Below are 130013 nucleotides of genomic sequence, written 5' to 3'. Positions count from 1 at the left end.
CCCTACAGCTGATTCCGGCCGAGTGCAAAGAAGCAGTCGTGTTTCTCTGGAAAAGTCCCTAAGCTGTCCACATTTGACAGACAAAGTAAAGGGCACGAGAAGAGCTGATCTATCTGATTCACCCTGTTCTGAGGAGCAAAACAGTACAGTTGGCTCGATGCACAGAGCCGCAGCGTGGCACACTGTCCTGGCAGAGCATTTTGTCCTACAGAGACCTCACAAGAATCCAATCAAATGGCTACAACTGAGACAGTAAGCTGTAAGCTCGGGTGATACTAAAAAATATTCATCATATATTTGCAGACATGTTTCCAACAGTATTTATTTCATATTTAAAGAACTGATGCTGCCCATTGAAAATGATTTTGAAAGAGTTTTTAAACCAGCAGGATCATAGATAGGATTTTCTAAACTGTAACTAACTGATCTGAGGGCAGAAAAAACACTGCTGTCTGCTTCTTTCAATCCGTCTAAAGGTGAGCTGTGCAGTGCGCTCAGCTTCCTTAAAGTCAAACACTAATCCTGACTATTCACGCTAGTGTTAACTGGGTTAGCAGGTCAGTCGCTTCACCACAGCTCCTCTTTGTTGACATTTAAACAGAACACATATACAAATAATAAGAAGATCATGAAGAGAGCATTTCAGTTCTGGTGTGTTTAACCCTCGTGCCGTCCTGCGGGTCAAAATTAACTCGTTTTAAAGTTTTAAAATGTGGAAAAAAATATATATTTTCACAGTAAAACTTCCGATGTCCACATTTTCAGGAAATCTTGGTGGAAAAAAATGAAATGTTAAAAATGTTTTTTAAAGAACATTCACATAAAATTTTGCTGTTTTTTGTTTGATTTTTATGTGAATGTTCTTAAAGAAAATATTAGAAGTTTTACTGATATATATGTAATCACTTTAAATTATTTTATAATTTTTTTGGACGATTTTTACTCATTTACAAAAATATTTACAAGAATTTTCTTGTCAAATTTGGGGGATTTTTTTTTTAAATAAAACTTTTAGGGGAAACTTTTAAAGATTTTTTGGAATTTTCTTCCTGAAGATTTAGCAAATTTTCAGAAATTTAGGGGACTTTTTTGCTAAATTTTTTGGATTTTTTTCAGACAAGGAACTAATATTTTTTGGTGCCTGTAAATGAGGACAACAGGAGGGTTAACTACAAACGCTAAAGAAAATTCAGAGTATTACTTTTACAGATAATCCAGGTATTGTGGTGGCTACTGAATGACCTTTTCCTCTGACAGAGATCAGTCCTCCTATCTGACACACTGAGGCTGCAGAACACACACCTATCTTGGGCAAATGATCCAAGAGCAAACAGATCCCGTCCCCTAACCCTGAACTTTGCATCAATCTTGCTTAATTGCAGTCTTGTCAGAAGTGCGATTATTCAAACAGGTAATGCAAATGTTAATGAGTTCAAATTTGCATATCTTTATTTTCCCATGGTTGACATGTCATTGGTTATGACGCTCTACAATGAAGAATGTCACTGCTGATGGCCCCCTGATATGTTGTTGGCCATTAAGAGGCCAAAAAAAGAGCAACCGGAGGGGATGGAGGGGAAATAAATAAGGAGGCGTGCTCAAAATGAAATAAACACTTTTAGATGCAAACAAGCCGAAACATATGTTCATGCAGTCACACCATCACTGCAGCAAATTCTTTTTTTTTGCTGACTATATCAGTGTGGAGCAGATAAAGTATATAAAACACGCATCTCTTCGCCTTTCGAACGGTTGTCCTTTTATTATGAGAGATGCATGTTCGCCTGCAACACACATTTCAAGTGTTGTTGGCATATTGCTCGTCGTTCTGTGCCTGATTTGACATGGCTTAAATAACTATCTTCCTGCCAGTGATTGGCATTCACACAAGAAGGGGTGAGTGGGACTGGGGAGCAGATGGTGACATTCCACATGACCAAACTGATCAATCAGCATGCTGGGACGCAGGTGCAGCACAGGCGGGCAGCACCACACCATCTATTTCACCATCTACGGGGGCACAAACACATGGGCACCAATCGTGGCACCCTGAGGGTCTGCATGCTCCTCTGTCCCGCTGCGCCAAGGTTGATGACATCAGAATTTCCCATCCGCTCTTCCACAGGACGCCAAGAAAAAGGAGGGGGGGAAAAAAGCCCTGTATAAAATCTGCAATAACAGGCCGGCCTGGGAAAAGGTTGTGTAAGTGACGTCAAAGCCAGGGACTCCCATATTTCACAATGATACCAAACGGATGAGGAAAAGAAGTGGACAAAAACACCTCACATTTTGGTCTCACCAGAGTGATTTTGGGGTTCTAACAGTATTTTAGGGGTAAAATTGCTAAAATGATGTCCTTACTGCAGGCACATTCCTGATTTTTTTCAACATTTACATTAATTTGGTCAGAAAATAATGACAATTGTGCAATAATGTCCTGTAAAATGACATATTTAATTACCTGTTTTCTTGAAATACTGCAAAAACAGATTTGCATGATTTGTTTAAAGCTTTGCATCTATCTTGCATTTTTGTCAGAAGTGCCATTATTCAAACAGGTAATCCAAATTATTTTGAGGCTCTGATAACAGTATTAAAGGAGTAAAATGACTAAAACTACCCGTTTTCCTCTTTTACAGTGTTACAGGAGAGAAACAAAATACGCCTTTGATGGTTTTTCCGCATTTTAGTTCATTCGCTTTGTTTTGTGTGTAAAATGTTGGAAAACAGTGATATTTGTATGAAAATTTTTCACAAAACTGTTTTTTTTAAATATCACTTAAACATTTTTAGTCCAATAAAACAGTAAAAACTGTTTTTCTGTCATGTATGTTTGGAGCTTTGTGTCAATTTTGTTTAACTACAGTTTTGTCAGAGATGTGATTATTCAAACATGTTGTTATGTGTATAAAATATCAGAAAATAGTGACATTTGTATAATAAGCTCCCTCAAAGTGAAATATTCTGTTTGCTTGTTAATTGTTCAAAAAAAATTAAAAACTGCTTTCTGTTCTGTGACATTTGTTTAAAGCAACAAATCCTTGCTTTCTAACAATGAAAATCATGAAATGTTTTGCACTTTTGCAGCTTTGGTCTTTTCCTAACTTCATTCAATATATATATTTGATGTCATGAGTGTAAAATAAGTAAATATCTGTAAACAATTCAGGTCATGTCAGTGAACGCATCAAACAGGCCTGCTCCATGGTACAGAGGTAAGAAAAGACTGTTGCTGTGGTGTTTGGTACCTGCTGGCGTGACTCTGTGCTGAGGATCTACTGTATCTTCAGGATAAGACCAGAGCACAGCGAGCTGATCTTATAGTCTGGCCTGAATGCTGGAAGAAGTGGGGGTTGTAAGAGGATTGAAGGGACTGCGGCTGCACGTGAGCTCCAGACTCACCGACCTCTGTACCACAGTGACCTCGCTCCACTTTAACCAGCACCTATGGGGGGATGAAGGGTGGCTTTAGGTCACCGCCACACTCAAGGGTGACCTGCTAGAGCTCCAGGAAGCAAGAGATTATGTCAAAACTCTACAACGAACAAAATAAACTTTAATATGCAGGACAAGGCTGAGAATAATTGTTCTGCCTGCTTTCTCAAATTATCTAGAAAAATTTTAAATTTGCCTTTATATAATGCTATTTATTTTAACATTTGGATTTATTTTAACATTTGGGCACTGACCGTTGTCAGGGACCCCTCACACCCTCTCCACAGTGTTTGAACTGCTACCATCAGGCAGGAGTTTCAGGAGTACTAGAGGAAAAACAACAAGAATGATTAACGGCTTCATACCTCAGGCAATCAGATCATTAAACTGCTGATCGATCTCCTGGAGAAATTATATCTCATCAATAAGAGGACAATAAAGGCTCATTTGATTTGATCGGATTTTTATTAAATGCATTTTAAGGGTGAATTTTGCATTAAAATAACTTCTAAGTGCCTGTGTCTGATAAATCTGGTGCAACATAATGTGAAGTTTTTCCTCTAAAAAGAAAGACATGGAAGCGATTCTATAAACTCTTACCATGGTCAGACATAGCCACAAAAATGGCAGCCTCTTTGGAGGAGTGTTGTGCAAATCTGAACATTTGGAGGAATGAGCAAGGGCAAAGACTGCAGAGATGAGACCTTCCAGCCCAAATCAGAAGTGACAGGAGATTGACAGTAAAATAAATCAGTCCAGAATAGCCAGCAACCGAAGGTCAAAAATAGAGTGAGAAAACAATGACTAACAAGGAAAGAACATTTTCTTGAGATTTGGATGAAGTGCCACCGTTCCACACCTCCGGTGCTGTTAACAAGTCAGCAGTGATAATATCTGATGGATGTGTCTGATACGTTGTGGGGAGATGGAGAAACTGTCGAGACTATCAGCGCAGTAAACATCAGATAGACAAATTACATGTTGGCTATGATATCTGTGCTGTTTAAATGTTCGGTATTTCAAAGTGTCAGCAAGAAATTGATAATTTTTTCAACACAAATTTACCTATTTGAGAATATATGATCATATAGGCATAATATGTGCACATGACACGACATATATGTGCTAAAAGATGGCAAAAAAAAATCAGGCCTGGATTTATATTTGTGTTTTACGAAGTCCAACATTAGTATTATTGCCTTTTGAAACTGCATTAAGTATGGGTTCACATTTTATTTTAATTTTAAACACCAAAGGAGGCAAAGCTCACAAAAACTGTTTCATATCCCACACAGAAGCAAAAAAGGGCATAAAGTTAACTATAATAATCCCACATGTAATATTGTATGTTCCATATGTATGGAAATTGTTGAGCTTTCCGATCTATTTGGATTCCATCATTCTCTGGTAGATTTACTTGTGTGTTTAAAATCATTACCCAGACGGCATCACATTGTCTTTAAGAGCTCTTTGAAATGATGCAAAATTTAGAGATGAATCGGTCGCTGCAATTTGCCCAATCATGTAAGTCACTATCATGATAATGCCACCACCATGCTTCACAGCTGCTATGAGGTCATTCTCCTGTAAAACTCTCACTGGTGTGTTTACTGTTATTGTGACTTTAATTAGGGTGCTCCAACAGACATCCACAACATATTTACTTAAGGCTATAAAGACTTCTTGGCACCTCACACTTCAATAGTAAAGACAACACCAAGTCCTACTTCAGACGTTTAAATACTCCCTAATCTGGAGCCCTTCATCCAAACGTGAGCTGTACCAGTTTCATCCAGTAGAGGGTCTCAGGGGGCTGGAGCTGATCCCAGCTCACATTGGACGGGAGATGGAGTACAGTCTGGTCAGGTCGCAGGTCCATGACTGTTAACACAAAGAGAAAAACAACCGAGCAGTCACACCTACAGCCAGCACAGAATCACTAATTAGCCTAACATCCGTGTTGTTGGACTGTGACCTGGAGAAAACCCACACAGGCACAGAGAGAACATAGAGACAGGACACAGAAAGATCAAATACAGAAAATGTATTGTAAATAGATGACTGTATTAATCATTGCACCAACATGTCCCTAATCTGAAACCTCTGAGTCTGATTTCAGGGATTTGATCATAATAATCACGTGACTGATCATTTTTCATCAACTTAGTGACCTTTTTCTGCAGTGTTTCAAAGAGGATCAAGTGGTTTCTTGTTCAAATATGCAGATCAAGCAGCTGTATGTCGTCAAGCTGTGTTTTACGGCGTCAGTTCTGCGCTTTCTAAGAAGCAGCTCTTTCTACACAGCATCTATTTTATTTGTTCACATTCCCCCTAAGAACCGCTTCACCAGTGGAATGCAAACAGCAGCCGACGGCCAAATCCAGCCTCCCACAGACATACTAAACTGAAGTTTTCCTTTCATGGTTTGCATTAAAACGCTTCCATAATTTCTCATAAATCTACTGCAGATAAATATACAAGTACAAAGTTTATGTAAATCCCAAGGGAAATTATCTTATAATGTCTAATAATAGTCACAGTAATAGAAATTGGATGTTCAACATCAACCAAAAATGAAGCAAATGAACATTATATAACCTGCTGTATGAAAAATTCAAGAAATGACATCCTCAGAAACAGAATAGAGTCATTTCTAATGATATACCAGACAAAACATCTCCACTGTATCTATAAACTGTGTTAATTTCCACGTTGGATATGGATGATAAAAATAACAGCCTGAAATTGAATCTATTTGCTTAATTCTGAACTAATCAATGAACAGGTCAAACACAAGATTCATACAGCAGCACATTAGTAACATAACTATATTTTTAGACATCATTTAACCTTTTGAAAAACAGCAATAATCCCGTCAAAGATTTAGGAAAAAGTATGCTTTGACTGAAAGCAAACAAACAGAAAAACATAATAGTCTACAGCAGTCTGTTTATGATAAGTTTTAATGAAATTATGAGCAACCAATAAACTGCATCACAATTAGCTTTTCCTCTGCAATCAAAATTACTTTTAATTACTCAATAACTGATATCATAATTACAAGGCTTTCAGTCGGTTGATTTGTTTAATTAGCCATAATTATAAGCACATTTTAAGTTAGAAATGAATTTAAATTAAACATATTTTAAGTTAAACAAAAGCAACAACAACAAAAAATACACAGCACTTATACAGTTTTTTTTAAGACGCTCAAAGATGCATTATGAAGGAGACAAGAATGTGAAAGATAAATAAAGTGTAGAAAGAAACATATACTAAGAAGGATCCAGGAGTTATAGCCAATTTCATAAAATTTCCCCAACTTCAATTTAGTTATAAATTGCTTAATGCACAAATTTGAGTTTAAATCACACATAATTTTAAGTTGATGTGATTGGATTACCAACACTATTATGTCAAGCCAACAAATCCAAATAATGTTTGCAACTTAAAAGCTTTATCTAAAGTATAAAATTCTAATTTCTTATCTTGTGGTGGGAATAGGTGACTTGAATTTATTTTTAGGGTGTAAAACATTCAGTTCAGTGTAGTTACACCAAAATGTTTCTTCTCATTCTACTAAATTAAATCAACACAGTAAAATACAAAAAATAAAAAAAATCCACACACCACTCTGGTCTTTTTCTCTTATTCAAAAACATTTTCCTCATCACACTTACAAATAAACAATAAGAGACTCTGATTAAGAATCTAAACTACAAAATGTATTTTACCTCAATATCAAACTGAATTAGTCAGAGAAATTTATAAAATAAAATTCAATCAGTGAAAAGCATCTTCCTTCTGAAAGTGTGTGATGTACAGTATCTTCAGTCAGACACATTTTCACTGATCTACTAACAAACCAGATGTTTTCAGTCGATAGTAAAGTCTACAGTTTATGCACACCTGTTAAAGGACTCGTCCCTCAATTAACTACAATCAGGTTTCATTACAACAAATACAATAAGAAATAAACAGAGTGACGTAAGCATCTTCAACAGTCAGGTTTTACTAAATCGGCATCATAATTCTCGGCGTAAAATGCTGATTACAGGAACATATTTCCTTTGTTAGAATAAAATCCATGACATTGTTTAAATCCAGGGTCCTATTAAGAGAACAACTGAACAAATATCACCAGAACATGAAGTTTTGTTCTTGAACAAAAAGTTGCAAACCCATTTTTCAGTATAAGTTTCAAGGAAATAATGACTTTCATTGTGTTCATGCGATTCCAAAACATCAAATCTAATCTATGTTAGCACTTTACGTCTCTCAAATGTTGCATTACACGCTTTTCTATTACTTGCGTTGTCTTATTTATGTCCTATGACACTGTGCAGGGTCAAATTAGTGTTTTGAGGCTTTGCTATTCATTGCTGTTGAAACGCTGGTTTATCAGTGTGTAAGAGACACGTGTGAAAACATCTGGGAAGCAGATTAGTTGGTTACCAGCAGCTCCCCATGATATAAATGTAGTGGTTATGATGAAAAGCATGTTTGATTGTGGCTTATTACTTGGTGTGACTTCAAAGTAGCTTTATTGAAACCAGCTTCTGATTAGAGGAGCTGATCTGTTCTTTCCTGTTCACCATAAACACAAACACATAAGGGTCACTCCAAAAATGGAGGACATTTGGGCTTCAAAATTTCAGAAATTTAATCTTCTCTCTTCCAATTTTCTGCGACATATTCATCAATAATAGGTAATAAACTACCAAAGGTTTGATAGGGTCAGCTTACACACCAATGGTAAAATTTTTATTCCATGTTTTATTTGTTGTTTGCTATAGTAACAGGGTTGCTAATCCATGCTAATGTTCGGTCTTTGTCAGGAGTAGAAGCTAGATATTTAGCTAGCTGTTACTGCTGACCAAGAGGACAAACTGACTGATGGAAAAAAGAAAAAAGAATTTGTTTTATCCTGATAATATGGGGTTGAGTAAACATTCTATAAAGGTTGAGAATGTTATGAAAAATAGAAGAGAGGACATGGCATTGCTCTATCCATTCTTTAGGAAAACTGCTTGATGATGTTAATTCCAGAATAGAATAGAATAGAATAGAATAGAATAGTTTTATTGTCATCATAAATGGGGGCATGACGAAAACATAAGTAGCTGCCACTAGACGGTGCATTAAAACACGCTAAATTAACAACAATAAATAAGAAAATCGAATGTACATATAAACAAAACTATATTAAGAATTCCAACATATAAAAAGAGGCAAGATATATACAATACAGTGGGGAGGTAATAAGACTAAATACAGATTGATAAAATTAAATAAATAGGGGTAGGAGATAGCAAATAAGCAGCACTATTAAAAGCGACAGTGTGTGTACTTATCTGCTATTTTAAAAAATATTTTCAAGCATTCTTATCTCCCAGTTTTGTTTTTTTTTTTTTAAAGATTTGGTCTCAGGACAAGTAAATTTACACAACAACTGCATGTTTTAGTATTTTGTAAATGGATAATTTGACATTTGAAATTCTGGAATGACCTATAAAACCCTGTAACATTTATCTCGCCAACAGATCATATATAAATTCAATAGCTACACACTTCGACATCTGACCTCTGACTCTCTGGGTCACATCCACATGAACTGAGGAAAGGTTTGGTTACTGCGCTGGACAAACACCGAGTCCTGACAGATTTTTATTCTAATAAACATGTAAACAAACTCAGCTGTAGCAACTACAAGTCCTGCATGAGGACAGAAACAGAGCAGCAACATTTCTATTATTTCCCCCTGTTATTCCTGTCTTCAGAGGTGTTACATCAGCCGCCCAGTCGCTGCACACTTGCACATACATGCCTGCCCTGTATGTCTGCTGCTGTCTTGCGTTATGTTTCATGAGCTGCTGTCAGTGGAGTAACACGTTTCCATCAACAGATGGCAGCAGAAAATAAGTCTGGATGCAAGAATTTATGTAGGTCTTGTTTTTCTTGACCTGGTGACTTCATTCTTCTGAATTTTCACGTGTACGTTTTCATGAATGTCACCTGAAGACCTTTAATAATCATTTGGTGATTTAAAATAAATGGTCAGTTATGATGAGATTAACTTGACACGTGTAAAATGTTTAATTTTTTCAGCAGATGTGACATAACGTTGTTTTATTCATATCTGGTACAGACAGATCTCAATTCATTTCAGACTCTCGGGTTATTTTTTCCCCACCAAGCGTGTCTCAGATTTCAACCGAAGGTAAAAAAAAAAAAATAGTAGCTGTTTGAAGAGCAGAGACAATCTTGGAGGAATCTGTGAGTGGAGCCTGTCTGGCCTCTCAGCGCTTCCTGTCCGGGAGTCTAATCAGATAATCGGTCGATAGCAGCCCGTCGGTAGATACTGAGATCAATACATGTGCTGGTAAAGGCACGGTTTACATGGTTAAGTGATATCATCCTGGCTGTTTACCCGTCATTGTCACCATCTGATCGGCCAGCTTCCTGCAGCAGCGCCCCCGCAGGCTGACGACGGAACTGCAGCCAGAACACGGCGTCAAGTCAGACATAATAAAGCAGCGACATCCCAGAATGGACAGGAAAACTAAGAGGATGTGTGCAGCTATAGAGGCTGATGAGGCAAGGATGCAAAAGCGTCCAAGGATACGTCAGTTTATATAGGAGAGAGTAAATTAGGGTGAGTTAGAGGAGAGATTTGCCTTTTAAATGTCTGCCAATGTGCACATCTTAACAGAGAAAATAAAAGTCAAGGATTTATATTCAAACAGAGATGCAACTAATGATCAACTTTTCTATTTATTGTTTAAAAGTGATGGGATTTTTTTCAACAGAATACATTTTTTTGTGTATACAATGTCAAGTATTGCTAAAAATGTCTACAAAAGCCACTCAAATGACTGTTCAAAACCCAAATACACTCAATTTACTAACATATAGAGCAGGAATAATTAATCAATTAACTTCTTGTTATTAAATGAATTGCCAAACATTTTTATAACTGATTAATTCTTTTGAGTAATTATACAAAAAAATCTAAATTCTCTGACTCCATCTTCTTACAATTGTGGTATCATTAGGTGTCCAAGGTTGAAGTTTTTTTAATTACTATTATTTTATTTTGCCTCAGATGTAGTTAGTGCTCCTAGTTGCTCAGTACAAAAATTCTAAAGGCAGCAGAGAAATGTTTTTTTTTTAATTTATAAACGAGTAAGATAAGATAAGATAATCCTTTATTAATCCCCAAGCCAAGGGAAATGCACATTGTTACAGCAGCAATAAATGTAGTAATATTAATAAAATAACAATAAAATCTGTAGTAAGACTTTATGACATCAGTATCACTGGCTGATGTTAACATAAACTGGACTATATCATATCATCCCAAACCATGACAAAATCTGCACAACAATTACTTGCACTGCTGGCATTTTTTTTGCACTTTTACATTTATTCCACAAGCCAATTTTTGCTGATGCCATTTATTAAAAGTGTAGTAATACTCTATTTACAATCCATTTACAAGGCGACGATGGAAATGGATTGGACACACACTCCGTAAAGACCCACAGTCAATCACAAGAACAGCACTGCACTGGACCCCAAATGGCAAAAGAAAGAGAGGAAGACCAAGAACAACATGGAGAAGAACAGTAGAGGGTGAGATGGAGGTCATGCAGCACTCTTGGAGTTCATTGACAAGGCTGGCCCAGGACAGGCAGAAGTGGAGGAAATTTGTTGCTGCCCTACACACCACTTGGTGTAAAGGATGATGATGATGATGATGAATACTCTATTTATTCATTTTTCATCCTTCACTCTGTATATATTGTATATATTATTGTTATTATAATTATTACCTTTACTGTGCACTGCTGCTATAACACGGGAAATTCCCCTTGAAGTGAGGAGTAATAAAGGATTATCTTATCTTATCTTATAATAGTAGTGATAATATTTACAATATGTACAGGGATGAGGAGTGAGAATGAAAATAAAAAGTATGACAAATATACTCAAATATGACAAATAATAAAATGCAACGTGTACATTATATGATGTATAATGTAAAACACATTGAGTTGCCCTCATGTATTAAATGTGCTATACAAATAAAGCTGCCTTGCCTATCTGTCTGAGTTTTATTGTGGAGGTGCGTTTCCGGCCTCTCCAGTGCGTCCTGTGTGCGTCTTGACGCAGCAGCTCGTCTGTGGCTGCTGCTGGCTGCTGCAGGCGTGCTATTTGCGGCAGCGGAGATACCTCTGCGAAATGCCTTTTGTATGCCCGGCTGTATTTTTTTGGTTTTGTTTTGCGTTTCGCGAGGCTCCGATCACAGCGTTTGTAGCCATGTCCTGTGGTGGATTCGGCGGGCTGTCCTAGCTGACTGAGCCGCTCCAGCAGCGGTGGGTCCGGTGCAGCGCACAGCCGGGGATGAGGCCTACTTGTTAAAGCTCCCCCACCACCCCTCCATCGTGATGGCTGATGATCAACAACAACCTGGTCAGAAGCCTGCCTCGGGATTAGGCTCTCTTCCAGCGCTGGTGCCAGGACTCCAGGGGCCCGAGGCAAACGCGTTACAGTTCAAAATAAAGAATTCAATTTGGTAAGGATGGAAGCGGTGGCCGAGCCGCCACACGGTCCTCTTTGCTAGCCGTAGCCTCGTAATTAGCGTATCTGAGCTCAGGGAGGCAGGGAGCTGCACAAAGCGGCCCAAAAATAACACGAGAGCTGCCGCGCCGAGCGAACGGATCCGAGCGAAACACGACGACAGGGAGGCCGGAGACTCTGCACGGCTCTGGTCGGTGCATCAGTAACACGGTTACCGTGGCTCCTCCAGCAGCTGTAGCTGTGATCATTAGCATGGAGCCACAGGAGGCCATGTTACAGTAGATGCCAGCAAATCCACTGGTGGTGCTGATGCTCAGGATGACAGGTGTCAAAGCAGACAGCACCTCTCTGATTTAATGCTCTTAATGAGAGGCTGCATCACAATATTCTCATTTACTTCATGTGTGTGTCATCCACAGTGACTTTGGGAATTATTCAAACAATTTCAGTCTGATCCTGCCTCACCTTGCACTAAGTTATTATTACAGCCAGCTAAATTATTCTATATTCATCTTATAAGACCTGCTACAGCTGCTCAGTGACACCTTTTGTAGTGAGATGGGTTTTATAGATGTACACACAAAGACAAAGTGGTGTTTTCACATGTTTCTGTTCATTTATTTAATAAGACGGAATATCTCATTTGCATAAATATTCAGAGCCTTTGCTTATTCATCCTTTGATACACCTGCTTTGATTGTGTTTGTGATATCTCCACGGCTGTGTCTGAAATCGCTCCCTATTAACCGTGTAGTGCTGCATATTTACTGTATTTGTGTGTCTGAATTCTGAGTTTGCAATGTGTTAACCAAACATCCCTCACTAGACCTGGTTTATGGTGGACATTTTGATGTGTCAAATCTGGAGAGGTATAACATATGTCAGGGCTGCACAATATTAAAAAAAAAAAAAAAGCCTGACATTTAACGTATTTTGTTTTCCTGCGATTGAACAGCTCTGTTTGGAAAGTATTAATTATTCTAGAATGATTGTGACGATTTTGTTGGACGGTACATCAGCACAGAAAATCCAAAATAATTGTAAAAAAAAAAACCTGAAAACAAAGTATTTCTGAACCTTTCTCATATGGTGTAGTGCTGGCACATTCATACATTTGTTTTACTTTGGGTGGTGTTCAGATCTGGCTTTGCATCGCTGATTTAAATAATCAAATTAGTTGTTTTGACTCACCTGGATGCGGCCATTGCAAGACGCTGCCAGTAGAGTACCTGTGTTTGGTCATCTTTTCACTTTTCTGGACTCATGGAGAACCTGCATTTGGACAAATTCCAAGTCTTGTAAATAAAATTAAGAAATAAAAGTCAGTGTAGTCAAGAATCTTTAAATGGGAATAAATGACACTGTATTACTCAGAGTTGTTGTGCAGATGAGTAATGGAAAACGAAAGCCGTCTGAGTTTTTGTTTGTGTTTTGTGACGTCGCAGTTACTGTGATGTGACTTTTGTACACTTTGGTGTTTTGATGTTAAACTGTTTATTGTGCAGCCCTCATTTCCACTCCATGATATTATTTGCGTGTCCGAATTCTTATTTGCAAAACATCCAACAATCAACCTGTACAATTAATAACAGCTGAATTCCATTTATTTGTATTAGTTTGAGGGTCCAGTTGTTTTGCATATTGGGTAGCCATCATGCTAACATAGCAGCCATCTTTAATCTTATTAGAAAGGTGTGTGAGTTTCCTGCTATTGCAAGTCAGAATGTCTGCTGTGGAACAAACAAAAACAGTAACATCAAGAGTGTGTACATTATTTTCTCCCAATAGTTCCTGAGTACGACATCTCTCAGTGACGACCTAAAATGATGATAAAGTGCAACACGGAGGAGTAGAGAATTAATGAGAACACTTTTGGCAAATTCAGCTGGTTGGACTTGATTCAAAATCCACCACTTCTATAGTGGACACACTTCATACATCTGAGTTAGAGCAGAAAACTTTCAATGCTCCAGGAGCACAGCGGGATCCACCCAAATTCGGAATTATAAAACTCTGTTCGTATACAAGAACAGTTCTTTTACTGCTCATCTGGCAAACAACATTAGTGTACTAAAGCATGGCGGTGGCAGCATCATGCAGTGGGATTTCTTTCTGTAGCAAACAAAGGGAGACTGGTGAGAGCGGAGTGTATGTAGCCAAATGTTACACATTTCTGCTCCAGAGTGAACACATTTTATCTTTTAGCATGAAATATGACCCAAAAATAAAACAACACAGTGCTGAAATGACTTTGGGACCAATCTCTGAATGTTCACAGATGTGTTCATCAGGACTTAAAACTGTAGTTTCTGCCAAAGTTGTGAATAGAAGCTTGAATTCTGTTAGAGAAGTAATTATCTGATAAATTTGCAAAAACTTCTACGTCATTTTCACCTTTTTATTCTGTTTATTGAGTGGAAATTGACGGCCACAAAGGACATCAATCAGTCAATAAAACAATCATGGGTGATAAAGAAGTCTGATTACTTTCCAAACCAGCATGCATTATGTCATACTGTCTCAGTAGATGAAGATATTACAAATGGCACTTTGACTCGATGTTTATCCACTTTGTTACGTGGAGACGCAGTATAGTTTGTAGCATTTGCAATCGTGTGACATAATTTATGACATTTTCACAAAGCCTGTTTGGCTGGAAAACTAGTTTATTGTCAGTTTTAATAACACAGATAACAGGGATGGCAGACACATTTAAAATCTCATGAAATGTTAAGAAAATTCTGCATGTGTGAAGTCGTACTTATTCACATTTCTTGCTTTTGTTCTGTTTCTCGTTGCAGCAAATCTGTACAATCAAAAGTGGACAGCATATTGGTGAGTATCCACAATTACTCTTCTTCTCATGAAAGCTGAGTCTATTCGTTACCTAACGCTCTGCCACTCCCGTATTATCAGAGAGTCACATAAAACTTGTTACTGGTGAATCATGAGAGCATTTGAGCAGCTTAGTTTCTGTGGAGAAATAATACAGAAATGACAAATGTATGTTTAATGCTTACATTCTGATGAGCTGGATGGGTTTTCTACAAATCAAATCAGTGTAAATTATATTGCCCTGTAAATATACATGAACCCAATTTTTGAATTTTGCATTATCAATGATAGAAAAGCTAATTTAGAAGTCTACGCCATGTGTGAGCCATTTGTCTTTGTTTGATGTGTGCATGGATGTACTTATTATGTGAACTCATGTCTAATTACTTCCAGCTTTATCAGCACATTTCTGCTTTTTATTTCTGTACTGGCTTTCTATTTCTGCACATTTTGTTGTCGATTTATCCGAGGCAAAGTGTGTCACGCCGTCTCTCAGCTGTTTTCAGCAGCGATGCCATGTCAGTGACATCAAAGCAGCGGGATGAAGCTTTGTCTATTTTTTGTCCTAAAAAAAAAAGAAAAAAGAAAGAGTCTGTATTTTAATTTTCTCAAGTCTGCTGAGTGTTTGACAGTTTAGCAGCTTAAGTCTGTTTTTGTCCTGATAAAAATTTTCACTGTTTGTCTCCTCTGACGCTTACTCATTGTTGCACACAACTGGAGCAAATAAATCTAAAACAAAACAAAACATCCTTTACACTGACAAATAAGATGTGTCTCTCATCAGCATTGCGTCTGAATGTGGGTTAAATTTGGTCAGCTAAATATCTGGAGCACCTTACTGTACAGTAAATAATGTGTGGATGAAGGTGCAAAATAGTGAAAATACTGAGAGGCAGAGTGGATGAGGATACAGCTACAGTCTATCACTGTCATGTATGGAAATCATCAGATAAACCATAGTGGCAGATTTTATGAAGACTTAAGATATTTTCCCACAAAGGTGCAAAACTCCTATAAATCCAGCGTTAAAGTAATGGTGAGATGGATGCAAATAGAATAGAATTTATACTTTATTGACCCTAACAAGGAAATTATTTGTACCAGCAGCATTTGATACACAGACAACTCACAAAGCTAACGAGCACCAACACAATAGTCTTAATATTAATTTAATAGTTGTATATCTATATAAGTTTATATATGTGTGTGTGTAAATATATATATATATATATATATATAAAATTATATTTTTATAATTATGTTATATTTTATTATATTTATAATTATATATATATAATTGTATTTTATAAATCACATATATAATCTAAAAATTATATATATATATATATATATATAAATTTTAAATTATATATATTTTTTACAATTTATATATAAATAGTATATATATGTATAAAATTATGTGTGTGTGTGTTCAAATTTTATATTTATACATGTGAATATTTAATATAATATCTTTTCATATTATAATCATTTTCTAAATGGAGTTATTACCTCTGTATATAAAACATTTTAAAAATGTTTGTACACTACATTTATGCCCAAGCAAAATAATGTCGTCAAAAATCCTAGGGTAGTTTAATGTGTGGATAAGACAAGTGTAGGATTAGTTCATTCAGGTTCCACTGAACGATGTAATATAACGGCCTTGGACACTAGGATTTAGTTGTTGGGCTGTTGTTTTGGACTGTGGGCCGTTTCCATGTGAGAGATGTGATTTTTTTGATTTCTATAAAAGTAATTTAAAAATTCTAAGGCTCGGTATAAAGGTCATCTTAGAAAATCCCAATGAAACATCCAAGTAGGTGGTGCAAAGGCAGAATTTTAAGTTTCAACCGCAGTGTTAGCAGAGAGAGGTAATTCATTCAGTGCTTGTAGTAAATAGCATTTCCATTCACTGCTTATTGGCTGGCAGCTCTCACCTCATTCATTTAAGTGTTGGTTCCCTTAGCAACAAAGAGACAAATAGAAAAGGGAGAGGTGAGATGAGTCCATTCTTAGAAACCAAGTGGAAAGCAGTGAAGGTGAGATCAGCCCTGAGATGGCTGCGTGCAGCTGTCGTACCTGAGTGGTAGGGATGAGCAATTAGCTGATTCCAGATCGCAGTTTTAAACAATGCAACTATCAAATCAAAAAGGCTGCAGTTAGAATATACTGGAATATTGAGTTTAAACTGTTGCATCGACGGTTTTCCAAATTCCTGATGCCACGATTGTGTTGTAGTCACAGTTTTTAAAGTATTTCATGAGTGGTAGTGATCTGTCATGTTTTAAATTTATTACGCAGAGATTAATATTGACAATAAAATCGCAGTGTCTTTCAGAAAAGTCACAACTAGATAATCTGATAAAATTGCTCAGCTGCTGTGTATAGAATTGGTGCCATATACTCAATAAGATAGACTGTTTTAGAAAAAAAATGAGCAAATTATTTTCAATCAGAATCAGCTTTAATGGCCAAGTACGTACAAAACATACAAGAAATTTGGTGTCACCCTAGGAATATGGAAGAGAATCATAACGCATAAAGAAAGGAAAAAATAGTAGTAATAAAATGAAATATAACTCGATATATACAGAAATTTTACAGCTAGAAAGGAATGTATAAACACAGTAGTGCAAAAATGATATCCATCTGACCCCAGCTTTTTGGATAGTTGTGATCAGAACCAGCTCCGTTTTTCATCTTTTATTCAAAACTGATGAAGCACACATTTATAGATTTCTGTTTGTGGAATGTTTGTGGCTACCAGACTGCATTTTTACTTACTATTATTGAAGTTTTTTCACTGTTTTTTTCTCTGTGATCTCTCTCTTTTTTTAACCCTTACAGCAAGATGTTGAGAAGTTTACAGACATCGAAAAACTCTACCTCTACCTTAAGTTGCCTTCTGGTCCCAGCAGTGGCAATGATAAAAGGTAAATCACAGACGCACACTTTACTCACTTACTTTTCCACTCTGCTCTTGGGCCTTTTTTTTTGTTGTTGTTTTGTCTCACACACACACGCTTTGTTGTGGCTGTCATTACATTATTGGCGCTATCTCATTGCTTGTCAAAAAATTTAAAATCACTATCCACTGGCTGCTACACAGACACAGGTTAGCCTTACAGCCCCTAAACTGAAATTGAATTCAGGGTTTGTTTGGTTTTTTTGCTTTGTGGCACTTTTAGCGGACTTGTTGAGTTTTTTCTTAGCACAAATTTGTGAGGCAATTTTCCAGCTGTATGATTGAATATCAATATGACACAAACCGCTGAAATATGTAGATTTTTGCTATACCTAGCTGTCTGTGTTTCATTTGTTTCCCCATATCTATTCATCACCCCAACCCTCAAATTCTGCCCATTTGGACTGAGAATGAGAGGGGGTCCTCCACTCCTGGATTATGGTATTAAAGTTTCCGTATTAACAAGAAATGATGCACAACAGTCACGAGCACTGAGTCACCACATTTATTTCTCTTCTGCACCCATTTCAGTGATCAGAGTTCCATGTCGTCAAGCCGTACTCAACAGATGTATGCATTCAACTGGATACGCAATCACCTGGAAGAGCACCCAGAGACTTCCCTCCCAAAGCAAGAGGTGTATGATGAATACAAGTGAGTGTGCGGCCTTCAGCGTGGGGGCAGGGAGGAGTGATCTGCTGACACGCGCTTTATTTGGCCTCGCAATCTCACGTTGATTGTCGTCTCTTTTGCAGGAGCTATTGTGACAATCTCGGCTACAATCCACTGAGTGCAGCAGACTTTGGAAAGATCATGAAGAATGTCTTTCCTAACATGAAGGCACGTCGACTGGGCATGAGGGGCAAATCCAAATATCCTGATATTTTGGTGAACCTGTCATCAAAGTCACATTGTGGGTTCTGATGCTTTTATTTATCGGATTGCTTTCATGCAGCAGGGAGGCCAAGGTGTGAACGGGCAGAATTTGACATTTTTGGCTGTTTTGAATTGGAAATCCAACAACGAGATAATCATAAAATAATTTAGAAATGTGTTACAAACTGAAAATTTCACATTGGGCACAGTTATAGGCAGAGGAGCAGTGTTAAAGTGTTCACTGCTGGTCTTTGTGTGGTTTCAAATACAGACTTGGAAGCTTCAGATTACGTTCTGCAACTCTAACTTCATTTTGCCAGCTTTTTTTTTTTTTTTTAAATAGATTCTGTCACTAAAGTCAGAATGCATGTAAATCTGCGGGCTACTGATGGCCAGTGACAGCTGACTTTCTGTAGTCATACGTCTCTACAGCTTGACCTTTTGATATCGTGGTTGTGTTGCTTGCAGTGTGAGTGGATAGAAGATGCCCTAAAATAATGTTTATTCTTAATGCAAGTTTGGCAGCTAGGAGATTTATCCAAAAAATGCTAAGGTAGTTTTCGTGTTTCTGTAGATATACCGAAGAACATATCAGATACATGTAATCTAGGAGGAAACCTTAGTATAAAGATGACTGCCCATGCTAATTTGCCTTAACGTTCGTCGGTTTTTTCAGGGCTCTAAACACACTGTTCTCTGGTCTTTGAACAATTGTAAATCACTGCTGCCAAAATACTGTTGCTGGCAGATTTTTAAAAAAAACAGTATCAGGGAATCCTTGGCTCTGAGCTGAAAGGCTGATATTTGGCTTTGGCGTGCCTATTTTTTGGCATTTGCCTTTATTAGATAATGAAAGTGGAGCGAGAAAATAAAAATGGGGAAATAGAGCAGGGGATGTCATGTTGTAAAGGCTCGATTTCCTAGGAATTGAACTGGGGACTCGCTCCTCAGTGAATCTGCACCCAGTGCTGCCCCAACCACTCAGCCACCAGGTCACTTATTAAATGTATGTTTCTGTCAGATTTTCTCTGTTGATGTAAAGAATAGCGCAGAACATATTTGAGATAGAATCTCAGAAAAGGACTGAGCCAAAGTCAACATAAAGGTCAGCATCAGCTTTTTATACCCATTTCTGTATCCTGAATCATCGTGATCTAGACACCTTAACTCCTTCGCACATACTGTTATAGCGGGTTGAGGAAGAAAGCTTTTGTTCACATGCCATCTTTACCCAACCTGGATCTGCAGAAATCTGGTGATGGGGTAAGTCATACTGCAAAACATCTGAAACCATAAGCTAGACTTCTGAACTTGTCTGATGCTCATCGACCTGCTGCTTTGCTCTGTTTTAACAGTGTGAGCTGATGGAGCCGACGGGCCAGTCTCCGAGCGCTGAGGATGAAATGAGGTCTGCAGCCTGTGGACTGGTGTGTGAGTGGGCTCAAAAGGTCCTGAGTCGTCAGTTTGACAACGTGGAGGACTTGGCTCGCTTCCTGCTTAATAGCCACTACATTGGTACTAAGTCCATGGCTGCGCTCACTGTTATGACTGGAACACCTACAGGTAAAAGCTGACTTGTGGACACACATGTTACAAATGCTGGTAATCACAAATTGCCAAAAAATACCTCAGATGTTCTGCAGTTCTTTGTCATGTTCATGCAGAAAAGAATGATCTTGTGTTGCAGATCAAGTCTCTACTTACATGTTCTAAATTTCATCAAACAGGCTCATCTGCAAAAACCTTGAACATGTGCATTGTCAGCTGTCCATGGTGCCGAAAACTAGTAACAGGCCCAAGAAGCTTCAGTAAAAAGCAACTGAACTTCTCTCTTTTAGGTTTTGGAAAATGTTTTCCCTCTCATCTGTCCTTGAAAAAGCAAAAGTCCAGTTGCTTTTTACTGAAGCTCTTAGAGTCACCAAGACTTGGATTATTTTAGAATCTGCTCAGACAAAATGTAACAAGATTGATTCAGCTGTTTGTAACCGTTTCTCACTTTAACCACCATCATGATGGCCTTCTAGAAGAAAACAGATTTTTTTGAGACTAAGCAAAGCAAACATAGCACAGTGGATGGAAAATTGTGAACCCTGCTTTCTTGTTATGTGACAGGAACAGATCACCTCCGCCCATTCACTCCTTTTTCCTCTCATTGACACTCTTTAAAATCATAATCCTGATTTTTTTTTTCATGTCTTGACAGGAATGAAGACGCCAACTCCAGCCTCTGCGTTTGTACCCACAGCTGAAGCAAACTCATTCCAGCCCCAGGTGAAGACCCTCGCCTCTCCCTCCGTTGATGCAAAGCAGCAACTGCAACGCAAGATCCAGAAGAAGCAGCAGGAGCAGAAGCTCCACTCACCCCTGCCCAGTGAGACCCAGGTCAAGAGAACTGAAGCCAGTACCCCCGGCCCCACGATCCCCTGCGGCAGCCCTGCTCTGCTCTCCCCTCAGCCCACCATAGGCATCGTAGTAGCAGCTGTCCCCAGCCCAGTCACGGTATGTGGCTCACTTTTTCCCACTAATCATGCTCCGTTTGTTCATGAATGTGCCTGAATGTTCTCTTATGTCCCATTTGATCTCCCAGGTACAGAGAAGCAGGCAGTTGATGACCTCTCCCAGCCCTGTAGGGACGGCGGAAGGAAAAGTGTTGCCTGTGAACTTTCAAGTGGTCACTCAGTCTCTTAAGCAGTCCCCCAAAACTCCCCAGAATATCTCAGCTAGTCCTGTAGGTGACCGGCTGGCAAGACACGGTACGCGGTACGCCCAAATCCTGCCTAAGCCCTCTGCCACCAGTGCCATCACGCTACGCTCACCTCCAACGCTCCTCATCACCAACAGCCCCATCAAAACTGTGATGCCCACTCCCCACGTCAGCTCAGTCAATGTGGTAAAGATGACAGCCATCGCTCTGGCTCCCAGCAGCAGCAGTAGTAACAGCAGCACCACGACTGTGCGATCAGCCTCCACCGGTGTGAGCAGCATAGCCGCTTCGGACGATTCCCAGCAGTCACACGGTGGGAATTCAGCTGCCCCTCAGTCTCCTGCAGTAAGACCCAGTGCTCCACCCTCTGCCCTGACCCTCTCCACTGACACCAAAATGGTGTCTGAAGCTGGTAGTGACAGTCACCCCACATCTGGCACAGAGAAAACTGCTGTTGGAGCCAAAGAGGAGAGAGTGGCTAAGTTCAGGGCTGCCAGTGAGCCAAGCTTCCTGGTTAAATGTTCCCCAGGGCAAGAAAAAGGTGGAAGGATAAAAAGTGACCCCACATCCCCTCCCACCGCTGTAGCTGTAGCTGGGACTCAGGACAGCAATAACAGTAACTGCCATGACAGTACTTTGTACTTGACTGTTGATAATCAGAGCTCCAGTGGCAACACATCATCTAATGGCTCCATTGCTGTTACCCCAACATCGAAGGATCCCCTCTTGGATTCCAAGAGCCCCAGGAAGCGCACAGGCGGGGAGTCCCATGTGATTCCTGTGAAGCGGGTGTTTATCTCCCAGCAGCCGCTGGCTGTGGTTGACAATCCCAAACCTGGAGTCAGTGCTGCAGTAAAGAGGATCCCCAGACCAGGAACCCCTGCCAGACCAGAGAGTGCCCCCTGCAAAGTGACTGTGAAACACACCTCTATAGGGCCTACACAGATCCTCGCACTCTCTGACTCACCCATCACACACACTGAGGGCACCCAGACTGTTGTTAAACCCCAGGACATGGTGGTGAAACCTGAAGACCATTCTCTCAGCCCCGATACCAGCACCGGAGCGGCTGGAAACAGCACGTCTGATCAGGCATTACTACAGCAGATCACTGGGGACCCTCGTGCCATACCAGCCAACTCAGGACCACATGAAGCCTCTGTGATGAGTGACTTAAAGAGCACAATATGGGAGGAGGGACAGCTTGATGAGCTTCGGAAGCAGACGTTTGCCCAGCAGATACCAGCAGAACACAAGCAAGCCCCTAATGACCAACTTTCCATTATAGCTCAACCCGCAGAGGCCTCAGGCCAGCTCACCCTCACACAGGAGATGGTGGACTTTGCAGGTTCGCAGCCCAACATGGACTATTTCCCCTTCAATGATGATGACATGACCCAGGACAGCATCGTTGAGGAGCTAGTCCAGATGGAAGAGCAGATGAAGCTGAAGGGCCTGTTTGGTAACTGTGTTGACGTGTCCCTGCAGGGTCAGTCAGCCAGCAGTCAGGGCTCCATCCTTGGTGCTCACCAGGCCAGTACTACCTTCTACCACTCTGCCCACAGCAGTACCACTCCAGTCCAAACTCCCACTCCAACACCAACGCCAACCCCAACACCCACACCCACCTCGGAAATGACGCTCGCACACAGTCTGACTAGAGAGAGCCCCTGCTCCCGCATGGCTCCTATCACCCCTGTGGATGGAGCCATGGGTCGCCACACCCCCATCAGCACACCGCTGTCCAACTGCAGCAGCAGCGTCCCTCCGAGTCCGGTGGAGTGCAGAAACCCTTTCGCTTTCACTCCCATTAACTCGAGCATCACAGGTTATCATGACGCCAGTATTGTCTCCAGCAGCCCGGTCAAGCCCATGCAGAGGCCCATGGCAACACACCCTGACAAGGCCAAACTGGAGTGGATCAACAACCGCTACAACAGCAACTCTGCAGGGCCTTTGTCAAACCATAGCATTGGCATTCTGCCCAGCTACCAAGACCTGGTAGACGATCAGTTTCGTAAGCCACATGCGTTTGCAATTCCTGGCCAGTCATTTCAGCCTCAGTCCAGACAAGATGCTGCACACTTTGGCCGTTTGACCCCAATTTCTCCAGTGCAGCAGCAGCCACAGCAGCCACAACAGCAGCCGCAGCAGCAGCAGCAACAACAACAACAGCAGCAGCAACTGGCAACAGGTGTAACTACTCCCACTAAACAGGAGAGTTTTGCTGTGCCTGCGCCGTTAGACAGCAAGGCCTCAACCTCATCTACATCCAGTACTTTCCGTTGCCGCAGTGTTAGCCCTGCAGTGCGCCAGAGGAACTTCAGCGGGAACACCGGCCCTCCTACCACCCCCACGAGCACCACCACGACAATTCGAGCTGTGGTTTCACCCTTCAACTCTCCCCTCACCTCTGAGGTGCTCAGCATCCTGTCCAACACCCAGACTGTCAGCTCTGTCCACAGCATGGTCCAGCGTAGCCAGTCTGTACCTCTGAACATCATGATGCAGAGCGAGATGCTGCCTGTGCAAGGTCCGAGCAACGCCGCCAAAATCACCAACGTTCTTCTCAGCAAGATGGAAGCTGATGGCGATGACTCGGTCCGTGGTCTGGGCATAAACAACCTCCCGTCTAACTACACGGCCCGTATGAACCTCACGCAGATCCTAGAGACCACCCCTGGCTTTGCTGGAGGAACTGCTCACCAGACTCAGCTGCCTGTCAGCTCCAGCCCTGCTGCCTTTGAGCTCCAGCAGCATGGCTACCTCACCACTGGCACTGGGGAACAGGTGAGTTTCTCTACTGGGGACAGCCAAGCACAAGTGGGCCCTGGTGAGCAAGACCAGCAGCAGCAGCAGCAGCAGCAGCAGCAACAGCAGCAGCAGCAGCTCCAGGACAATCCTGTGCAGACGCAACCACAGCTTCTCCTCCAGAGCACACAGCAGCAGGAGGTGGAGGATGAACAACAACAGCTGGATTTCAACAACACTGTCAAGGACTTGTTGGGGGATGATGGCCTCAATCCCAGCTCCCAGTTGGTGGGTCAGGTAGCTTCGGAGCTCAACGCCGTGGCGTCCGACTTTTCAAATGACATCAGACTGACCTCAGATCTGTCCAGTAGCATCACTGACCTTAACACGTTGGACACCAACTTGCTGTTTGATCCTAATCAGCAGCAGGAACAATATGAAGACCCAACACTGGAAGAACTGAAGAACGACCCGCTTTTTCAGCAGATATGCAGTGATACTGTGAACTCTGGTTTTGACTGGCTAGAAAGCAAAGACCAGCCGACTACAGTAGAGATGCTGGGCTAATGTTATCTTTTCTTCTGTATGATTTCTGTTCTCTGTTGTTTGGTTTGGTGCAGATGTAGTATACCTGTTTTTAAACTATAGTTTGTCGGGATTTGTCTGGACTTTGCCATTTCTTCTGTTCAAAGTGCCAGGCTAACCAGAAAATCTCTCCTACTGATGTTTAATTACTTCCCTCCTTTTTCATTTGTCACCCAGAGTTTCGATATTTAGCCACTTTTTTCCCATCATCTGAAATCGGAAATGTAAGCATTTCAAGTTAAAAAGTGTGAGTACTCGGTGGCAGCATGCACTTACAAAGAGCAGATTTGTGTGCTACGAACATTAGGAGAAGGGTAAGCTTCAATAACGCAATATTTCTGTTTCATGAACAATTACAGACAGTGAGATGGGTAGGAAATTTGGCACAAAAGACTTCACCAAAAACGTATGCTATTGTGTACTATTTTCAACGTGTGCAGTTCAAGTTCAACCAAATGGAGACGATATTGGTATTGTAGTATATGCACATAATAGCTGTAGTACATTTGCCTGCCATATCTGAATATTAAAAAGGGTAGCATCTTAAGCTTCCAGGTGCTGAATTTATGACATTATCTTTATACTTTATCATATACCAAATCAGTGGAAAACTGATTCACATCTGAGCATTGTCCAAGAATGAAATTTTCTTAAAGCCTATACTTCTTGTACTGTTTAATATCTTATAAAGGGAGTAGATGAATCAGTAGGGAGAAGATGCGGATTCAGGCCACTTTGTGGACGATACATTGAGAGGAATCAACAACTGGCTGCCTTATTCCCGAAGTCCAAGGCCTTACGCCATCTTTAGAGAGACTGTACATAGTATAATGTTAAGATATCTTCGGAACCATCCAGAGCTTCATCATATCAAGGCAGCTGTTACTCTGATATTTTCAGTACTCTTTCTTATTCTGTTTGGCAGTGTTATGATATAGATGCGTATTGTATAGGCTAACGACCACACTCTGTGTGCCCTTATCATCAATGGATTTAGAGGAATTTGATATGCTGTCATTTCACGAAAACCACGGCAGGCACAGTTTCAGTCATGAGATATTTTTTTGGCATGCTATCCTCCCAGCTCGGATAAGAATATCAATGGTATGGAGAAGGCTTAGTTACAGTGAAAGCTAGAGGCTGGCGTGTGGGCTTTGACGTCATCTTGAGATCAAGAGGAAATCGAATTGTTATTATGTTCGTGGAGATCCAGCCTTATTTCCATACCAAAGATGATCTGTTTGAAAATCATACGAGATTATTACACATAGAAACACTCCTAGGAAACATCACCAACAACGGGAAGCAGGCAGCCTCAGAGATATAAAAGAGTTCTATTGCATTTGAGGAAAAGGACTAAGTTGCATAAATCTTATGTACAGTATGTAAATTTGTGAAATGGTCACTGTCCTATGTTTTATAGGTAACCATGGACCTGAAAGCATGTTGAAACCATCACTGCTAGCCAGGTAGGCTATGTGATACAGTAGGATGCTTGCTTGAGTTTTTGGCTATTGTCAATGTTGTACAAGTCATGTTTAAGCTCCATCTGTAAATAGGATAGATACATAGAGATTTGATGTATCAAGACACTATATTATGGCCATTATTCTAGCTAAGTATGTGCCATTTAAAAGAAAAAAGCTTAACAGATTTATAGTCGGCAAGATACTGTATGTTGTGTGTTACATTTCTGGCTCAATGTGTCGTAAAAGTAATGCTGTCTGGTCTCGCTTGCTGATTTTATTTAGTTTTTTTCTATTCAAAGATAATAGGTCTCTGCAGTTGCAGAAGTGATGTGTGCTTTGAGCAGGATCAATAGCATGGTATATTGAGAAAAAAAAGTTGTGATACTGTTAGCTGGTTGCAAACATCTCTGTGACAGACATTGTGCTCAAAGTCTTTCAGCAGACACTGGAAAAAAAAACGATTACTCATGTTTCAACAAACTTTGGAGGTTCACGTTATTGCACTAAATTTTTATGACACATGGCTTTGCCACATCTTTATGGACAAATGAAATGATGGATGCCCGTAAAAAAACAAAAAAGAAAAAAAAAATTTTTTATGACAAGATGAGTAAGGAAATTAAGTGAATTGTCAGAAAATGACTAATTGTCTTGTAGCAAAATGTGCATTAATCTCAGTGAGATACACATTTCTTACTCATTCTCATACATGAGAATATAAAGCATTGAGGGAAAAAAGTTAAATAACCTTTTAAAACCTACATGCTCATTATGTTGATAAATGATTGTACGCACGCATGTGTGATGACTTCTGTTGTACTTTGTATTCTTGGTAACCACTGTCTTCTGTGATTTGGGCAGGTTCTGTTAACCAGACTGGCAGTGCTAGTTTCATGAGTTACATTACTTTCATTGTGTGCTGTTTACTAAGTTAATGTTGTTCTATATGTTTTGTTGATGACTGTTTTCTGACGATTTTACATATTCTTATTTTGCAAAATGCATTTGTGAAGAAATTTTGACATTTTCTCTTAATTTTTTCTTTAACAATATGGCACTGATATTTGAATTTGAATGAAGGAAACGCACCTCTTTATGAGTACAGAAACTCCATCAAGCAGTGACTCTGATTCTTTACCTTTGACTGACCCAGACCCAACTCTGTTTGACTATCTTGTCCATTTCTACCAGTAGAAAAAAAAACCCTCCTCTGTGGTGTTGTCTGGTGTTCTGCTTAATGTACAGTAGCTTGTTAATATTGCAAACGCGTTGTTTCTTTTTTCAATGGAAAGTACTCACTGGTGAGATTTTTAAAGTGGTTTTAAAAGCCAATAAACTTTTTTAAAGAATGTTCCTGTGTGTTTATGTGGTGATGATTTTGTATTTTATTGCAGTAAATAAAAAAACGTACTTCACAGCATGAGAAAAGATACATGGCAGGACTTTGTAGTCACTGAAATTTCAATATAATTACACAAGGTAGTAATGGAATTGGTTGTTTTATTAGCTAAACAAATTATCTCTCAGATGTCATTGATGCAATGACAGTAATTTATGAATAAAATCTAGGATCTGTCTCCAAAATAAAACAACTCTGCAAAACAAAAACAAAGCATTGATTGGACTATCCCCACCTTATGATGTGATAGTGCTTATTGATTTTTCTAAAAATGTTAATGCTGATGCTTATTTGCTTTTGGTAAAACACCACCCACTTTTAATATTTTAGCAGTCGAGTTTATGCAAACTCAAACCCTTTCCATCACCCTCTTGGCATAAGGTTAGAGGTCATCAGCTCTTCAAATGACCTCTGAGGTCAGCGGGGGGTGGCCTCTCCTACAGACACCCTCCAGCCAATCACAGCTCAGATCTCTGGTCCTCTGCTCTGCTTTCCCAGGGCCTCGTGATATTCATAGCATGTTAATGACCTTAACCCTATTGATCGTGGCCAAACAGCCTGACCTTCAGCCATGTGGAGCCCAGTGGTTACCTCAACCTACACAACACAACATTTGGCAACGTGAGTCAACAGATTTCCAAAGGAAAAGGAAAATGAATCGTGTTTCTTGTTTCTGTACAGCATATCAATACTGAACTGAATACTAAGCTGCTGAGCTGGTTTTGCACACACATCTGCACCTTATTGGTTCCTGGAAAAACGTCTCTCATCTTGACATCAAAATGACAACAAAGCTTGATTTGATTTGATCAATAGCCAAAGAATCTAAAATAGTAACTCAACTGAGGGGACAGCAGAAAAAAGTCATATTTTATTCAGCTTAGGCACTGACAGAGACAGCTGCACAGTTTTATAATTAAAATTATCCCTTAGAGTTTTGAGAGTGAATAGAACTTTTTTTTTTGCGTCCAAAGAGATAAATGTTCTTTTTTATTATTATTCCTTTGCACTAACATATGCCAATAATAACAAACTTATATTAGTTAATTAATACCATCCAATGTATATAAACTACTACTACTAATAAATAATTAGACATTCAGGAAACTGTTTGTTTTTCCTGTACGTTTTCTATTTATCGTGGTAATTGTTGTAAATTTAGAATCTTTGATGAAATAATCTCAAAATCTGAACTACTGAGTAAACACATTACAAGATGCTATTAACCTGTCAACTGGTTTTGAGCCTTGAGTTATAACTATAGGGCTTTAGATGATTAAATCAATAGTTAGCTCTAATCAATACATAATTACACTTTGCTCTCCTCATTTGATTGAATATTGAAGTGAGGAGCTGCATGTTTGTAGCAGTAATCCCTTAAAATCATTGCACAACCATTCATAGATACAGCTGAGCGCCAGAGGATCGTGTGTGTTGTTGGGCACCGCACATTTCCCGGTCTGAGTGTGATTACTTTGTTTACCTTTGCCAGTGGACGGGTGTTTTGCTGATGCAGCATGGCGGATCTCACAGCTGGAGCCCATTGTAGTGCTATTGAATGAGGGCTGGGAGACGAGAGGGTCATTGTCAAAAGGCACGGTCGCCGGATCAATATCTGAATTCATTAAGCAGCTGACGAGCAGCCATCAATATCTCTTCATAATTACAAGGTTCTGTGGTAGGAACAGATGCCGTTCAGTGTGACCTTATTACCGGTTGGTGGCTAATAATTCCCTTGTTGTCCTTATTTTGTCATCCAAAACATCTGATATATAGAGAAGTAGATGTCACCATGCTACGTTGCAACATAGTTGATTACGGATCAGTTTGTAGTCAGCAGACCTGATCAGAGATGTCTAAAGTACACTCTGCTTTATATGATTGCCCTATGTAAAAATCTCAAAGAAATTCAGTTCAGTTCAAATTTGCCTCTGACATATCTTCAGTTCAGATTAACACCCACATAAACTATACCAGGGTAAAAACAAATATCTGTACAAAGCAATAGAAGTCTGATATGCTGAGTAGATATGAGTGGCAATTGTAAAATTACAAAATGGAAAAACACAATACCTGTATTAGATAAAAGTGGAAACACTGGCTATTTAAAGAACACTGATCAGAGAGCACATCACTTCCAGTTGCTACCATGCACAGTCGACACCCAGACTGACAAACCTGCACCGTAGAAAGTTAGTGAGCAGCTTTGTTTTATTTTATTTAATTCAGCGAGTCTCATTGAGCTCAAAATATCTTTCAAAAGACAGAAATGGGAACAAAAGACAAAAATACAACATCACTGTAAGGCAGTTCAGTGACACAAAGTAGTTCAAAGACACACAGTGTTACTGAAAATATTAATAAAAAGTGTCATACACACAAGAGGCCACACTCAAGGGCATCGTTCAGAGTATTAGTTTAAAAGTGCTTCTGTGTCTGTGCACTTACCAAAGTTCCCGGAGTTGAATGTCACAGAACCAAAAGTGAAGATAGATACACATTACATTATTCTTTTTATGTTTTTGCTTATTTTTGCAGGCACAATTAAAAGTAACTGGACCAGAATTACCGAGCAGCTAATTTGCATCTGTTGTCTCTGAGCAGAAACCCCCCCCCCCACACACACACACACACACAAACAAACAAACACCCACAGAGGAGGGAAGTACATTACATAATACAATGCAAAGTCCATCAGCGTGAGATAATAATAGAATCAGTAAACACAATAAATTAAAGGGAACCAATGGTGGTGGCACTTTAGTGTTGGCTTCAGTCAAACACTGGCTGGTTTTAAAAACTGCAAAGCTTCCTGAGTCTTTAATGTTTGTGAGGATGAAACTACACTTGGACTGATACAACAGATTGACCAAAAGCTGTCATCTTGAACCTAAGTATCCAATCACCTCTACTAGATGCTGTACCTACCTGTGCTGCCACTTCCTGGATGAACATCCTTCGAGAGGAGGAGGTGCAAGACTGTGAATAATTTTAGACATCAGCCCTGTGTCAAAAAAGTAAATTGTCAAAGCTGAATAATTTGTATTTTTAAGGACATTGCAGTGATGGCAATCTCTTAAAGTTTCATATTGTACTTTAAGGAGCGTCTGATACCAGCTGTCTGACTATACTGTCTTTGAGACTATGCACTTTGTAGGAGATCTCATCATTTTCATCCTCAGGTGAGGCTTCAATAGGTTGATAGTCTTTTATCACTGGCTACAGCATCCTGCATGTGTAATAAATGAAAATATTGTGCAACAAAAACAAAACAGTTTCCTCTTATGACAGTTCCTTCCGCGGGCCCCTGGGGTCCCCGGACCCCTCATTTAGCCACGCTTGCTTCTGACCTGCACTGTCTGCGCATGCGTGAGAGGGCGGGGTGGCCCAGGCCCCCAGTAGAGCCGTTGGTGCTGCGCTGCTGCCAGAAGAGAAGTTGGGGACCTACGGTCAGCACATAGCGGAGCGGAGGGTCTCTGCGGGAGGAAAATGACACCACGGTCTGGATAAATGGCCAATTTTAAGATGAAACTTTGCCGGCAATGGCTCCTTTTTGTTCTATTTCTTCCATTGTCAAGTAAGTAACTTGTTTCTGTTATTGATATTATCGTTGTCAGTAAGCTAACGTTGATCACCTCTGCGGTCCTCGCACCGACACTTGATGGTTTATGATGCTCGCATTAACTGCCCCGTATAATGTGAATTACTGTTTTATGTTACAACTGCTTAAATACAACGTTTTTTTTCGCACACATTGATTAAGAGAATGTGCAGTTCTTTAACTTTAACTTTATGGTTACTTAAGTGTGAGTTATGTCGTTTGGGATGCTCACGTCCAGCTTTAAGTCTGACCGGCAGAAAACAATGGTGTGCTTTAGCACAATACACATTAACTTATGACACAGGTGCTATTTTTTTTATCACGACTTATTGTATGTTTGTCTATAGTCTATACCTTTCGTTGTAATATCCTTTAAGCTTTCTTATAGTACACTATCAGACATAAATGTGTAATTATTGCTGTGTATTGTTCATTTAAAATTTTGACCAATGTTTCCAATCTTTTTCTGTAGGTGTTTTATGTTTCAGCGAGTTGTCCTTCATCACAGAGCCCAGTGATATCACTCTACTACCAAAAGACCCGGCTGTCTTGGACTGCCAGGCTCATGGGCAGCCTCCAGTCACCATTAAGTGGCTAAAGAATGGAGTTAGGTTGGCAGAAAGTGAACACATCCACTTTCTGACCAATGGCTCCTTGTACATACCAAAGATAAAGCATACCAAGGAGGATTCAGACCAAGGATTCTACCAGTGCCTCTCTCAGAACAAATATGGAGCTATCCTAAGCCAAAGATCACAGCTGACTATCGCAAGTAAGTATGGACTTAGGAGGAAAAGAAATACTCTGCTGCTAACATGGCCTGTGTTACTGGTTTCCGCTAATGGGACCAAAATGTTTACTGGTGATGTTCTATTGGTTGTGTTGTCAACATGCAAGCATCAGAATGGCAAGTTCATGGATTATAAACTTGGAGATGGGAAGCAGATGTACCCCACCCCTCTGCTTTTTTCTTTACTGAGGGAAAACTTCTAAAACGCAGGCTTCCATGCCACTGAAAGTTAGCCATAACTGAGTTTAAAGCTGTCAGTTCAGTTATGGGATCATTTTAAGAGGCAGTTAAAGATAGATGGAGAGTCAATCTAAAAAGCTCATAAATACTCCATAAATAGGAAGTCCTCAGTCTGAGTATCTTCTCAGTGTTTTGAGAGAAAGCACCACTTGCAGACTTATCTAGGCACTCCTCAAATATTGGCAAAAAGTTTACAAATTAGCCTTCTCTCTTTAAATGTTTGTGGGATTGCATTGTCCCTGCAGACTATGGCTCTGTGTAATTGCCGAATGGCCTGCTAGACAGAGGAATCTCTGAAAAGCCATTTGCCTTTTAGCCTTTGTTTGGTGTGCCCCTGACCGCCCCAGAAGAAAAGGCTAGATTTCGGGGCATTTGTTTGTCCACATATCAGTGGACAGGACAGCTGTGTCTATTCAATAGGCCTGGTCTACCATGGACACTTTTCACAGGTCTTACAAGGGATATCCCATGACTGGTGTCATGGAAACTAGCATAGCCTTCTGAAATATACTGATTTTGACACTGGCACTGAGGGTGTAGAGTTTTGGTAAAGTCACCTAATTCTCAACATAACAGCACCCTGCAGCTTTTACACAGGAAAAGATTTATAAATATTTATTGACAGGAAAAAAATCTTCAAAATGCGTAGAAAAGCTTCTGTTGTTGTTGGGATTGTTCACGATCTTTCAAATAGCATTTAAAATCATCTAAATTTTTCATAGGTTGACCATTTCAAAATCTCAAAGTTCAATGTTGGTCTGGCATCCAGTCTTTGTCAGTTAAGGGGTTAAAGGTTTTTGGTCAGCTGTAGGCAGGGAGTGGAGGATGGGGCTCCTTTGCGCTTCACTTCTGTCCAGAGGTCCTGGGGGTCAGGGGTCGGCAAGGGAAAGGCTTTGTGATGTCACAGGCCTGCTCCGGCTGGGCTGCCCTGCTGTTCTTTCTCTCAGCCCACAATCCCTTTCACTGGATCGGCCCCTCTGTTGCCCTGTCAAGCAGAGCGCTTTTGTTAAAGAAAGGCCAGTTTGTCACGTGAATGGATGGGCCGGATACTCCCCAGAAAGTAAAGAGAGGAAGAGTGTATATAGTGTCAAAACATGTTTACATCCAGGAAGTGTTTTCCTTTGTGTGGTCTCTGGACTACATCACCAGTGTCTACACCTCTAGGTTTTACACACATCTAAAATAGATGTCATGTCTTTCTTACAGTACTTAAAAATATGTTAAAACATGCTTTACAGCTGTATTTCATTGCTACTGCATCATTTAATATCAGATATAAATCAAATAAGAATCACCAGGTTCTCTGTTATGGACTACTGGTAAACTGGCTTCGATCTGGCTCCCAGTTTGGCCTAAAATTGAATGGACAGGAGGGCTGCATTGAACTTTGACCTCTTTAGAGAAACCTTTGTGCTTGTGTTTGACCTAGACATTATTTTGTTCTTTGCAACAGAGGTGACCATATTAGCAGATAGGCCACACCTACCATCTGCATCACTAATCCCAGATAGTCAGCATTATATTGTTGATGCTTTCTTACCAGACTTGTGCATTTTCATGATGCTCACCAGTCAGCCATGTTGACTGGAGACTGAATAGGTGGCTAGTAGGAGACTTTATGATCAGACCATTGGAAAATAATTAAATATATTCTGACTTAGAATTTTACTGTCATACGCTAACCCTAAACCTATATTTTCAGAACAACTGACAAATCCATCTATAAAGGATACTATGCTTTGGCTGTGGTTTGGGCTGAACATTAATCGGCTAAGCATAAGCAGACTCACCAGTTAATTTGTGCAATATTGATGACATTAGATCTTCAATTAAAGGATGGCTCTTTAATTTTGCTGTCTCAAAGCTGAAGGTTTAAATGTGGAGTTCCACAGGGAGAACAAAGTATTGATTTTCTTTAACATGATATTGACTTCCTTCCTTTTTAGAGAGGGGGGAGGGAGAGAGTTATCACCTTAATGAATGAAGGTCATTGGTCATATCTTATGGAGTGTGCTTCAGTTAAATGCAGATTGGGGGTTGCTTGTTTGTGGTGATTATCAAGAGACCTTTTTAATGCATGTAAACAAAGTGTGACTCTGCAAAATGTGCAGAGTTGCATAAGTGATTTTAAAGTAAGTAAATTTATACCTGAACATGTTTATACATAACATGGTCTAGTGTGAAACATTTGCATACACACGGTTGCAAATATGTGCTCTATAAAAGCAAAAAATGGCATATTTTGCCGATGCATGAAGAAAAATGTTTACTTTCATATGTTAGAAATGACCAACATTTTGTATTTCTAGTGTTTCCTGCAATCATTTTGTATGCAAAGTGTATTGATTAGTTTTTTTTCCTATAATAATGCATCATTCAGTGTCTTTCTTTAATTGATGAATTGATTGAACCAGCTGGTCAGAGGGAGACCTGATAGCTCATCTGCACAAAAGCAAGATCACACTGTCCTGAAGTGATCAATTCCTTTCATATAATCAGTTAACATCTATCAAAGTCAGGGCTTCGCATGCATAATGTATAGTGTTTTACCACAGTGAAAGAAAATGCTTTATTTGCCCAGTCATGAAACAAGTACACATTAATTTTCTAATAAGCTGATAAAGTACATATTAGTTGAAATGATCTGTTATTGAAACTAGATCTTGATCAATTATTCATTCCTTTCACAGGTATCTCGGAGTTTTTGTTACACCCTGTGCCTATTGTGGTGACTGAGGGTTCTGTGGCACGATTCTCCTGTGCAGTCACCTCCAGCCCTCCTGCCTCCATCACCTGGGAGTTCAACCAAAGCACACTGCCGCTGCAGACAGACAGGTGCCTGCAGACACTCTCAGTAATTTTAGGCACAATAAACCACATTTAATCCGCATGTAGTTGCAACTTGGAAGCAGGTCCCGAACTCTGTTGTCCCAGTGTACCCCCCAGTTTGACCCTAACATTATATTTGTATGTTCTCAGAATAACTGTTTTGCCCAACGGAGTCCTTCATATTCACAATGTACAACTGGAAGATGCCGGACAGTATCGATGTGTGGCAACTAACATTGGCAGCCGTTTACAGAGTAGAGAGGCGACACTGACGGTTAACCTAGGTACAGTAACTGCATTAACTTGATTTTAGGAATGGCTTTAAACCACCACATTCTATTGAGAACGCAAAATGTATTTTTTACGTTTGATTTTTTTTCTGAAGATGCAAACCCTATGCCACGTAAGAGGCCCAGAATCATTGCTGGACCTCAGAATGTGACAGTTTCCCTCCACCAAACTGTGGTCCTGGAGTGTGTAGCTACTGGAAATCCGTGGCCCATCATCTCCTGGAGCCGTGCTGACAGTAAACCCATCGATGTGTACAATGCCAAAGTGCTGGGCAATGGGAACCTGGTCATTACTGATGTCAGTTCCAAGCACAGTGGAATCTACCTCTGCAGGGCTACCACCCCTGGAACCCGCAACCACACTACTGCTGCAGCCAACCTCACAGTTCTAGGTACTGAATACTCTGTGGTTGTTCCACCTCATAGATCCTCAGGCCACACCTTTTGTTTTATATACCACAACACAGCAAATATTTAGACAACTGAACAATGCCTGCCTGGAGCAAAAGTGTTAGGTGCAAGATACCACACAGTTAGTTTATGGCTTAATGAACGATGAGATTGTTTTTTCCTCATTCTCCTCTTTCTCATACACCTCTGTTCCAGTGCCACCAACCATTGTTGAACGACCTGAGAGCCAGACCCGTCCAAGAGCAGGCACTGCCCGATTCATGTGCCAGGCAGAGGGAGTGCCTACGCCACGCATCAGCTGGCTAAAGAATGGAGAAGAGGTTCACTTAAATGGGAGGATAAAGATGTACAACAGGTACTGTATAGCAGGAGTACTGTTCTCCATCAAACACAAAAATGCTTCAATTGAACTAAATCACAACATGGTTTACTGACTATACTTTTCATTTTACTTCACAGTAAACTGGTGATTACCCAGATCATCCCTGAGGATGATGCCATCTACCAATGTATGGCAGAGAATGAACAGGGTTCTGTGCTCTCCTTGGCTCGCCTTATTGTTGTCATGTCCGAGGACAGGCCCAGTGCCCCAAGAAATGTCCACGCTGAAACCATCTCAAGCTCTGCTATCTTACTGGCCTGGGAGAGGCCTCTCTACAATGCAGACAAAGTTATTGCCTACTCCATCCATTATATGAAGGCTGAAGGTAAGACCGAAGGAAACGTGGTTAATTTGAATGAAATTAGAAACTCAGTCCTGCAATGGGAAGAATGAAGGTGTGAAAACATAGCATGAGAGTCAACTGCAGTGACTCATATCACTTTCTCACATGTGATCAGCTTTCCTAGGTGAAGGCCATCTGTTGTTGCTGCACAGAGCAGAGGTCAAGAAGGGCTTAGAATGGCAACCCCACTTAAATAACAACAGACCTAGTCCTCCCATTGTCCACTCCCCAGCTCATACTGCTTGCAGTTAAAGGGACAGCGTAACCTTTTAAAAATCTTGCAAACCAATAATGTAAGGAGATAGTTCACTTTAACCATTACACTGACAGTTAAGCAACTCTATTAAGTCAAGTCTTAATTTGGGTGTAATTGGTCTGGTTGCAGTTATATGTGCGACTTGCATTACACATGTTTATAGGAAAGGTAATTCATATGCAGGAACTGCAATTGTTCTTTCAAAACACTCATTGTTTATGTGGTGCATGCTTGTTAATCTTTCATGGAAGTCTCTTCTTATTTGGATAATGTTGTTTCATAACCTGCTCCATGATTTGTTGCATGTCAGGTCTAAACAATGAAGAATACCAAGTTGTGATTGGCAACGATACAACCAGTTATATCATTGATGACCTTGAGCCAGCTCGAAACTACAGCTTTTACATCGTGGCCTACATGCCAATGGGAGCCAGTCGTATGTCAGACCAAGTCAGTCAACATACCCTGGAGGATGGTAAGCATAGAACACTAAGACTTCCAGCATTCCTCGTAATAAATCACTCTGGTAGTTAAGCTAACATGCATGCAAGTGATGTGTGTACAGAGAACATTTTGAGTACAGACAGACATGGTCACATCAGTGTTGGCACATTTTTCTTGTTTTTATTCAGCTGATTATTGTGAATAATGAATAGAATCTGTCACTTTAGCTTTCAGTTGTTTTTACTCCGAATACATTTATCACCACATGAATGCCTAATATGATGTGTTTCTGATATTTTTCTGCAGTGCCTCTGCGCACCCCAGAGCTAAGTCTGACCAGTCAAAGCTCAACGGACATCAAGCTAAGCTGGCAGCCACTGCCAGCAAAGGTGAGCCGTGGTCGGGTGTCTGCTTACAGACTCTCCTATCGCACAGCTGCAGACAGCACTGTCTCATCTGTGGAGCTACAACAGAACAGTACTGAATATCTCCTGGAGGGCCTGCAGCCTGACACCATTTACCTGCTCCGCATGGCTGCAGCCACCCGTGTTGGTTGGTGTGAGCCATCAGCTTGGACTTCACACCGGACACCAAAGACCTCCAGCAACAAAGGTAAACCTGATGAAATCTGTGTGTTCTTCTTTCCTTTGCTGGCTCAATATACATGTACAGACTATTTATAAATGTACAAAGTAGTTTTGTCACCCTATTCTCCAATTTATCCCAAAGTTTTCATGTGTCATTAAATTAAATCTTGAACTGAAAAGCACATATCTTTATTAGGATAACAGCCTACCAAGTAAATGCTATAGAGTAACAGAATCACATGGTGCTAAAAGTGGCTCTCCTTTTGCTTTTGTCACTTCTCTGTTTTGCTGCTCTTGGGATACCAAGAGGATCACTAGAGCTCATGCAGAGCGGCTGTCATATGACTAGAGTTTGCTCTTGTAGCATTGTCCCACAGTCTTTGTGTTGGTTACCCAGAAACCTTTGCCCTTCGCTGTCAGTGATGTTAGAGTGGCCTCAGTCACGGGTCATAAAGAGAGGGCCTCAGGCGTCTATGTGGGGGAAAGAATAGCCTATTTTCATGGGCTGGTGTGTTGGGGGAGGTTTTTTGACCACCAAAGCTATATTTCTTGTTTAAAAGGTATGGAGAAAATATCTGGTTATAGTTGCAAAACACCATGACAGGGAGTTTTATGCATTTTTGCTGTGAGAAGAGAGTGCAGAATGGTAATCAGTACAAATAATATACGTTTAAAATCTTTTACACCCTGAGTTCTTAATTTATATTCACACCATCTATCTAGCCCTTTCCTGCACCCATTGTATTGTTGTTTCATGCTGTTTAGTTTTAGTCTTCCTTTGTGCTCAGTAATATTCGAAATGTGAATGTATTGATCCTGTGCCTGCTCCTTGTCCCCCTTAGTGCCTTCGGCCCCTATTCTTCAACTTGAGCCACTTAACTGCACCTCCATTGTGGCACGCTGGCAGACCACCCCAGAATCTGTGGCTGTAGAGGGTTACCGGCTGTGTTATCATGAGGAAGGCCAACCAGAGCAGCCCAACATCCAGCTGCAGGCTCAGACCTACACCTACACCATCAGTGGCCTTGGTAAGTGGTGAAAGGACAGTGGAGAAAACAAAAATATATTTGATTGTATGTCACTCTTTCAGTGCATTTCTATCATCTAGACCTGTGATTGGATGCAGGGACAACAGAGAATGACCGATGGGTTCTCACTCAAATAGGTCTTCTTTGCATCAACAATTTTAATTCAGTGGGCAGTTGGATGCTGCATTTGCATTTCGACCCTCTGTCCTGATCAATATGAGCTGACCTCTCTTGTCTAACCAGCAGTCCTCTCCAGTCTGGCTGCAGTATTGTGTGAGATCAGGCTGCGAGGGTTAGAGGTCGGGGTCCAGATGTCCCTCCCACCACCGTTTCCCATCCTGAGGACTTGCATAATTATGCCTGGCCATTGTGTCTTGTCCAGGGCCAGACCTGCCCTGTAACACCCTAACCAACACCCCCCTTTAGCTGGACACAGGAGCACACAAACAAACCCCCCTGGGATGGGCCAGAGCTGGACCGAGCCACTGACCTCTAGCCGTGAGACAGCAGTCTTGGATTAGGACCCTGCCCCCACTGGTTGTTTGTGCTGTCCATGCAAATACCCTACAGCTGTCTATATGGAATATAAGCCAGGGCCATGCTGATTTAAAGTTTATGCACTTATAAACTAACACAATATTATTTTTTCCCTAAGCGCAGCTTGGTTGCAACTCATTTCCTACCAAATATGTTGAAACTGCCCACACGTCTCTGTGTAGATCGTCAGTGACTGTTTCTCATTCAATTCTATCTGTAGTAATAGCTTCATTGAAATATCAAAACCTTCACTCTCTGAGTGTTGGATGATAATCACACAAGTCAGTATCTCTGATGTCATACACCGTAATGTCACTGATCTTGTGTCTCTATGTGTTGCCCCAAGTTTAAGGCTACAACACAGGAGCAGCAGGAAGACCGTGAAAGGGGAAACAAAAGGGGCCCACCTCCTATCCCACAGTCCTGCACCCAGATTCTTTCTGTTCTATCTTGGCCTGACCTGGTGACCTCAGGCAAACCCCCCTGTCCCATGGGCCTAGGATCCCAGCAGCTGAACGCTGCGCCTGGCCCAGCCCCCACAACAGACCTGGACACACTGCCTTCGCTGGTCAATACCCATAGGCTGACCTTTCACACTGGAGGCATAAAACAAATCTTAACGCTCCCTAAAAGCATCCTGATTTAGGGGCTGAGGCAATGGCAGTTTTTCAAGTTAAAACACAATGTGCGACTGTATATTTTCAGATGAAATGTTCCCTTCCCTAGGGCTCAGTGATTCTTCTGATTATTTTGGCTGGTACTTAAAACAGCCTTGTACATCTCTGCTATTTTGTCTGCTGCACAAACATTTAATGCCATCAACCACTGTTTCCTTTGGAAGCCAATTATTGCGTTTTCAAACCCAACTTAGAGCAAACATTTTACTGTTGTAAAACCTTTGAAAAGGAAAACAAAACAGTATTATTGTGTGATAATTTTCATAGAGCTTATTGATCATGTCACCATATTTACTGGGGCTCAGAGCTGGTCGATCTTTCTCATGCTCCTTACACAGGACGCCGCATGATAAATGAGAAGTTGGGGTGAATCAGGAGACCATGTATTGTCCATGCATGGGGGATGGCCAGTTATGACCTGCAACCTTTCCCTCCTGCAGCTAATTGTCTATGTGTCTGTCTTTTTAAATAGATTCTGCTCTGTTTGTTAACCATCAGTTTTGGCGTTTTAATGGTGATCCTTTCAGGCTTTTGCATTATTGTAGAACTCAGTTGACAACAGCTGCTCTGTTCAATTACTGGAATATCAGTTGGCAACCCTGAGTTTTTGTTTCAGCTAAATGGGCAAAAATGACTGAAAATTGATCATTTGTGTTTCAGATCCAAGAAGAAAGTATCATGTCAAGATTCTGGCCATGAGTAAAGCTGGAGATGGCTATCAGACAGACCAAACCATTAGTACTCCGGGATGTGTGTGTAAGTGCATTGGCCTAGAGTTTATTTCAAACAGCTTTACAACCTAAGATGAAATACATACTTTGATTGTAAGTAAATTTGATGGAATTTAGTTGTGTGTTTTTTTTTTCATCTTTCAGCGGCTAGAGACCAACTGGCAGCAGCCCCTCCACCTCCAGATCAAGTGACTGTCTTGGCCAGCAACTCATCTGCAGCATCCCTCCGTTGGAATCGTCCCTCTTTCTCTGCTGGAAAGGCTGTTAGCTATACAGTCCGCTGTACTCCTGTGGGCACTCATAATGCCTCTGCTATACGCTACCTGCAAACGTAAGAACCCCACAGAAAAACGGAAATTTCGCTTTAGGCAGGAGACATAAAGCTTGTTTTGGTTTGGGCTGGACAAATACTGCCCCCATGATTTTATGGTAAATATTTGCTAATAATGTAAATATGTTGTTTCTCCACAGAATCAAGCAGAGCGTCACAGTTCAAAATTTAAATCCAAACACTCGCTATGAGTTTGTGGTGCGTCTCCATGTGGACCAGATGTCAAGCCCCTGGAGTTCTGTAACTTACCATCAGACCCTGCCAGCAGGTAATAAATTACCATCAGTGTAGCAGTATTTTCCCATGAAAATGTTGCTTTTTGCTTCCTCTGATGAGATAATTGCATATTTTTGCTCAAATTTATCGTGCCTGCTTTGTGTACAGCACCTAGCCAACCACCTGCAGGAGTGCGAGTGACACTGATTGAGGACGACACTGCTCTGGTGTCCTGGAGGGAGCCCACTGAGCCCAATGTGATGGTTACACACTATACCATTCTGTACGCCTCACAGAAAGGCTGGTTGTCTGGGCACTGGCAAAAAATACAGAGGGAGGGTGAGTACTGCACCGTATCATGCCACCAAGTGATGCAGAAGCAACACCTCTTACAAAGATCTGTAATAGTGATTGTCATTTTAGCAAGACATCCAGTAGCAGAGCATTATACAGATACGCGATAGAAATAATAAAATATTCCAACATTAGACATTGAGAAATTTCCAAAATTTAAATTTTCCAAAAAGTAAATGACAAAGAGTTAAAAAATGTTTATTTGCCATAGTATAATCATGTGAGTACTTTCTAAATTTGTAGTCACAGAGGTATATTTTGCCTCCTATAAATATCCTAATGTCTCCTACTATGTTGGATGTTGCTGATCATTAGTTGTGTTGCTTTGGTTGTCTTGATCATGTTTAACTGCCTTGCCAACCACACACAGAACATTCACAGTTAGTTCTAGTGAGCTGCATATTACCTGAACTCTGCAGCTTCTTTCACAGGGAGCTATAAGGTTAAATACACACTGCATACAGTTAACTGGGCAACATTAAGTGTCAGTTTTCTAACGTTCTAATGCATCCTGTGCTATTCTGCTGCCATTTCTAGGAAGTCATACGATGGCCCTACTGGAGAAGCTGGAGCCAGGTAATGTCTACGTGGTGAAAATATCAGCCTCCAATGGGGTAGGTGATGGGCCGTTCTCCAACATTGTGGAGCTGACACTGAGGCGTGGAAACATGCACCGCAGCAAGAACCCCAGACACTCCGACAACTTCCCTGATACAACAGGTCAGCAACATGAAATACTGAAGCATATAGACTGATAGAGTTGTCTCATCTTTTTGAGCTTGACTCATTTGTTGCATGAAGCTGGTAGTTTTGTTGCATTTTTCCTGTAACTTGTTGGAAGTAAAGAGGAGTGGCGGTGGCTCAGGTGAGAGAGCAGGTCACCCACTAATTGAAAGGTTGGCAGTTTGCTCCTCAGCCCATCGTGTGCTAAAGCTTTATTGAAATGTGTGTGTGAATTAGAGACAGGAAAGCACTTTGCACAGTCTAGATAAGGTTAAAAATATGCTATGTAATTTACCATTTACATGTTTACTCTGGTGTTTGTGGTCTTAGCCTGAAATAAGATGGTGGGAGTGGTCCAGCTTTACTGTAACATTAGTGTCATGATGCCACCTAATTTTGAGTCTTAGTCTTAGTTTAGTCTGAGTCTTACTTTATTTAGTCTATGTGTCTTGTGTTGACAAAACTGCATTTTTACAGTGAGTTGATGCACGTTGTTCTTTATCGCTGGGCAAACTGCAATTATGGGATACAGTATGGTTTCACAGTCTTCAGAACAAACAGTCCATGTGCAATAAGGTTTTCTCTTATAGACGCAGTCTGTTTTTATGTTTTAAATTTGATATCAGTTTAATTTGTTTTTGGATAGTAACCTTAAGTTTCTGTTTAGTCTTATTTAATTTTCAAGTATTACGCTTTATTTCATTTACTTTGATTTTTCTGGCTTGAAATTATTACTTTTAGTTTATCTTAAAAATGTAGTTTATAGTATTTTTATATTTTATTTAAGTACTTGTAGAAGTTCATTTTTCTTTATAATTTAATGCTTAGTTTTCTTAATGCATTTCAAGTATTTACCATGAACTACAAACAACAATACATGAATACAGAGGTTTGTAGTAGTAGTCTGAAGTAATGGTTCTGTTTTCTACAAGTGTAATCATTCAGCTGTGTCTAACTGGTCTGTCACACTGCAGCTTTTTAATTATTTCCTGTCTGAAACACTTCACTGTTTATCTTGCAGCATTCTCTGATGGTCTCTATCACATAGACCAGAGGTCTATGACAGGGATCATTGTTGGCGTGAGCATCGCCTTGGCCTGTATAGTCATGTGTGCCTTGATCCTGATCAGCAAAGGCAGACCAAGGTACTGATTCTAATTATTTGGAATAATGAAGAAGATTTCAGAATCATGTTATAAGGCATAAGAATTCTGTTTCTGATATTTGTTTATTGTCCTTGTATGATGAATAGAAAATCGTCCAGTCCTAAAGTCATCGCTGTGGGAGCTTCTGAAGGTCCACATGGTGCTTTGTCCCTGGCCAGTGAACACCATACAGAGAATGTTGAGGCCCTTATACCAATGATCAGTCATCACTTCCTAGATGCTAAAGTGAGACAAACAAAACAGAGTGAATGAGCTTCTGGTGACTGCTGGTTTCAAAATGTTTATGTTGAGTCTAACATTAAAAACGTTCTTATATTTCTGCCATGTTTCCTCATTTGTTCCAGGGTGGATCTAATATTGTTATAAATAGTGCCGGTCCTCTCAGCAACAAGAATAAAAGCAAGAAGTGGATGTTTTTCAAGAGAGAGATCAGAAACCCAAATGAAACTGATGTAAGTGATGTGACATTATTCTGGTCGTCAAGCTTTCTTTTTAAGCAGATTTCTTTTTATCGGACTTTTATCTTCTCTGTCTCCTCAGGTTGAAACAAGAGCCAGCTTGTATGAAGCTGGTAAAACTGTTCTGAGGTATGAGGAGCGTCTTGGCGGAGCTCCACTGCCGCCTTCGTCCCGGGAGATCATCTATGGACCACTCCACTCGGAGAGCTCTCACACCAGCGAGGGCAGCCAAGAGACAGGAGACTCCGGACACTACTCCAATGAAGAAAGCAATGAAGAGATGAGCAACCCGTCAACCAGCCAAAGCTCCAGACCTGAGTCTTTTGGGCCAGACAACGCTACCACTGTCAATAAGCTAAAGGAGTCTTTCAAAGTGGAAAACGAGGCGATGTTGAGCCGTCCCTTCCACCACTCTGCCCCTGATGCTTCCTGGCTCAGCGGCACAGCGGAGGGCTCTCATCCCGCCCGGCACACTTCCCAGGCAGCCAGCTCCTGACACCACCTGGCCTGTACCTGAAGCTACGCCACTTCTACCTCGTTCTCTTCCTCAGTGAAGCCCTTTGGATATCTCCTGAGAGACAAGGGATCAGAAAACCAGCTGCTGCAACGGAAGAAATGTGCATTTGCTTCAGACTTACCTCAGGATTTTGTATGAATGTTTGTTACATTTTATTTCCATTTTTTTAACAACTTTCTACCTGTTTGTCTGTGTTTGGCGTTGTCTGTCCTAAACCAAAGCTCACCCATGATGAATGTCAAAAAGAATGTCAGAAATGTATTGATACATTTTCGTTATATTTGATTTCTTTCCACTGGAGCGGAGGGTGTAGTTGAGCCCTTCACTGATATCTACCTCAGTGTTTTGTTCTTTATATACATTACTACCTCCTTTTCACCACGTATTGTGCAGTATTATGTCAGACTCAGGGGACAAGGTGAAAACGTTTCATTGCCATGTCTTGTTACCCCTGTTCGGACATCATTATTCAGTTTCTTTTTACACGATTGAAAGAGTTTTTGTTTGACATTGTTTGCCTATGAATGATGTATGTTGTGAAGACGATAAGTGCATTAGGTTTTGCCAAACTAATTCAAGCTTTATTACACAATGTTGTTTGGCATCGTCAGTGCACTGAACTCAAAGCTTTAACATGGCCTTAATATCGAAAGGGCTTTGCATACTATAGATGATGAGATCCAAAGACGGGAGAAATTGTACCCAAAGAGTTTTTGATAATACAATAGATATTCTAAGGCAACCAAAAATATGGTGGGTGTAAAATAAGGGTGCGTTTGCCAAAATATTCTTCTTGCCAATGATGTACATTTCCTTTAGAGTGCTGGTTTTCTCCGTTTAGATTTTATCAATGCTTTATTCTGGTGAAAGCTTTAGCACAAGTCTCCTTGGCTTGTGCTCCACTTGCCTTCTAGACCATTGCTAAACGCAGCGGTGATGCCGATGCTATTATCCAAAGAGTTGTCTGCTTCCTCAGATGGGTGTGGCTTTTTATTCAGTTGATCCTTGGTACGATGAGGTGGAAAATACTGACACAAAACCAAAGATCCAGTGTGTCTTGCCAGTGATAGATGAATATATTTATTCTTTGTTTAGAGATTTATCTGTCACCACTCAAAAATACCGCTGTACGGGGAAGAATTCTCTTTCTCTCTCCCTCATATTTCCTGTCCAGGTGTGACAATGAAGGATTCTGACTATCATAATGAAGCCCTATGTGTGAAGAGCAACATAATCAATTTTTATACCTTTGTAATACAAATAATCCTAACCAAAGAATCTTGAAGTCCCTGTTATTTAGTGATTTTCTTTGGTTTTCATTTACATTATATACATGATTTGCATTTAAACACGATTTGATTTCCAATGGGTTTCATTACTAGAAAGGCCTTTTTACATAGTTCTTCTTTTTTAAACTTGAGATGTCAAAAAACTGTTTTTGCAGTCTTTTTATCACCATGAAATTTCACCTAAATAATACTTAGACTACATTGTAATTTTTTTTTAGATTGTCCTTTTTAGCATGATGTTGTAAACGAAAAACATTTTCCAGTTTAATGTGACATTTTCAAATGGTCTCATATTCAAAGTTTGTCCGTTATTATTTAACTTATGGTTTTCTTGATATTGCTGCTTTTGAATACCAAAATGCATCTTTTAAACCAAAGTGAGCAACAAAACAAATTATTTTACGTGTTGAAATGTTGCAACAGACTTTTTTGATACTCTCAAGATGATCAGAAATAGTAGATAATAAAATTGTTCTTGGGAAAAATATTTTTGTTTGGCATTGTTTTCTTGAGTTGTGTGTGTCTGTGTATGAATGTTAGAACTGTTCTATTTTTTAAAGAACTGTGGTAAAGATAATAACTGACATTTAACTGCATTTAACAAATGAAAAATTAAGTTGGCAGTAGTGTATGGAGTAATAGGAGTGCCAAATCAAAATATAAATAAATAAATAAATAAATAAATAAATGTGGAAATATAAAGAGAAATAAATAATTAAATAAATAAATGTGGAAATATAAAGATAAATAAATAATTAAATAAATAAATGTGGAAATATAAAGATAAATAAATAAATAAATAAAAGGAAAAAACAGAAAAGGTAAAAGCAAAGACAAAATTTTCCTTTTTATTTATTTATTTATTTCTCTTTATATTTCCACATTTATTTATTTAATTATTTAATTATTTATTTCTCTTTATATTTCCACATTTATTTATTTATTTATTTCTCTTTATATTTCCACATTTATTTATTTAATTATTTATTTCTCTTTATATTTCCACATTTATTTATTTAATTATTTATTTATTTATATTTTGATTTGGCACTCCTATTACTCCATAGTAGTGGACCAGCTCTTCAGTTTAATGGTTTTATATAATGTCAAACCCAGGTTGAACTTCTGAACTGCAATTTACAGTGTCTTGGCCTACACATACAAGGATACTGGTGTAAAGACCCCCTTCCATTGAAAATTATGTTTTTCACACCTTGTTAATGTGTCTGTATAGTCTTTTTTTTATACAGAAATAAGTAGTCAATACCATGACTGAGTATTTCTACCTTGATGCTGCATATACTAATGACAGTCTCAGAAACAGGGATTCAGATTTTCTTACATAACAAACCAGAGGAAGAATCATTCCTATCGGGGTGGGCCTTTCATATAATTATTCTACTTTAGAGTTTATTTATTTATTTATGCAATTAACATAGAACACACCTGATGTCGTGCATGTAGAGTGTGTAGCATTAAGGTAATTTTCAACTTCTGTCCCTGGTTGGGCTTTTCAGTAAAAGTAGTCGGAGGACCAACAACACCAATAAAAACAGCACAGACAACATTATACACCGATAACCCCCCCCCCCACACACACACACACACACACACACAAACACACATATTGACACAATCCACAGTCGGTTGGACCTTATAGATGTCATAGGTGGGTACATTGTTTTTTTTCTATCAGCCAATACTTAAATTTTGCTGTGAAAGTTTTTAAATCTTTGTTCGGTAATGTGTTCCAGATGTGACAGACTTTATTGAAATTGTCTGTCCAAATGTAGTTCTGCGGTAAGCTATTTCGCAGTTGTTGTTGGTGGAGCTTCTGGCGGCTCTGCTGCCGACCTGTCTTTGGATGAGTCACTTTCTATGTATGGTTGAATTAGCCGCTGAATATTTCTGCTGTCGAATATCATATATTTTCTTTGTTGTGACTGTGTCAGAGAGGCATCATAATGAGCTGATCACTTAACCTCCAAGTTTTGACATATCTGATTGGATAATATGTGATGTAATGTGACTTGATGTTCATTTTCATGTACGATATTACTTAATCGCTTCAGTATTCTAACCAATATTGCTTCTTACTTTTTTGATCTACTCTTATTTTACTTTAGTTATTTTTATTTTCAAGAAAAATGTTATATAATGTTGCTTCTCTTTCAGGCAATTCATAGATTCTCATGTAATTTTTTGAGTAAACATTTTTTTTAGGAATTAAGTTCTATTTTATTGTATCTTAATAATATCCATGGTCCAAGCCCGTGTAAGCATATAAATATTTTGTCATTCTGACTTGCTAATTCTCAGTGAGAGGAAAAGATTTTTTTTAGCATACAAAAAATTGCAAAACCTTAAGTTAAAGCCTACTCGAAATTGTAGTAGCAGAAACTTTGACAGCTGTAACAGAAGGTCCAGCAGGTGGCAGCAGATGTTCACCAGGCGCTGCAGCTATCAGTGGTCACCGAAGAAGAAGAAGAAGACGACGCAGCAGCAGAAGAAGGCGTAGAAGAAGAAGACGGGGCGGTCTTGTTTTTGTCAGCTGCCACACGCAGCGGACCTGCTGTGAAAATGCGCATCGAAAAGTGTTACTTCTGCTCGGGACCAGTGTACCCCGGACATGGGGTGATGTTCGTACGGAACGACTGTAAGGTAAGATTCGTTCTTTCGGCGTGAACAAGCGGTAAATTTAACAGAAGCTCCCGTTTGACTGTCAGCGAAGGCCCGTTAGCTGGGAGGCTAATGCTAGCTTGCTAACAAAACGTGCTGGATTCACGTGGAAACGAGACAAAGCCAACAGTGAACAAATCAGCACTGAACGGCCTCAACAGCGAAGAGTTTAGGATCAAAAAGTTAATGTCATTATTTATACACGCTGGATACATGATGCTTGATTACTATACTTTATTAGAAAAGAGTTGTTGAAGAGCTCGGACATTTAATAAGCAGGACTGTTCAGGCTGATGGAGTAAGTGCGCCCTCTGATGTTACACATGTAGAAACAGTAGCTTGGAATTGTTTATTGCGTACAAACATAAATGCTACACCTTCATAGTCTTTACCCTGGAAATTATAATACTTATGTGAAGCTTCTAGTAGTTGTTGAGGGCGTGCTGCTGTCTTTTATAAACGCATAGATGTAACGACGCTGACAATACTCTCCTATTCGGCAATTAAGGGAAACTTAAGCTGCAGCACTGACTCCGGTTTTCCACATATTCGTGATGTAAGACCGTGTTGGATACTTTAGGTAAACGCTTAATGTTGTCTTAAATTCACTTCCAAATTTGCAAAACCGTCTTCCACTTCTGAAAATGTACACTTAAGCTATATTTCACTGCTTTTCCACGCAACAGAAGTCAAATAAAGTTAGGTTGTTCAACAGATCCAAACGACTGTTGTTAAACAAGGTGTCAGATTTCCAAAACATTTATTTTAAATGTGGAAATGCAAGAAAGAAAGCTTTCCAGTGTGGTCTACATGTGAAAAAAAAAACCTCCAATGTCTCTTTATTTGTGTTTACATAAATAAAATATAGGTTTTTATAAATCAAAGCCTGTGTTTTGTGTATTGTAGCTTCTCTGGCATAATGTCATTCAGATTTGACCAGTCTGTGTACAGGGGCTTTTGGTTTTTGATCTGAACCTGGTCTAATCTGGTATACATGCCAAAAAAAAAACAATAATTACATTAGGTAGGACCCCATAACATGATACATGGAAACCCAGTGAGTCTGAATATTCCCTCCAATGGAATGATAGTGACCACAATGGAGAAGAACTCCCTTTTAACAGGAAGAGAACTTCAGCAGAACCAGGCTTGGTGGCCATCTGCCTCAATTGATTAGGGTCAGGTGGGTCGAGATATGGATAGCAGAAACAGACACACAACCATCAAGAACACATAAACGCTGGACAGGTAGCTGTGAGCAGTCGCTGCATGTTAGACCTGTGCAGCTCCAGAGAGGTACAGGTAGGAAGAAGTCAGAGAAGACAAAGTGCAAACTACTGTAACGATAAACATTAAAGACCTCGCATAACAGCAAGTCTATAAAATTGACTTTAAGAAATTATTTAAAGGAAATCACAGATTCTGTGAGATGAAATATTACTCGGTTGTTGTTGTAAACCACCTGATGTCTTTTTTGTTGTTGTTGTTACTTTCAGAAGTATTTAAGTAGGCCATAAACTTTGTGTAATCTGCTTTGAAAAAGTTGAATTTAAATAATATGCTCACTATGACAAAACTGACTTTGAAAAGTATTTAATAAAGCTAAATATGGGCACTGTTTGCTTTTTTAGGCCGATGCTGAACTAGTTGTTCCAAAATCAGATCCAGTATCTACAATAACATAAGCACATGGCATGAAAACTTTTGATGGGGACACTTTTAGATCGAGTTCATAACAACTAAACATAAAGTTGACATTTCTTTACTGCTGTTTGTTTCTTTTCAGTCTATGTGAACACAAGTACTGATGTTTCTGTGATAAGCTAATGTCACCTGGCATGTGGCTTATGTTAAGTATGTATAAAGAGGGAGAGCTTGTAGCTTTCAACACTTGTAGTATTAAATCTTTAATGCAGGGTATTTGTAATTTGTTCTGCCTACCGTTTACCTGTTCTTAGTCCTATCTATTTTTGTTGAGTTAAATCTTGCATTATGTTTTTCCTCTTGCTTTTTAATGCAATGTAGACATTCAGATTCTGCAAATCGAAATGCCACAAGAACTTCAAGAAGAAGCGAAACCCAAGAAAGACGAGATGGACCAAGGCATTCAGAAAGGCGTCAGGAAAGGAGCTGACAGTGGTGAGTTGGTTATCTGGAGAACACTTTCTCAGAGTCGTTGATTTGTTTTACTGTTCCTTATCTAACAAACATGTTGTCTTCCAGGATAACTCTTTGGAGTTTGAGAAACGCAGAAATATTCCTGTTAAATATAACAGACAGATGTGGGACAAGACAGGTAATGAATGCATTTACTTCTTGGAAGTATGGTGTGGAGAAACATGTTTTGTTTTTTTTCTGGGTAGCATTTTTCATGTTTGGACTGTTATCATTTTCAGTGGAAGCGATGAAGAAGGTGGAGGAAATCAAACAGAAACGACAGGCAAGATTTATCATGAACAGGTAAGCACTTCATTTTTCTTAGACATGAATTGTCTTTTAAGTTAATATTTTTGAAACCTAGAGCTGCTGCTTTATGCGTAATAGATTTTAAAAGCAAAGACGAAAGACATTTACAGAATTTCGAACATAGTCTTTCCCTTGCCTTAACTGTTTTTTGCTTCTCCTGTATAGATTAAAGAAGGGCAAACAGTTGGAGAAAGAAGAGGCCATCAACGAAGTGAAGAAGAATATCCATCTTATCAAAGCACCACATGCAGGTACAGCAACATTTTTGTCAAATTATATGTAAGAATTGTGTAATAATCTACAAGTAATGTGATTTGGATGACACTCAGCTTAATACAAACTTGTGAGACTTCAGGAGACATTAGTTGATGTTCCATTTAGAATAAGGAAGAAAATAAAGTTTGATACACTGAACGAAATATACCTGATACTCACACAAAAACAAGAAGATTATTTTCATGCTTTTCCTTCCCTCCTCCGTAAATTTGGAGTTTACTCTAAACAGAATTAAATGTACAGTGATGGGTATCTGTCAGTTACAGGTTAATAGAAGATGATCATCTAATTGCAGAAAGACTAAAGCTGTGTAGTGAAAGCTGCTATGATTAGCCCGTGTTTTAAGCATGTTTGTGCATTTTGTCTGATTTTACAGGAAAGGCCAAACAAATGGAAGACAAAATGGTGCAGAAGTTACAAGAAGATGTGGAAATGGGGGGTGAAGATGACTAATCGTATGCCCAAGGGGCTCATTTTGTATCATAAAAGTCAAGTCCAAGTTGGCTCCTTACTATATTGTGCTTCTGTTTGGAATTCAAGTTTCCAAATGGCAGACGATGGACACAGAGATGCATTCAGTTTTAAACGGCTGTAATAAGACTGAATGCATTTACTCAACAGAGACCTTCCTTGCTGCATGCTTCCCAGCTTTGTTTTTCTTTTTTTTTATTACTGTGTAGTAGTTTGGGCTGTGAAGCATTTATCCTGTTGCAAAATATGATGTCTTACAGTAATGCAGAAAATGTTAAAAGGTAATAAAGAATCTTTTGGGAATTTTTCTTCTTCTCATCCTTTTTTGTGACGTTAATCCCACAGTAAACATAGCTAAACAAAACTACGGAAGCAAATAATGGGTTAAAAATTTATGTCCAGCAAACCATAAGCCCTTTAATTTTTATGTTCTACAGGGGATTTTGCTGCTAAACCACCTTAATTTCAGTTGTAAAGAAAGGTTAGGGGCCCTTTCCTTGGTGGAGCTGGAGCCACAGAAAAGTTTGGTTAAAGGAAAGATGTTTGCTTCTCTGCTGTTTTATTGAAGCCAAAATGACAGAATGATCACAGATGGGGCTTATAGAAGCAGCTGGAGTAGAAAAAGCAGTCTGGCGGTGGATCTCTGACAACCCTGGATGGTAGTGATGGCAGGAGCTTTATCAGTGGCTGAAGATGAGCACACAGATCTCACACAAAGACATCCCTAACTGGCAAGCCAGGATGTCTGCTGTGAGAAACTTTTTTTAAGAAATAGTCTTTTTTTTTTTTAAGTTAGACATAGCTTCTTACACTTTCAGTTGTAATGTTCTCAGCATTTGGAGCAACATCAACAAAAGGTTCGCCACACACCAACAACTTACACATTTCCACTTGAGAGCCAAAAAACAGCCTGATTTGTCACTCGGCAAATTTGGGTCATGACAAAGGTATGGGTTTGGTTTTGCTTGGATACTGAGAGGACCACATTAATCAGGGTGTTCCTTGTTTAAGTAAAACAATTGATTTTCTGTGTTCTCTGCTTTCTAATGATTTTTTATGCACCTATTTGTGCCCTTTGTGTATCAATTCATGGTGGAAGTGTCTATTTTTGCAAAGAAAAAGGCAAAAATTAAGCACAGTATGAAAATTCTGAACTTAATGGAACTGGTACAGTAATGTCAGGCATGTTTTGCTTTGAAATGCTTATTTGCCTGTAGATCAGTCATTCTCATTTAATATTGTCAGATGCTGAGTCAACACATGTATAGGCATTATTTACTCTCCTCCTTTTGTGGCACCTATTGAAATTAATATCAAATTATTTAATTTAAATAAAGCCATAATGCTATTGTGGAACTGCATTTTCAAGTGTACATTATAATTTTACTGAAGTCACCTCAAGGCTTTCAGAAATGATCTATGGCCCTGGTGTCTCTCTCATCTGTGTCTCTGGCATCGATTCACCGGCCTGTTGCTAGACAGGCTGCCTGACAGACTGCTGCCATCGCCCGCCTGGTTGCTGCTAACACTACTGTTCGTCTTCCACGGGAGCTGGTTGTGTTGTGCGGCTACATCCACGGTTTAGCGAACAGAGCGGGGATTCGGCACAGTAATGTCTGAGGAAGTTGAAGGAACGAGGACTTTGAATGAGCAGCAGGTAAATTTTAATGACGAACTTAAAATTTAACCAACGTTAACGCTAGTTAGCCACTGATGCTAGCGCGTCGAATTTGTAAATGAGCAGACGGCTAGCACCGAGTTAGCTAGCTGCAGCTAACTGGCTAATGTCCACACCGATACTATCGCCAAGTAATTAGCTAATTTGCTTCTAGCGTTTGTTGGTCTTGCTAAACTGTGCTGTTTTGGTTGCAGATTATCGTAATCCCCTGTAAATACATTTTAAACAAAACTAACATTGAGTTATACTGAGCTAATCATGCTAAGTTACATGACAAGATTAATGCTAGTTCAATCACCAGTTGGGGTTTCCCTCATGGCGGCGTCTGCAAAATATGAAAAATAATCGGCAGTCATCCTAGCTGCTGCTGCTAGAATATCTATTTTGACTTCTTTCCTGGTAACATAAGCATTTCTAAAGAAGCTTTAGTTTTGTACCCTTCAAGTTAGCAGAGTTTATAATTTGTCATCCATACGCTCTGTGCTCTTTTAACAGGAAATGGAGGACAAAGTAATCAGCCCAGAGAAAGCAGAGGAGGCCAAACTGAAGGCCAGGTATCCCAACCTTGCACCCAAGCATGGAGGCTCAGACTTTCTCAGGAAAAGACTTCAGCAGAAGGGGGTGTGTTTCTGATCTAAACTTGGCGACTTATGTAAAAATAGCCAGCTTTTAGGGTCTTGCAGTAATTCTCACTATGTGGTTTCTTTGTTTGTCCAGCAAAAGTATTTTGACTCTGGTGACTACAACATGGCCAAGGCAAAAATGAAGAATAAACAGTTGCCATCAGCTCCAACGGAGAAGACTGAGATCACAGGGGACCACATCCCAACACCTCAGGACCTGCCTCAAAGAAAGACTTCCATTGTGACCAGCAAACTGGCTGGTTGATGGTTCCACATTTACTGTTTTGCTACCATTCCAGCGCCCACCTAATTTCTACCTGTTGTTTACGTTTTGGTTACTTTTCTCCATTGTATGTATTCTCTAAGAACAAGTTGTATACCAAGCCAAATACTTGAGAACAATTGGCGATTGTCAGGCACCTAATTGTCAATGAGAAAAGTCCAGCAAAGTAGTAGCTGAAAGTGTTTCTCAAGATCTTAAACAAAACCGAACACTTCTTGATTTCTGAACATATCACACTCGTAAATATGAATGGATGTTAATGTTTTCCTATTTCCATAGAACATTTTCACTTTTAAGGATATATGCCTCCATACAGATTGTCTGACAGCAGTTGAAGAACTTGGGTGAAGCTATCCAAAGAAGTTTAAATCAATCCACTGGACTTTAAGAAAGTTCCTTGAAGACGTTTCACCTCTCATCCAAGAGGCTTCTTCAGTTCTGGTGGTGGTTGGTGTAAGTCCAGTGGATTGATTTGAACTTCTTTGGATAACCATGACCTGGATGAATGAGAACCTACACAGACAACTTGGGTGAAGCTTTTGTTTCCTTCAGTGCAAAGGAATCTTCTTCCTCTGTTTTACTGATAATTGAGGCAAAAAAATTGTAATTGTGAAAAAGTGTAATTTGCAGTCTTTTCCTTTGCAACTGTTCATGTACTCATATGGAGGCATGTCTGTTTAAATAGTGAAAAGTGAAGTAATCCTTTTTTTTCTAATCTTGTTTGTGTCCTGTCTGTGTGATGCTATTTAATTCAGTGCTTTCAAAGTACTGAACACTAGATGATACACGCTTTGTAGCCAGTTGTGTTTAGTTCACATCAGTAACATTGGTTTGCAATGACTTGCTGCTGGTCTCCATCTCACCCTGACCTCTAAAATGGCCTTAAAAGTAATGAACCGTTGTTCCTCTTGAGCAATATTTGCTCCCTCAGTGAGAATCTTAGTTGTGAATCTTGCCTGAAATGTCTTTCACTGTCTGACTGGAATCACGTAGGATTTTATGGAAGAGAAACTCCCTTGACATGTCTGGAGTGTGGATGCGCATTCACTGTGCAGTCACACTGTGCCATTTATTTTGTAAATAAAATAATTTTGCATAATATCTTACTCTTATTCAGTTGAATGTTTTCTTGCATGTAATTTTTACGTTCAAGTGTTACTACATAATGCAACTGGAACATATGTGACAGCTAGAAAGACTATTTTTATAACATATTGGCCAGTAGTTGCACGTTTTTAAAAAAAATCTTTTATTGGCATTTGAACTTAAAATTCAAAAAAATGAGAAGGCACTCCAGGTAACCAGACCATAATTTCAAAAGAAAGCTATATTAGAATACAAATGAAGTAGAATTGTATTTTGAAACGGAAAACTTAAAACTGTTGAACTTAAAAATTCAATAGCAGAATTTTTAACTAATCCACACTCATCTGACTGATTTTAGAGGACTATAAGAACCCTTTTTTTTTTAAAGTACCATGTTTTTAACTTCTCAGATGTTGTAGGAAGTCTTTGCTGCATAAATGGGGTTTGGCCCTCACTGGGAGCAGATGTTGTGTATTTGTACATTGAACAAATATACAGAATAACTAAGGCTTTATTTGCAAGGTTGATTGCTTATGTAGTGCCACAAAAATACATAACATAGATAGATAGAAATTCAAATATTCAACAGCTTCCAACAACAACAAAAGAAAAAAAGACAAAACAGGCAGGTCAATAACTAGATTAACATTAAGGTTTGTATAAACTCTAAAAACACTTAGAATATAGAATACTAAATGTATTCAGAGTCAATATACAGTATTAACACATTAAAGGCACACAATGGTGGCAATGCAGTTATGTTTTTATTTTATACAATTGTGTTAAAGCAATGTATTGAATTGTGTTTTACTCCTAGTTAATGTTAGTTCACAATTATAGCCCCCACAACTGTAACTCTTTTCCTTGGAGAAGTGTCACTATAATCTGATTTCTTCTCAAAATCACTCTCTCCCTTTTAGTTCGCATCAGTCGCATTCTGCACACTGTATAGAAGATGGTATTGTCAAATGGAAATACTAGTGTTTTTAAAGCAAATTTTTTTCAATGCAAATGAATTGCTACCCTGTTTACACATTGAACTGAAGTTACACAATACTGTTTGATTTGCATATTATGCTCTCTGCTGACCACACTCACCCAGGATCAGTTAAATGTTTTGTATACAGTTATATACAGATACAGTTTGCAATAGTGTTACTTGAACTTTTACCATAGAAAACACATAATAACTTTGATATAACAATCATCAAAGACATATTTCTTATATTTTTTTTCCATGTGACAAGTACAGTGTCTCCATGGAAAGTGTCAGGTGCACAAGTTATTTTGAATAAATAATATAAATAGAAACACTGTGCAGTTTTTGCTTCCATTATTGCTTTAAGCTGGCTTGGACTAGTTTGCTCTGTCAAATGGTCTTTAACCCTGCAAGACCCAAATATAGAAAAATAATGATAATATATAAGCTCAAATATATATATATATATATATATATATATATATTGTTTATTTTTTTGCTAATTTTTTCTATATTAGGGTCTTACAGAGTTACATTTTTTAATTACTGAAATCTGAGGTTAATTCTGTTTAAAATGGTCCTTTATACATGATGAACAGACAATTATCAGAGGTGATTGATTCTCCTGCTTCTACTATCAGTAATGCCCAGGCTGTAGTGACAGTGATGGTATCTCCTCTCCCAACCCACCGGGTTGCCTCTCCGAGTCCACGTGCTCAGGTGTGTTTAGGTGACATGCGCGTGCTGGCCGCTGGGAGGCACGAGAGCACAACGTGTCCGGGCACGCGCAGCTGACTGACAACTGTTCCTCCGTTGTAGGAGAGTCCAGGAGAGGAGCTCAGTGAAGTTCATGTTTTTTTCTCGGAGAGTCGTGAAAATGTGTCGCTCCTCATTCTGCGGCCAGAGAGCTTTTCCGAAGCTCCACTGAACAAGTTTAAAGACATGGCTGCTTCTGAACTTTACTCCAAGGTAAGAAAACCGGATGAAAGCAGCCCGTTGTTCAGCTTATTCAAAGGTTTTCCTCTACCTAGCTAACAGTTAGTTACTTAACTTATAATCAGACTGATTAGCGGTAATTTCTGGCGATCTAAAACATCTAAAACCCCCGCCAGTTTTAGATGTTTAATGAAACGTTCGACTCTTTAAACTCTTCATTTATTACTTTCTAAGTCCCCCACTTCAAACATCCTGTATCCATTCACAATATACACGCATGACTGCTGACTTCAAGTTAGCTTTCAAGCTGTCCTCCTGAAGTACATGTCACCGCTGTTTTGCTGTAAAGGGGCTGTGGTATTGTGGTTGAATGAGTCTGACCCGGTTTCCTCTCTGTCCATCAGTATGCCCGTGTATGGCTCCCAGATGCAGAAGAAGTGTGGAAATCAGCAGAGCTCATCAAAGACTACACTCCTGGAGACCTGACGCTGTCTCTGCAGCTGGAGGATGGCACGGTGAGACTGTCAGATGTCACATACTGCACACAGTCACACACAGGAGATGGAGGCACTGAGGTGGAAATGGGTGCGTGGTGTTCTGTCAGAAAGCACACATTTCTCCTCAAGAACACTGGCAACAGAGTCTCAGAAATTTCCATGTGCATGACGGATTATTGAAGGCATCTGTGTTGTTTGATAAATGCACATAAATTTTCACTGTAGACAAATACCCTGGGGTTCTTTCTGCAATGCTGCAAAAGTCTGAACACAGGAAGGTTATGTACTGGCCTTAAAATAGGTTCACTTAGGGTTGAGAACTCTGTGGTTGAGAAGCTGTGTAGTCGAGTCAGGGCATGCACATCAGGTATGGAAATAAGGCCAGAGCATTATCATGAGTGAACATGAACAGGCCAAGCATTCTGGTTGCTTGTTAGCTTTAGCTTGAGGTTCAACTGATCCTAATATTTTTGTGTTTAACACAAAGTGCTGTCCTCCAGTTGTACACACTCTCAAAGCTACCATTTTCGATCTTTCCAGACAGTGGAGCACAAAATAGACCCTCGAACCAACAGCCTGCCACCGCTAAGAAACCCCAATATCCTGGTGGGGGAAAATGACCTTACAGCTCTCAGCTACCTCCATGAGCCAGCAGTGCTACACAACCTGAGAGTGCGCTTTATCGACTCCAAGCTGATTTACACGTACTGCGGTAATGAGCTTCATCTCCTTTGACTCTCCCTATCACCGTCCACATAGACTTTGGAGCCCTGCTCACTGTGCAGTCTGACATAATCTACAGTACATTATGCTGATTATTGTGCTGCATGCTTCTTTTTTTTTTTAAAGGAACACAACACTAAAATGTGAATTTAGAACAAATAATGCACACAAAACAGCTATATCTGTGGTTCACTGTTTATTAATTTGAACCTATGTTAAATAATATAATTTTATAATGCTTCTAATTGTCTAATGGAGATATTTTTAACTTGTGAATTCTAGGAATTGTCCTGGTTGCCATCAATCCTTATGAGAGCCTTCCTATCTATGACACTGACATCATCAATGCCTACAGTGGGCAAAACATGGGGGATATGGACCCTCATATCTTTGCTGTAGCAGAGGAAGCATATAAACAGATGGCCAGGTTGTGACACCTCAAACTACATTTCGTTTTACATTTTAAAGCAAATTTGTCTGATGATTGGTCTGTATGCTGTCACATTTATGATGCAGAAATGAAAGAAATCAGTCCATCATTGTGAGTGGTGAGTCTGGAGCTGGAAAAACTGTCTCAGCTAAGTACGCAATGCGTTACTTTGCCACAGTCAGCTGCTCCTCCGATGAATCCAACGTCGAGGAGCGAGTTCTTGCATCCAGTCCCATCATGGAGGTAGCATTTAACTCTGCAGGAAAGTGCAATGAAGGTATAAGATGACAAATCTTACTGATAAGTGTATGTGTATTTTATTTAGGCCATTGGAAATGCCAAGACAACAAGGAACGACAACAGCAGTCGCTTTGGGAAGTACATTGCAATTGGATTTGACAAGAAGCATTGTATAATTGGGGCGGACATGAGAACCTACTTACTGGAAAAGTCTAGAGTTGTGTATCAGGTAAATTTCATTTATCAGTGTCTGAATGTGGTTTGTCCTGTCTTTCGAGCTCGTGCATTTCTTCTCACAGTACATTGATTTTAAACACTGTCATGATCATGTAGCATTTAACATCTGTGTCTTAGCAGTGCACTAGCAAACCCCGTACGTAACACAAATTCGTAACATAATTCATCACGCTTGGCCCTTTACTCAGAGAGATGGGAGCATATAAAGTTTTGCAAAGCAAGTATCAGCTATTTCTTATAAGACAAAGTTTGATTATTTTAGTTTAAGCCTGAATTCATCAGAGTTCAGTCGATTCAGTTTTACTGAATGCTTTTGCAGTATTTTTCCTGGTCATGAGTTTACATCTGTTTGTACTATCTTTAGGCCCATGGAGAAAGGAATTACCATATATTCTACCAGCTGTGTGCCTCTTCACATTTACCAGAGTTCAAAGCCTTCAAGTTAGGTATGTGGGACTATAAAATATCAGGTTTCCTTTGAGGATGATTTGCAAGTACTTTAAAAAAATGTCAAAATAGCAATAGCAGTTGTAACAGTCAGTTGATGTTAACACAATATTTTATGATTAACATTTGAAGGTTGTGCAGATGACTTCACCTGTACTAACCAGGGTCAGAGCCCAGTTATAGACGGAGTAGATGATGCCAAAGAGATGCGCAATACCAGGAGGGCTTTCACACTGTTAGGTGAGTGTTAATTGTATTTCAATAATGTATATACACTGAGCAGCCACAATATTACAACCACAGAGAGATGGTGCCCTGACACGCCATAAAATTTCTCATTAATGGGCCGAGGGTCATGACAAAGAGCCCAATGGTGTTGATATGGCCTTCGAATTTCCCAGATTCCAATTCGATTGATCATTGGTGGGATGCAGTAGAACAGCCCCTAGAGGTCCTGGTTTGTTGACACGAGAGGATCTACACAATATTAGGCAGGTGGTTTAATGTTGTGGCTAACTGGTGCATATGTTCTTTGTTTTTTTGACTGTCTGACATGACTGGTCATAATTTGTTGTATTGTTTTGTTTTCATGGTAGGAATTGGTGAAAGTGATCAAATGGAAATGTATCAAATTCTGTCAGCTATTCTCCATCTTAGCAATGTGGAGGTGAAAGATCAGTCTGCAGACAGATGCAGCATTTCGGTACTGTACACAACAATTTTCAAGTATTTTGTCTTCTACAGCTGATTTCTGTATAATTTGTTGTGTTATATGTCTTTGCCTGTATAAGATAATAAGATAATGTTGTTTATGTATTTTTAGCCAGATAATGCCCACCTGATAGTTTTCTGTGAGCTGATGGGGGTGCCTTGTGAAGAAATGGCCCACTGGTTGTGTCACAAAAAACTCAAGACGACCACAGAAACCTACGTTAAGTCTGTTTCCAAAATGAATGCGGTGTACGGCCGAGATGCCCTAGCCAAGCACATTTATGCCAGACTCTTCAGCTGGATTGTGGGCAGGATTAACCATGCCTTAAAATCTGCAGTAAAGCAGCACTCATTTATTGGTGTGCTTGATATTTATGGGTATGCTTTTATTTATAGGTTTTTCCATTCATGTTCCACAGACAGCCTGAAATGTTGTTGTAACTGAAGCTGTTTATTTTTTTTGCAGGTTTGAAACATTTGATGTCAACAGCTTTGAGCAGTTTTGTATCAATTATGCCAATGAGAAGCTTCAACAACAGTTCAACCTGGTATGTGTCTTTTTCTGCAAACCGTGTTCATTTTTCACTCAAAACATGCAGTACTCATAACTCTTTTTTTCTGACAATACCCCCCTCCAGCATGTCTTCAAACTGGAGCAGGAGGAGTACATGAGAGAGGAAATCCCTTGGACATTAATCGACTTCTATGACAACCAGCCCTGCATTAATCTCATTGAGGCAAAACTGGGCATCCTGGACCTTCTGGATGAAGAGTGCAAGGTAAAAAAGTGGAATTTCTATTTTTTTTCCCGGTGAAAGTCTGTCCAGCTACTTTCCGGAATGTGCGCCACCTCAAGCTTGGAGGTTATGAGTAATGCCGTGACTAACTGATGTGTCAGCTCTTCCTCTTTCCATAGATGCCCAAAGGCTCTGACGACACATGGGCACAGAAACTGTACAACACCCTCCTGAAGCAGAATGCTCACTTTGATAAACCCAGGTTATCAAATAGAGCTTTCATCATCCACCACTTTGCTGACAAGGTGAAACATGATTGTGTGGCTCATGCTGAGGTGGCGTTGCATCTCAGCACAGTTTAAAGCGGCACAGATTAGCACAGTTGAAAAAAATGAGGGTTTTTTTTGGGCAATATAGAAAGGCTAAAATCTTTATGTGTGAAGTTTGCATGTTGTGTTTGTGTCTGAATGGCTTTTCTCCAGTTTTTCAGCTGAAATGGGAACTCAAGATTGCTCATAATTGCTTGTAAATGTGCTGGTATGTGTTCACCTTTTCACTGACTGGTCAATAATCCAGGGTATAAACTCACTGTTTCACCAAATATTTCCTGGAATAGCCTCTAGCTCCCCCTAGCTTGAACAGAACAAGCAGTCTGGAGGATAGACAGGTTTATGGAATGATGTCATATTCACTTATGTAAGCAACATTTTTATGCTTTTGACACAAATATTTGACGGCTGTGTTAATTGAGACTGTACCAAACAGTGTATTTATGACCTTTGCTCTGTTAGTCAGAGAACACTGTGTGACCTGGTCCTCTGTGTCCTAGGTGGAGTACCAGTGTGAGGGCTTCCTGGAGAAAAATAAGGACACAGTTAATGAGGAGCAGATAAATGTGCTGACAAAAAGCAAGGTACAATGATGTGCTTTCTGTTGTGTATTATATTCTCACTTCTAGTCATATCCCATTTAGTGTTTGTGTAAATATCAGCAACTCCTCGACTGCTGAGAAGCCAAAAGCAAATAACTGTTAAGTTGTTTGTGTTGTAAGTTTGTGGGCACACACCCTTGAATTGTTCAGACACCACTATTGGAGGAAATACTGTACACCTACTTATGATTTGTAGACTGCAAACACTGCCACCTGCTGTTCATTGAGTGTTTTGTTAATTTAATGCCTGAAAAATGATCTTTTCAGTTTGATTTGCTGCTGAAGCTGTTTGAGGATGATGAGAAGCCAACAGGTTCTCCTAGCAAACGTAGCAGCAGCACTGGAAGAGCTGGACCATCTCGGAGGGATAATAAGAAGACCGTTGGGCTGCAGGTGAGAGCATCACAAAGAGGTAACATGGCATTTGGTAGTGTTTTGGTTATGGTTCTCATTGTTGTGAAAACCTCAGAGAAGATGTGTAATTATGAAGACATTATGGAAAATTAATTTAATGGTTTTCTCAACTGATCAGTGCAAAATCTTTTTTTCATTCATGCATTTTCATTTCCACATTAGGAGGATTTGTTGTTATCTTTTTATTCAGTTTCGACAGTCTCTGCATTTGCTGATGGACACGCTAAATGCTACAACTCCTCACTATGTTCGCTGCATCAAACCAAATGACGATAAAGCTCCCTTTACGTGAGGAGGATTTTCCCACTTTTTCATTGTGTTTTATACAGTTATCCTCAACAAACACAACTGAAAGAGTTGTACACTAATTTTTGTAACAGTTGTTTGTATCTCATCTTGTATAAAGCTTGGACCCTGTGAGGGCTGTGCAGCAGCTTCGAGCATGTGGCATCCTGGAAACAATCCGGATTTCAGCAGCAGGCTTCCCATCTAGGTACCATGTTAGCTTCAGCATCTGGTACAGAATGCGGGGCCATGTGCAGTGGTTGACTCAGTCTATGCATAAACCTATAGAAATGTGATATACAGCTTGTCTTATGTGTATTCCTGTATTTGAATGTTGCAGATGGACCTATCAGGAATTCTTTAGTCGTTACCGGGTCCTCATGAAGCGGATGGACGCTCTTCCTGATAAGAAACAGACCTGCAAAAATCTCCTGGAAAAGCTTATAAATGTAATTCTGAATTGTATGAAAGCATTAGCATGTCAGTGACAAAATAACGATAACTTTTACACACCCACTAAAATGTACAATGTCATGTATAACACTGTGTTTTGCATTTTATTTGTAGGACCAGGAGAAGTACCAGTTTGGCAAAAACAAAATCTTCTTCAGGGCTGGTCAGGTAGCTTACTTGGAGAAGCTGCGCTCTGACAAACTGCGTATGGCTTGTGTCCGTATACAGAAGACGATCCGCTGCTGGCTGGCCCGCAAAAAGTATCTGAGGATGAAGGAATCCGCCATTACCATTCAGAAACATGTACGGGGTCACCAGGCACGCCGGTGAGTTTAGATGTCAAACAACAGCAAAATAAGTTTAGAAGCACTTAACATATCCTAAGCATATTTCTTAATTTTCTTTTGTCAGTTATGTTGAGTTTCTGCGGCAAACCAGAGCAGCTGTTATCATTCAGCGCAACGTACGAATGTGGGCGAGAAGGAGGCGCTACCAGCAGCAGCGCTCTGCAGCTCTCACTATTCAGTGCTTCTGGAGGGCTTACCTGGCCAGAAAGGAGTACTATAAGGTAATGTTACACTTGATTAAAATTTCACTTTACAATGTAAAATAAGTTATAATTCCACACTAAGATCTGCTTTTAATGGATGGTCTTGTACTTAAAACAAGTTCTTACTAAAACAGTTTTAGAGGGCTTAATTTTAAAGAGATTTAGAAGAACATTATTGTTGAATATTAAGATACAACTAAATTAAACAGATTCCACCACCAAAAAAATTAAATAAAAGAGTTTGTGCCTTCTGAACATAAAGTTCAAATGGTCCCTTGCTCAAAGGACACCCAGATGTCCCGGATTCTGGTAGTAACATTGTTGAGAAAGTGAAGACTAATCTGTAGTTTTTCAGACTTTAATATGTGTCAGCATTATGAAATGTATGCCATGTGCTTAATCTGTAAGCATTCATACATTAATATTTACTTCAGCATCAACACCTTTTGCATGTGATTGCAGTTTTTCACACTTCACACCTGACATTGTAAGCGTGTCTGTTTTTACAGTTGATGTATGAGCAAAAGGCAGTGGTCATTCAGAGGTGGGTAAAAGGCTGGCTGGTCAAGCGACATTACCGACGTGTCCTTGCAGCCGTCATCCTGTTACAAAGTTGTGTGCGTCGCATGAGGGCCAGAAAGGAATTAAAGAAGCTGAAAGTGGATGCACGCTCTGTGGAGCACTTCAAAAAGCTCAACGTTGGTATGGAGAACAAGATTATGCAGTTGCAGCACAAGCTCATTGAGCAGGTGAGTATTGTGGAAGTATGGATGTCTAGTTTTGCCTGTGGTAGGTAGTTTTTTTACTCTGGAGCAAGGCAAAAATGCTGCTTGAGAAACATTGGGTCATTGGGAGTTGTTATCACATGCACAGCATGTGTGTGTATTTTCCCCCTGCAGCATAAAGAAAACAGAGAGCTCAGTGAGAAGCTGAGTTCTGTGGAGAAGACCCAGAACATGGATAGAGATAGACAGAGCAAAGAGATAGAAAACCTACGTAGATCAGAGCAGGAGGCCAGAGCCAAGGCAGAAACACTTCCTTCCCTGCTGGAGCAGCTCTCCTTCCTTCAGCACGAGCTGGAACAAACCTGCAGAGAGAAAGAAGACCTAGCGGAGCACACAAAGGCCTACAAGGAGCAGACACAACAGGTCGGTTTATTCCACAGTCTTTACTGGGTAGTTTTAATTAACCCAACTCAAGTGCCTGAACATTTGGCCTTAGTTTTCTACTTATCTGCTATTATTATTTGGAACGACAATCAAAATGATGACATAGCATCTGTAGACAAAGTACTTTGAATGACCTTTGACTAAAATCATATTTTACTCTACAACCCCCTGACTGTTACAGGAGGCCTGCAGCAGGGCTTTGTACCTTTTGTCCGCTCCAGTCAATGTTTTATTCAGTATTTTATTGCTAACATTGTTTTTTGTAAATCAGATTTTGTGTGTGTATTGCTGTATTTATTTGTATTGTGTAGTTGGTTGTACTGTTGACTATAATGTTAGGAAAAGAGTTTGCTTATCCAGAAGGTTAATAAAAGACTGGAGCAGTTTTAACGTTAGCATTTAGGTCACTACCAACTGGCTATGACAGTATAGGATTCATTCATCAACATATAATAAAATGAAACCTATAATAATAGCATATATTTGGCTGCCTTTTTGACTTAGAACAGATCAGAATGAAATAGAAAGTACTTAGTAGGTTATTTTGCTGTGTGTGTTATGAAGAGTTAAAGTGAATAGGAATAATTGCTATAAACAAGTATGTCTCCTTTCACAATCAGGTGGTAGACGAGCTTAACATGAAGAACACATCATTGAACAACAACATAGATGAACTGAACAAGCAAATCGTCGAACAAGCCCAACAGTTGACAGGTATGGAACAACTCATCTTAGCCTTTACAGTTCACCTACATTTAGAATACACAAATACATTAAACATAACTCTTTTGATTCAGAGATTAAAACCAGTGTTGACAACACAAAACAACTGGAGAAGGACTTGACCGAGGAGCGTTCTCGTTACCAAACTCTACTGAGTGAACACCTGCATCTGGAGGAGCGGCATCGCGACCTGAAGGAGGAGATGGATCTCAACATGGTGAGGAATTTATTTTAGCTTCACTTAGCGCTCAAATGGCAACATTTGTTGATTTGATGGATGTAAAACCTCATTTGCATACAGAACATACTAAAACGAGTTACCAATACCAAGATGAAGGTAAAATGTTAAAAGAATACTGGTGTTTAAAGTATCTGATATCTTAAAAGATTTTTTCTCATGATGTAACAGGTTTATATTTGACTATTTATTCCATCCATAACATGTTTTCTTGTTCGCTCCTGACTAGAGCTCAAGTAAATCCACTCACAAGAGGACAGACTCTAACTACAGCAGTATATCATCTGAGTTTAGTCAGAGTTTAGGCTCGACTGAGGGTGAAGACAGCTCAGCACAAACAGAGGTATGTATGAAATACTCACAGTCTGTTGGCCTAAAGGCAGCTGTGAAACATTAGTATTTTCTCTGTATTCAAATAGTAGCAATGGTGTGTTGTGGGATTATTATTATTATTTTTAAAGGTAACACATTGTCATTTCATAGTGGAAAACTGGGGACACTATAAAAGTAGCTGGATTACAAGGTTTGTTTTTGAATTGACGTCATTACTTCAGTGAGATGTGATGAGAAGGTTTGATGATGGCCGACAGGAAACATTTTAATCGTTTATTATGTAGACCCCCCTTAGCTACTGTATCGTAACAGTAGCTACTCTTAATGATGTCCCCATTAATATTTTACTAATACTTCAATAAGACAAATACATCCATACACATCTGTCATATTGAAAACTCACAAAAAGCCTTGATACATGGCAAAACTACTAAGACAGACATTAAACCTGCTGCAACTTAAAAATCTAATACCTAATGATAGCTCTGTGTAGTCATTTTTAGCTCTTAAATTGTTAAGAGGAGCAATCAGTTTTACTCCTCTCTAAATTACAACTAAGAGTGAGATAGATAACTCTCTACATCTTAGTTACTTCTTTATGTGCAGAACAAAAAAGACATTAAATGCCACAAGAACAGGAAGAGCAATAGAGAAAAGTCTAAATGTGTGCTGCTATTGATTTTTGGGTTTGCAGGGCATGTACTAATGACTGGATAGTCCTTACTTGAAACAGCTGTGGGAAGATGTTTTTTCTGAGCTAGTCTCTATTATAATCCTATTAGTGCAGCATTCTAGTTAGTTTGTGAAGAGATTCATCAGCAAATGCTTGATGTGTTTTGTTAGGATGAGACCCAGACTACGGTTGACCTGCCAATCCTGCTGAAGCTCCAGAGAAGAGTGAAGGAACTGGAGCAGGACAAACAGTCACTATTACAGCAGCTGGATAAAGAGAAGAAGCCCAACAAGAGAAGGCAAAAGTATGAAGCACCTGGTTTCTTTCTATAAAAATACTAATTACTAAACAGACATTTATCCTGATGCCTGATGTTTACATTATATGTGTATTGTTTGAAAAGGAAGTGGAGGAGCAGAGAACTGTTGGCAGAGCAGAACTGGACTTGGAAACACTAAAGGTGTGACTGAATTAATTTGGATTCAACATTTGTTTCAACACCCCAAACACGAGATCCCCTCGAAAAGTCTGTTAATTTTATAGTGCAAAAGGAGCGCTGAAGCACACTGCCTAATTCACTTTTTTTTTTTTTTTAGCACACTAGTCTTTCAAGCAGTTACTTTGCATTAATACAGTTACGACAGTTAAATTGAAATATGAATTGACACGACAAACATTTGTGGATGTTTGATCTGTTTATGTTTTTAATTGTGTTAATGCAGCGGAATGAACTGGAGTCTGAGAATAAGAAATTAAAGCAAGATCTAAATGAGCTGCGAAGGTCTCTAACCACTGAGAGCACAGATTTAATGCCCCCTGCCCCTGGCTCGATGCCCTATGACGTACTGATGGAGCAACTCACTTCTTCCAATGAGGAGCTGGAAATGCGAAAAGAGGAAGTGCTGCTCCTTCGCTCACACATGGTCCGCCAAGAGGCTCTCAAACATCGGGTGAGAAATTAAATGAGATTTATCATTATTTTTATTTCATATCAGGAATATTTGTTAAGAATTTTCAGACTTTTGACAGAATGGGCATTTGACAGTAATGATTAGATATAATTCAATGTATTAATGAAATTATCATACATGAACTGACTTTCAGGACTCTGTTCTGGGAGAAGCTGTGAAATTAGATCTCAGTGAAATCCCCTCGTATCAAGATGTTGACAGGTAAGACCACTTGACTTTTCGTTAAATTCTACCCGTTCACTGCAGGTCTTGAAAAGCGCTGAATTTATGTCTTAGATACAGCAAAAATTATATTAAAATGAGTTATATGTTGCCCGCCTGCTGTAGACAGTGATGTTAGTAATGTTTTTGTTATTGCTGTTAATAAGGAGATATTAACTAAAAGTGAGGTTGTTGTGACAGTGGAGTGAGCACACATGAAGCTGTTCAATCTGTTTTTGTCAAAGCACTACAACCTCTGATGCATCATCTGATAATGAGCCGCTGCCAATTACAGCAAAAACTTAAAAGGATTATTCATTTTTTGTTGGTTAATTCATCTTTCCATTTTATTTTGCTGATACACTTCCCAGTCTGATTACTGTAGTTAAATACATTACTGTAAATTACTGTTGGAAAGGACTGGAAATCTTTCATATAATAAATTATTTCAGGACATATTATCCCTTCTTGATTTCAATTGTACCTTCACGCTGTAAAATCATTAGCAGTTTTAAATTGCATTCTGTTTGCAATTACAAGGCCTGTAAAAAGTCTGAAATTTTACTCTGTGAACCTCAAACCTGCACTTGTCATCTTCATTTTCTGATGTTCCTCCTCAGATCCACTGACATCCACACACTAAATGAAGATGGAGAGCTGTGGCTTGCTTACGAAGGCCTGAAAGAGACCAACAGGTAATGAAGTGAAACTCTGTTCTCAGTGCCTTCAAGCATGTTCATGTTATATGGAACTGATCCATCTGTCCATCCTCCAGGCTTCTGGAGTGCCAGATGCGGGAGCAGGATCGTGTTCACGGTGAGAAGTGCAGGACGCTGGTTGAGGAGGTTAAGAAGCTAAAGGATGAAAAGGAGCAGCAGAAGAAGCTGTTAGCTCAGAGTCTCCTTTTGCCTGAAGATGCTCGAATTGAGGCGAGCCTGAATCATGAGATCACACGGCTCACCAAAGAGAACCTGGTGGGTTTGCTTCCTGTCTGTCTAGACCTTCAACATATATCACTCATACACATTTTATCAGTATCTATGCTATTTATTTCACAATGCAGAGCTCTGCCAGAAAAAATATATAAGTCTGTAACTTTCCATCGATGTTAAAAGATGTTTTTTATTTCATTTCAGTTTCAAAAATTCACTTTTCTGCCATGTATGAAGTTTTGTTTGCCCCAGCACTTTCTTAGTTTTTTGCATAATTTTAGGAACTCATGGAGCAAGTAGAAAAACAAGACAAAACCATACGCAAGCTGAAAAAACAGCTTAAACTTTACATGAAAAAGGTTGAAGATTTTGAAGGTAATCACATGGACTGTTGGCACTTTTCTATGCATATTTTCAAGATAATGTTAGAATAACATTGATCCTGTCGTAGCTCATATTGTGTCACTGCTGTTTTTAGCCAATGCCAAGCGAAAGAGCAGCGTCTCTGTGACAAACACTTCCGTCAGAGCAGTGAATATCACACGCAAGGAGAAAGAGTACCAGGGCATGCTGGAGTACAGGGAGGGAGATGAGAGCTGGCTGCTGAAGAATCTGGTCACAGGTGGGCCAAAAATTTATTGTTTACGCAAATACTTCTCTGAACTTATGTCAAAGTTTTTACACACATGAAGAATACTGCATTTGAACTTTTTGCTGTAAACTGTTATAATCTTCTCAGATTTGAAGCCTCGTGGTGTAGCAGTCAGCTTCATGCCAGGACTTCCAGCCTACATCATCTTCATGTGCCTACGATATGCAGACAAAGTGAATGACGATCAGAGAGTCAGCACTCTGCTCAATGCCACCATCAGCAGCATTAAAAGCATCATTAAGGTGCAGTATGTAACTTTAATCTGTGTAAACAATGTGAGTATTGTGTTCATTCTGAGCTAAGTTTTACACTGCTTCAACAGAGAAGAGGAAATGATTTTGAAGTGGTGTCTTTCTGGCTGGCCAACACATGCAGGATAATACACTGTCTGAAGCAGTACAGTGGAGACGAGGTGAGCTTGAGAAGACCAGTGTCATGATCACTACTGAAGGTGCTCTTTAATTAACGCTCGATACCTGTACAACCCCTGTGTACTGCAGGTCTTCATGGTGCACAACACTCCGAAACAGAATGAGCACTGCTTGGCCAATTTTGAACTGTCAGAGTACCAGCAGGTATTTGGCGATCTGGCCATCCAAATTTACCGTCAGCTCATCAAATGCATGGAGGACATCCTGCAGCCTCTCATAGGTGAGGCGATCTCACTAAACATATTCAGCATCATGTTGTTTTGAGTCTGAAGTCTCCCTCACTTGTATCTTATGTGTAGTGGCAAGCATGCTGGAGCACGAGACAATCCAGGGCGTTTTAGGGTCCAAACCAACAGGCCTGAGGAAGAAAAGCTCAAGCATCACAGGAGAGGAGGCTGTTACAGTGGACGTCCTCCTGCAACGTCTCAGCCTCTTCCACAGCACCATGAGCCAGCATGGGTTGGACGCAGAGCTCATTAAACAGGCGGTCAAGCAGCAGTTTTACATCATCTGTGCAGTCACACTGAACCACCTGCTGCTGAGGAAGGAAATGTGCTCCTGGAGTAAAGGCCTGCAGATCAGGTACAGCAAAGAACACACACTGAATAAAATATTATGCAAACAGGAGTTTTGATCGAAGTTTGTTAGTCTTTGCTTACATCAAGCAAACTTTCTCGGTGATATTAGCTTGTAAAACATGTACATAATTTCAGAATTTAAAACCCAACACTGATTGGTAGATTAAAGTGCTAGAATTCTCAAATAGTCTGAAGTTAAAAGTCTTACAAAGACCTAAAAGTTTCCTCCTCTAAACCTGGGTTTTACTTTGTAGCTTCCCTGTTTATACAAAATTGCACTGCAGTAAGTCATATATTGTTTGGCTATATTGTGAATAAGACTTCTAGTTCTATGCATCTCTGTGTGAATCAAGTTTGGAAAACACATACTGCATATAATGTGTCCTCTTGTTGTGACGCTTAATTTGAAACTATATTGTGCAAATTTTGTATGAAGTTATGTGATTGGAATGGAATATACAACACCATTGTTTATGACTTTACTAAATCAAATTGAGATACTTAGGATATGTTAAGAATTATTTTTAAGCACATTTACCTCAAATTCTGTCTGAGAAAACTGATATTTTGGGAAATTTGTGAGACTGAACACTGCTCTGCTGACAGACTCACCTGTTGGTCTGTGGTTAAAAAGTTTTGAGATTACACTCTTTGGCCTCATGAGGGCACTAAATTCTGAAATAAAATTGAAGCTGAGAGAATATTCTATAAATAGGAAACTCACATGTAACACCCCTCTGAGGTTGAGTTTGAGTTGTGCCTTTTCTGACCTAGAAGAAATGTGTTTGGCATAGAATAGAAAGTGTTTTGTTTTCACTGGCAGGCCATTAAATGCACCTGTGTAATAGTAACTAATAAAGAAAGTTAATGTTTCATATTAAGTAATCCAATGAGGAAATGATTTAGAATGACTGTGCCAGATAATGATCCCCTCCACTGTGGCTTTTTTGCTTTCAAATTTGAGTTTACAGCTTGGTTAATCCCGGTAATGTTCTTGCTTCAGGTACAATGTTTGGCAGCTGGAGGAATGGCTGACAGAGCGGGAGCTGACTGACTGTGGAGCAAAGGAGACTCTGGAGCCTCTCATTCAGGCTGCACAGCTTCTACAGATCAAGAAGAAGACTGAAGCAGATGCTCGAGCTATCTGCACCATGAGCACCGCTCTGACCACAGCACAGGTCCAGCATCAGTTAAGCTCAGCCGTCTAAACCCGTACATGTAGTGTTTTGCCAGTGCTCTTATCATTGTTTGTTTTTCTCTGCAGATTCTTAAAGTACTGACCTTGTACACCCCAGTGATTGAGTTTGAAGAGCGAGTGACAACTGGTTTCATCGAAACTATTAAAGTGAGCAAAGTTTTGTGCTGTTTTATCCTCAGTTTTACATTTAATAATATTGTTTATCAAATTTTCTCTTCCTTTTTTTTACCTTGTATATAGAATCTTTTGAAGGACAGAGGTGAGTCAGCCACCTTAATGATGGACACCAAGAAAATCTTCTCAGTCACCGTCCCGTTCACACCGTCGTCTGTGGCTCTGGAGACCATTCAGATCCCTGCGAGCCTTAAACTGAGCTTCCTGACCCGACTCTAAACCTGTGTAACCTTCTTCTCTTCTTCCCTTCTCCTCGGAGTAAAAGCACCAAACACTGTTTGTCACCAAAGTATGTATCTAGCAGAATATTTTTATCACAGCGTTAACTCCAACAATCTTGACTGCTTACACGCTTCTGTGTGTTATATTTTTAGTGTTGCAAAGCCAAAGATTAGTAACTGCACGAACAGAATATGCAAAAAATGTCTCTTAAAGGTCATCTCTTGCTACACTTGAGGCAACTCTTGTGTTGCTGAATATTTTGTGAACACATTGGCTCGGTTTTACATTCATGTGTTGGATTTTTCTTGCTATAGTATTTAAATTCAAGGAAAGAAATGTGACATTTGGAATTTAAACATTGGCAAATGACATTCTTGAGCTTATTGGGGTCTATAAACGCATCCTGAAAATTATGGAGTGTCTCAATGGACAAATTTTAAAAAATAGACAATCATGAGCAATTTAAAAATGTTAATGTGTGTTTAATTTACATTTTAAAAATGTCTTGGCATAAATTTCAGGAGCACTGTTTATTTCTAGACCTACTCATGATATGGTAAAGAAACAAAGCAATTCAACTGTATATGTATTTAACTGATGCTAAATTAAACAACAACTATTTTGATAAACAATTCCTTGGTTTGAGTTTTTACTTTTTAAAAATATTTAGCAGAAATGGGTAAAAAAATGTATTCTAGCTTTTTATATTAGAATATTTTCTGGTTTCCTCACTCCTCTAAGATAGTAAACTTTGAATAGAAAGTGCAAAAAGAAAAAGATAGTTGAGGAAGTTAACCTCAGCTTTGGGAAACACCGATCAAGAGTTTTCACAATTTTCTAATCAATTAATGGAGATAATAACGTGTTAGCTGCAGCTCTGTGTTGTACTAGTTTCAGTTCTGTCAGTCATAAAAAAGGCTGACTTTACATTAAGGTAGTTCCGTCTGCTCAGAAATACAAAGTTTTACTACCTCATCAGGTCGTAGATCTGGATTCTCAACCTCTTTTGGTGGATTTTGTATACTAGCAGGTCTTTCAGAAAGTGTAGAACATTTCAGTTACACTTGACTCATCTCTTTTGACATTGGTTCTCTTTCTGTTCTCTTTCTAAAAGGATTTAAATTAACAGTATTTAGTTATTTAACAGTGGATGTCATCCAGGAAACAAAAGAAGGCTCTTCACATCTGTGTGAAAGAGGAGCAGACTTCAGAGTTGATTCAGAAAACTTACAGCCTCCTTCTGATTTAGAAATGCACAAGTTCTGGACTGATGGTGTTTAACACATAAATGCATAAATGATTAACCTGCCGCCTTAACATTCCTTGTGCCCGGTGATGTGTCCATGTGTGTCTTTGTAAAAGAGTAATGAACTCTCTCCTTCTCACTGTTTTCTTAGTCTTGCAGCTATGCTGATGTTGTTTCAGACTGGTATAAGGTGGTGAACTATTTACCCTTTTAAAAATGTTTTTCTCTAAAGTATTGGTGCTCACATATGGTGAGGTGACCGAGGTTTGTATCCGGTTTCTTTTGTTGGGAGAATCCTTGATTAAACGAGCACACCCACTCTGTCAAGCCGCTGTCACAAGACGGGAGGGCGGAGTCACAGTCAGTCAAAGTCCGCAGCAGGTGAGAGGCAAGTGGCGGGAAAGAGACGAGATCACCCGGGATATACCTGAGGAGACTTTCACAATAAAGGACCAGGTTTATCAGGATCAGATTTTGAAGTTGAAGAATTTAAAGAAAAGCTGGAAAAAAAAAACAGATGTGTGTCACAAAAAATATTTTTTTTCTTTCTCATTCCTTTCATGTACTTATGATAATATCCCAATAATACACAGTAGCATCATAAAACAGCAATGAAGTACATTCACAAGCACTTTCAAGCACAAATTGCAAGATGAAAAGACTTAAATTTGCAAAATACACTAGCAAGCACTTAAAGTGGTAACACAAAGTGTGTTATATGTAATGAAGCCTCAGTTATAGTGCTTCAAAGGATGTTCCGTTTTGCATTATTTCAGTGGGACTACTATTTTGAAAGTAATGACCCGAATCTTAATGTAATTGTGTCTCACTTGATTGTGGCATAGTTTGCAGGGGCAGGACCAAATTCGTTGCTAACCTGGAAAGTACAGTGATACAAGCAGGTGATAAACAAATGTACAGACAGAAGAAGATACGGGAATAATGCACAAACATGGCTGTGTTGGAGCTTTATACCCAGGTAAGAGAAAATGTCACTTTTCATGACAGTTAAGATAACGTTTCCATACTGTTTGGAGTATTGAAGAGTTACAGAGACATATGGAAACTTTGTCGAGGGCAGACGGAATACAGAGGAATGTAAAGTCTAAACACTCAACCATATGGTTTAATTGTTCTTTAAGATGTTTCAAGTTTACATAAAAAGAAGAATTAAAGTTTATGAATAAAAGGACAATGTTACATGTATTGGATTTAATAGTTTCTTTCACAACCATGGCATTAATATGTAAGTGAAACCATTACTAAAGTGTCACCTTCAAATTCGTCTCCATCAGTACAACAGAGTTTGGATACCAGATACAGAACATGTGTGGAAATCAGCAGAGATTCTGAGAGACTTCCATTCTGGAGATAATGTTCTTGACCTGCTGCTTGAAGATGGCACCGTAAGTAAACAGTGACTGATACAGCCTTTACATGTAACTGTAATGGATTTATGGTGGTGGGAATCACCAGCTTTTTATAAATGATTATCTGTCTCTGAACAGGAGTGCCGTTTCCCGGTTGATCCGTCTAAACCACAGCTGCCTCCTCTTCGAAACCCGGACATCTTGGTGGGGGAGAACGACCTCACAGCTCTCAGCTACCTGCACGAACCTGCAGTTCTACACAACCTCAAAGTGCGATTTGTGGAGTCCAGAATCATCTATACTTACTGTGGTACAACAGCAAGAAGCTTTTAATTTGTCTGACTATATCCAAGTCACTGTCAGCAGTTTGTACTTTTGGCTCAGGCAGTGCTGTTTCCACATTTCCAGGTATTATACTGGTGGCTGTAAATCCCTACAAACAGCTCCCTGTCTATGGAGATGCCATCATTCATGCCTACTCAGGCCAAAACATGGGAGACATGGACCCTCATATATTTGCAGTGGCAGAGGAGGCTTACAAACAGATGGCCAGGTAGATAAAACCTCACACAGCCAAACAGAAAGTACAGTGTAGTTATAGCTGCATTATATCCCTTTGTTTCCCTCAGAAACCACAAGAATCAATCGATCATTGTCAGTGGTGAATCTGGAGCTGGTAAAACGGTGTCTGCTCGATACGCTATGAGGTACTTTGCTGTAGTGAGCAAATCTGGAAGTCAGACTCGAGTTGAAGACAAAGTTCTGGCATCCAATCCAATAACAGAGGTATGACTTTTACCGGATCAGGAGCCCTAATCACAGTGAAACACACACGTTTAACAAAGAGGCTCTCACATTTACACAGATAGCTAATGTCATTCTGAAAATTGGAGTTTAAAATGGGTTTTCTCAGGCAATAGGAAACGCAAAGACCACCAGAAACGACAACAGCAGCCGATTTGGGAAATACACCGAGATCAGCTTTGACAGGAGGTACCGGATCATCGGAGCGAACATGAGGACCTACCTGTTAGAGAAGTCCAGAGTGGTTTTTCAGGTAGTGTGGGAGATGAGCATTCTTTTAGTTGCTGTTTTTAGGGGGTTTTCTTATATCTGACCCATGATTGTGATTTATTTTCAGGCAGACAACGAGCGTAATTATCACATATTCTACCAGATGTGCTCCAGTGCAAACCTGCCAGAGTTCAAGAACCTAAGACTGTGTGAGCGTTGATACAGAGCTGCTGCTGCTGCTTCTTCACTACAGTTGCATTTATTGTGTAGTTTATTCTATAGTTAATCACTGGGAACATACAACTACAGTCAATCAGTAATGTGTTCTTTCATCTGCAGCAACTGCGGATAAGTTCAGATACACCTGCATGGGCGGTGACACGACTATTGAAGGTGTAGACGACAAGAAGGACATGGAAGAGACTCGACGCACTTTCTCACTGCTGGGTAAAGAGCGCTTTAACTGTTTAACCTACTGGATCAATGGGGTAGATGGCCTGGCTCTGAAGTGGTGAACAGAGGAGCAAGTTATTGGAGCATGCATTCGACATGGTGAAACATCTTTCTACAGATGATGAGTAGAGTAGGAAACAGTTAGAATGTGGAGACCAAACCACCCCAAAGAGACAAAAAAATGACATAAATAAGACACAAAACAACTAAACACGAAGAAATAGAACAACACAAATGAGACAAAATGACAAAAACAACACGAAACTGAGACGACAAGAAAGACTGAGAGGAAAGTCAAACCTGCTGGATGAATAAAGTAAATGCAGCGTGGCTGGGTAAAGAGCGCTTTAACTGTTTAACCTACTGGATCAATGGGGTAGATGCAGCCTGGCTCTGAAGTGGTGAGCAGGGGAGCAAGTTGTTGGAAAGACTAGACTGAAACTTGTACAAAATTACAAAAAATACCCTCCATAATAATCAAATCGTCATTTTGAACAACGTTTCTGTGATATTGGACACGTTTCAAGCATATTTGGACAGTTTTCAAGTTAAGACAAAATCCTTGAGTTGATTTGGACACATTTAGGTTATTATCCCCCGCCTCCACAAAGTGGAAAAAGGGGATATAGGTTTGGCCTCCGTCCGTCCGTCCGTCCGTCCGTCCGTCCGTCCGTGCGTCCGAGATGAAGGGGACAGCTTTTCTCGGAAACTATTACAGCTAGGATTACGAAATTTAGTGTGTAGCTTCACACCATGGACACCTTGATCAATTTCGAAAATGAGACCTGTGCGATAATATTTAACAGAGTTATGGCCCTTGATCACTATTTTGGATATAGACTCATAGACATCACATGTGGCGGGGGATATTGTTGACCATGTCATCTTGTTTTATTTTCCATTTCTTTTACTGTAACTTTTGCTTTCACTTTTCTCTACTTATCCAGGACTGAAGGAAGCCTTTCAGTTAGATGTGTTCAGAGTCCTGGCAGCCATTCTGCATTTAGGGAATGTGGAGATCAGAAGCTCAGGAGATGATAGATCTTCAGTCCCTGTGAGTATTTCTTTTCATAATTTTTGTGCACAGCAGATCTTAAAACATTTGCCAGGTTAAATACAAAACTTGATTTGTCTATCTTTCAGCCGAGCGATCCACACCTGGCAGTCTTCTGTGAGCTGCTGGGTGTGAGTGCAGAGGGTTTGGTGCGTTGGCTGTGCCATCGGAGGATCATTCTGGTGGCTGAGACGGTTGTGAAGCCGGTGCCCAGGGAGCGGGCGGTAAATGCCAGAGATGCTCTGGCTAAGCAGATCTATGCCCATCTGTTTGACTGCATCATTAACAGGATAAATGCGGCGCTGCAGGTTCCAGGAAAGCAACATGCTTTTATTGGCGTTCTGGACATTTATGGGTAATGCAAATATCACTTTTTTTTGCTCTTCTGTTGTTTGACATATGCAGGTTTCTTTTGCTGCCATTTTAATGTGTTTTTTTTGTTGTCCTCAGCTTTGAAACATTTGACATCAACAGCTTTGAACAGTTCTGTATCAACTACGCCAATGAGAAGCTTCAGCAGCAGTTTAACCTGGTACACAGCGACACCATCCACAGTGATTAGCACAATCACAGCACACACCACTTTATGAGCTCACAGGGTTACTCTGTTGTGTCTCTGACTTTCAGCATGTGTTCAAACTGGAGCAAGAGGAGTACATGAAGGAGGACATCCCATGGACGTTGATAGACTTCTATGACAATCAGCCTGTCATTGATCTGATTGAAGCAAAGATGGGGATCCTTGACTTGCTTGATGAAGAATGCTTAGTAAGATTTGATGAATGACAATGTACAAATGTAGAAAAAACATTTGTACATTTTGTGGTGAAAAACTGCCAAACCATGACGGTAAAAATCTGGCAACTTTAAAACAGTTTGATGCAGTTTATATAACACCGAATCACCGTAAATAGGTAAATCAGGAGAAAAGTGTGTTTTTTTAGATTTTTTTTCTCTTAAAAAAATAAATTTCTCGACTCCTGCACAGTTTTAAATGGAAAATGCCATAATATGTAGAACAACACTGTCGTCTTTCGCATTTAATTCTTGAAAATTAAACAGCTATTTCCAGTTAAATGTACATATTGTTGTGCTGATAATGGAAACATGCTGCAATGTTTATAACAAGTAACATGGCAATTTCTGCATTTATTACATGTAAAAAATACAGTTTGTTACTGGTCAACTTGATATACTTTTGTGTTAATAACGAACATATGCTTTAATATTTATGACAGCTTTAGCCGCAATTTTTGCTAAAAATACATATATTTAGTGTTAAATACACTAACTGTTGTGCTGATAATGGAAAAATGCTGAAATATTTATAATAAGTTACACAAACTTTATTTGAAATGGCATTTTCATGTAAATTTTCAAATATTTAAAGGTTACATTTTTTTACAGTAAAATATGGAATGAAGCACATTTTTTAACACTAAACAATGTCAAAACATTTCTTTACCTTAAATGTAGGAAATATATTGCCGCAATTTTATAACAGCATTCTGACAACCACAGCTGCTAGAATTTTACTGTTAAAACAGCAATTTTTTACAGTTCAGTGTTTTTAATTTTTTGTTTTTTGTGCTTAATAAATGCCTTTTTGCTTCACAGTTCCCACAAGGCACTGATCAGAGCTGGCTGCAGAAGCTGTACAACTACCTCGATGCCAATCCTCTGTTTGAGAAGCCCAGGCTATCAAATGAGGCGTTTGTGATTCAGCACTTTGCTGACAAGGTGGAGTCCAGTCATCTGCTGTCTGCATAATGTAGCACAAAGATTCTCAAAACTGACATCACTAGTATCAAAATTTTATGCACTGTTCATGTTGTTGGATTCTAAAACTTTTTTTATCACCAGGTAGAGTATCAGTGCAGAGGTTTCCTTGAAAAGAACCGGGATGCTCTCTATGAAGAACTGGTAGACTTGATGAGAGGCAGTGAGGTAGTCAATGGCCGTGTTATATGTTTGAAAAGAAGGAAAAGTTTCCCTACTTTAAAAGCTAGTCGCTGCAGGTTTGTTTTTCTCACCTTAACTCATTTTTCCTGTTTGCAACTGTTATCAGTTTCCCTTTCTGGCCAACTTTTTCCAAGAGGAGGAGCGAAACACTGCGACCAGTAAGAGTGTTAAAGTGAGACCCGCCAGGCCGTCAGTGAAACCGGCCAATAAACAGCTGAGAACCTCTGTGGGAGATAAGGTGAAAATGTTTACCCTGTCTCTCTCTGTCCTTGCCGTAAACGGAACTCCACTTTACAATGCAGTTTTCAGTTTGTTGTTTTGTTCTTATACTCAATCCCTCTGTGGCTGAATGTAGTTTCGCAGCTCCCTCTCCTTGCTGATGGAAACGCTGAACGCGACCACCCCTCACTATGTGCGCTGCATTAAGCCTAATGATGAAAAGCTCCCATTTGAGTGAGTACAAATTAGTCTTTGGTTCTGATATTTCACTCTTTGGTCACCAAAGCATTTGCACATGCCTGCTTTTGTTGTACGTGAGTGTTTGCTTGTGTTTTTAGATATGACTCCAGGAGGGTCGTGCAGCAGCTGCGAGCTTGTGGAGTCCTTGAAACTATTCGTATCAGTGCACAGAGCTATCCATCCAGGTAACTTTGATGCATACATATAATTAATCAGCTTACAATACTGTCATCTCTAAATGTTCCTGTTTTACTGGCTAACATGCTTTTTGTTTGCAGGTGGACATACATTGAGTTTTACAGCAGATACAGTATCTTGATGTCACATCTGGAGGCAGACCTCAATGATAAGAAGCAAACCTGCAAGAATGTGCTGCAGAGGTTGATTCAGGTTAGCTGTGTTATAAAGCACCTCCTAATATAGACATTACTGCGTGCTGCCTTCTTATGTGTCACGTTGTTCTCTTGTGTTCATCTCCAGGACTCCAACCAGTACAAGTTTGGCCGGACAAAGATCTTCTTCCGAGCCGGTCAGGTCGCTTATCTGGAGAAGCTGCGTCTGGACCGACTGCGAGGAGCCTGCGTAACCATCCAGAAACATGTCCGCGGATGGAGTCAGAGGAGGAAGTATCTGGCCCTGAGACAAGCAGCCATCATCCTCCAGCAGTACATCCGTGGAAAGAGGACGATCCGGTGAGAGCCATTTCACACAGAGCGCGGTTTTGTTGTCCTGCATGCTCGAAAATTCAGATTTTAAAACTGACACCCACTTGTTTTATTGTCAAACTTACAGTAAAACAGTGAGCGCTGCCATGCTGAAGCAGGGCTGGGCGGCAGTGGTGATCCAAAGACACTGGAGAGGCTACCGTTTGAGGCAGGTCTACCATGTGGTCCGTCTGGCCTCCATCACCATCCAGGCCTTCACACGAGGATGGATGGCTCGTAAACGGTACAAGAAGGTCTGTACCTAAAGGTTCCTAATTCATCAATAGCGTCATTTAATATGCTTTGTTACTAAATAAAATCTACAACCACTTTCAACAAAGCTATGTCTTTTATACCCAACAGATGCTGAAGGAGCACAAAGCACTGGTTCTCCAGAAGTATGCCAGAGCATGGCTGGCACGGCGGCGATTTCAAACCATGCGTCGGCTGGTGCTCAACGTTCAGCTGTCCTACAGGGTGCAGCAGCTCAGAAAGAAGGTTGAAGAGCAGGTAACGGAGCCTCCAGAGTTGTTTAAGCTGTGGGTTTTATGTAGAGGATATGAGTAAATTCCTGTATCCTGACAGAACAAAGAGAACCGTGGACTGATGGAAAGACTGACGAGCTTGGCCAGCTCTCATTCTCAAACCGTGGACAGACTTCAGGGTCTGGAGGCACAGCTGGAAAAATCAAGCAACCAGAAGGCATCTCTGGAGGCAAGAGAGAAGAAAGCTAAAGAAGATGCTAGTCAGGTCAGTATTGAAGTTAATGCCCAAAGTTTTATACAGTTTGTGACCATTTTTGCTTCTGGATGAAGCCGTCTGTTTGAGCTGTCTCAAATAACACTTTTTTTCTCACTATAGACCATTTCACAGTTTCAAAAGGAGATAGATGCACTAAATCTTGAAAAGCAGAACTTGGAGAAAAAGTTTGAAGTTTCCACCAAAGAGGCTAAAGGTAATAAAAGTCAGGAGGCCTATATGTACTACTTTGAGTGGACTGTGATTTGTACTTCTTTACTATCTTACAGAGAGGTTCGATCAAGTGAAAAGGAGTCTTTTGGAAGAGAAAGAAAATGAAGCAAGGCTTAGAAAGTAAGTTATTAAAATGCAAAATCAGCATTGTACAGATATTTTTTTAGTCAAAGCTACTTTTTCACAGCCTGGTCAGTTTATTCAGATAGTTAATGAGCTGTTTCTTGGCAGGATTGCCGAGAACAACATTGATATTCAGAGACAGGACCATGAGAACGAGGTGGAAACTCTGAAAGAGGAGATAAAGAGGCTGAAAGAGGAGAGAGTCAGTCTGCAAGGAAAGATAGAGGAGGGGGAGCAGCTGAACGCTGACCTGCAGGAACAAGTCATCCAGCTCACCAAGCACGTCAAGGTCATTCCTGAACTACGCAGAGACCTGAACAACCTGCAGAATCAGAAGAATAACATGGACCGAAAGATGAAGCAACAGTCGGAGCAAGCAAAAAGTACAGTTTTCCTTCTATGCTATGAAAGTGAGCCCCTTATACATGCATAAATATTTTCCTGATGGTCTCTGAATATTTTTCTGCAGCTAAAATGAGCGAGATTACAAGACAGCTTCTCGGTGGTGTTGTTGAAGAGGAGGTTCTATTGGGGTAATCCAACTGCTTCGAGTGTTCACTTTACTCTTTAGATCTCCTTCAAGCATTTAATCTCACACATCGTTTCTCCAAAGGCTCACTCCTGATGACTCTGAGAGGATTTGTGAAGCTGAAGATTTGCTGGTAGTCTTTGAAAGCCTGCAGAAAGCTACCAGGTCTACAATTTTACTGTTAACTCGTGCAATCCAATCACTTAAAATCAACTGTGCCTAATTCTGCAACGATGTGACAAACCTGGATACACTTTAATGTGTTAAACATGGTTTCATGTTTGTTGGCAGGGTTCTGGAGAATCACCAGAGGGAGCAGAAGGAAAGATATGACACCCAAGTGGAGGGTTTGACATTGAAAGTGGATCATCTTCAAAATGAGAACAGCAAACTGCAGAACCTGTTCCAGGAGAAAAGTAATGTGAATGAAAATATTCGCCAAGAAGTATCCAGGCTCAGCAGTGAAAACTCAGTGGGTTTAACACAATCCTCGTTGTGTATTTCATTGTTTGATTGATGAAGTGCAGAACCTGTGATCTGAGCTTTGATCTGATCCACAGATTATACCGGAGCTGAAACTGCAGGTTTCAGAGCTGCAGAGACAAAAGCAAGAGCTTGAAGGCCTTGTTGAGGAGCAGAACAGAGAACTGGCAGGTAGATCGCTTTTTCTGTCCAACAGTCTCACCATCAAGGTTGTTTTCACATTAGTGTTTTACTTGTTCTAATGTTTGTTTTTTTGTTCATGTTGTCCAAAAGAAAAAGACAAAGAGATCACGAACACTCTTCACAGGAGGATAACAGAAGAAAGCACACAACGCAGGTAAATTCCTCAAACATAATGGAGTCTGTTTCTTGATTGAAGGAGCAACTGTAATTTCTGACTCATCCCGATTTTTACGCTTTTTAGGCACTTTGAGGAGAAAGCTGAGGAGCTGGAGGAGGCAAAAAGGGAGCTAGACGGCAGAGTGGAGGAGCTGGAGGAGGAGAACGAACACTTGAAGAGGCAGCAGCTGATGGAGAATGAAGTCAAGATGAAACTGAGACATGAGACCTCACGGCTAACTGCTGAAAACATGGTGTGTGCACGTATGAAGGGTGTAGTATGAGTGTATAAATTAATTTCTTGTCTACATGAACGACAATAACAATTTCCTCTTTTTTCCAGGACTTTGAAGAGATGCTGGACCAGAAAAACAGATTAATAAAGAAGCTCCAGAATCAAATAAAAAGTCTTGAAATGTCACAGAAAGGTAGCTGTACGGCTTGTATAGTACACACAGAATGCCATGTGTAATTTCTCCATATTTATCACATTTGTTGTTTCTCACACAGCAAAACAAGCGTCTCCATCTGCCATTCCTAAAGAGTACCTTGGCATGTTGGAGTACAAGAGAGAGGATGAACCCAGGCTCATTCAGAACATAATTCTGGGTATGCTTCCCTTTTACTGTGTCTGTTATATGATCAGATCAGAACCATTTATGTTGAGTATATCAGGCGCTCTGCTAGCAGTCATATAACCTGAGTCCTAAACACATAGAATAATAACACACTAAATGGATACACTCATATTTGTCCACAGACTTGAAGCCAAAAGGTGTGGTGGTGAACATGATCCCCGGCCTGCCCGCTTACATCCTCTTCATGTGTGTCCGCCATGCTGACTACCTGAACGATGAAATGAAACTCAAGTCTCTGATGAATGCAGTCATTGGTGGGATCAAAAAGGTCATCATGGTGAGGCTGATCCTCAGTCCATTAGCCATTATCTCTACTGTAGATCATAAATGTAATAAAAATTAATTCATGACTGTGTAGCTCATATTTGGCAGCAGCTTAGTTTACTTTGGTAATCCCACTTTGTGATGTTGTTGATCTAAGAATACAACTGACATTTTTTTTATGTTTCAGAGTTACCACAAAGACTTTGAGTTGTTGTCCTTCTGGCTCTCAAACACGTACCAGCTGCTCAATTGTCTGAAGCAGTACAGCGGGGAGGAGGTGTGGATTTACTGTCTTCGTCTGTCATAGCTTCTGTCTGATGATAAAGTTACATATTTGACCTTCTTTTGTTTTCCATCCTTTTCACTGAAGGAGTTCCTGAAGCAAAGCACTCCTCGCCAAATAAAGAACTGCTTGAAGAATTTTGATTTGTCCGAACACAGACAGATTCTCAGCGATCTGGCCATCCACATCTATCATCAGTTTATCACCACCACGGAGAAAGCTCTCACTCCTGCTATTGGTATTGTACAGAATTATTCATCATCAGTCACTATCTTGCTTTTCTAGCCAGTCTAAGCATGCTTCTGTATTTTCTTCAACAGTACCCGGTATGTTGGAGCACGAGAGCTTACAGGGGATTTCTAGCATGAAGCCGACGGGCTTCAGGAAACGCTCCAGCAGTGTTTATGAGGACTCAGAGACCTACACCATCTCCTCCATCCTGCAGCAGCTCTCTGTCTTCCACTCCACCATGAACCACCACGGCATGGACCAGGGCCTCGTCAGACAGGCTATCAAACAGCTGTTCTTCTTGATAGGAGCCACCACCCTGAACAACATCATGCTGCGCAAAGACATGTGCTCCTGCAGGAAGGGAATGCAGATCAGGTCTGTTTGCTTTAGTGAGGTTTACAGGAAAAACTAAAAGTTCAGTTTTATAGCTGCCCTGTTCTTTTAGGTGCAACATCAGTTATCTGGAGGAGTGGCTGAAAGAGAAGGAACTTCAAAGCTCCAACGCCATCGATACTTTGAGGCCTCTGTCTCAGGCTGCTTGGCTGCTGCAAGTCAACAAGTCCACCGACGATGACGCCAAAGACATTGCTGAGAAATGCACTGAACTCAACCCTGTCCAGGTATTTTATTTAGTGACAGATAATGTGGATTTTCATGTTCGAAACTCTTGCATCACACTAAAATCAACACCCACATTTTCATTTGCAGATTGTCAAGATTTTGAATTCATACACACCCATCGATGATTTTGAGAAACGGGTGACATCATCATTTGTGCGCAAAGTTCAGGTGAGCTCCACTGATTTTTATGCCGTCTTCTATATAAAACTACAAAATATTGTGGAAAAAAAAACACCAATCTGTTCTTCCCTGCAGGGGTTACTGCAGGACCATGAAGGCTCCACACAGCTGATGCTGGACACAGATTATCGTTTCCAGGTCATGTTTCCCTTCTGCTCGTCCTCACAGGCTCTGGAGCTGCTGCAGGTTCCAAACAGCCTTCATCTCGACTTCCTAAACAGGATCTGACGCCGAGCCACCTCTGACCTTTCACTCCTCAGGACTAAGTCATAGCCCATTTGAATGTGGCTGCTTCTGATTGTATTTATTCTACTTTAAATATAACGTGTACAGCACAGAAAAGCAGAACAATGGCCAGAATTTAACAATGACTGAGGTCTTTGCACTGCAGAATTCTTGCTGAATATCAAATGAAGAAAAATCCTGTTTTATTCTTTTGAATGTGTTTTTTTTAATTAAAGTTGAAATGATAGGTCAATAAATCAATTACACTTTTGATGTCAGTTAATCTGCATTTATTTTGATGATCTGTTAATTGCTTCATTTTTCAATCAGTACCTCCAAGCACTATTAGATTTCAGCTTCTGCAGTAGGAGCTTTTACTACTTTTCTCTTTTTTTACTCCACTCTCACCTGCATATTACTGGATTTGTAGCTGTCATTCAGACGAAACCAGACACTACCTCAGACTCTTTTAAAAATCGAAATGGACATTATCATTTTTCACTAAAGAAGTGATTTTTGATAGGTATGAATTTGTTTAATTGCTGTCCAGAAGAAAGTGAATCCCTTGTTGTTGTTGGTTTGTTTGTTTTTTATTTCACTTAGTCAAGAATAGCCAAATGTAAATACAGTTTGCCCCAGAATACTAAATTATGAGGTCATTAAGCATTTGTCTTTACAGCCCTGATAAAATGTGAAAATGAGTAGAGGAATAAATTAACAGTAGTGAGTTTAGTTATGCAGCATCTTATACACACAGTTCCAACGACCTGGATGACTGAGAATCTGTAGAGACTGATTAATTGACAGCTGAAAAGAAAATTCAAACAAGACATAGTTACTAATTTATTTCTTATATGACCTATTATGCTTGCTATGAAAACATATTTGCTCCATTTCTATCGTTTCCTAGGTAGAAATGTCGGATTGATACACGTGTCTGCTCTGTTTTTACACCACAGACAATCAGCATTGTTATTGTTAGCTTTACGTGTGTGTAAATGCATTATTTATCTGAGTGTGGTGAGGCAGGGCGCTGCTGAGGATGGAGGCTGTTCGCAGCATCACCGGGATGCAGGATCCTCCTCCTCCCTGGAAACTGAGGAGCATCATCTTCATCCCTCTGACGTCATGACAGCAGCAGCATCAGCTGTTAGCTCCGCTTTAAGCCTTTTCGCTGCCGATCGCTTCCTGCACAAAGGAAATATATGAGATCCCCTCTAATCCCTGAAATGGCTACACAGGAGGTACAGCTGAACGAGACTCTGGCTCATCTCAAAACGGAGTCGGAGACGCTGAAGTCGAAGCTGGAGGAGGAAAGAGCGAAGCTGCACGATGTCGAGCGTGAGTCTGAAAATGGAGAGGCCTCGGTTCACTCCTGCGTTTACACTGTGACAGGACAAATAGTAGAAAATGTCTCGTAGCCGTCTGCTGTTCCTCTGACGGAGGTTAAATATTGCTGTTGTTTCAGGGAATCTGAGTCTCTAGGGGCCAGATTACGGATCTGGTTTGGCCTGATGTGACCGATTTGGCTGCAGGCTGTTTGTTTGCCTCCCCATTTTACAGCCCACTGCTTCCATCATAATTTCTATCTACTGTGGGCTGGTTTTGTCCAATCACGTTTCAGAATGTAAAAGAAGCAGGGCTGTGAAATAATAATGTGAAAACTAGATAATCTATTGATCATGCATGTTTTATGAGATTGAAGCTATTTGGGAACATGACAGATAAGATTTATTTAATATCGGCCTTTTCCTCCGTTCAGCGTGGGCCTACTGTACTTTAATCCTTGCTGCTGCCATTTACAGTAGTAGCTTTAATGTAATGTACATTTTATTTATGTGTGTGTGTGTTTGTGCAGTACATCAGGTGGCAGAGAAGGTGGAGGGTCTCGGTCAGTTTGTCATGAAGACCCGGAGAACTCTGAAGGGACACGGAAACAAAGTTCTGTGTATGGACTGGTGCAAAGACAAGAGGAGAATCGTCAGCTCCTCACAGGTCACACACACGCTGAGATTCAGAGTCCTGATTTTATAGTTTGTAGCCGACTGTAAAGTAGAATTGATGTTGGATAAATGTCTTTTATATCTGATTGCAGGATGGGAAAGTGATTGTGTGGGACGCTTTCACCACCAACAAGGTAAATCTATACGAGTTTTAGCCTTCAGAAAATGCTGAGATTTTTTGTGTTTATTCCATCTCCTTCTATGAGAATGTCAGCTTTCCCCAATATCATGTAGAAAATATAATCTATGAGGCGTAAAACACAGATGATTTGCACATCAATAAGATGTCTAATGTGTCTTGTAATGGCGTAAAAAGCAGAATTTGCTTGTATAACGAAAAAATCACTATTAGAGTTGAAAACTGACCATGGCCTTGTTTAAATATGTCCTTCAAAGTTTTTGATTTTAAACAAACTGCATCATCTCTGATTTTTACCATCCCAAAGCTCATTGTTCTGCTCCATTTATGCCTAATGAATTCTCACTGTCCCGGTGCGGCTCATGCAGCTTTGTCTTTTGATGGTTATTAGGAACACGCTGTGACAATGCCGTGCACCTGGGTGATGGCCTGCGCCTACGCCCCCTCTGGCTGCGCTGTCGCTTGTGGGTGAGTGTGTTACTGCCCGTGGTGGTCCAAATCTGTTGTGTTGTCTTTGTGGTTTTCTGTTTTGTCATAAGCTCGGTTTATTTTCGGCACACACAGAGGCCTGGACAACAAATGCTCGGTGTATCCTCTGTCCCTGGACAAGAATGAGAACTTGGCCGCCAAGAAGAAGTCAGTGGCGATGCACACAAACTACCTGTCCGCCTGTAGCTTCACCAACTCCGATATGCAGGTCAGAAATCACTGCCTTCCACACTGGGATAGATGGCTTTGTTAATAATTCACACTTGCTCCTGTTTGACGTCGTGGTCACGTGATGCTTCACACAGTAAAGATGGTCCATTTATAGCCCTGTCTCAGCCCATATTGACTTTTTTTTTGTTAAACTCCAGAGCAGCCGTTGTTCTTCCTCCTCATGGTTTCTTTGTGTTAAAGATCCTGACGTCCAGCGGGGATGGAACGTGTGCATTATGGGATGTCGAGAGCGGGCAGCTGTTGCAGAGTTTCCATGGACACGCAGCCGACGTGCTGTGTCTGGACCTGGCCCCATCTGAGACTGGAAACACATTCGTCTCAGGGGTGAGGACACTTTTGTACACAGCATCGATCATGACTCATTGGAACAGTTTAAACTTTAAATATTGTGTCATGTTCTGCTTTGTTGTTCTGACAGGGCTGTGATAAGAAGGCTAACGTGTGGGACATGCGCTCAGGACAGTGTATTCAGTCCTTTGAAACTCATGAATCAGACATAAATAGTGTGCGGTAAGTGACTGCCTCGAGATGCGGCATCAGTTTTTACTTCTGATTTAAGTATAGTATATTTTTATTTTATCCTTCAGTAAGGAAATTGCAGATATTTTAAAGCCTCTATATCAGGGGTGTCAAACTCATTCTAGTTCAGGAGCCACATTCAGCCCAATTTGATCTTAACTGTGCCAGACCAGTAAAATCATAACATAATAACTGATAAATAACGACAGCTCCAAATTTTTCTTTTGTTTTAGTTCAAAAAAGTACATTCTGAAAATATTCACATTTAAGGAATTATCTTTCTACAAAGTGAAATTTCTTAAGAAAAGTAAGTTCAGTTTCAACAATATTATATCTCAGTTTATCATTTACACATTACAACTTCCAGATCACAGAGTGTCTACAAAGGCACAAAATGTTTAGTCACAGGAATCTGAGACTGACCAATATAGTATTTTACTTTAAAAAAACAACAGAAACAAGATAAAATATTCCAAAAATGAGACACAAACCACAAATACGAGAAACAAAATGACAAAAAAATGAGACAAACGACACAAAACAAAACAAAAATTGCAAAGTGACAAAAAAAATGGACAAATGAGACAAAAAATGACAAAAGTGTGAAACAAAATGACATAAACGATGCACAAAACAATGAATAAGCAAAACACAAAATGACAAAAATGAGACAAAAAGGAAACAAAACGACAAAAACGAGAAACAAAACGTCAAAAATATGAGGCAAGTGATAAAAGTCAGACAAAAAGCACCAAAAACAAGACAAGATATTACAAAAATAAGACACAAAATCCTCCCCAAAAAAACAAAACAATGTGCAATCTGGTATTTTCCTTTATGATCATAACAACTTGTCATGGTCTAGAAATTATTTTAAATTTATAGTTTACAAATTGCAGTTAATGTCTTCTTCTTTTTACACTTTACAATGTCATCCCACCGCATGTTTGACACCCCTGCTTTACATGAAAGATTTTTATGTGTTGACAGTACCTTTATATTATTCTTATGTTTTTGTCAGCCAAAATGAAACATTCCCAATGAAAATCTGTGCAATCAATATGGTTCTTGTATTCATTTGAAGCCACAGCATCTTTTTTTATGCTACCACTGGGAGTCACTAAAAGTCAGAAATATAATCTTCCACATAATGACTTGAAGAGAGTGATTTGTTATCGTTGCTAACTGTGTCTTGCTGTCTGTTTTTTTTTTTTTAAATAGATATTATCCCAGTGGAGATGCTTTTGCATCAGGCTCAGATGATGCTACAGTAAGTACTCAGATAGTATTTCTTGATTTTATCTTAAACCTCCCTGCGATTAGAAACATATTTAAATCAGTTTTAAAAATCAAACTCTCTCCTTTGTTACAGTGCCGCTTGTATGACTTGAGGGCAGACAGAGAAGTGGCCATTTATTCCAAAGAGAGCATCATATTTGGGGTCTCCAGTGTTGATTTCTCCCTCAGTGGTAGGACATTTATCACTTTCTCTTCACTTTTATTCTGAATACAGAGTTAAATTGATGTTAACAGAAGAGTGATTCCTTCTGATTGTAAAGATGTTGCTTTTAGATGATGTTAAAACCATTTATGTGTTTAATTTTTCCCCCAGGCCGGCTACTGTTTGGTGGCTACAATGACTACACCATAAATGTTTGGGATGTTCTCAAAGGAACACGAGTCTCTATTCTGTTTGGACATGAGAACCGTGTCAGTACGCTGCGTGTTTCCCCTGATGGGACGGCCTTCTGCACAGGTTCCTGGGACCACACTCTTCGGGTAGGAGATGTTCGCTGTTAATGCCCGATCTGACAGCAGTGCAGACTTCAGTGTGCTCTTTCTCGTGACATCTTGTAATGTCTGATCTTTCTTTCTTTTTCCAGATCTGGGCTTAAGCTTCAAGACACTAAAGGATCAAATAGTAGACGGACCTGCTGAGGACACACTGATGTTTCTGTTTGCTAGAGTACAATCACACAGATAGACACTCAGTTTTGGTTGTACATAGAGCATATCAATAGCAGTGTATATACTCCTGTCTCTTGGCCAGGGTAGATTTACATATTTCAAAGAGTAATTAAACCAAATGGCACGCTTGCACAGAAGTAATTATGGTTACAATGTAAAAAGTATATTGTAGAAAATATTGTTGGTAGTGACTTGCATCAGTCTAGGATAGAAGTGACACAATAAAGTCATGTATTGTATGTGCCCACATAAAGGACATCACTTGTTTATTTATTTGTTTTTTACACGTATTATAACTTCGGACTTATGAGACTGAGTAGAAATGCTGAGAGCTGGGGTGTCTCCACTGGGAAATGTTGGAATACAAACAATAATAATGAGGATATTTATACTGACTTGGAGAAATGATGACATTATTATTTAGTCTGAAGCCAGTTACAGATAATATTGGTTATGATGGAGCATTGGGATAAAATACTATAAACAAAAGAGCAAATTTGCAGTTTGTTAAAGATGAATATAAAACTACTATTCAACACCCTGTGTACCCAACTAGTTCTTTCTTGGCAGCAGCTCACCTGCCAGTATTACACTGACATTAAAAAGCACATTCACAGGTAAACCTAAAATGTATGATGTTGATGTTCCATCTATGTGGTCTGAAAATATGGTTTACCTCTCGTCTTTGTTTGTTTCCAGCTGTTGGAAACCACTTACTATTAATGCGCACATTCAGTCACTAGAGACACCCTGAACTTGTGGTCCCCCACTAGCTATATGAAAACAAACACATAGAAAAAATATATCAGAACGTACTCCTTTTCATGCAGTTGTCCAATGGCTGTAATTTCATATTTATTGTAATTATTTTATTGTAGTTTAGTGTACAGATATACAAGGGACTGTTAATCAAAATATTACAAACATAATAAACTGAGTTTGGAATATCACTACTGTGTTTCTTTTCTCTTTCTTAGAGTTTTACAGTTATTTTCATGTCAGCGTACTGAGTTGTTTAACCCTCGTGTCGTCCTGTGGGTCAAAATTGACCCGTTTTAAAGTTTGAAAATGTGGAAAAAATGTATATATTCTCAGTGAAACTTCTGATGTCCACATCTTCAACATATTTGGGAAATCTTTGAACATTTTTGGTGGAAAAAAAGTAATGTTAAAAATGTTTCTTAATATTTTTTTGTGAATGTTCTTAAAAATATATTAGAAGTTTTACTGATATATATGTAGTCACTTAAGATATTTTTTTAGGATTTATTTGGAAGATTTTACTCATTTTTTGAAAATATTTACAAGAATTTTCTTGCCAAATTTGTCGGATTTTTTTAAAAACAAAACTTTTTCGAGAAACTTTGAAGGAATTATTGGAATTTTCTTGACGAAGGTTTTCCAAATTTTTAGAAATGTGGGGAATGTTTTTTTGCTGAATTTTTGGATTTTTTTCAGACAAGGAAACTATTTTTTGGTGCCCATAAATGAGGACCACAGGAGGGTGAAGACATTGTTTAGTTGGAGGCTGTTAATAAAGTTTATTCAATGCAAGCAGAAGTGACGTCATCAACAGGCTCCGCTCAGCCCTGCTAATTCAAAACAATGGCCGACCTGCGAGCTGCTGTCTCACCTTCTGTCCTCGTTTCAAGTGTCTAATAAGTAGCCTTCGCTGTCTCTGTGGAACATGCTGTTCGTGTGATGGATAGGTGACTTAGTAAGTGTGTTCTGGAAGAAAGAAGCAGCCCTAAAGCTTCCTCTCCGCTGCCAAGATGAGCGATGTTGTGGAGAAGACGCTGACAGCTCTGCCGAGCCTCCTCTCTTTAGACTCCCAGCCGGGTTCCGCGAAGCTGTCTTCCACCTCCAAACTAGGAAACCTCATCAGAGGAATCACTGAACTAACCTCAAAGCATGTGAGTCTGTCCTTTAAGACTGGAATTGAACAGAAATAAGTCTCAGCCTTGTCAACTGTTGACTCTTGGTGATATGCTCTGATGTTAGCTTGCTAAGCTGCCTATGCTAACTCGAATAAAGGTGTGTTTTTAACCAGCTAGCTATGTACCGAACACTACTGTGCTAACATACACTGATTTACAGACAGACTTTCGTTTGTGCTGTGTTATTATTATGTGATTAAACCAGTCATGGCAGAGCTGAGGCTGTTTTTATAAACTTGTCCTTCTGGTGCGTTCATGATCTTTTTTGAAGCTCAGATATTCCAGATGTTGCAGTCAGCAGGTTTGCTTTTACTCTGGTAACTGTGTTTTCCAGTCAAAGGCTGGAAGCTTTTAATTCCCATTTCTGTTCATCATTGTTCAAAGGTAATAATTTGTCAAAACGTAAGCTAAAGTTTTTAAATGAAAATGAAAATAAAAGTTTCTACTTTTTTATGCTGGAAAATGCGTCATGAGTGCAAAAGGTGTCATGGCTGAGCTTTTACATCCTAAATCTGCACTGTACCAATGACAGTCTCCAAATTACAGACTCAGACTAGGGTCTAATATGTAACACACCTACGAAAGCCATCCTGTCAGCTTCCACGATGGGGCTTACTATGTCATTCTTCTGCAGAATCAGTTTCTGGTTCTAAAGTCATGATTATACTCCAGGCGCAGACATCCGTGAAGCATAGTTATCATTATTATACTACTTGAGTAGAAATTTTCAAGTTATGTTAAAGATTTGGCCCATGTAATAAATCAGGGCTTGCTTCAGTGAATTTATTATTTTGCCTCTGTGCCTGCAAATGTCCACCAAAATGATTATATCATCACTATTTTGAGTGAACACAGTTGCAGCATTCTGTTCTTATCTCTGCCACAGTTTGCTTGTCTTGAAAGAGATACAAACATGACAGAGCTTTGTATTTTACAGGAGCATGTTGATGAGATTAAACCAAGCCATGTTGCATAGCACTGTTTCAGCACTGGAGGAGGTCTGGCTATGTCAGACCCGCCCATGGCTTGTTTCTAGATATTCCACACTTATACAGTACAGCTGAGCATGGATGCTATAGCCCTTGATATTTGCTCGATATGTGGGCTGAAGCGTGGTCTCTCAAAATGAACATGATCAATGACAGCAAGAACAACGAGTTAACATATACTTACACAAGAAATTCCTCAGCATTGGATCTTTTTGTCCTTACCTGTGATTCTCCGTTTGCAGGAGGAAGAGAAACTCATCCAACGTGAACTATCGGCTATCAAAGAACAGGTGTCTTCCCCCAACACAACCATGGTACTGTTCTCCTGGTTTTCCCATTTGGTTTTGAACAAGAAACCTTGTTATTCAAAAAGATCCAGTGATGCCTGGCGTGACTGATGTGCTTATTTCTTCCTTGTGTTATAACCTGTTTCAGAGGCAGATGAAGGAGCTCATGGTGAGAACGATCTACTGTGAAATGTTGGGCTACGAGGCTTCGTTCAGCTACATTCATGCCATCAAACTGGCTCAACAAGGCACTGTTCTGGAAAAGAGAGTTGGTATGCTGTTTTCTAACTGCCTTATAAATGTACTAATTTCTGGCCGCCTGGTTTTACAAAGCGCAGTTAGTCTGATTTATAAAAAAATCCTAAAGTAGCAGCTGATCAGGGAGGTGGTATAAACCTGTCAGAACCATTGACCTCTTCAGAAGGTGAGAAAATACTTTATTGAGCCTCTAATTTTGAATTTTTACAGGGCACAGTGAAAGCTCCGTGCTTTCTGGTAGATTTTGGCACATTTCCAGTTTTACAACTAATTTGTTTCATAATTAATTTGTCATTGTTTGGAAAAATTGCTGTGGCAGGGTGTTGATGAGATGAGAGCGAGGCTGCAGAACGGAATGTGCTGTCTGGAGGTGGGCTCCAGCTGGTTGATGAAAATTGCTGATCTGACACCAGATTGTATTCATGTTCAATAAATGTGCAAAAGTACTCAGATCCACAAATGAAAGTTGTCCATGAAACATCATAAATACAGAAATATGTCCTTTTCAGTCATGTTGCTTTATTATTTCCTGGGTGTCCTGGTCTTTTATGGAGCAACTCAGCTTCCCTCGACTCTCTTTTCACTGTAACTCTCATTGAACAGAGTCATTTTTTTTAAACACTTAAGACACAATAACCTTTTGGAAATCCACACAAATGTGGAACTTTTCAAGCTTGAAATGGGAGGAAATTTTCCAGAATCTTTTGCAACCGTAACCATCCATCCATCCATCATCTATACACCGCTTTATCCTCATTAAGGTCGCGGGGGGTGCTGGAGCCTATGCAACCATAACCTTTGAGCACAAAATAAGTTTGTTTGTGATTTTCAGGTTACCTCGCTGTGTCCTTGTTTCTGAATGAAAATCACGAGCTGCTTCTTCTCCTGGTAAACACGGTGCTGAAGGTGGGTGGTGAACCTTTCCAGCTTTGATCGTGCGATTTCTGAATGAGACAACAGGATGCTGATGTGTTCTGTTTTCTCAGGATCTTCAGAGTACAAACCTTATTGAAGTGTGCATGGCTCTAACTGTTGTCAGCCAAATGTTCCCCAAAGACATGATTCCTGCCATTCTGCCTCTGGTGGAGGAAAAACTTAATCACCCAAAGTAAGAAATGCTTGCTAGCGTACCGATCGATCGCATGAATTCATGTGTTTTTTTTTTTCATATTAAGTATGACATGAAAAATTGCTTGCGCATTATAATTGATGAGTATTTCTTATTTCAAACTTGCAGAGAAATCATTCGCCGTAAAGCAGTCCTGGCACTGTATAAATTCTACCTAATAGCACCAAATCAAGTTCAGCACATCCACAACAAGTTTCGCAAAGCTCTGTGTGACAAGGATCCTGGTGTGATGACCGCTTCACTACACATTTACTTACAGATGATCCAGGTAATTTGTTTGATTGACTGTGGTATTATTTATCCGGCTACACCATTACTACAGATAATTGTTATTAATAATGTTGACATAGTAAAGGTTGGGCTGCAGTGGTGTAATTGACTCCTGTGACTTTTGTCTTTGCTTTGTTCCAGGAGAATCCGGAAGGTTATAAGGACCTGACAGCAAGTTTTGTCGCCATATTAAAGCAGGTGGTGGGAGGAAAGCTGCCCATGGATTTTAATTATCACAGCGTTCCAGCTCCTTGGCTTCAGATCCAGCTTCTTAGAATACTCTCCTTCCTGGGGAAAAATGACCAGAGGTAAATTACATTGTTGTTTTGTTTTCAGATAAATTGTCAGTACATGATATCATGTCATGCAAATAGATTTTTTGTGTCTTTGCTGTCTTCACAGTACAAGTGAAATCATGCATGAAGTCCTCGACGAGTCTTTACGAAGAGCAGAGATGAACCATAACATCACCTACGGTAGGTCAGATCTACAGTATAATTAGTGTTTCTAATAAAGCTGTTTGTTTGCAGTCATTTAAGTAATACCTTCTGCCACTTATATTCATCTCTATGTATTTACAGCAATTCTGTATGAATGTGTAAAATGTATTTACACAATTCATCCCAAGTCTGAACTTTTGGAAAAAGCTGCAAAGTGCATCGGCAACTTTGTTCTGTCACCGAAGATCAATCTAAAATATCTCGGTAAGAGCAACAGCAAACATGAGTCGTCATTTAGAATTTTCCTGCAATGGACACAAACTGTGTGTATGTGGTGTTCCTGCAGGCCTGAAGGCCCTCACCTACGTGGTCCAGCAGGATCCTAAGCTGGCTCTGCAGCATCAGATGACCATCATCGAGTGTCTTGATCATCCTGACCTCATTATCAAGCGGGAGGTGAGTTCAGATGCTGATGTTGTCAGAATTCTGATGTCGCAGAGTGGTGGGTTTTACTGCATGATGGGTCTTTTTTTCTGTTTTCTTGCAGACGCTGGAGTTGCTCTTTCGGATCACAAACGCCCAGAATGTCACAGTCATTGTCGAGAAGATGCTGGAGTTTCTGCGTATCAGTAAAGATGATCACACTACTATTGACCTGGTGGGGAAGGTGGCAGAACTGGCAGAGAAATATCCTTCTGAGTTTGATAGTGCTCAATGTTAAATGTTCTTTCATTTACTTCTAGTGGGCTTACTGCACACAGAAAAGATCAGCAGATGTAGGCAAATGCCGATATGAGTATTGGAATAATCACCGTTTACTGAATGGACTGTCTGCTGGAATTCATTCATAGATTAAAGAAACAAATTATTCTTGTTTTTCATCCACATTTTGTTGCAGCGTTTCTATTGATTTTGTGAAGCAGCCCAAATTAATCACAGCCCAAAAGGATGACTGTGTATTCCTTAAAACATCAGGATAGATTTTGTTTTTATAAAAGTCAATTATTGCTTTTAGTTCAGGTAAAGTTCATAGAAAGCCAGTGAAACCTGACAGATTTGCAGTGCTGTTTTTATAAGTGTTACATTTATGAATCTTGTCTCATTTATGGCTCTGACTGAAGCCCAGTAAGCTGCTGCTGACTCTCAGTTTCTCAGAGTCCAAATATTAATTAACTAGTTTAAGTATAAATAACATTTCATTGTGTTGTGAAAAACATGAATTCAGTTATTTCATAACATTTTGCTGCTCTTTTCATACCTCATTTGTTTCTTTTTGCTGTTGTAGTATTGCTTTTTTTTCCTATAAGTCGTTGTACGTATGCCCCAGACAACGAATGGTTCATAGAGACGATGAACACGGTGTTTTCAGTCGGTGGAGACATGATGCAGCCTGACATCCCAAACAGTTTCTTGAAACTGTTGTCTGAGGGTAAGATCACCACACTCTCAGCTTATCCTGTTGTGATATTTCATTTCAGTTGTTCAGATGTTTACACTGATTGTTTTTTTATAATGGTTAATTTCTTTTTACTGCCCAGGATTTGACAGCGTGGAAGAGGACAGAAAGTTGAGGCTGTTTGCTGTGAATTCATACATTTCTCTGCTGCAAGGAGAACCTGGCAAACTGCCACAGCGCTTCCTGCAAGTCATCAGCTGGGTGAGCGCTATTAGCACGATGAGCATAATGAATAGTTTGTGTCATTCTTATGTAATTCTAATAAAAATGAGAAGCAGAAAAACACAGAGAATACAGTGTTTTAAAGCATTTCTTACTTGTTTTTTTATTTACTGCAGGCATAAAAAAGGAGGATATGAAAATACTAAATACTTTGAAATGAATCTTCCTAAGAATAACTACAGAAAAATGAAAACAAGCCCATCGAGGAACACCATGGGCTTATTGTTTACAGATCCACAAAATAAAAATTGAGTCTGGCTGACTTGATCTAATTTGCTCACAGGGACTGAAGAGGTCTGCAGTGTAGCTTCTAGTAAATATGACCAATAAAAACAACCAATTTAATATGTCTTTGCTTGATACCATAAAAAATCATATAATAGTGATTTTGAAGATGAATTATTGTACATTTGACTGCTGGGATAAGAGTCAGGGAGAGGTCAGAAGCTGATAAACAAGACAGGAACCAGAAATAAAAAAATATTTCTGCTGCACAGAATGATGTGTATTTTTCTTTAGCCCATTGCATATTATTATCCTTAACTATCTGATCATTTAACCATCTCATGCCTAAATATCACAACAGAAAAAAGCACTTTTTAGTTTAACCGGCCACTGCTAATAAACATATGCAGTTGGTAAAAAGGCACAGAAGTAGACAGTGATTTGTTTTGATGAATCCAGAACCGCTGACGCCAAAGGAACTTTCAGTAGTTTAAGGCAAGATGAGTTAGATTAGTACCTAAATCTATTGCAGAAGAAAACTTCTAACAATTATTACTAGTTGTGAAAAGCAAAACAGAACTTTGTTGTATCCAGTAAAGTTTTGGTTTCTCTCGTCTGTGCCCAGGTCCTCGGGGAATACTCTCATTTGAGGGAGGATCTTGAAGCAGCCGTAGTCCAGAGGCTGCTGGCCAGACTGCTGGACATGAAGAACTGCAGCAGTGAAACCAAGAGCTGGGTCCTCACCGCAATGACGAAGCTCTGTGAGGGTGCTTCAGGGGTTTCTGTGGCTCAGCAGGTTTCTGAGACCTACAGCAGCTCCCTGGACACGGTGCTGAGACAGAGAGCCCAGGAGCTGCAGCACCTCAGCCAAGACTCTGAGCTACGAGCCAAGGCGTTACCACGAGGTGTCGGCCTGGAGCCCGTGGAGGTAACATCAGGCTGCCTGATAGCAATAAAGATGTTTAAGTGGACGATGTATTGTGATGCAATGTTGTTCCCAGTCCATATTAACTGAGCACATTGATAATATTGAAACTTTTTTTTGCAGCCGTTTGGCAGAGTAAACGCCTGTTAACTGACGGTTATAAGAACCTGCATGCACTTGCCTTTAATGGTGCAGAGCTGGTTAGGTTGATGACGGCATTTACCAAAATAACAGGAGAAACCGTTTTAGCCAGAATCTGAGCATCTGTTGCAGCATGTCTGGAGCAGTTTATGGGTTAGTTTAGTCACAGATCTGCATTCACTGTTAATGTGTCAGTTGATTAGAGAACATGAATAATTTACTAAATGCAATAGTAATTCCTCTGATTGTTTGTCTTTTGTGGCCTAACAAAGTGTAAAAAAAAATAACCCCTGAGCCCTGTTAACCCTCCTGTTGTTTTCATTTACGGGCATCAAAAAATATTGTTTCCACATCTGAAAAAAAATCCAAAAAGTCAACAAAAAAATCCCCAAATTTTTGAAAATTTGCAAAACCTTCAGGAAGAAAATTCCAATAATTCCTTAAAAGGTTCCCTTAAAAGTTTTATTTTTACAAAATCCCCCAAATTTGACAATAATCCCTTTAAATCTTTTCAAAAAATGAATAAAAATCTTTAAAAAAAATCCTAAAAATATCTAAAATGATTACATATATATCAATAGAACTTCTAATATTTTCTTTAAGAACATTCACATAAAAATCAACTAAAATCCAGTGAATTTCGCTGGATTTTGGTTGATTTTTTTTTTTTTGTGAATGAAACATTTTTAACATTTCTGTTTTCCACCAAAAAATGTTTTCCCAAAAAATGTTGAAAATTTGGACATCTGAGGTTTCACTGTGAAAATCAGTTTTTTCCCCACATTTTCAAACTTTAAAACGGGTCAATTTTGACCCGCGGGACGACACGAGGGTTAAAGTAGAAGTTTAACTTACAGTCATAATCTTGTCCAGGTGGATTCTTCTCTGTCATTTCTGGATGGATTTGTGTCAGAGGCGTTGGCTGCTGGTGCTGCTCCTTACAAACCTCCCCATCAACGACAAGAGGAACTAGCTGGAACAAAAGGTAACGCTTGTGAAAGCATTTGGCAGCGTGTTCACTGCCTTGTTCGGATTTGTTCTGACTTTGCTGTCTGCCTCAGCGCTGAGCCTGGAGCCCTACGGCCTGTCCCTGCCCATCAGCATGTCCTCCTGCATCACTGACAGGCAGTCACCCACTCTGTTGTCCATGAGCTCTGGTCTGTCAGGCGATAGCACCGATCTCTCACACAAAGGAGGGTATGTGGGCTGGACACTCACACATCTGCTGGCACAATTAGTTCCCTGTTTATGTTTTTATACCCACACTAGTGGTTTGCTACTTGTGTTTTAGCTCTGCAGCTTTGAAGCTGGATGGTGTGAAGAGAGTGTGGGGCAGGGAAGGTTATCTGTCCCACAAAGAGCCTGTAGAAGAACCTGCCCAGGTTGAGGTTCCCAGTCCCGTCCGGTCTCCCAGCCGGCAGGGAGAAGCAGACAGCTCCCACAGCCGGACTCCAACGCTGACACCGACTCCAGAGTCCGATCAAGAGAAACAGCAGCTGGCCTCGTCGCTTTTTGTTGGCCTGGGTTCTCAAAGCTCTGTGTGTCTGGTGAGCTTGTTGATTCTTACTTGTCAGTACATTTGTTTATATGGTGACATTGAGATTAAATACACATTTAACACCTTCTTTCAGCAGCCAGAGGTCATTAACTCTAAAGCAGCTGCACACGTGGGACAGACATGAATCTGCTCAGTCAGTCCTAAATGAAATATGTTTTCTATTTGTACATATCTTTGTTTTTGAGTGGTGAGTTTCACACATTTATAGGGAGGAATGACCAGATTTGTAAATGTTTATAACAGACAGAAGAGGGTTAATGCTGCAAATAGTGTTTACTTTCTGTCTGACAGTTATTTTCTTGAATTATTTGATCTGAGAAAAAAAGTCTCATGTTGTTTCATAACTTCCTAGAGCCTGCGCTGATGTCTTCAGATTCAACCATTCAACATCTAAAGATTTCGACACAGCCATTTAATAGATTAAAAAACTCAGATGTTCTCTGACATTAAAGAAAAGACTCAAACTTTTGGATAAAACGTTGAAAAAAATTGTCAGTTTACTTGGCAACGTGGGATCGTTCTCATCGTAGCACAAATACAACCACATGTCGTCGACTATGACTGCTTATCATAACCTAATGGGATTATTCTTTGTAATTGATTTAAGCAAAGAGGCAAAACATTATGTTTTTAGCCCTCAACCAACATATTACTTATCATAAGCATCCAGATTTTGGACAGACAATGCCATGAAATGATCCATTCAAAAGAATACAGCGTACTGATTCAGATGATTGACAACTGTTTGTGAATTTAATCTTCATCTAGATTATTGCTCCCTTTTCTCTGCTAAATCTTTCTTTATTCTAATATGCAATTGCCCTAAAACGCCGCTTTTAAATGTGCATGCTACAACTTACCTTTTTTTTCTTACAGATGGGAAAATCTGAACAGACAACCCAGCGATTCAGAAGAAAAGCCAAAGGTCACAGCGCAGCCTCGAGCACCAGCGAGCAAATGTCCAACTCTGCCGTCTCTCCTCCCAGCACCGTGGATAGCTTGCTGTGTAACAACCTGCTGGACTCCAACATCACCTCAGAACTGGCTGTTTCTTCACCTAAACGGACATCTCAGCTCTCTCAGGGCCTCGCTGCTACTAATGGCACCTGTGATGCAGACACAGAACTGCTAGAAAGTGACAGAAAGGAAAGTAAACCAGCTGTCATCACGGATAGTTATGTGGTCGCTGCTGATCCTGCTCCTCATGCAGACCCAGATAGACCTAAAGACTTGGATCTTTCTTCTCATCTTCCTGCAGAGCTTTCTGGACTTTCTCACTCAGAAATCACTCACCTCTGCACCAACCAAAACCTGGAGCTTTCTGCTTGTCATGTGCAGAAAGAAGATTCCCTGCTGCTGATTGTTTTTATTAGCAACTCATCTGACTCCGCCGTTCAACAGATACTAGTGCAGGTCGACTCTGATGAACTTGAGGTAATTTAATCACTAGAAAATGGTCTGAGAAGTCCTATAGGATCCATTAGCCTTTCATAAGGAGGATGTTGTCTTTCTTCAGGTGTCCTGTGTGGGTGACAGTCCAGTGGAGGTGAGAAGCCACAGTGTAGCAGTGTGTCAGTATTCGCTGTCAGTGAAGAGGCCTGCAGTTCACATTGAATTAGCCGGGATGGTGTCGTACCAGTTACCCGCTGGGTCGCCTCAGTCAGCGCCGTTCTCGTACAAACTCCCTCTAACCAGCTTCATTAGGTGAGATATTAATACTTTGGTGTTCAGTGTGACGTCATTGGGACTATTTCTTCACTGATTTCACGTGTTTGCTGCAGACCTTTGACGGTGTCCACAGAGGAGTACGGGACGATGTGGTTGGCCTTCTCTCATGACACGAGGCAGAATCTGACGCTGATAAGTGACGACCAGGAACCGCTCACAGCCACTCTGAATGTCCTGAAGAGGAGACTTCAGCTTCACGTTGTGGAAATTATAGGTGAGCAGACTTTTGTGCCCTGCTCAGGTTCGGTTGCTTTGTTTGCTTAAGCACTAAAGTTGAGGTTTTGATTTATAGAACAGAGAGTATGATTTGATGCTCTGTTTATGTAATAACCAGCACTTGCATTTAAATGTTAGAATTCTCAGATTTGTAGTAACTATTTTGTTTACAGCTTAAGTATGGAAATGTTGCCGACCTTAGAACAGTTTTATAGAGCCGCTTTAACACAGACCATGAGGTGGAGCTCCTAAAAGAACACGTGGACTGTATGAAGACTGTTTTGTGAAACTACCTAGTGTTTACATCTTCCGCTTATGTGCGGTGTTGCTTGTAACTTCAGTGATTCGTTCTAATGTAGTACAAGGTAAGGCATAAAAATAGCAGTAGAACTTTGTGTGTCTGTGTGTGTGCGGTTAATCATCTGAACTTAAAAACAGGTAAAGCCTGTAATCTACAATATAAATATTGAAGCAATACAGTCATGGAAAAAATTTAGACTACCGTTATTTGGTAATTCATTTTGTTTATTTTAAGCTGATATCTAGGCATTTTCCATGGTTTTTGTGATAACCAAAATCACTACATTGCTTACATCAATAGCTAAGGCATTGTGCTGCTAAAAACAGTGCTTTTAGGCATCCCATGTTTTCTTCTCTGTCTGTTTTAGTCTCATGATGCACACAGGAGTTAGTACTTGATTGCATAACTATTGTTTTTGATGACCAGGGTGGTTTAATCATTTTTTCCATGACTGTATCGTAAAAGGTATTAAAACTTCACAAAATAATGACATTAAGATTCACCACAATGTGTTCTTGTTTATATAAACACTCTATGAAGTAGTCTTATTAAATATAATTTGTTCATTTGGTACTTTATTGTAAAGGAACAGTTGTAATAATCATTGAGATTTTGAAACTGACAGATACATAAGAGAATATGTGAATATTTGCTAAATCCAACCTCTGCTCCTTCCATGTTTTCACACTGTCAGTGAGTAACCTTCATCTTTTGCCCCTCAGGTATGGAAGGTATTGTAGCTTGCCGCCTCCTCCAGGACCAGCCGTGTTTGATGCATTGTCGCGTGCATGCAGGAACGCTGGCCGTGTGGCTTCGCTCTCCGGTCCCCGACCTGCCCGACTGCCTGATCTACCACTGTCAGAGAGCTTTACAGGGGCACTGAGCTCCAGCTGCAACACTGAGCGACTAAACCACGAACCCTCCACCGCTGAAGAGGAAGGTACACAGAGCTGTAGTGCAAAAAAGAACAGAAGACATCTAATGTTGTGAACTCATATCTTTACAGTGTTTATTATCTGATTGTCCCTACCACTAAACGTTGTTTTGTTGGTTTTATGTGTATGAGTTCTGTTGTTATTTAAAAATGTAAGTGTAGAACAGTTTTATTGAAAGTCTTGGCAGGTAATAAGCTCTGGGCCAAAAGATACCGTGGTTCACCTTCTGTTGGTGGCTAGAATAACACTATTGTCTTAAAGTGATGCTGGGTCTCCATAGTGACTGAAAGGCAGTTGTTTCTGGTTAAATGATGATGGCACACTTTCTTCGATTCCCCTTTAACGAGAACCTGCTCTACGCATTTTCAGCTCTACATTTTTATTCTGGGACTCCGCTAGAGTAGTTTTAGTTAAAAAAAAAAAAATCCATATTTGTCTTGTACTGTCCCTTGATGCAGCCCCTCAGTTCATCCACTGTCTGAAACAAGCAGTTTTAACCCTGGGCTCCTTAAGGTCGTTAAAAACCTGCTTTCTTCTGATTGGCCAGCCTCCAGAGGCCTGCCTTTGTGAGCATGAGAAAAAACGGTTTGAAACCTGGTGTTCAGAGCAGTTTGAAACCAGGTTTGGGCTCATAGAGATTACTTTTACATGTGTTTACCTCATTATTTGAAACTTTTAATGTAAGCATCCAACACTCTAATATTGACAGGAAATAAGGAAAAGCATAGTAGGTCTCCTTTAAAGTAATCTCAAAAGGTAAAATAATAAATTTTAACAATTTCTTCATCCGGTGGTCCAGATCTCCAAAATAAGAAACGATTTAATGTTCTGCTTTTTAGTTTGTGACTTAAATAAAGCTCCATCTTCTTGGTTAGAACAATCATGACAGTGAAGCTCGTTTGGATTTAAATGCTGGGACAAAGGCTGAGCAGGAAGTCAAGATGATTCTTTTTTGACTTTCAGCAGAATCGTGTGACGGTATACAAGCAAACCTGAAGAAACAGGTTTGTTGGAAACCTTTGAAGTGACTGACTGCATGTGATTCATCACAATGGAGGAGGGTCAATGGGTCGTTCATGGGATTTCATACATTTTCCATATTGTGAGGTGTGTCAGAAAATATCCTTGTTAAAGTTTTTATAACAGTTTTGATTTAGTTTCTTCACTGAATGAAATCAAACGCATTCTTACTCTGGCTGATTGTGTTTCTTTGATGTTTTGCTCTTTGAGGGGAAAGCACAGGAAAATACTGGCAACAGCTCACAGTGGTGGAAGTCGATGCCAGCGAAAGTAAATAATGTTAATTGCTTCTGGCATTTACTTGGTTGTCTTAGAGATAAAATGCTCAAAGTAAATACAGTCTTCAAAGTCAACTAATATTTACAGAAGGCTGCTTTCCAAGAGCCGCCTGCTAGTCTTCACTGCTGAAGTTTCAGCACAGTAAAAAGAGGTTTACATTATTCTTTCTCTAAATGCTTCATCATGCTGACATTAATGCCCCCTTGTTTATTTCTTACATCTAGAATAAGATTATTTTGTCTTTAACATGATGTTCTCACTCTGTATTGTCCATTTATCATTCTAACCATGTTGTTGCCTTCTGGATGAGGGGGTTATCTATGCACTTACGTCTGGTTAGTCAGCTGGTTAGAGGTGGATGTTAGTGGTCTTTGACTATTATATTTTTATATCAATGCAGTATTAAAATCGTATTTATTGAGTTTATATTCTTACAGAAAACGTTTTATATTTGTTTCACTGGAGGAAAAGGAATCATTTGTGCTTCATGTGCTGTGTGATTGCTCTGTGCCAGAATGATTTTCAGTGGGTGTGACATGTTTCAGCCTGTTTCTTTTTTTTTTTTTTTTTTTTAAAGTTGAGCTTGAAGGGAAGAATTTCCTTGTTGTGACCTGATTTGAATCGCAGCGTTACGTTTCTGAAACTCAACTTTTGCCCTACGCCTTATGTTCTAATGCCGAGATGGCGTGTTTGATTTGTGCCTGTGGTACAGCGAAAAATCTTTGTTTCTTGGAGTGCCTGTCACTACATTCTGCTAAATTATGAATAAATTCAACACATGTAAATTCACCTCGCTCTGACTCAGTCATTATTCATTCAGTAAAGACCATTGTATAGGCTTTAAATGCAAATAAACAGATGTAACGAATGTGAAACACAGAGGGAGATTATGAAAATAGAAACAGAAAATGGTTTCTGTTGTTCTTTCCTCTTACACTGATCTATGTAATTCTGTTGTTATACATCATTTCCAGAATATTTATTGAATAAGCTTTATTTACTTAAACCCTCGTGTTGTCTTAAGATCCTGTGCACTCCCCTTTGTCCTCGGGGTAAAAAATGACCCACCTCCACTGAGTCTCTAAAATAGAGCAGCTTTATTGAATTTTCAACAAAAAATCTGTTTTACACGAAGAACCAACCTGCCATGCATCTCACACTTTGTCAATGTCTGGGTTTTTTGCTCTTCAGAGGGCACAAAGACTGTATTTAAGCAGTGGACGCCACTCCTTTTTATTGCATCGCTCATGTTTTCTTTGCTAAAGTAGAGGTTTATTATCACTGTTATTGCAGCTAAAGGCTCTGCTTAGGTGTAAACATGATTTGTTTAGAAAGACATAGTACTTCTATATCCTAAGAAAATACCAGAAATGTGCCTAAAGTAGCCTGAAATGCATTTTTTAAGCACACAGCAAATAAAAATATATTTCCATAACATTTTTCCACATTTATTGACTGTCCCTTTAGTACAGTCCACATTTAACAGGAGTTAACAGGAAACCTTTTTAGCATATATCACACTAATTTAGCTATAATTTAGTACATTCCAATGTTTGCTCAAATTCTAGTGTTTAGTTGCTCTGATCACTGTACCGTGCTGCTAAGTTGATAGAAAGAAAAAAAAAAAGTACCAAGGTAAAGCAAAAACAGACTGTATGTATAGTAAACAATTCATGTGGCACATTATTATTGCTGTTATGAGTCACTTCTGCTGCTGTAACAGTCGTCTCACTTAGTCAACCCATTCTGTAGTAGTAATGCTTTAACAGTGTCTTCAGTAGCAGAGAACGTCATGTAGCTGTTCCAAACAGACTTTTGTGTAGTCCTGCTTTTTGCAAATTGTAAATATTGCCAAAGTCAGACCAATCCTCCCCAAAAACATACCTGTAGAACTCATTCACACTCTAATTGTCTCTCTTTCTCTCTTTCCTAAATAATGCAGCATTTTCCATTTTCCAGTTGGTTCAAAATGCATCAGCAAAAACTGTTCAGTCTGTAGATGCAGCAAACACATTATTCCTGTCCTGGCTGAGTTACTCCGGCTCCTCATTTGTTCTGAAATTCAATTTCAGGTTCTGTTGATTGCCTTTGAATCTCTACATGGTCTGGCTTCACTCTGCATCTCAGAACTATTGCTATTCTGCACTCGGATCAGAAGATCAATTGCTGTTAATAAATCCATGATCCAGGCTTGAAACAACAACAGGCCATACTTTTCTTGTTTTGCCTGCACAGCCAGGCATTTGTATAGTGTTCTACAATGTCCTCTCTAATATTTTATTGTCTATTTTACTGCTTTGTTGATGGTACTACCATAAAACATGCATATTTTTAGCTGTTTTGATCATGTTTATTATCTCTGTAGGTTGAAATGAAATGAAAATGAAATGAAATGAAATGAAAAGTATTTATTTCGAACATAAAATTAACAGACAGCTAATGCAGCTTATACAAAATAAAACCACAGCTGAAACAAGGCATCACATAAATTTACAAATCATATATGTTCGAAAGGGAGTGGGAAGAAGACAAAACTTATTTAATCCCACCCCGAACAAGGTTACTTTATTAGCAATTTTATTTCTATATAACCAAAATTGAATGGCAATAACATACAGCTATCCCACACACCACACACATCATTAAATCAATATTAAATCATTGGACCAATTCCCCCTACAGGTTCTAAGTCATGCAGGCCTCAGTAGAAAGGACCTAGACTTTTGTTTTTGATTTTTGAGGACATTTCATCTCTCATCCAAGAGGTTTCTTCACTTCTGACTGACAGGTCATTATTCTCACCCCGAGACTCGCTGGATTTGAGGAGAAAACTGCCTGCAGAGGGATGTCAGGACTCCTTCATGATTCTGATGTCATGGTTAATATTTTTTGACATGGAGACAACAAAACATAATCTTTACCAATATCATCTTTGTGCTTCTACATTTTATGAAATGGGCCAGACGTCTGCACTTTCTCTGCTCTGCATCAGCTTGAACCTTCAACTGTTTAAAGTTGTTTAGTCGTGTCAAAGTTAGCAAAACATTTGTTGTGTTAATACAAATTTCTTGTTAGTGTTAGTCCATAGTATAAGGATTTTTTTTCTTGGCGAGATAATACACTATACTGCCAAAAGTATTCACTCACCCATCCAAATAATCAGAATCAGGTGTTCCAATCACTTCCATGGCCATAGTTGTATAAAATCAAGCACCTAGACATTCAGACTGCTTTGACAAACATTTGTGAAAGAATGGGTCGCTCTCAGGAGCTCAGTGAATTCCAGCGTGGAACTGTGATGGGATGCCACCTGTGCAACGAATCCAGTCGTGACATTTCCTCACTCCTAAATATTCCACAGTCAACTGTCAGCTGTAGTAAAAGAAAGTGGAAATGTGTGGGAAAGACAGCAACTCAGCCACCAAGTTGTAATGTAAAGTTTGGTGGAGGAGGGATTATGGTGTGGGCTTGTTTTTCAGGAGCTGGGTTTGGCCCCTTATTTCCAGTGAAAGGAACTCTGAATGTTTCAGCATACCAAGACATTTTTGACAATTGCATACTACCAACTTTGGGGGGAGAGTTTGGAGCTGGCCCCTTCCTCTTCCAACATGACTGTGCACCAGTGCACAAAGCAAGGTCCATAAAGACATGGATGACAGAGTCTGGTGTGGATGAACTTGACTGGCCTGCACAGAGTCCTGACCTCAACTCGATAGAACACCTTTGGGATGAATTAGAGCGGAGACTGAGAGCCAGGCCTTCTGTCCAACATCAGTGTGTGACCTCACAAATGTGCTTCTGGAAGAATGGTCAAAAATTCCCATAAACACACTCCTAAACCTTGTGGACAACCTTCCCAGAAGAGATGAAGCTGTTACAGCTGCAAAGGGTGGACCGACGTCATATTGAACCCTATGGATTAGGAATGGGACGTCACTTACATTCATATGCGAGTCAAGGCAGGTGAGCGAATACTTTTGGCAATATAGTGTATCTACATTCCAGCAGGTCTAACACCTTCAGTTTGGCAGCGACTCACTTCAACAGGTACCTGGTCAACTCATTCCCCGGACAACTCACTCCCCGGTTAGGGTTAGGGTTAGGGTTAGGGTTAGGGTATTTCAGCTTTCAGTGTAAAAGGATATCATCCATGGATTTCAGCTAGTTATAGATAAGTAACCTAAGCATATGGGGAGTGAGTTTTCTGGGGGATGACTTTCAGGGGAGTGAGTTGACTAGTATCCCTTCAACATAAGCAACGCTAATACGCTTTCCTCCAGAATGTGAAAGTGTCGTCGTGTTTCAGAGCCGACTGTGCTGAGGTTGCGTTGTTCGAGGGATGAAGCGCATGGCCAAGCTGTGCTCGTCCTCCACGGGCTGCTGCGACAGGTCGTTGGTCTGCCTGATGCTGTCAAGGGTGCAGCCTTGGCGTGGGCACACCGTGTAGCGAGACAACAAGGAGACCAGGATGGCCTTCATCATCACCATGGCGATGTGTTTGCCCACGCAAGAGCGAGGCCCACAGCCGAAGGGTTGGAAAAAACGACTGGGTACCTGAAAGACAGAAAGAGGTGTTGATTTTTCTCTCCTGGTCACACATTGTTGCACAACGTTCAGGCGACTTACTGTTTTTTCAAAGTTCGTCAGGCTGAACTCTGTTGGTTTGGGGAAGAATTCAGTCTTATGCATGAGACCAGTGTTGAGAATTATGTTGGTTCCTTTCCTGATCTTGGTGCCTTCGATGTCGTCGTCTTCCAGAGCTTTCCGCATCGTGAAATCGACCACAGGATGGAACCTCAGAGACTCGTTGATGAAGCTCTCTAGCACTATCAGACGTTGATAGTCAATCTTCTCCACAGCTTTCTCACCTGAAAACGAATCATTTGTTAGAATAGTTGAGAGTGAAACGGTGATTAATACCACACTGTGAATCTGCACTGACTCAGGACAGTGTTCATCTCCTCCACTATCTGCAGCTCTACGTCTGGGTTCTGTTTCAGCAGCATCAGCATGAAGAAGAGGCTGATGGAAAGTGTGTCAGGGGCTGCAATCACCATCTCCAGCACACACTGCCGGACGTCATCTGCCGAAAGCTCTCCGTGGTTCTGTTAAACACAGCGGAAGTTAATCAGAGGGCAGAAGATGTGCAGTTTTATCAGTGGCTCTGTAGTGAGGTTGACCTGGGCAAAGATGAGCTCCGTTGCAAAGTCAAGCTCATCATCCAGCTTCTCGGCTTCATTAATGATCTTTCTTTTAGTTTCCAGCAGGCTCTCCATCACATCCTGCAGCTCTTGACTGGTGGCGCAAAGAGTAAAACAAATATTAAGGTAAAGAAAATCTCACACCAAACACTGAATAGCTGTGATGTTTTGTGGATCTTACGCTGCTCTCTTATGCTTGTTGTACAGCCATCCCATCCTGAAGAATATATCAGGCTTTATTAGAACTGTTTGCCAGGTCTCAAAGTAGTTGTGGATTTTCATCAGCAGGTCCTTCTCTGGGTTATTATGGACAAAAAGAGTCAGAAGCAGCAGATTTCAGTGCAAGAACTGGTGAGAAAATACAGTGTGAATGTACAGTAGACTCTCAGCTGACCGTTTAGTGGCACCCTGAGGAACATCCTGTTGGAGATGTCCACCACGATGGCTCTCAGGAGATTGAGGGCGTCCACATGTCCAGAGGGGTCGGTCATGTCCTGCAGGCTGTCCAGGTGTTTGGCTGTGGCGCTCACGCAGATTCCCACAGTCCTCTGAAGGCCGGGGCCCGTCAGAGCTGGAAACCAGAATTACAGAGCAGTAATTCAAACATGCAGGGTTTCAGTCACGAAATAATGCACCAAGATACGCTGTGATCATCTCACCTTTAGAGAAATACGTCCTCACTTTTTTCCACAGAGGAATATCACTGTTGAAGATGATCCCCCTCCCTTGCATGCCGATACATTCGAGCCCTTTCTTGCTCCCAAATCTGGACATGTAGTGGGCGCTTCTCAGAACGTGGTACACCGCAGACGACCTGCAGGAGAAGACGGGTGTTCATTCATCACAGATTTACTGCAAACTGAGTTTTATCCTGAAGGACTCACCTGCTCAGAATGAGGGTCTCCTCTCCGTTGATCCAAACCCGGACAATGCTGCCGTATTTGTTGTTGTAGTAGTTGCTCGCTGTGCCGATTCCAGTCCAGATGAATCTTGTATAGGAGAAAATCGGGCCGAGTCCTGCCATGAAGGAAGGACCTGACAGAAAGAAACCAGACATTAGTTTGAGTAGAATAGATTTCAGTTCAGCTTCATGTCCTCAGTTTACTGGTGTCACTTTGAGAAAGAGATGCAGTATATCACTTTTATCATATAAACCCTGTAGAAACCTCTGATCTGCTGGCTTTTTCAAGTTTTTAAACCCAAAGCCAGAGCAAAAACCCCACGGACAGATAGCATTCAGTTACTATGGCCGGCATCTCCAGAAGACCTGAGGGCATCAGAGTTTGATTTATTTTTATTAATTTTTCCCTCCTTTAGAGGTAATTTTATTTACAGATTTCTCTATTTACACATCGATTGAAAAGGTTGATTTGATGGATTTTATTAATTGCTCTTCTTGGAACCAGTTTTATTTATTGATTTCTCTATTCACTTACTGACATATTTTAGTCCATTTAGTGGTTTGTTTGTTTTTACCTAGATTTTAAAATTATTTTTCTTGTTCTGTTTATATGAATTTTGACCTCTGTGTTGATCTTCATATATTTATCTGTAGATATTTACTTTAATTTAATTTAAGTGTATTTTATTTTCCTTTATTTTTTCCAATGTTTCTTTAATATCCTCCTTGACAATATGAGGCAAAGACTTGTTCCCAATAAAATTTATATATAGGTTACAATTAGTTTATTTTGGTAAATAAATAAGTAAATTGGATCAGCATGATAATTTTAAAACTATAATAAAATCTGTATCATAACATTTTTACAAGGATTTTAGCATAAAGATAGAAGCAGTATTGCGTACACCTCATTTTGAATTTGGGGCTCAATTTGTAAAAATAATGTGAAGGAGCACAAGTTGAATTCTCTCACCTGGTATGTGTGAATGATGTGTTCGTCTCCAGGTGGTGAAGAGAAGCAACGACAGAAGCAGCAGAAGCAGCAGAAGAGTCGTGACTTCAGACGCTGTGTCGACCGCCACGGGGCCGACAGTGAACGTCTCCAGCATCCCCTTCATGTCCCAGCAGGTAAAGGCAACTGAGAAGACTCACTGTATCTGCCTGAAGAGGATGTTAAATATATAATATATTTGCCTAATTTCTGTTGTGTGACCAGAAAACAAAACCTCTTTTTGTTGAAACAAAACAGTGGCCTGCACAGCCTTCCTTTTCCACCACTCTAATCCTTCTGCCCTTCAGTGCTGCATTACATCCAGAACCAAGGCACGCTGGAACCAAAACACACCCACATTAAGCTTTAAATTGAATTACATGTTTTACTGTGGCAGCTGAAATAAAAATGCAACAGATTTTATGTGCTTCCAACATCATTAAGATCAGTTATCGTTTGGCAGCAGTCCCCCAGACCTGAGCTTTGTAGTTCTTAGACATTTATAAGTATTATTTACAGCTTTTTAGTTGTTTTTTCATGCCTTGTCCCAGTTGTTACAGTAGTTTGCATAAGAAGGGAGCTTCTCTTTTGACTCTTTTTTTTTTTTTTTTTTTACATAAAGTGGAACTTTATTAGTCCCAAAGGAAATTCTCGTGCCAGGCAATGCTCCGAACAAAAAACAAATGACATGCATAAGAAATGCAGTGTCTAAAGAGCAATACGATAAAATGAGTGAGCTAAAATAAGGTGAGAATACAATAATAACAGAATAATAGAAGGAAACCAATGGATATAAATTCTGAAAACACAAATCACTTGACTGACTGTCTTAAAAGTTGTTTAGTAATTCTTAAAGCAGTAATTATGAGTTCAAAGACATTCTTTAAATTTCCCACTGGCCACTTAAATGAGTACATTTCTGAGTATGTTCAACATGCGATATGATTTTTAATCAATTAGTAACAGAAAATGGTCAAGTAGAACTGTGCAAAGTTAGTTAGTTACAGTTTGGATAATATTTGAATTTATTATTTGAATTCCTATTATTTAATATGACACCAAACACAGTCTTAAAACCCCCCAGTTAACTTAACTCAGGTTTTAAACTGCGTAAAATTTTAAAATGATTTTGTATCTTTAATGCAATATTTCCGTATTTTTTTAACCTCTTGACTGATATTTCATTCTTTACCTAAAAAATTCTAAAATGCTGGTACTTACGTCTCTTATCCTCCCCTGACAAGTTAGTGCGGTTTGAAGAGACACAGCACTTGCTCTGCTGGTTTTAAAGGTGATCAACATTCTTCCACCAAATAAATCGCTGTGAATCAAGTGCTTATAAATCCTTGGTTGAGCCTTCACTTCACTGGTTGCTTAGAAACGCCACCACTTTAGGGTTACAAGTACCATTACATGGCAAAAGCAGGGAACAAGCCAGACAACGGTGCACGTCTGAGCCACCAAGCAGCTTCAAAAAGCACAGAAAAGGTGCTTTTTTTTTTATTCATAAGAATGCAAAAACTGCAAGCCTTTCATTGGTTGCACTTTGGCTTGTTTTTTTTAAGACTGGCTTACTTCACGTTTAGCTTTGTTGCACAGAAAGAAACCCCACTGCCCAATTCATCAACCAGGGAGGCTTTTCAAGGGGAAATTAATTAGCTGGGTCAGACTGACCCATGTCAAAGGCCGCAGGGACTTATTCAGCAGTTTAAAAGGGAAACTAGGGATGAAAAAAGGCATATTTGTAAGTTTAAAAATTTGGAAATTTTATTTGGAGGTGCTGTTTGTGAGAAATCGTAGAGACACACTTGAAAGTGAAAGCACAGTTCGTGCAAAGGTTGTGAGTTTATAATGAGCTGTCTTTCAAGCTCATTACCTGTGAATAGCTGGTATGCTGTGGTTAAGATACTAGCTTCACATTCGGAGGCTGATGTGTTGGCTTGAATCCCATATTGGCTGAAAAACATGTTTTTTCTCTTTATAGAATAAACTGAAGTGATGAGGGTTTTTTTTGTTAAAATAAGGAAACTTTAAGGTTTCTTATATATTAATAGAAATAGAGAACTGAGATGAAACACTGATTCTCTCTTTGGAAATGCACTGAGAGGACTAGAAAACATGAAAACCCCATTTTCAAAAAAAAAAGAGAGGGGGAAAAAAAGGATATTTTGACACCCACACATGTCCATCCACACACTCACATCCATTTACCGAAAGCTCTCTGAAGGCTCTTTGTAGTTTCACACAATGTTTCCCTTGTTCACAACTTATTTATTCCACTTCCATGTAATCTTGAGTAGGGAGGGCTGGTGATAATATTGAGAGGAAGAGCACCAGAATGATGAGAAGCACTACACTGTCTGCAGCATATGTCATTCTGGAAATATGACCATTAGCTGCTTCTAAATCAGGACCACAGATTTTAACTGTTTCCCAGATGCCCGTTGCGCAACGCATCATCTGCTTCCCCCCGTAGTTACAGACGGATTTTGACATGTTTATTCCTCTCCACCAGCTCGAGCGCGGTTTCCCTCTGACGTCTCATCTGTTGGCAGGTGTTCAGATATGTGCTGTATGAGCTTGTGAATTTCAGATCCCAGATCACTCTGCAGTGGAGGACCAGAGAGCAGGTCACAGTCATGAAGGAGAGGAGTGAAATTTGTCCCGCGTGGAAGGTGCTGCTGGTGGGGATGTGTGTGCTGCTGCTCCTCAGCTCTGCAGCTTTGGTGTTTCTGCTGCTTCGGCAGAGAGAGCTGGCGGAGGAGCTGCTCAGGTTGGAGTCTCAGATGCAGGAGTTGTCTCAGAGCTGCAGGATTCAGGCGGGAGTCCTTCCACCCGACTTCACAGAGGCCGGAGAGCTGAAGAAGCTTCACCGGATCAGGAGGAACCAGGAGGGAGATTCAACACCAAGCCAGGACCAGAAGGACATGCTGATGTTCATGACTTACTCCATGGTACCTGTAAGACACTAAAATGCTTGAATGTTTGAGTCAGTGTACTGTAGAGCATGAAAACATATTGAGGAATCTCTGAGGACTGTTTCTTTGTAATTCCACACAACATGGGAGACATTAGAAGTTTCTGGCTGTCATCTTTAGTAGAAACATTTCCTCTCTTCTCCCTTTTGGGAATACAAACAAATCCATGTAATGCAAAGAATGCAAGAGTCTCTTGCTGCCATTAAGGAGAGTTTCCTGGATAAATACTTGGAGCAGCGGAGTGTGACTGTTGCCTGCTATTGCCTCGACTGCACTCACATCCTCTAAGAACTGGCACTTCTTCAGAGGGAGCTACTGTTTGAGAGGGAGTGGGGGTTGTAAATTACCTTTATTATCAGTAAATCTTGAGTTTATGACAGTTGATTGACTATTTAAACAACAGAATATTAAAAAAGATGTGATAAAATGCCTAAAGCAAGCTTACAGAGAAATAAGTGATGTCTTTAAATTGCATAAATGACATTGAATTTACTCAAATTAAGTAAGCTAGCACACATACACATTTAAGAAGCTGGGATAAGACTTTTTGGGGGCATTTTTTCTCACAAGGTTCATGCTATCAGTGGAATCACCAAATATTTCACTTGTCTGCCTCGGATCACATAAATGAAACTAAAATAGATGCAATCTTTTCTCCTAAACCTTGGACCAGATGCTGCTGCAGCTGTCCAGATGTGACATGAGTGACCAAACTTTGTAACTTTAGAAAGCTTCTTCTGAATTATTCAGACCAGCTGGTTTAACTCTGCCAGTGTTTCACTTACATTTCACTCAGCACTGACTATACTGTGTGTTTCTGCTTTTCTCGTCATTTCAGGTCAAAGCCTTCACAGATCTGTGTAACGGCTCTAAAGGGGTTTGTTTAACAGGTGCATGTCATAAATATTCTTCACTCCACATCTGTAACATCTGTGGTGCTTCTACCGTATTCACTTTGTGTGAAATGTCATTTTGTGTTTCTTTTTCCAGGACCACCTGGGCCCCAAGGTAAAAGCTAGCATTTTATCACAGCATCAGATACCTAAAGTTTATTTCACTACAAAAACAAAGTGATTCTGTGCATCAGGTTTGCCTGGTAGACCAGGTTCACCAGGACCTCAGGGTGCACCAGGACCAGAGGGGAGACGAGGGAGAAGAGGTGAGAGATCTTTAGTGTCTTACAGATCAAATAACTCATCCTAATAAAGTAACCGTGTGAAGAAGAGTGGACCAGAACTGACAAATAAACCCAGAAGCAGAAGTTGCTCCCATATTTCAAACAGTCCTCCATTGTTCAGCTGTAGTTGCATAACATGAGCATCCCACTCACTGTCTGCAGAGACTTTTCTATAGCTGTTTACTGCTGTGTGGAATAAATGTTTGCAACACTGATCCACCTGAATTACACACCGTATTCAGTTGTTTGGAACCAGGAAACCGCTGTGTGCACAAAGTCTTTTACTCATTAAATGAGTCATTTTAGAAACTTGTCTCAACTTCATTTTGAATGTTTCAAAACGTTTTTCATGTTTGATCTTGTTTTTGCAGGTTCAGTTGCAAGTTCTACAATGAACACCATTAAACATCCTGGCTTCATTGTTTCCTGTTTTTGTTTTGGTGGTTTGAACTAATGACAACCTGTCAGACCATCGAGAGACAAATGCGAATTGCTCATATGTTTTATAGCCACACTTTTGTTTAGTCCCACCGCTAGTGAAGAACCAAGACTGAAAACAAACACACTGGTATTTATGGGGCAATCTTTTAGATTTTTATTGTTGAAGCTCTCCCATAATTTAAACGAGACACATGTGCAACATTTACAGTTTCATTCCTTAATATTACACCAGCATCTACAGAGCAGCCCACATTAAGGCCTCCCTGTTTTTCTTTTGGTGGTGTCATCTCATGTCAGTATTTTGTATTAGGTCTGTTTTACTTGTCGGATTTCTGTTCATCTGTTATTTTGAAGGTCCTCCTGGTCCACCCTGTCCTGCCTGTTATTCCCATGAAGTGAGAAACAAGAAGAACCGAGAGCGCACTCGTCAAAACATGCTGATGGGTAGGAACGTTGCTACAGCAAACACTCAGACACAGAAATGACACCACATCATAAAATCAAACTCTATTAGACGATCCTCCAACATCTAAATCCAGGCTTGTAAGATGACCGTAAAATAAGTTCAACGGCTTTAGCCTTTGTGTAGAATAACTGTTATCTCTTTGTATTAATTAGATTCCAGTAATAACCAGTTCTCAAGCTGCTTTAAGAAATCCTCCTCCAATGTAATTAGTCAAGAAATGTAAGTTCATATCTGATATTTAATCAGGTAAATTTAGTATTTTTACACAATGTTGTGAGATCTTATATTTACATAGACAATATTTTGGGTCTTATCTGTAATATTTAAACTTAAGCTAATTGTAAAGTAAAACACCCATTTTGTTTGTCCCAAGGGAAACCATTCGGCTCAACAGCTGCTGTTTTAACTGTGCTGTGTAGATGTAGCTGAGTTAACACGGTCTGTCCTCATGGTCAGCATTGCAGCTTGCTCCGCTTACTCGTTTTACTAAAATAATGTGAAGTCCAGTTTATTGTTTCCACCTTTATCTGCACACAAATTGTTACTATGAGAATCTGTTGCAACCAAGGTTATAATCAGGATTAAAAAAATACTGAGGTCCCTAATCTTTCTCCCCTAAAAAAGACCAAGCAGCTAAATAAATTCAAATGTTTTCTATTCTGGTTTTATTTTTTATTAAAACACAATGATCAGGATTTGTTTATATTTAGTTTTTTCAGTTAAATTAATTCCTATTGTCCCAGAGGCATCTCCAGACTGACAGAAGTAAAATTCTGGTCAGGAGAAAATGAATCCTTTACTTATTCACTGACTTAAATGTGTTGAGAATAGTGTTACTCCACAAGAAAGAAATCCTCCGTAAAATATGAAAGCTTGAACCCAACTAGCTCTTTCAGACGAAATTTTATAGTTGATCGTTATGTTTAGACCAGCGCTGTAGTCACTGATGTTTTCCTATGCATGCTGGCATTTCTTGTTAAGATCTGTAGCTGCGAACAAATGACGGAACCATCCCTTCCATTTCTGTTCTTACTTTATGTATTTAAATTTATCTCCTTCTTTGATCGATGAGATCTTCACAGAAACCAACACAGAAAACATCAGCAGGCGGCCAAGTAACTAAAGTAAAGGATAATTTTGATGGTTTTGATGTCCAGTTTTTAACTTACATTTTGCTTCTTTTCTTTGTCTGTAAATGCATGTCTTTCCTCTCACAGGATCACCGACACCACCTCCAGCTGCTGGTGCCAGAGAGGTTCTTAATGTTACAGACTCTGAGAAACTTCTGCACACACATCTGGGATCTGGTTAGTATCCAATGTGAGTGACAGAAAGACTTGTTTGACATTTTATTTAGAAAAAGAAACATATAAAACTCGCTGCTTTTTTTTGTTTATTAGGGTCAAAATCTTTTCATCCAAACCACAGCCACAGCACCTTGAAAAATACCCACAGGAAAAACGTCACAGAGGCCCCATTTAAGCTATCATCAGGTGAGAAATACCATGTGTTGAACACTAATTAAATGTATGCAAAGTTACACAAAGTTAAACACAATAGCAGTATAAATGTCTGTTTCTACAGCCCTGTTCACTGCAGGCTTTAGCAGCAACAGAGACAGTGGAAATGTCACTGATTCGTCAGTGATAAATGGTAAGAAACTGTCATACTGTGTGTGTTGTTTGCTAAATAAATAACACAAATCACATGTTTAGCTTCTAGACACAATCTAGAAACCTGCAGCGGAAGCATCTTAAATGTTATTGTGTCTGATATGCTTAAATCTGAAACCTCGATACAGTATGGCTGAATGAGCCATGACTGTGTACTGTTTGACCACATGCTGCCTGCTTTGATTTACATCATTCATGGTTGCTACAGTTATGTTTCACTTTTCACAGAGTTGGTTTCACCTCGTCCAAGCCGCAGACACAACACATCTGCTGAAACCAGTCCAGGAAATGTAACAGAGGCACCAGTTCAGACATTAACAGGTTAAAACTGGGAATCATTTGGTTTGATCTTAACTTCATACTTTGTACATCTTACTGATTTTCATTTTTCATCCCACAGTGTTACAAACACCAGATCCAGATGATGTCGGAAATGTTCAAGATGTTTCTGGCTTTAGAAAACTTATCTACTCATTTTTTGAATCTGGTAAGCAGCCTTTTTAGTTGCAGAAAATTAGTTCACAGTCACAGAATAATAAATGTTAAAATATATGTAGATTGAGTTTACTGTATTGCTTTAAACATAAAGATTTTAACCCTTGTGTTGTCCTGCGAGTGAAAATTGACCCGTTTTAAAGTTTGAAAATGTGGAAAAAAAATATTTTCGCTGTGAAACTTCTGATGTCCACATTTTCAACATTTTTGGGAAAATCTGAACGTTTTTTTGGTGGGAAAAAAAAGTTAAAGTTTCTTAAGAACATTCACATAAAAATCAACCAAAATCCAGCAAATTTTGCTGGATTTTTTTTTCTGAACGTTCCTACAGAAAATATTAGAAGTTTTACTGACATATAGACCCTTTATTTGTTTACAAACATTGTGACGTTTTTTTGTGGGCGGGGCTTATGCTGGAGGCAAAAGCGGAGCGAGAAGTCAAGCAGGACTGGGAGTATTTAGTTTACGCTGGGAGTTTGCGCTGCAAACTCGAGCATTTTTAACCCGTTAAACTTAAGTGTACCGCCGGCGGTACACTTACTAATTTGCATAGGAATTTAAAGAATGTCTGAAGGCTGCAAACGCGATTATACAAACACTATACGCCGATGGAAAGCTTAGATTCTCATGAATCCGCCGGTATAAACCACTTTCAGATGTGATTACCACAGCGGGTAATATAAACACATTTGTCCGACAAACAACGAATATCCATCCATCCTTTCTCTGTACACGGCTTCAACGTACACAGCGCGACTCACATTTCCGGGTTCATTATTACACACAGATGAAAATATTCCACAAAAAACGGTCATAAGCTAACCTTGGACATCCAGACGACACAAGCCAGTAAACTATTTTGTCCAAAACATGTCTTGAAGTCGGTATATAATCCACGAATCGGTCGTTTTCAAGGAAATGCACCTCGCGATGGGCGTCCAATATTCCCTGTATTTCTTGTCATATTTAACGGGTTATTGTTTTTGATTGTATTTTTTTCTGTGTCTTGTTGTGTCCTTGTTCTTATGGTGTGTGTATTTGGACCCAGTGTCTGGAATAAAGCTGAATTGAATTGAATTGAATATTTTTTATTTACAAATAGAATATTTGCGATTTTTTGTACTGAAAATGGCTGGAATTGACTGCAGCTGATCGTCTCTGTCCAGTCTTTTCGCCTCAGTGCATTTAACCACAACTGTTTTCGTTCCCTCTGAGCACGAGTGTTCGGTGGAATCCTATAAAACTTTAATTTGCGTTTGCCAATGTCATCCCTCCTATTCTGGCATCCAAAAACACAGCAGGACGACATTTTAGAAAAGTTGATAGAGCCTAGTCCCTCAGTTTTTCGCCTTTCTGTCTGGCCGCGGGCTTCCTCTTTTGCCTCCAGCTAAAGTTGTGACGTCATTCATGACGTGGGTCATTAAAGGGTCTATATGTAATCATTTTAGATATTTTTAGAATTTTTGGGAAGATTTTTACTCATTTTTTGAAATTATTTACAAGAATTTTCTTGCCTGATTTGGGGGATGTTTTTTAAATCAAAATTTTTAAGGGAAACTTTGAAGGAATTATTGGAATTTTCTTCTTGAAGGTTTTGCAAATTTTCAGAAATTTGGGGAATTTTTTTTTTTTGCTGAATTTTTGGATTTTTTTCCAGACAAGGCAACAATATGTTTTGGTACCTGTAAATGAGGACAACAGGAGGGTTAATAAGCAAGAATTGACAGTGTTGGTTAACCCACAGCGAGGGATGTACAAAAACTTGTGACTTGAAATCAAATGCAAATAAAACTCGTACACAACAATGACTGATATAATAATCCTGATGTGGAAACTCTATGCTGTCTATGAATTATGCCTCCATATTTTCTTCTGTGTTATGGTAATAATGTTTCATGTGTGTACCAGCTTTTTCTGCAGCATCACCAACATCACATCCAGCTGAAGACACCACAGATGCTCTCAGTGTTACCGACTCTGACAAACATCTGGACACAAGCATGGAACCTGGTAAACCATCAAGACTGTAGAGACAAACGAAACTTTCCCTACGTGGGTAACAAAACATGTTAAAACCAATACTTAATTTATTTTAGGACCTTTAGCTGATCGTGGCAGCCGTAATATCAACACCGAAAATGTTACAGAGGGACCAGTAAAATTATTACCAGGTAGGAAATCCTGTGTTGTGAATTATTAACTTCTAATATTCTATTTTTGTCTCTTGTGTTTAAAGTGTTGTACTTCAAAATTTATTGTGTCATTTGATTCTACAGCCCCCACTGATGCAGAACAAAGCAGAGATGCTTTAAATCACAGGAGAACCATCAACAAAACACCCATGAAGAGTGGTATTAACTGTCATATTGTATTTAATATCAGTGCTGACTGGGTCACATCATGGTGTAAAATTCACCATGACCTTGAAAGCTGACTTAAAGCTTCATATCACAGTAGTAAACAACACTTAAATATTATCATGCTATTAACATAGTATACGTATTTCATGTGTCTACCAGCTCTTGTTGCTGAATCTTATCTTTCTTTCTACAGAATCCTCAACACCACATCCACCTGAAGACACCAGAGATGTTCTCAGTACTGCCGATTCTGAGAAACATCTGGACACAAACACAGAACCTGGTAAACCATCAAAAGGCTGTAGAGACAAACCAAAATTTGACTTTGTGGAAAGCAAGCATGTAAAATCTAAAATCTTTATTTTAGTGCCATTTCATCAGCATGACAGCCACGACACCTTGAAAGATACCGACGCTAAAAATACAACAGGGGGACCAAAAAAATTAATACCAGGTAGGTGATTCCGTGCTGTGACTTAAAATATCCTCTTGCTGTTGCTTGGATTCACAGTGTATGTGTTCCCATTTAACGTTTAATGTATCATTTGACTCTACAGCTCTGTTTGATGCAGAACAAACCAGAGATACCTCCAGAACTGTCACTGAAACGCCCATGAAGAGAGGTAAAAACTGACTGAAGTTGATGCTTAAACTCACTATGATCTTCAAAATGTTAGTTTGAATTATTTTAAACACATTAAGATATATTTAATAATGACTTTAATGCTTAACCCTCCTGTTGTCTGCATTTGTGGGCACCAAAAAATATTGTTTCCTTGTCTGAAAAAAAATCCAAAAATTCAGCAAAAGAAAAAAAAAATCCCCAAATTTCTGAAAATTTGCAAAACCTTTGGGGAGAAAATTCCAGTAAGTCCTTAAAAGTTTCCCTTAAAATTTTTATTTTAAAAATCACCAAAATTTGGCAAGAAAATTCTTGTAAATATTTTCAAAAAAATAGTAAAAATCTTCCAAAAAATGATTAGAAATATCTAAAATGGTTACATATATATCAGTAAAACTTCTATTTTCTTAAGAACATTGACAAAAAAAATTGGTTGATTTTTTTTGGTCAATGTTCTGAAGAAACATTTTTTAAACATTTTTTTGACCGAAAAATGTCCAAAAATTTCTCAAAAATATTGAAAATGTGAACATCAGAAGTTTCACTGTGAAAATATTTATTTTTTCCCACATTTTCAAATTTTAAAAAGGGGTTAATTTGACCCGGACGACACGAGGGTTAAGATGGCACAGAATAAACATGCACAGACTGCTGTTCAAATCAGGTAGCGTGGTGACTACCTGTTAAGTTTAATAGTCTGTATTCTTGGACATTTCCCATGCCAAAATGAAAAACAAACAAAAAAATGTGAAACCTTATACTTTTATTCTTTTTTTCCCCTAGAGCCGATAATATTTCATCAGCACAACAGCGAAGGCACCTTGAATGATATCAAAAATGTGACAGAAGAACCAGTAAAATTATTGCCAGGTAGGAAAACCTGTGCTGTGAATTATTACCCTAAAAACATCTTATTTTTCTCGCATGTATTCACAGTAAAGGTGTAATATTTATTTGACTCTACAGCCCCAGATGATGCAGAACAAAATAGAGATGCCTTAAAAGACAGGAGAACCATGAATAAAACACCCATGAGGACTGGTAAAAAAAAAACTGTCATACTGTTACTTTAATGCTTACTAGATGTAGTGACTTTAAAGTAACAAACTGTAGTTGGTGTGTTGAATGTTACATGTTAAGTTTCACTTGTCAGTATTACAGGACATTACCAGCATAAATATTTGTCCTGATACATGGAATACATGTGAAAAAAAATCTGAATTTCACTTTATTTTCATCCCAGAATAACAATCTACATGTAGCTTGCAATCAGGCTGATAACAAGTCATGAGAAAGTTGTGAATCTAAGCTTCAAATGATAGAAGTATACAACAGTTAAATATTTCCAGCACTTATTTCTCTTTCTGCAGAATCGCCAACATCACATCCAGCTGAAAACACCAGAGATGCTTTTATTGTTCCCGACTCTGAGAAACATCTGGACACAACCATGGAGCCTGGTAAACCATCAAGACTGCAATAACAAACTGCACATTCCTGTGTCAAAAAGGGACAGAAAACAAGTTAAACATAGCATTTTTTAAAACTTTCTAGAGCCTGTAACATTTCAAGATGACATCCGTACCTTAAAAGATATCAATACTGAAAATGTGACAGAGGAAGCTGTAAAATTATTACCAGGTAGGAAGTCCTGTGTACAGCGAATTATCAACTTTAACTTTTAGTCTCTTACATTAAGCAAAACTGCCCCACTGTATTTTTTTATGTGTCATTTGACTTTACAGCTCCACTTGATAAAGAACAAAACGACGCCTTAAATCACAGGAGAACCGTAAATGAAAGACCCATGAAGACTGGTAAAAAATGCCATGCTGTTTTTCATACTAATATTGACATTAATCTTTATAATTCATCATGATCTTAATCATTTTTTTTCACTCTAAGATTTGCTTGAAATCCATGCACAGGAATATGATTCAGAATTACCTGAATTCTTATTTTATATAGCAGCTGAAAACGGAACAAATATCCACGATGCACAAGCTGCTGTTTAAGTTAGTTGAATGTTGAATGCTACAGTACAAGTACATCTCATGAAACATGAGGTATCCAAGAAAAAATGTGAATCAGACTTTAGAATTCATACTTATCCAAGAATAATGAACTATATTTAACTGGCAATTAGAGATTGATAAAAATGCAAGGAGTAAATGGTGAGTTTAAGCTTCAAATTACAATTATATACAAGAGTAGATTGTTTAATTGTTATTTATCTACAGTCTTATCTTTATTGCTGCAGAATCACCAACATCACATCCAGCTGAAGACACCACAGATGCTCTCAGTGTTACCGACTCCGAGAAATATCAGGACACAAACATGGAACCTGGTAAACCATCAAACCAGACTTTGACAACGTGGGGATAAAACATGTTAAAACCGATACTTTCTTTATTTTTAGGAGCTTTTCATGAACATCACAGCAGTGATATCAACAGTAAAAATACCACAGAGAGATTATTACCAGGTAGGAAATCTGGTGCTGTGAATTCTTAATTTTCCTGTTTTTGTTGCTCATATTCAGTAAAATAAAAGAGCTGCACTGTAAGATTTATTGTATTATTCGATTCTACAGCCCCAATTGATGCAGAACAAACCAGAGATGCTTTAAATCACAGGATAACCATCGATAAAACGCACATGAGTACTGGTAGGAACTGTCATATTGTATTTAATATCACTACTGACTGGGTCACATTGGTCTTTGACCTTGAAAATCTTAATTAAAGCTTTAAATAACAGCAACACACAACACTTAAATATGAATGTGAAATTGTGTTGAATCTTATCTTTCTCTCCTCAGCATCACCGACATCACATCCAGCTGAAAACACCAGAGACGCTTTCAGTGTTACCGACTCTGGAAAACATCTGGACGCAAATGTTGAACCTGGTAAACCATCAAGACTGTAGAGACAAACCAAACTTTGACTGTGTGGAAAACAAATATATAAAATCCAGTACTGTCTGTTTTAGGACCTTTTCATGAACATCACAGCGGTGATACCGACACTAAAAATGTCACAGAGGGACCAGTAATGTTATTACCAGGTAGGAAATCCTGTGCTGTGAAATGTTACATTTAAAAACATTCTCTTTTTGTGTCTTGTGTTAAAGTAAGGCTGCAATGTGTCATTTGACTTTACAGATCTACGTGACAAAGAGAAAAACAGTGACGCCTCAAATCACAGGAGAACCATCAATAAAACGCACAAGAGGACCGGTAACAACTGTTGTTTTGTATTTAATATTATTTCTGATGAAGTCACACTAGTCTTAAAAAAATCAGTGATTTACAAAAAGATTCACTTGAAACACATTAACAGTTATTTGATTAATAAATACTTAACATTCTTATGAGAAAGAGCAGCTGATAACTGAATAGATGCACAAGCTGCTGTCTAAATTAGTTGTATGTTGAATGTTACAAAGTTGAAAGTTTCAAAATACTAAAACATGAAAAATGTCAGACTTTTGAATTCATACTACTTTTAACAAGGAGTTAGAGACTACTAAAAACTGAGTACATTTATGTTTCAAATTACAGCAATATGCAACATTTATTATTATATTATTATTTAGATGTTATTTATATACAATTTTATCTTCCTTCCTGCAGAATCCTCTACATCACATCCAGCTGAAAACACCAGAGATTCTTTCAGTGTTACCGACTCTGACAAACATCTGGACACAAACACAGAACCTGGTAAACCATCAAGACTGTAGAGACAAACTAAACTTTGACTCTATGTTGAAAAGAACACGTTAAAAGCAATACTTTCTTTATTTTAGCACCATTTCATCAGCATGACGGCCATCACGCTTGGAAAGGTACTGACTCTAAAAATGCTACCGGGGGACCAGAAGAATTAATACCAGGTAAGAATTAAAGATCTGTAACGTATTAACTTGAACACACACTCTTGCTGTTGCTTGAATTCACAGTAAAGGTGTTCCCCTGTAACATTTAATGTAAATTTGACTCTACAGCTTCATTTGATGCAGAACAAACCAGAGATACCTCCAGAACTGTCACTGAAACACCCATGAAGAGAGGTAAAAAATGACTACTTTAAATTTCACTGTGATCTTCAAAAAGCTAGTTTGAATATTTTCATTCAAAGCCTTATTTTAAACACCTTAAGATATATTTAATGATTACTTTAATGCTTATGATAGCAGAAAACAGAATAAATATCCATAGTGATGCACAGACTGCTGATTGTCAAGTTTAATGGTCAAGTTGAATTGAAAAGTTGAATTTCTTCCTTCATTCAAAGCCTCTTTAAAATCGTCTCTCCTTCTGCAGATTATATTCAAATTGAAAGTGCTGCACTGCAATGCTTTAATGTGTTATTTATCTCTACAGCCACATCTGATGCAGAACAAAATGGAGATACTTTCAATGCTGCTGACTCTAAGAAACATCTGGACACAAAAAGGGGAAATGGTAAACCACTGAGACGGTAAATGACAGTTGAATTTTGATTATTGTTAAACTGAATACTTTGTTTTTTAGAGTCCATATTATTTCATCAAGAAAACAACCATCACACCTCAAATGCTGCCGAAAGACAAAATGCTACAGAGGCACCAAACAATTTATTAACAAGTAAGAGACGTCTGAATTACATGTTAAAGCAAAATTGACTTAAAAGCATGAATTCATTTATTTATTTTATCTTACTTACTGGAATATAACCTCATTTCTATCTAATGTGTTTCTGTATATGTGCTTCTTTTCATTTTGCAGCCTCGGTGTCTGCTGATCTGGATCAAAAGAGAAATACTCTCAACAGCAGTGGAAACGTTAATGATAAACCCATGGAAAGCGGTAAGAATCTGCCATGTGTTGTTTCAGTTTTGACCTTAGCACATCTAAATTTTTCTTGTGTCATTTCTGTAATTTCTCTCAAAAGGTCACTGTGAACTTTGAAACATGATTATAAAAATGACAGAAAAGAAAAGAAAGAAGACAGAATAAACATCTATCTTTTAAATGTAATGAAAATGTAAATTTACCCTTCTCCTCTACTTCAGACTCATCGTCTTTCCAGACCTCTAATATGATCAACGTGACCACCACTGAGATGTGGACGAAAACTGGTGAGAACATTTTAGCTGATTATCTAAGTGTTCTATTTTATATGTCTAGTATATTTAAATTCTGAAGTATTCTCTATTTATTTAGAGTGTAAAATAAAAACCATTAAATGCTCGGAGAGATCCACCAAAATGCAAAACACCTATGGAGCCTGGATGTCTGATGTGTCTCAGCCGGATGAAGGTCGATACTGGCTGGCTGAACATTTTTCAGGTAGTTTAAACAGTGGACACGAATTCTCACTTCGTAACAGAGTTTTGTGAGATTTAGATTGAACTCCGGAACATTTCTCCAACAGGTCGAGTTTTGGGGCATTCCAGGAACATTTCAGCTTTTCAGGATGGAAGCTATAGAACTATCGACATCAAGAGGTTCTACCAGGGGTGTGGTCACATCGTTTACAAAAGGTCATTTTACTTCCACAACGCAGGAACAAACAGACTTGTAAAGTAAGTGTTCGTGTAAAATATGTATAACTTGCTTTCTCTCATTAACTTTTATTTTATTTCAAAGACATCTGAAGTCACCTATTGTCAGCTTATTATGCTACTCATGAATGATATTCTGACTCTACAGATTTGACCTGAACACGAGGAGATCCAACATTCTGATGATGCCCAACAGCAGATACAACAACCTCACTTATCTTTTCCACAACTCAAAGACGTATTTCAAGTTTGCAGTGGATGAAAATGGACTTTGGGTTGTTTTTGCTTCGAAGACAGACGACGACACGATGGTTGCAAAGCTCAACCCTGACACTTTCTCTGTGGAGTCGGTCATTAACACTGCTTACCCAACAACTAAAGCAGGAAACGCTTTCATTGTGTGTGGGGTTTTATATTTTACAGACGACAACGACAGGAGAGTGACGTATGCGTTTGATTTAAAGAAAGAGACTCCTCTGGATGCAAGCTTTGATTTAAGGCCAGCGAACGGCATCTTGGCAATGCTGTCATACTATCCCAACAAAAAGCTTTTGTACATGTGGGACAACAGCAGTGTGACAACCTGCAGAGTTAAACTCAAACAGAACTAAAACGATAATCAAACCTTATAAAGTAAAGATAAAAACTACTTTTATATCTTATGAGTTTTATGTGAATTTCTTGAAACAGTGACCAGAGACAAGTTTTTTGTTTTTTTTTCTTTTTGTAATAAAAACATAACCCCAAATTACGGACTACTGAAGCACGTGTTGATACCAAGAGATCACAATGCTGGATTTTCACAGCATGATATCATCTGCAGTGCTACAGATATTGGATCACTGCGTAATATCCCAACTTGTTCAGGTTCACAGCAACAACTGTCTGATTTGAGATTTCAAAAAATATAAGTAAAATTCTGTTTATTCTAACAAAACTTCTACCCCAGTTTTATGCACTCCTGACTGCTCAAATGGATTAAGATGAGATACGATAAACTTTATTGATTACTGAGTCGAAATTTACAGCAGCTGGATACAGATGAGGCATCAAAGAAGCAGAACAAGAATTACAGAAGTGCAATAAGGCTAAAAAAATAGATTCAATAATAAAAGTCCCATCGAGGCAATATACCAGGAATCATATATATAAATATATATATAGAGAGAGAGCTATCAGTATGTCGCACAGGAATGTTTAATGTAGCAGCATGTACGACGGGAATATCAGAAACAGTAAATTGTTAGACAGGCCATATCGTCCTGAGGATCAAATTGACCCATTTTAAAGTTTGAAAATGTGGGAAAAAATATATTTTCACAGTGAAACTTCTGATGTCAACATTTGCAATGTTTTAGGGAAATTTTTGAACAAAAAGAAAAAAAAAGCTAAAAAGCTTCTTAAGAACATTCACAAAAAATCAACCAAAATCCAGCGAATTTCACTGGATTTTGGTTGATTTTTTTTTTTGTGAATGTTCTGAAAGAAAATATTAGAAGTTTTACTGTTAACAATAAACAGTAAATTGTAATGTAAATTGTTTTACATTTAACAATAAACCTGAGAATAATAAACAGGAACACTATCTCATATTCTTCAGTCATTTAATAGTGCACAGCTCAGCAAACATCATAGTGTTCTGCATAGAAATCACCAAAAGCTGCTCTGAATCTTTCACAGTGAGTAGATGTTCTTGTGTGGCAGGTCCATGGTCCAGACGTGGTCATCGAACAGGCCGGGGGGGTCTGGCACCGTGTACTTCCTAGAGCACCTCCTCTTTTTGCATTCTTCATATGGGATGGAAATAAAGTAACGTTGGTTTAGCACGTCCATCAAAGGCCTGTAGGTGTGAAGCAGGAAGCCCTCCACAATGAGGATGTGAGTCTCCTCCTCCTCGTGGTCGGA

The 130013-nt window shown here is 39.5% G+C and overlaps 10 protein-coding genes and 1 long non-coding RNA gene across 18 annotated transcripts; 9 read left to right on the top strand and 2 right to left on the bottom strand.

The window, feature by feature from the left end:
• The first annotated feature begins 11575 nt into the window (after positions 1-11575).
• LOC110950353 (DNA-binding protein RFX7) lies at positions 11576-27557 on the top strand. Of its 3 annotated transcripts, XM_051951728.1 has the most exons (10): positions 11576-12013; positions 14820-14853; positions 17704-17790; positions 18225-18262; positions 18353-18475; positions 18577-18696; positions 19879-19960; positions 20053-20260; positions 20901-21196; positions 21285-27557. In XM_051951728.1, exons 1-10 carry the CDS (start codon positions 11886-11888, stop codon positions 24717-24719), a joined length of 4551 nt encoding a protein of 1516 aa, XP_051807688.1. In that variant the 5' UTR covers positions 11576-11885; the 3' UTR covers positions 24720-27557. The 3 variants fall into 3 exon arrangements, with proteins under 3 accessions (XP_051807688.1, XP_051807689.1, XP_051807690.1); XM_051951729.1 differs by lacking the exon at positions 18225-18262 and having other exon boundaries at positions 11577-12013; positions 17704-17789; XM_051951730.1 differs by lacking the exons at positions 11576-12013; positions 14820-14853; positions 17704-17790 and having other exon boundaries at positions 17802-18262.
• A 3494-nt stretch (positions 27558-31051) lies between these two features.
• Positions 31052-46292, top strand: LOC110950359 (protogenin B-like). The gene is made up of 19 exons (XM_022192914.2): positions 31052-31182; positions 31679-31978; positions 34927-35071; positions 35216-35349; positions 35451-35747; positions 35962-36121; positions 36226-36473; positions 37058-37222; positions 37498-37803; positions 38621-38806; positions 40681-40776; positions 40896-41082; positions 41223-41350; positions 41467-41637; positions 42190-42372; positions 43397-43520; positions 43628-43766; positions 43886-43993; positions 44082-46292. The coding sequence occupies exons 1-19, from the start codon at positions 31116-31118 to the stop codon at positions 44493-44495; spliced, it is 3558 nt and encodes a 1185-aa protein (XP_022048606.2). The 5' UTR covers positions 31052-31115; the 3' UTR covers positions 44496-46292.
• A 2008-nt stretch (positions 46293-48300) lies between these two features.
• On the top strand, positions 48301-52000 carry rsl24d1 (ribosomal L24 domain containing 1). The gene is made up of 6 exons (XM_022192956.2): positions 48301-48466; positions 50510-50623; positions 50708-50780; positions 50881-50944; positions 51116-51201; positions 51603-52000. Exons 1-6 carry the CDS (start codon positions 48386-48388, stop codon positions 51677-51679), a joined length of 495 nt encoding a protein of 164 aa, XP_022048648.1. The 5' UTR covers positions 48301-48385; the 3' UTR covers positions 51680-52000.
• Positions 52001-53167: 1167 nt separating this feature from the next.
• LOC110950395 (cAMP-regulated phosphoprotein 19-like) lies at positions 53168-55382 on the top strand. Its single transcript, XM_022192959.2, has 3 exons — positions 53168-53354; positions 53871-53996; positions 54093-55382. Exons 1-3 carry the CDS (start codon positions 53310-53312, stop codon positions 54261-54263), a joined length of 342 nt encoding a protein of 113 aa, XP_022048651.1. The 5' UTR covers positions 53168-53309; the 3' UTR covers positions 54264-55382.
• A 1715-nt stretch (positions 55383-57097) lies between these two features.
• On the top strand, positions 57098-73064 carry LOC110950326 (unconventional myosin-Va-like). Its single transcript, XM_051951534.1, has 40 exons — positions 57098-57315; positions 57687-57797; positions 58320-58491; positions 58785-58929; positions 59019-59175; positions 59258-59401; positions 59774-59855; positions 59989-60096; positions 60453-60559; positions 60680-60945; positions 61034-61115; positions 61206-61346; positions 61484-61609; positions 62134-62217; positions 62503-62628; positions 62840-62937; positions 63056-63142; positions 63275-63383; positions 63502-63713; positions 63799-63955; positions 64447-64686; positions 64837-65085; positions 65727-65820; positions 65904-66046; positions 66297-66410; positions 67244-67384; positions 67486-67533; positions 67796-68023; positions 68178-68245; positions 68866-68940; positions 69021-69219; positions 69459-69552; positions 69656-69799; positions 69917-70071; positions 70152-70241; positions 70330-70480; positions 70560-70842; positions 71842-72016; positions 72103-72183; positions 72277-73064. Exons 1-40 carry the CDS (start codon positions 57289-57291, stop codon positions 72427-72429), a joined length of 5466 nt encoding a protein of 1821 aa, XP_051807494.1. The 5' UTR covers positions 57098-57288; the 3' UTR covers positions 72430-73064.
• A 1471-nt stretch (positions 73065-74535) lies between these two features.
• myo5c (myosin VC) lies at positions 74536-86570 on the top strand. The gene is made up of 40 exons (XM_022192902.2): positions 74536-74657; positions 74974-75084; positions 75187-75358; positions 75457-75601; positions 75678-75834; positions 75962-76105; positions 76190-76271; positions 76402-76509; positions 77463-77569; positions 77659-77924; positions 78020-78101; positions 78197-78337; positions 79187-79309; positions 79433-79516; positions 79638-79769; positions 79887-79984; positions 80089-80175; positions 80269-80380; positions 80471-80682; positions 80783-80948; positions 81058-81204; positions 81280-81444; positions 81556-81649; positions 81723-81786; positions 81898-82172; positions 82259-82322; positions 82403-82483; positions 82610-82790; positions 82879-82972; positions 83075-83138; positions 83226-83394; positions 83484-83568; positions 83651-83749; positions 83901-84055; positions 84230-84319; positions 84413-84563; positions 84646-84931; positions 85002-85176; positions 85265-85345; positions 85433-86570. Exons 1-40 carry the CDS (start codon positions 74631-74633, stop codon positions 85583-85585), a joined length of 5229 nt encoding a protein of 1742 aa, XP_022048594.2. The 5' UTR covers positions 74536-74630; the 3' UTR covers positions 85586-86570.
• Positions 86571-86686: 116 nt separating this feature from the next.
• gnb5a (guanine nucleotide binding protein (G protein), beta 5a) lies at positions 86687-91881 on the top strand. Its single transcript, XM_022192943.2, has 11 exons — positions 86687-86923; positions 87441-87577; positions 87678-87719; positions 88116-88192; positions 88289-88421; positions 88625-88768; positions 88863-88954; positions 90185-90233; positions 90336-90432; positions 90576-90742; positions 90847-91881. The coding sequence occupies exons 1-11, from the start codon at positions 86788-86790 to the stop codon at positions 90856-90858; spliced, it is 1086 nt and encodes a 361-aa protein (XP_022048635.1). The 5' UTR covers positions 86687-86787; the 3' UTR covers positions 90859-91881.
• A 626-nt stretch (positions 91882-92507) lies between these two features.
• ap4e1 (adaptor related protein complex 4 subunit epsilon 1) lies at positions 92508-106036 on the top strand. Its single transcript, XM_022192915.2, has 21 exons — positions 92508-92844; positions 94100-94171; positions 94293-94416; positions 95235-95308; positions 95389-95510; positions 95640-95799; positions 95943-96109; positions 96204-96277; positions 96383-96505; positions 96588-96697; positions 96789-96928; positions 97558-97670; positions 97780-97898; positions 98770-99072; positions 100084-100195; positions 100272-100407; positions 100502-100757; positions 101645-102202; positions 102285-102472; positions 102550-102710; positions 103736-106036. The coding sequence occupies exons 1-21, from the start codon at positions 92704-92706 to the stop codon at positions 103894-103896; spliced, it is 3414 nt and encodes a 1137-aa protein (XP_022048607.1). The 5' UTR covers positions 92508-92703; the 3' UTR covers positions 103897-106036.
• Positions 95966-100184, bottom strand: LOC127534979 (uncharacterized). Its single transcript, XR_007943618.1, has 3 exons — positions 100066-100184; positions 96608-96860; positions 95966-96089 (listed from the first exon to the last, which is right to left on the bottom strand). It is a non-coding gene; the product is annotated as an uncharacterized LOC127534979 (long non-coding RNA).
• Positions 105797-113804, bottom strand: LOC110950373 (aromatase-like). Its single transcript, XM_022192931.2, has 10 exons — positions 113562-113804; positions 112323-112510; positions 111333-111483; positions 111108-111262; positions 110843-111019; positions 110630-110744; positions 110428-110542; positions 110190-110352; positions 109874-110115; positions 105797-109801 (listed from the first exon to the last, which is right to left on the bottom strand). The coding sequence occupies exons 2-10, from the start codon at positions 112465-112467 to the stop codon at positions 109550-109552; spliced, it is 1515 nt and encodes a 504-aa protein (XP_022048623.1). The 5' UTR covers positions 112468-112510; positions 113562-113804; the 3' UTR covers positions 105797-109549.
• Positions 113805-114470: 666 nt separating this feature from the next.
• LOC110950355 (uncharacterized) lies at positions 114471-128856 on the top strand. Of its 6 annotated transcripts, none has more exons than XM_051951517.1 (37): positions 114531-115300; positions 116157-116208; positions 116309-116326; positions 116406-116477; positions 117291-117380; positions 118620-118709; positions 118803-118895; positions 118987-119055; positions 119304-119396; positions 119476-119562; positions 121479-121580; positions 121667-121741; positions 121847-121918; positions 122124-122213; positions 122298-122384; positions 122488-122553; positions 123336-123422; positions 123519-123593; positions 123923-124012; positions 124107-124193; positions 124298-124369; positions 124813-124902; positions 124975-125040; positions 125149-125223; positions 125377-125466; positions 125550-125624; positions 125722-125796; positions 126193-126282; positions 126369-126455; positions 126567-126632; positions 126946-127026; positions 127096-127188; positions 127330-127410; positions 127617-127682; positions 127768-127893; positions 127979-128129; positions 128257-128856. In XM_051951517.1, exons 1-37 carry the CDS (start codon positions 114980-114982, stop codon positions 128717-128719), a joined length of 3663 nt encoding a protein of 1220 aa, XP_051807477.1. In that variant the 5' UTR covers positions 114531-114979; the 3' UTR covers positions 128720-128856. The 6 variants fall into 6 exon arrangements, with proteins under 6 accessions (XP_051807480.1, XP_051807481.1, XP_051807479.1 ...); XM_051951518.1 differs by having other exon boundaries at positions 114534-115294; positions 121847-121921; XM_022192910.2 differs by having other exon boundaries at positions 114534-115300; positions 121847-121921.
• The last annotated feature ends 1157 nt before the right edge of the window (positions 128857-130013 follow it).

This window comes from Acanthochromis polyacanthus, chromosome 8 (assembly GCF_021347895.1).
Source record: "Acanthochromis polyacanthus isolate Apoly-LR-REF ecotype Palm Island chromosome 8, KAUST_Apoly_ChrSc, whole genome shotgun sequence".
Taxonomy (NCBI): Eukaryota; Metazoa; Chordata; class Actinopteri; family Pomacentridae; genus Acanthochromis; species Acanthochromis polyacanthus.
The sequence above is the reverse complement of the archived record's forward strand: the minus strand, read 5'-3'. Positions and strand labels throughout refer to the sequence as shown.

Excerpts from the sequence above, each read along its gene's own strand:
- LOC110950353 (XM_051951728.1), top strand. The coding sequence starts at position 11,886 with ATGGCTGATGATCAACAACAACCTGGTCAGAAGCCTGCCTCGGGATTA. Across the intron at positions 19,961-20,052 it reads TGCAGAAATCTGGTGATGGG|TGTGAGCTGATGGAGCCGAC; the intron begins GTAAGTCATACT and ends CTGTTTTAACAG. Across the intron at positions 21,197-21,284 it reads CTGTCCCCAGCCCAGTCACG|GTACAGAGAAGCAGGCAGTT; the intron begins GTATGTGGCTCA and ends TTGATCTCCCAG.
- LOC110950359 (XM_022192914.2), top strand. The coding sequence starts at position 31,116 with ATGGCCAATTTTAAGATGAAACTTTGCCGGCAATGGCTCCTTTTTGTT. Across the intron at positions 37,804-38,620 it reads AAAGACCTCCAGCAACAAAG|TGCCTTCGGCCCCTATTCTT; the intron begins GTAAACCTGATG and ends TGTCCCCCTTAG. Across the intron at positions 41,638-42,189 it reads GCAAAAAATACAGAGGGAGG|GAAGTCATACGATGGCCCTA; the intron begins GTGAGTACTGCA and ends TGCCATTTCTAG.
- rsl24d1 (XM_022192956.2), top strand. The coding sequence starts at position 48,386 with ATGCGCATCGAAAAGTGTTACTTCTGCTCGGGACCAGTGTACCCCGGA. Across the intron at positions 50,624-50,707 it reads CAGGAAAGGAGCTGACAGTG|GATAACTCTTTGGAGTTTGA; the intron begins GTGAGTTGGTTA and ends GTTGTCTTCCAG. Across the intron at positions 50,781-50,880 it reads ACAGATGTGGGACAAGACAG|TGGAAGCGATGAAGAAGGTG; the intron begins GTAATGAATGCA and ends TATCATTTTCAG.
- LOC110950395 (XM_022192959.2), top strand. The coding sequence starts at position 53,310 with ATGTCTGAGGAAGTTGAAGGAACGAGGACTTTGAATGAGCAGCAG. Across the intron at positions 53,355-53,870 it reads GGACTTTGAATGAGCAGCAG|GAAATGGAGGACAAAGTAAT; the intron begins GTAAATTTTAAT and ends CTCTTTTAACAG. Across the intron at positions 53,997-54,092 it reads AAAGACTTCAGCAGAAGGGG|CAAAAGTATTTTGACTCTGG; the intron begins GTGTGTTTCTGA and ends TTGTTTGTCCAG.
- LOC110950326 (XM_051951534.1), top strand. The coding sequence starts at position 57,289 with ATGGCTGCTTCTGAACTTTACTCCAAG. Across the intron at positions 61,610-62,133 it reads TCCACCACTTTGCTGACAAG|GTGGAGTACCAGTGTGAGGG; the intron begins GTGAAACATGAT and ends TCTGTGTCCTAG. Across the intron at positions 63,714-63,798 it reads CGGGGTCACCAGGCACGCCG|TTATGTTGAGTTTCTGCGGC; the intron begins GTGAGTTTAGAT and ends TTCTTTTGTCAG.
- myo5c (XM_022192902.2), top strand. The coding sequence starts at position 74,631 with ATGGCTGTGTTGGAGCTTTATACCCAG. Across the intron at positions 79,310-79,432 it reads TTCAGCACTTTGCTGACAAG|GTAGAGTATCAGTGCAGAGG; the intron begins GTGGAGTCCAGT and ends TTTTATCACCAG. Across the intron at positions 80,381-80,470 it reads TGCTGCAGAGGTTGATTCAG|GACTCCAACCAGTACAAGTT; the intron begins GTTAGCTGTGTT and ends GTTCATCTCCAG.
- gnb5a (XM_022192943.2), top strand. The coding sequence starts at position 86,788 with ATGAGATCCCCTCTAATCCCTGAAATGGCTACACAGGAGGTACAGCTG. Across the intron at positions 87,578-87,677 it reads GAATCGTCAGCTCCTCACAG|GATGGGAAAGTGATTGTGTG; the intron begins GTCACACACACG and ends ATCTGATTGCAG. Across the intron at positions 87,720-88,115 it reads ACGCTTTCACCACCAACAAG|GAACACGCTGTGACAATGCC; the intron begins GTAAATCTATAC and ends GATGGTTATTAG.
- ap4e1 (XM_022192915.2), top strand. The coding sequence starts at position 92,704 with ATGAGCGATGTTGTGGAGAAGACGCTGACAGCTCTGCCGAGCCTCCTC. Across the intron at positions 96,929-97,557 it reads GTGGCAGAACTGGCAGAGAA|GTATGCCCCAGACAACGAAT; the intron begins ATATCCTTCTGA and ends AAGTCGTTGTAC. Across the intron at positions 102,711-103,735 it reads TCACGTTGTGGAAATTATAG|GTATGGAAGGTATTGTAGCT; the intron begins GTGAGCAGACTT and ends TTTGCCCCTCAG.
- LOC110950373 (XM_022192931.2), bottom strand. The coding sequence starts at position 112,467 with ATGAAGGGGATGCTGGAGACGTTCACTGTCGGCCCCGTGGCGGTCGAC. Across the intron at positions 111,484-112,322 it reads ACATCATTCACACATACCAG|GTCCTTCCTTCATGGCAGGA; the intron begins GTGAGAGAATTC and ends TCTTTCTGTCAG. Across the intron at positions 109,802-109,873 it reads TGACGAACTTTGAAAAAACA|GTACCCAGTCGTTTTTTCCA; the intron begins GTAAGTCGCCTG and ends TCTGTCTTTCAG.
- LOC110950355 (XM_022192910.2), top strand. The coding sequence starts at position 114,980 with ATGAAGGAGAGGAGTGAAATTTGTCCCGCGTGGAAGGTGCTGCTGGTG. Across the intron at positions 117,381-118,619 it reads TCGTCAAAACATGCTGATGG|GATCACCGACACCACCTCCA; the intron begins GTAGGAACGTTG and ends TTCCTCTCACAG. Across the intron at positions 125,797-126,192 it reads TAAAACGCACAAGAGGACCG|AATCCTCTACATCACATCCA; the intron begins GTAACAACTGTT and ends TCCTTCCTGCAG.